General features: G+C 40.5%; 1 protein-coding gene, 1 long non-coding RNA gene and 2 pseudogenes across 2 annotated transcripts; 3 read left to right on the top strand and 1 right to left on the bottom strand.

Moving 5' to 3' along the window:
• The first annotated feature begins 2,501 nt into the window (after positions 1-2,501).
• On the top strand, positions 2,502-3,462 carry LOC132114645 (toll-like receptor 7; annotated as a pseudogene).
• A 2,523-nt stretch (positions 3,463-5,985) lies between these two features.
• LOC132114648 (toll-like receptor 9) lies at positions 5,986-8,394 on the top strand (annotated as a pseudogene).
• A 2,848-nt stretch (positions 8,395-11,242) lies between these two features.
• LOC132114649 (ERC protein 2) lies at positions 11,243-65,796 on the top strand. Its single transcript, XM_059522883.1, has 7 exons — positions 11,243-11,356; positions 30,486-30,641; positions 43,519-43,686; positions 52,758-52,925; positions 61,366-61,553; positions 62,055-62,139; positions 65,719-65,796. Exons 1-7 carry the CDS (start codon positions 11,243-11,245, stop codon positions 65,794-65,796), a joined length of 957 nt encoding a protein of 318 aa, XP_059378866.1.
• Positions 65,797-96,399: 30,603 nt separating this feature from the next.
• Positions 96,400-100,640, bottom strand: LOC132115062 (uncharacterized). Its single transcript, XR_009425399.1, has 3 exons — positions 100,090-100,640; positions 99,837-99,949; positions 96,400-96,445 (listed from the first exon to the last, which is right to left on the bottom strand). It is a non-coding gene; the product is annotated as an uncharacterized LOC132115062 (long non-coding RNA).
• Positions 100,641-144,179: the final 43,539 nt, after the last annotated feature.

Here is a 144,179-nt window from a genome sequence, read left to right on the forward strand (position 1 = left end):
GCAAGAGAGGAAAAATATATAGTTTGGGCTATAGCCATGACTGCCCAGTGCTATCCACTCCTCCACTTAGATTTTACTACTGTTTTATCACCACATATGAACTTGACGATGTGTGTGTGGGTGAATGACTTTCACTTACTGCAGAATTTTCTTTCATTTCCACGAAAAGGTACACATTTTTAATATAAATACTTAGACCTAGTATTTTATTTAGTTTCTTTGCTTTCCCTTGTTCCCTTACTATAGGAGAGGAAGAACTGTATAAACTTGTTTAATCATCTAAACCAACAAAATGTTAGACCCTATTCCATTTACGCTCCTAGAAGAGGTGCTTCCAGAAGTCATAGATCCTCTTCTGACTATTATTAATTTGTCCCAAAACCTTCAAACTGCCTGTTATTAAGCCTCTCATCAAAAAACCACAACTAGACCCCAAAGAACTAGTTAATTATAGACAGATCTCGAATCTCCCTTTTCTGTCCAAGATTTTGCTGGCATTAATGGAAGTGCATTAGTATGGTTTAAATTGTACTTATCTGACCACCATCAATTCTTTGCAGTGAATGAAGAGGTATCATATCGATCACAATAACAGTATGGAGTACCTCAAGGCTCATGACTAGGGCCGATACTTTTCACGCTTTACATGTTACCCTTGGGAGATATCATCAGGAAACATGGTGTTAGCTTTCACTGTTATGCTGATGATACTCGGCTCTATATTAATTAGAGGCCCGGAGAAACATACCAATTAAAAAAAAAATATGGAATGCATAGTCGATATAAAAACCTGGATGAGGAGTAATTTCTTACTGCTAAATTCTGAAGAAAAACAAACAAACATGTAATTCTACGACCTAAAAACTCTGCATGTAATAGCCTAGAACGCTAAGACTTGATGGCTGCTCTGTCAGTTCTTCGTCATCAGTTAGGAACCTACTGTAGATGTTATTTGATAGCAATCTTTCCTTTGAAAGCCACATTTTTAAAATTTGTAAAACTGCATTTTTCCATTTCAAAAATATATCTAAATTATGACCTATTCTCACAATGTCAAATGCAGAAACATTAATTAATGCGTTCATGACATCAAGGTTAGATTATTGTAATGTTTTATTGGGTGGTTGTTCTGCACTTTTAATAAACAAACACCAGCTAGTCCAAAATGCAGCAGCTAGAGTTGTTACTAGAACCAGGAAGTATGGCCATATTAGCTTGGTTCTGCCAACACTGCACTGGCTCCCTAATAAACATCATATAGATTTTAAAATCTTGCCTTTCTTGTCCCCTGTGTTTTCAAAACTGGCAATTTGATAATGCCACGAATATCAAAATCAACTGCTTACTTAGGTCCCAAACTCTGGAATAACTTACCTAACAATGTTTGGGAGGCAGACACACTCTGCCACTTTAAATCTAGATTAAAGACCCACCTGTTTAACCTGGCTTACACATAAGACACTGACACATTTCAAATATTTTAATAGATTTTTAGGCTGAATTAATTAGATAAATCTGTAACCAGGAACACTTCCGTTAACACACGATGTACTTGCTACATCATTAGAAGAATGGCATCTACGCTAATATTAGTTTGTTTCTCTCTTATTCCGAGTTTAATGTAGCCATCAGATCCAGTCTGTATCCAGATCAGAGGGTCGCTGCAGTTACCCGGATCCAGCACATATCCAGACCAGATGGTGGATCAGCACAGAGGACCTCTACAGCTCTGAATGCCAGGACAACTAGGTGAGGGGCAGCTGTGCCTTAATGGTTACAGAGTTGGACTTGTAACCCGAAGGTCGCAGGTTTGAGTCTTGGTGCTGGTAGGAATTGTAGGTTTGGGGATGAATGAACAGCACTCTTTTCCACTCTCAATACCCATGGCTGAAGTTCCCTTGAGCAAGGCACTGAACCACCAGTTGCTCCCGGGAGCTGGATATAGCTGCCCACTGCTCCGGATGTGTGTTCACTTTCTTTTTCACTTTCATGAGCCCCAGAGACAGATCCACAGTCAAGACCTTGTCTCCTAGATGGCCATTGGGACAAGACCACAGGAAACAGATGATTTTTCTGCACAATCTGACTTTGCTGCAGCCTGGAATTGAACTGCTAGTTTTGTCTGGCCAGAGGAGAACTGGCCCCCTGACCGATCCTGATTTCTCCCAAGGTTTTTTCTCCATTATGTCACCAATGAAGTTTTGGTTCCTTGCCGCTGTCATCTCTGGCTTGCTTAGTTAGGGATACTTAATTACCAGTGTTTTCGTTGACTTGATTGTACAGATACTATTTAAACTGAACTGGATGATGGCATAATTGAATTCAATGATGAACTGCATTTTTGCTTTATTGACACACTATTTTCATATTTAATGCTGTTCAGTTGCCTTCTTACAATCTATATTGTTAAAAGCATTATATAAATAAAGGTGACAACTTGAATGTATAAGATAGCGCTTTGGAGTTTTGGACTGCAAACATTTGGTAAGTGATTTTTAAACATGGACTGTCAGCACAGATGTCTTAAAAACACCCCTAAATTCATGTACCTCTTTTATATCACTCATCTTAAATTAAAACCATATACACCACATTAAAGGTGCCACATTTTCTGGATTAGCCAATCTCAAGCATCTCAGCTTGATGTGGAAGTTCATTCCAGATCGTCTTAAGGAGCAGAGATGGCCTTCATGCAGCCTGAAAATTTAACCTGATGCATTTAGTGGACTTAAAATCCTAACTTCCCTGCAGTTAGCAGGGAAAAGCATGAAGACCATACCTCCTCTACCGAAGCAGCTTGTGGTTCTGGGACTGGAATTTAATAATATCTTTCATATTGTCAAATCTCTAGGTACACCACTACTAAAATAACTATTGCTAAGCAAGAATTGTTTCTACGCCAACCTATGTTATCAGTCTTATTTCATCGACCCACTTGTGTTTCAAGATCTCCCTGAGCTTTTGAAACGTACATTTAGTTACAACAATGTGACCATTGTTCTCCACATATCTTCCACTTTCACTAGAAAGTCTAGACTTGGGAGAGAACAAGAACACCAGAGAACAAGAATATCAATAAAGAGTCCTTTGCAAATCTTAAACATCTGTGAAACCTTAACCTAGGGTGGAATTGCCACAGGTGTGACCATGCTTCTGAGCCCTGTTTTCCATGTCCAAACAATCAATCTCTGAATCTGCCCCAGGATGCATTTTTGGATCAAAGGAACTCTCTAATTAGTCTAAGTCTGCATACACTCCCTCAGCATCTCTTCGTATGACTCCACAAGCTCCAAGATTTAGATCTATCCAACAACTTTTTAGTCTATACCATCAAGAACGGCGCCCTTTATTATGAGCTCCGAATGTTGTGTCCTTCAGTCTTCTTTATAACTACGATCCCGAAGAAATCTTTTTTCTGAATTGATTCTGTCGCCATCCATAGAGAAGATAACGGCTCTATGAGAGTTGTAGCAGATTATTCTTCAGAGTACTGTCAAACCACGGCCTTGCACCTCTAGTCAAACTGGCAAGACTTGAATCCCTAGAGCCATGCATTAACTTCATCTGCTCTGTTAGCTTTGATACTATAAGCCAGTTGAGAACACCAAGGAGGGTGGGTATTACCCAAAACGTGATTGCTTTCAGTTCATGTCACGGGAGATAAGGACAGGAAGCAGTTGCAAGTAAACAGGTATTTATTATGACACAGTCAGATGGGTTTGATGGTGGATGACGCAGGGATCCGATAGCAGCACAGATCAGTGAGTTAGTGAGTTGAGCGTTGGTGAGAGATGATGATGAATCCACAGAACGATGAACAGGAATGATTGCCCACCGAGCCTGCCTGGAGTTTAATCTTTTGGCAGTTCTAATGTATTCTAAATTCTTATGGTCGGTCCATACTATAAAAGGAACCCCCGAGCCTTCTAACCAGTGGCGCCATTCCTCCAATGCCATCTTGACTGCCAACAATTCTCAGTTATCGATATCATAATTATGTTCGGCAAGGGATAAATGGTAGGAAAAAACGTGAACGGGTGCACCTTGTAGTCTGAGGGAGAACGCTGGGATAACACCGCACCTACCCCCACTTCTGACGCATCGACCTCCACCACAAACTGACGTGAAGGATCAGGGGTAATTAGGATGGGGGCCGAAAACGATGCAAGCCTTCAGTTTGGCAAACACAGCCTTGGCAGTGTCTGACCACCTGAACGTAGTTTTGGGGGAGGTCAAGGCTGTCAGAGGTGCGGTGAGTTTGCTGAAGTTAATAAATAAAACGCCAGTAGAAGTTGGCGAATCCCAGAAACCTCTGTAGGGCCTTACGGGAATCTGGACTTGGCCACTCTACCACAGCCTTAACTTTATCTGGATCCATACGCATGCCCTCAGTCGACACGATGTATCCAAGAAAGAGAACAGACTGTCAATGGAAAGCGTATTTCTCCGCATTGACAAAAAGCCCATTCTCTAACAACCTCTGAAGCACTCGTCGGACGTGCTGCATGTGTTCCTGGAGAGAAGAAGTGAAACTCAATATGTCAACAATATGTCATTCCCCACAAAAAAGAACCCCGCCCCCGCTGGAGAAGAGGAAGGGCGGATAAATCCCGAAGCTAGAGAATCAGAAATATATTTCTCCATAGCCTCCCTCTCTGGAACAGAAAGTGAATATAATTTGCCTTTAGGCAGAGACTTACCTGACAGTTAGATTATTTGTTAGATTATTGTAATGCTTTATTGGGTGGTTGTTCTGCACGCTTAGTAAACAAACTACAGCTAGTCCAAAATGCAGCAGCAAGAGTTCTTACTAGAACCAGGAAGTATGACCATATTAGCCCGGTCCTGTCAACACTGCACTGGCTCCCTATCAAGCATCGCATAGATTTTAAAATATTGCTTATTACTTATAAAGCCCTGAATGGTTTAGCACCTCAGTATTTGAATGAGCTCCTTTTACATTATAATCCTCTACGTCCGCTACGTTCTCAAAACTCAGGCAATTTGAAAATACCTAGAATATCAAAATCAACTGCAGGCGGCAGATCCTTTTCCTATTTGGCGCCCAAACTCTGGAATAACCTACCTAACATTGTTCGGGAGGCAGACACATTCTTGCAGTTTAAATCTAGATTAAAGACCCATCTCTTTAACCTGGCATACACATAACATACTAATATGCTTTTATTATCCTAATCCGTTAAAGGATTTTTAGGCTGCATTAATTAGGTAAACCGGAACCGGAAACACTTCCCATAACACCCTATGTACTTGCTACATCATTAGAAGAATGGCATCTACGCTAATATTTGTCTGTTTCTCTCTTGTTCCGAGGTCACCTTGGCCACCAGATCCAGTCTGTATCCAGATCAGAGGGTCACTGCAGTCACCCGGATCCAGTACGTATCCAGACCAGATGCTGGATCAGAACCTAGAAAGGACCTCTACATCCCTGAAAGACAGTGGAGACCAGGACAACTAGAGCCCCAGATACAGATCCCCTGTAAAGACCTTGTCTCAGAGGAGCACCAGGACAAGACCACAGGAAACAGATGACTCTTCTGCACAATCTGACTTTGCTGCAGCCTGGAATTGAACTACTGGTTTCGTCTGGTCAGAGGAGAACTGGCCCCTGCAACTGAGCCTGGTTTCTCCCAAGGTTTTTTTTCTCCATTCGGTCACCGATGGAGTTTCGGTTCCTTGCCGCTGTCGCCTCTGGCTTGCTTAGTTGGGGACACTTCATCTACAGCGATATCGTTGACTTGATTGCAAATAAATGCACAGACACTATTTAACTGAACCGAGATGACATCACTGAATTCAATGATGAACTGCCTTTAACTATCATTTTTGCATTATTGACACTGTTTTCCTAATGAATGTTGTTCAGTTGCTTTGACGCAATGTATTTTGTTTAAAGCGCTATATAAATAAAGGTGACTTTGACAGTAAATCTATGGACTCTTCCACTTTCTGATAGGGACGATGCAGAGGGAGAGAAGCAGCACGAGACTTACTGAATACTTCCCTCAGGTCGAGGTACCGGTTCCCCCGCAGTAGAGACAAAGGCCCAGGGATCTCCGCCTTTCCTTCTCCTCCCGGGAAAGCCGAGCTCACCCTACCTGCATGGGCTCGTGATTGTAGAGGGGGCTGGCCGCATGCTGACTTGGTTACCAGAAGGGTCTCTTGGTGTAGCATTGGGTGGGTTACGTCGATCTACTCGGGCCAGTCGTGCATCTACCCTGAGTGCTAGCTCGATGAGTCCGTTGAGCGAGGTCGGAAGGTCCATGGCATAGATTTCATTCTGGACGCGGTCAGCCAGCCAATGCAGGAACATGTCCCACTGCGCCTCCTCATTCCAATGACACTCTACCGCTAGGGTGTGGAACTCAATGGTGCAGTCCGACACTGATCCCTCTCCTTGACGCAGTTCAGTCAGCCTCCTCTTTCCCGGCGACGGCCCTATTTATTATGACACAGACAGATGGGCTTGATGGAGGATGACGCAGGGACCTCGATGGCAGCACGGATCTGTGAGTTGGTGAGTTGAGAGCGTTGGTGAGAGATGATGATGAATCCACAAAACGACGAACAGGAACGGAGACAAGGATGAACGCTTGAGCAGAGGAGACACAGACATGAAGCACGGAGGACCTCAAACAATGATCTGACAAACAAGAAACGAAAGACAGGGCGTTAAGTAGGCAGTTGAATTGGCTGCAGGTAATGCCCACATGAAACAATCAACATGACGTAACCTGAGACGAGCAGGAAACAATGCATTCATGAACAGTGATAGCTCAAGCTTCTTAACCTGCACTTCTGAAGCAATATCAAACTGTCACGGTTCATGAATTCACTCTCTCTCTCTCTCGTCTAGCGTGCTGTTGTGTGTGTGTCTGTGGGCGTGGTCACTGATCAGCGATGATCAGCAGCGCCAGCTGGTTTCAATTGTTTGTTTCCTATATAAGTTCAGTAACTTGTGTTTCATGTTGTCAGATCGTTGTTTCTCCCTGGTGTGCTCCCGTACCTGTTCCTGTGTCCTTAGTTCGTACCTGAGTCTTCCTGTTATCGTCGTTCTTTCCTGGATCGTCTCTCAGCACTGGATTACCGAGCACCGTCACGAGGATTAAACACACACCGGGATTCAAGGGATCATCACTGGACCGAGCACCACCATCTGTTGTCCACCGAAGTCCCTGCGTCACCATTCCATCAGCCTTGTGTCCACCCGCCTGTGTTTCCTGTGATCCTTCGTATATATCGGACTCTTGTGCTGTTTGTCAATAAATACGCCTTGCGATTACATCCTGTCTCTGTCATACGTAACACAAACAACTAAAAACAATCCCTTGAGAAATGTGACAATGAACAGCTCAACTTGCAAACTCAAAAAGTCCCCCTAACGACCTCAGAGTGGAACACTATGCAAGACTCTGAAGGTTACTGTTATTTTTATTATTCAATGTGGCATTTCAAAAAGCATATGTGCACTAAAAACCTTTTTTTAATCTCTTTCAAAACAACTTCCAATGGCTTAATGCAAGTACTTTAGAGGCATGGAAAAATTGGTATGCACAGATCTGTCCTACAACTACATAAGTCAAACGTTAAATGGCCAGCAGTTCACACATCTAAGCAAATTAGTCTACCTCACGATGCTCAAAATCACATTGACCTCTGTACTTTGACAAGGCCTACCAGGAGGTAAGTGGCGAAGTAAAATCTCTTGATCTCACCAACAACTAATTCTACTTTGATCGCTTCACATTCCATCCACACTTATCTTAAAACACTTAGCAATCACATTGGTCTCAGAATCACTAACATTCTTACTAGTACTCGTCTGAAGTATCTTGATTTCTCTGGAAATTGTTTCAACATAATGTGGGACTTTAGGCGTAACCAATACCTTCATTTCTTTCAGGGTCTTACTAACCTTACACAATTAGATATTTCTGAAAATCACCTCAAATCATTGCACCCAGAGGTAATCGTAAGCTTGCCTCTGAGCCTTCAGGTGCTCAGAGTGGACTCCCACATGCAGAGTTATTTCCCTTGGGGCAAAATCTGAGTTCTTGAACAGCTCTGCCACCTGAACCTTAGTTCAAACATGCTTTCATTCTTACCTATGTGCATTTTGAGCTCTGTATCGCAAGCCTGGTCCTAAGTCACATTCGACTATTTGCTATCCCAAAGGCTCTCCTTAGTCAGGTGCTAAGCCTTAAAAACCTAATGCTTAACCACACCCAGCTGAAGATCCTTGATGTGCAGGCTCCTCCTTTGTCATTCCATAAAGTTTATACTTTCTGTCCGGCTGGGCAGCATAAAACAAAAGTCCTCCTGCAAACTCGTTTCCAAAACTCTATAGGTCACAAAAGAAGCCATATCTAAACATGATCCAGAAGCACTGACGTTTTCTCTGGGCTCATTTAAAATGAACTGTGGCAAAGTGGAAAACTGTTCTGTGGTCAGACGAATCAAAATTTGAAGATATTTTTTGAAAACTGGGACACCATGTCATCTGGACTAAAGAGGACAAGGACAACCCAAGTTGTTATCAGCGCTCAGTTCAGAAGCCTGCATCTCTGATGGTATGGTTTTGCATGAGTGCGTGTGGCATGGGCAGCTTGCACATCTGGAAAAGCACCATCAATGCTGAAAGGTATATCCAAGTTCTAGAACAACACATGCTCCCATCCAGACGTTGTCTCTTTCAGGGAAGACCTTGCATTTTCCAACATGACAATGCCAGACCACATACTGCATCAATTACAACATCATGGCTGCGTAGAAGAAGGATCTGGGTACTGAAATGGCCAGCCTGCAGTCCAGATCTTTCACCCATAGAAAACATTTGGCACATCATAAAGAGGAAGATGCGACAAAGAACACCTAAGACAGTTGAGAGACTAGAAGCCTGTATTAGACAAGAATGGGACAACATTCCTATTCCTAAACTTGAGCAACTTGTCTCCTCAGTCCGCAGACGTTTGCAGACTGTTATTAAAAGAAGAGTGGATGCCACACAGTGGTAACGGCTGATCTACTGAGATGTTCACGCACAGATAATGTTTTTAGGTTTAGGTTAGGATTACAGATAATGGTCTGAAAAAGAGAAAATATCCATTGAGCAGCAGTTGTGTGGACGAAAATGCCTTGTTGATGTCCGAGGAGAATGGGCAAACTGGTTAGAAATGATAGAAAGGCAACAGTAACCCAAATAACCATTCGTTACAACCAAGTTATGCAGAATACCTCTGAACGCACAACACGTCGTACCTTGAAGTAGATGGGCTACAGCAGCAGAAGACTACACCGTGTGCCCCTCCTGTCAGCTAAGAACAGGAAACGGAGGCTACAATTTACACAGGCTCACCAAAATTGGAAAATAGAAGATTGGAAAAATGTTGCCTGCTCTGATGAGTCTCGATTTCTGCTGCAACATTCAGATGTAGAGTCAGAATTTGGCGTAAAGAACATGAAAGCTGGTGGTGTAATGGTGTGGGGGACATATTCTTGGCACACTTTTGGCCACTTAGTACCAATTGAGCATCCACAGCCTACCTGAGTATTGTTGCTGACCATGTCCATCCCTTTATGACTACAGTGTACCCATCTTCTGATGGCTACTTCCAACAGTATAATGCACCATGTCACAAAGCTCAAATAATCTCAGACTGGTTTCTTGAACATGACAATGAGTTCACTTTACTCAAATGGCCTCCACAGTCACCAGATCTCAATCCAGTACAGCAGCTTTGGGATGTGGTGGAACGGCAGATACATATCATGGATGTGCATCTGACAAATCTGCAGCAACTGTGTGATGCTATCATGTCAATATGGACCAAATCTGACGAATGTTTCAAATACCTTGTTAAATCTATGCCATGAAGAATTGAGGCAGTTCTGAAGGTCCAACCCGGTACTAGCAAGGTGTACCTAATAAAGTGGCCAGTGAATGTGGCTGTGTGTGTGTGTGTGTGTAGTCACAATGAATAATGAATTACTAGTTAAAACACTTGTTATAATTACACTGAACCAAATTATAAATGCAACATTTTTGAATTGCCCCATTTTTCATGAGCTGAACTCACTGCTAACTGCTTATCAACCTCTCTTCTCCAAGACACTGCGTACTGCAGACAGATGCACTGTGCAGCCTACCCAGGCTGCCCTGCTGTCACTGACTGGTGAAATTTCGCAGGGGTCGCTACCGTCCAGGTGATGGGTGAAACCATTGTGACTGTGAGGGGGAGGGGATTCTAAATCGGCAATTTCTGTTTGTGAGGAGTTTGGTGCGGGTCTCCTTGGCCTTCAACGTGTAGGCTATGAACATAAAATATACAAAAAAAATATTATCTGATTTATAAATGGGGTGGCAAGACTGTATCCCAGGGGTGGCAGCTGCCACCCTTTGCCACCCCGTAGATCCACCTCTGGGCCTGTGGAATGTTAGTCCATTCCTCTTCAATGGCTGTGCAAAGTTGCTGGATATTGGCAGGAACTGGAACACGCTTTCGTATACACTGATCCAGAGCATCCTATGGCAAAAATAAAAAAATACATATTTCTCCATAGCCATCCATTCTTTCCAGGTACATGCCCTTGACCCCCCCCCCCCCCCTGCACCCCTGAATCCTGTCTTAAGAATAGATGATTTTCTTCATATCATACCTGATTTATATGTTGAATAACTTGACAGAATATGGTACTGAGAGGAGAAATGGTGTGAAGAAGTGGTGCACGGCCTACTGAGGTCAATCCTGTTGACAAGTCTTACTTATTGTTTCTTTTATGCTATTTTGTAATATCTCATAGACCAATGCAAAGAATACAGGTCTGAAGATAAGTGTTTGCTGACAGATATACTTGCTGTGGGGAAAATACCTCACATGAATTATTGATAATGGCTGCCTGAGGGCTTGTTTACCTGCCTGCTGTGTCATTGTGAGAGAGAGAGATCACATTTTAGATGAAGGAAGCAAAAGAAAAATGAAATGAATAATAGATAGAGACAGAAACCTGATGCACAACTGTTCAGTGATGACATGTATGGAAGAAAACCCAGGCAGAGAGAAGGGAAGAAGAAACGTACATGTAGCTTAGCTGTCAAAAGATCACAAAAAAAAAATCTAATACTGTTGTAGAAAGAGCAGTTGGTTAAAATGAGCACAAGAGTACGTAATCTTTAGGTTAGTGACAGAAATACAGAGAGGTGCTGCACTGGCATGCGAGAATGATGAGTCGACATCCCTGTTTCTATCGAGTTCCTCCACAGGAGTTACACAGGAGAAACCAGCTAACAGAAGCCACCCAGACGAAAGTCCTCAACACCGTCATCAGCGTGAAGGTAAGAAACCTATGTCAGATCGTGCAAGGATATAAATGTATATACAGTAGATTGCCATTTTGTTTACAACATGCAAAACACCCAGATACCCCAAGGAACAAGGGCTAGCTGTTTTTTGATTGTGTGTGTGTTTTAATTATTTTTTTTTTTTTTAACTGACTTTTAAAAGTCACATTTGCTATTTATGATTTTAACCAGTGATTTCTTTGTACACAATGTATCTTAAAAGTTTTTCTTTAATTTGTAAAGAACATGCTGATCCAATCCTGTAAACTTGCCAGGAGTTCATACACAACAAAATTTAAGCAAACAGAAAGCTCACAAGAAAATAGTAATGGATTCAGTAAAGGAATGTCAGTTGTCTGCATATAGAGTCTAGTAGTGAGCACTAGGGGGTGCCAAAAATGCTCAGGATAACCCCAAGACACTCCTAAACAGGGTTGAGAGAGAGAATTCCTCTAATGAATCCATTTGCATACAAAAGGCAATCAAAGAAAACGTTATATGAGCTGTTCACGTCAGCATGAATTCTGCTCTTAGCAAAAAAAAACAAAGAACAGGAAAAAAAGGAACCTTTGATGGAGCAGATGTGAACCACCATTTTTGAAAGAATCCACTTATTCCACCATTAAGTTAATTTGATGGGAACAATGGTTATAACAATGGTAATTATATATCAGCGTAAACACATAAACAGGAAGTGAACATAATCTAGATAACATTTATAATTAATTTACAGATGAAATGTTACAGGGATATGTAACAAAGAATTTTCCATAATGTAGATGAAAAAGCCTTGATGCTGTCGTTATACTCAACAGTGCTGACATTTTGCAATGAGAGTTTGTTGTAATGTGGCTGAATTTAGAGTCATCATTGTCCCAGTGTTCAATGAGGCAGGCTCTTTACAAGAATCTGAATTTGTGTACAAGATACACTGATTTACGACCTGGGAACCAGAGAGCTGATTGAGCACACAAACAGATCCCATCCAGTCATTTGTACTGCAATGATAATTGGAAATTATTTTTACTGCGCAGTTTGCTTCACTATGGACTTACATTTTTCTTCAAACAGATTCAAGAAAAAAAATATGTTATGCTAGTTTTAATTTTAGTTCTGTCATGACAACTCTCAGAGAGTTTAGCATGGTATTGTACATGCCAGTGTTAATGTGTTTGGTCTTGCTGGAATAGATCTGTTACGCTGCTGCTGCGGCAGTGCAAGTACCGAGGCTATCTACAGACATGCTGCTGTGAGCATGTAAGAAATACTGCTGCTGCACACATAACCAATCAGCTGTGGTATATGAATGATATTGTCATTACATCAGATTAAGTTAGAACTTAATTTTCATGAGAGAACTTTGGATTTAGTTATACTGGTGTCATCTAATGCAAGGCTGCATGTACTAGTTACTCCATATAACGCTTTAGAGTGCCTACACAAGTCTGTTTGTGACACAAAAACAAACACAAAACATGCCTAGACACACAAAGCCCTTCAGGAGGGAAAGCTGTTTGTGTTTGTGTGCCGATAACACGGATCAGTAATGACACTGATCTGTAAATTGCTTGGCTGGTTTCTAACACACTGCTCTTATTGCAAATGGTGAAGTTTATGCTGTATTTGTGTGTGGGTAAGCAGCACCTTTTTATGATTATCCATGTGGATGTAATTTGATGTATTTTGTGTGCATTCTTATGCAATTAAAGTGTGCTGATATATATGTCATGTCATGTGTTTCAGAGAACATCACCAGCTATGTGTTATGAGCCTGATTTCATATGGAAGGTATAGTACACAGATTAACTCTTTCTCTTGTATGTATAGATTTGCCACAGAGTTGTCGATCAAAATGTAATAATACGCATTTTGTTTTCAGATAATGCATTCAGTTCCAAGAGAACTAAATAAAATAAATAAATACATTATATATATATATATATATATATATATATATATATATATATTTCATTTACAAATAAATATATATATATATATATATTGTATATCTAAGTTAAATGTTACTTTGATGTTGTGAACTTTTCATGAATTTAATTGTATTCATGTTTATAACATCATAATGCACGTTAATGTGTATGATTGAACCACCACAAACATTCTTATGCCGTCAGTAATGTGATGGATTTTTGTTTTGTTTTTGAATCTAGAGCTTTTCTTATTTCATTTTTCATGTTTAAAAAATCATTTAAAGGTCTTAATAAAACTGGCTATTTCATAACGGAACATAAAAAAAGACAGCACAAATAATGTGCTGCAAACATTCTACTCTCTTTTCTATCGTGTTGCAATAAATAAATACATAAAAATAAATAAATAAATAAAAAGACCTATAAAGTTTTTTTTTTTGGTCGCGTGATGGGCATCCCTGCTGTAGCATAAAACTACATCTTGCACACACAAACAGACTATTTTAATAATAGCCAGTGAACAGTGTCAGAGGTTGCCAGAAACAGAAAGTTTCTGTTTGTGTAACACTGTATTTCTGATTTAAGCAACACCTACTGAATTTGCATTTTTGATCAGCCAGTCTGCCAGTTTTAAATAACCCTGAAATACAAATCACATGTAGAAATCAGACCAAATCTCCATGCTTAAAAATTTGTACTGGCATGAACGGGGCTTTAGATGTGATATTTTGCTAAATAGATCTTTTTTGTGAGCTGATTTTATAGTTATATACACAGATGAACCACTAGCAGGCCATTCAGTTCCAGTACATTGAGGGGTGGTGGTGATGTACTGTATCGCAAACCCACTTTTCAACTGGGTTCATGTCAGGTGAACTGGGAGGCCAAGGCATTAACAGAAATCCACCATCATCTTCCTCAAGCCACTTCTTGATGTTCTTGCAGTACAGATCCTGGCATGCCGCATTATCCTGTAGGTAATGGCCCTCAACGACAAGAACCACAGTTTACATAAATGGGTGCACTTGGTCCGCAATGATGTTCAGATACCTAACAGCTTACATTAGGCCTCATTATCTGCAATTGGGAAAAGTGTCCCAAGAAAACATCATGTTAAGTATTTAGTGTCTGGAATTGGGTTATCCTACAATTGTTGTATAATGCTCTTGAGGGCGCTGTGAGACCCAGTACAGTATATACTACAAATAGTTGCTAGTAAATGAAGTTCAAGTTGTTGGGTACACTCGGCCTCCATTGTGTGCTTATTGTATAGCTCCATTGAATTTACTGTTATTGGGACAAATACAACAAAATTGGCAACGAGGAATGAAAATATTGACTTTAACATTGCACTTGTATGGACTGATATAAACCAGCATACTTTTCTGACGAAAATGAGTGCATATCATTGCTGAAAACGCTGAAAGTAAGCAGGGGGTCGAATCAAAATAATCCAAGAACAGAATGGTGACTATCAGGCATATTGATGCTTCTGACGAAACCATCGAGAAGTGGACAAGTGGATATTCTCCTTCAGGTGAATATCATTGAAAAGACTTATGATCTTGTGGATGTAGTAACTGATAGCTCAGGGTCAGGTAACATGGACACAGCATCTTCTGAGATGGCACAAACAAGAGAGACTTTAAAGACCTATCCTACCCTTCTCATTAGACCACCTGACTGTTATCAAGCATCTTAATATATATTGTAAAAGAGAGACTCATATCGAATAAGTTTGAGTAAGATGTGCTTGTAGGACTGTGGCTAAAGTTGAATTAAAGAAAGGTTATAATTCTTTGTTGTGTATGGTTGCTTTTGTTTTAAGTTGGGAGTGCTGTTCTGTATTGCAATCAGCGCTGATCATCTACACACCTGTTCCTTCTCTACTCTAATTCTTGCTTCTATTTCCCTCTGCCGTTCCATCTGCTCTCTGCCAGATTATTGTATTTGCTAATGTGTTACTCAGCATCTCATTCCAAGCTATCCTCACCTTACTTCTCGTCAGTTTTATCTCAGTCTTAGTCTTGTTTATGCTGTATAGTCCGTGCTCGTCTTACCTGTTCTCTGTCCAGTCCTCTTGCTGCCAGAGCTCACCTGGTTACCTGCCATCTGTGGTGCTGAGTCTGCTGGTGTGGATCTGTGCCACCTGCTTGCCGTAAGCCCTCTGACAAGTCCTGGACTCGTTCTCCTTTTGTGGACCATTTCTGTTCTGCCAGCTGCGTTCACCCTCAAAAGCCAGTGCTTGGCAGTCTGCCTTTGTTCTCTAAGTTTTCTACTGCACTAATAAACTGTTTGTTTTCCGGCCTTTCGCCTCTGGGTCCTCTGTCCCATCATGTCCAGAATTGGGTTATCCTGCAATTGTTGTATTATGCTCTTGAGGGCGCTGTGTTAACCTGTTTATACAGCGACCAGTTGCTAGTCGCAGTGCACTTGGCCTCCATTGTGTGTTTATCGTTTAGCTCCATTGAATACACTGATATTGGGACAAACACGACACCTCACCCACAGCATTACACAGCCGCCGATGTTATAGCCTCTGTGGGTAATTGGTGTATCCGCACTCGGCTATTCGATGTGATGCACCAGGAATCTTGATTTGTCTGTCCAGGTCACTTTCTTCCAACCATCCATGTTAGCATGGGGACCCAGCTGGGTGGTCAGATACCCTGTACATAGACCCATATATAGAAGGCTGTGGTGAACTGTGTGCTGTGACACATTTCCCTGGTAACCACGGTTGTAAATGCTGATGATTTATCGCACTGCAGCCCTGTGGTTGCAACAGTCTCCAGATTCAAGAAAAAAAATATGTTATGCTAGTTTTAATTTTAGGACAGCTTGTGGTTGCAACAATTTAATCATCATCACCTGCTTTCAGATTGAGCGGCATTCACTATACAAAGCCATAGTTCACTGAAACTTAAGTAATGTTGCGTTCATAATCGCATATTAATCTAATTTGATTTCGAAATTGATTATGCCTAGCATGTCAGTGAACTACTGCTCTATGAAGTAAAAGCCGCTCAGTCTGAAAGAAGGTGATGATGATTTACTACTAATCACAGGACCGGCTTCACTGGCGAGATTAAATTTAAATTAAATTAAATTAAATTTATGCATTTAGCAGACGCTTTCATCCAAAGCGACTTACAGTTAATTCAGGCTGTCAATTTTTACATATCATGTGTTCCCGTGGAATCGAACCCCCAACCTTGCGCTTGATAGTGCAGTGCTCTACCAGTTGAGCTACAGGAACACTAAAAGAACACAAGAGGCACATGACAATCTAATGTGGTTAATTGCACAGCCCTACCTGCTGCACCATTTGGTTGCCAGGCATGGTCATTACTTTAGGCTCAGGGTGGTCTCAATACATTGGCTCATGGGTGTATATAAAGAAGTAAACATATAATTTGAATTCTATATGTGACCTTTATAAAAACTTTTTTTTTATTGTTCTGTGTCATTTTATAGACTTAATTAAAACAATGTAGATGGCTCTGAAAATTATTATTATTATTATTATTTATTATTATTATTTTTTTTTAAACAAAAATAATCGAAAAGAAATTGTAGAAAAAGTAACCATATTCAATCTTGTGTTGCCTATACTGTGCCAGGGAATTGTAGTAGCTTTGTGATTGGTCAAAATCATATATATAGATAAAATAAACTACTTGCTGTGGAACCTGCAAGCTTTACATTTGGCCTAGTCTTTGTATGTCTGAAAATATGAGTTTTTAATTTTTGAAAACTTACTAGTAGTATATATTCTACTGCTTATGTCATGATGATTTATGACTTTGACCTTTGACCTTTTGACAGGTTGAACTTCCGGTGACCTTATGATGGATGGGTTGAACTTCCGGAATGAGTTCAGGGGCTAACCTATGACCGTTTCCCACGCATCGATCAAGTGGTTTTGACAGAAAGTTTTACCCTATTGACCTAGTTAGTTCTAAATCATGGTTTTAGGAAACCCTCCCGATGCATCGATCATGTGGTTTTGACAGAAGCTGTTTGAAGTTTGTGCCAGCTAACTTGTTTGAACTTTATCCCAGTTATTATGGCTTCTCCCCCCTCCCATTACATTCCTGAGCAGTGTATAAATGGGATCGGTGTGTTCTACGTTTATATATAAAACATTCTATAATTTATATGATATAATTAATTATCATGCTAAGGTTGAAAAACATTTTAGTTATTTCACATTTATATATAAAACATTCTATAATTTATATGATATAATTAATTAAAGGTTTAAAAAACATTTTAGTTATTTCATATATGTGACATTCAGTTATCTCACATTTATATATAAAACATTACATAATTCATATATAAAACATTATATAATTTACTAAAACAATTAAAGGTTTAAAACACATTTTAGTTATTTCATATATGAGACATTCAGTTATTTCACATTTATATATAAAACATTTTATAATTTATATAATATAATTAATTAAAGGTTAAAAAAAAACATTTTAGTTATTTCATATATGAGACATTCAGTTATTTCACATATATATAAAACATATAATTTATATGATATAATTATCATGCTAAGGTTGAAAAACATTTCAGTTATTTCACATTTATATATAAAACAGCCTATAATTTATATAATATTTATATAATTTATATAATATAATTAATTATCATGCTAAAGTTGAAAAACATGCCGTTCTTTATATTCTATCTTTTATATAATATACATAATCTAAAAGCAATTTAACTAAGGTTGAAAAACATTGTGTTCTTTTAAAAAGGTTATACATGAAACGTTTCTAAAAAATATACTGAAACCGACTGTTTCAGATAAAACAAGATCCATTTTTTTTACGGGGCAGAAGAAGCTGATTTCACATCAGCTTTGATCCTGACCCTCTGTGTCCCACTGTTTACGTCTGCACGCTACAGTGCACACTCGTCCGAATTTACTACAAAATCACAATATCTTCAAAGCCATTGCTAATTAAAACTAACGTATCTCACGCAGGAGTACCGTGTTTTGACAGTTTTCTGACGGTTCACCTATGAATTACGGTTGGTGCGCGGCTAGCATCTCTTGTACCCCACTCTCTCTCTCTCTCTCTCTCTCTCTCTCTCTCTCTCTCTCTCTCTCTCTCTCTCTCTCTCACACACACTCTCTCTCTCTCTCTCTCTCTCTCTCTCTCTCTCACACACACTCTCTCTCTCTCTCTCTCTCTCTCTCTCTCTCACACACACTCTCTCTCTCTCTCTCTCTCCCTCTCCCTCTCATACATTCATTCGTCTCCAAGTCTTATTTTCTTCTTTTAATGAATATAAACACATTATACATTCGCAAACAATATAAAACAAAACATTTACATTAGTTTTAGTCATCACTAAAAATATACATTTTACCAGGATCGGGGAAAAAATATATAATTAAACAGAACAAAGAATATGGTCTATTGAGGAACCCGGATGTGTCGTTGACACAATTCAGTTAAATTCATTTCACATTAATCGTTGCAAAACATTTTCTATATTATATTTAAAACCTTTTATATCCATCTTTATATCATATCTTTTTCAAAAAGCTGTTTAATTATTTATTTTAACCGTACACCTACAGTACCACCACACACTAAAATGCTGCATGCAAGTGCATTTTTTTAATTAAATTTAGTTTTTAAGCGATCTGAATTATGACTACCCTATACATTTAATCATAAACCACACGTACCCTGTTATATCACTATAATATCCATTCCACTATACAATTTTGTATTCTGATAAACCCAATAAACAAGCGGACATACGCATGAACATATCAAGTTAAAAAGAGACTTATCTCTATTTTAAAAAATATGAAAAAATAAATAAATAAAATTATATATGACAACGTGTTACTAAACCAGAACACACGTTTTAAACAAGTATTCATCATGTTTATAAAACACATCGCAGTAACAGACATGTTACTAAACCAAACCAAATCATTTATCATACATTTTTAATCATGTATTCAACATATACTTATAACACCAATGTCTGGGGGAGGCCAAAATACCTCCAGTCACCCCAAAACCCACTCAGACTCCAGGGGTTAAAGAATATGGAAATAAATAATTATATAATGACATCATCATCCTAAAGCAATTCATTAAACAAAAAAAAGTATAACTTAAAAAAAGATCACTTATTTTAAATGTGATAGCATAGTATATAAAATAAACATTTCTGATGATACATATAAAAAATATCCCTTACATTTTTTTAGACCGGGGAGAGATGTCCAAACATGAAGGAAATATCCCCAAAATAAAATAATACGACTTAAAAAAATAAAGTAAAATGTTTAAAGTTAAAACAAGATCTCACAGGTCCTAGTCCGGGTATTCTTCTGTATGTGAGACCTGAGGGGGTGCTTCACACACCCCGCGCGGCGAGGGTGGAGTTCCAGACCGCATGATCTAAGCCAGAGGGGTACATTATTTCAAAGTTAACATTAATGTAATGTTTGAATAATCAGTACCCTCACTACATCTGATGTAATTCATTACATCTGTTTAAATGTTTCTTAATTCAACAAAATGATGATATATATTACCTAAAATATTTAGATTTTTATATAATAATTATTTATATCATATCATATATATAATTATATTATATTAGATGCGTTATGCATTAATCACTTTAGATTCTTTAAAGTTCTTATTTTTTGCACGATCTTCAAAGTTTTTAATACCATCTTTCTGTCTCCCTCTCCCTCTCTCACACACACACACACACACACACACACACACACACACACACACACACACACAGACAATGAAACATGATGCCAAAGTCTTTCTGTATGTTTTAAAAATAAAGCTAAAAATATTGATTTTGCTTTAAATGTATGCTACATTTGTTTGTCGCAGCATAGACTGTGAAGTTTAGATGAAGTTGATTGATCTTTTAGAAGAATTCTTTCAGAGAAAGACCCTCGATCGTATTCACCCATTAAAGATGGTTCAGGAGAGATAGGTTTCTGGACCCACGCATCCTAGAGATGTAATTTATGTGCGTTGCTACGGTCGTAAACCTTTCACATATCTATGGTACTTTCAGACACAGAGCAGGAAAGACATTTGCAGGGCCTCTGTTTAACCGTTCCAAAATACCTCCATTTAAAAGCAAAATTAAAGTATAAAAATGACCGCCTGTACAGCTGTAGTTCTATTTTATATTAAAAGTATCCTTACTATCCATATTATATTCTTTATTTAAAACGATATATTTAACCGGCAGTATCCCCCCAAAGTGTTTTCCATCAGTTGTTTGGCCTTCGGGCTTTTTACGTAGTGCTTTTCTGTTACTGTAAGATCGCTTTACACTAGTGTAATGAAAGTTAACTTTTCTTAAAGTTTATAGTTGTATTTTACTGTATCCGCATCCTTCTATCCTGTAGATTGTATGCGTACTGTAAAATAACAAGTATACATTTTGCTTAAAGTCAGCAAAATAATTACACCTACAATTTGAAACGTGTTTAAACACATTGTGTGTCACTAAAGCAAGGCACGCCGTCTATCGTCTTATTTTTTTTAAATAACCTGATGACCAGCATTGTTTCTTCATATAATTTATGCCCCCGAGTGCTTTTCTCACACGAGTAGAAAACTCTTTCTCTTTGGATGTGTTTGGCAGAAACATAATTTCTACATCAGAAAATTTTTTAAATGTACGACTGAACTTTTCTCATTCGACAGAAATACTATTTTCAAATTATTTACCCGGCCTATGACACTCGGTGTAAATGTTCTTACCTAGAACAGAAAGCATACGCTTTGATTATTTTGTAGGCATCGTGTAATGTTAAATGGTTTACTAAAAAAATTAAAGCACCGGCAGCTGTGATTTTCAAAATGAAAGACATGTACGAGCTAAGGATGTGTCAACTATTATCGTCATTTCCTTTTGACCCGGATAAACCGGTAATTAATTTTCTATGCGAGTGACACAATATACAGTTCTCATACTATTGGTGTAAATAGTCGTGCTAAAACATTTATGACTATTTTTGCAGGCCAGCAGATCATGTCAAGGGTGTTTCACATCTAAGAATCACAATGTTTTGTAAATGACATTTTTCTTACACATCGAGATTTAACCGTATCAAGATTTTGGATGGCCGTTCGCAATTTGTTTGTCGGACCGTACGTTTTTAGGCGATCTTTGTGCGGCGTCATCGTAATAGGAATAAATGAAAATTAAGAAATTAAGTTACAGTTTTTCTCTTCGAGATATTTCTTTTAGTGCAACTTTGTGTCTGTCCAAAAAGTGTGATCGCATGAAGCATCGACGCAAAAATGAAGTCTAGCTGTTTTACACTTAAAACTATTACAACATCAAACGTTACACTCGTTTAAGTTTCCACACTCTTGTTGAGATACATTTTTTTTATCCATAACCTTTCGTGTATTCGAGCGACCAAATCACTAAGAAAGACAGTATAGCAAGAAAACTAACGTTTACAACGCATATAGAATTCAGAATACAATCGTTAAAGTATTTATTTATTTATTCTTATTTGTAAATGATATTTTTATTACTCCGTTAGATTTAGTCATCGTGTTCGGATAGCCTATGACACAATTCACATTCTGTTTTAAGACTCCTGTAAGTTCATGCTAACTCTCGCGTGGGAAAGGGAGCGGGGTGAGCACATTCTATTCATTTAAGAAAAATTATTAAACATTTGCCCAAACTTTTTTATTATTTTGACAAAACACAACACGACGACATTAAAGAATGTTATCAGTTCATACGGCCATCTTCTTTGATTCAAATAAAGCAACATCTCTGGTGTACGTGTGTATGTGCTAAACATCTTTGCTTCTCCACTTCTCCAGATTTGTTAGATGGGCTACCGTTGTAATACAATCACATTTGAGAACTACGATGTTCTCACTTTTGTAACGTTTATAGAAAAATGCCATACACCCTTTTGCATTTCATAATTCAGTGATTTTAGCTGTAATGAGCACATGAGACAAAAATTGTCAATGTGTGACTCGTAAACATGAATAATTTTATTTATTTATTTATTTTTACCAGAGATAGTCGACCGATCTGTTGAGCGGAAATGTTGAAACGAGTACGACGAGTAAAATGTGAACGTCGTCATCGGCTATATGAACAAGAGCTCTAGATGTAGGGGTGATATTTTTATGCTGTAAAATTCCTATGAACAGGCAGTGTATGTTTGACCGCGGTCAGAGAAAACTCTTTAACCACAGTCAGAGAAAACTGCAAAACAACGTGTCAACAGATCGGTCGCCTATCTCTGGTAAAAATAAATAAATAAATAAAATTATTCATGTTTACGAGTCACACATTGACAATTTTTGTCTCATGTGCTCATTACAGCTAAAATCACTGAATTATGAAATGCAAAAGGGTGTATGGCATTTTTCTATAAACGTTACAAAAGTGAGAACATCGTAGTTCTCAAATGTGATTGTATTACAACGGTAGCCCATCTAACAAATCTGTCAGAAGTGGAGAAGCAAAGATGTTTAGCACATACACACGTACACCAGAGATGTTGCTTTATTTGAATCAAAGAAGATGGCCGTAGGAACTGATAACATTCTTTAATGTCGTCGTGTTGTGTTTTGTCAAAATAATAAAAAAGTTTGGGCAAATGTTTAATAATTTTTCTTAAATGAATAGAATGTGCTCACCCCGCTCCCTTTCCCACGCGAGAGTTAGCATGAACTTACAGGAGTCTTAAAACAGAATGTGAATTGTGTCATAGGCTATCCGAACACGATGACTAAATCTAACGGAGTAATAAAAATATCATTTACAAATAAGAATAAATAAATAAATACTTTAACGATTGTATTCTGAATTCTATATGCGTTGTAAACGTTAGTTTTCTTGCTATACTGTCTTTCTTAGTGATTTGGTCGCTCGAATACACGAAAGGTTATGGATAAAAAAAATGTTGTAACGATATCAACCTTCATATTCATCCGGAAGAAGGAGGCGGGAACCGGCGGACAATCAAAAACATTTTAATAACAAAATAAACACAAAACAGCGCACCAGCCCCTCACGGACGACTGGTGCGCATAAAATAAAAACCAAAACACAACTAAAAGCCCAGGCCTGGTCCTCTCTCGTCCTTCACTGTCGTCGCTCCAGTTTTATATCCTTCCATCTCCTCCATGGGCCTCGAGACCGGTGGGACGAACAGGTGTAGTTCATCTCCAATCACTCCCCCGGCCTCGCTCCCATGTCCCTCGGCCCCGCCCCACTCGTCACATACCCCCATCGCCCCTCGCAGGCCGGGGGGTACTCCCGAGACTGCGCTCTACTCCCCCCCCCCCCCCTCCCTCCGGGGGGGCCGCTCACGGGGACCTGCGGGAACCTGGGGGTAGGACAGACGAGGCGAGAGAAAAGGAGATGGAAGGAGGAGCGACAGAGACGAGAGAGGGGAGAGAGGAAAAAAAAAAAAAAAATTCCGGTTCCCAGACGCACCGCTGCTCGGCCCTCCACCAGCTGGGTGATCTCCTCCGCGGTGCCTGGCGGTGGCACTGGACGGCCCTCGGCGGACGGCACGACACTCCTCCGCCGCCCGGTGGACGGCGACGGCTCCTCCGGTTTTGGGCAGCCGGCAGGAGTCCCCCGTTCCCTGCTCCTCCCCGTTCCGGCGGATGGCAGCAGGCTCCGGCCACCTGGCGAACGGCGCCGACTCCTCCGCTCCCTCACGGACGGCAGCCGTCCCTCCACATCGTGGGCGGCCGGTAGCGAGCTCGCCCGTCCCCGGCAACTCGCTCCAGCCCACCGCCTCGAGCGTCCCTGGCGGCACACTCCTCGCCAGCTCGTTGGCACCGCGGATTCACCACAGCGGCGAGGGATCTTCAGCAGCGCGTCCCTCCTTCTCCCGGGTTTCGGCACCACTGTAACGATATCAACCTTCATATTCATCCGGAAGAAGGAGGCGGGAACCGGCGGACAATCAAAAACATTTTAATAACAAAATAAACACAAAACAGCGCACCAGCCCCTCACGGACGACTGGTGCGCATAAAATAAAAACCAAAACACAACTAAAAGCCCAGGCCTGGTCCTCTCTCGTCCTTCACTGTCGTCGCTCCAGTTTTATATCCTTCCATCTCCTCCATGGGCCTCGAGACCGGTGGGACGAACAGGTGTAGTTCATCTCCAATCACTCCCCCGGCCTCGCTCCCATGTCCCTCGGCCCCGCCCCACTCGTCACAAATGTATCTCAACAAGAGTGTGGAAACTTAAACGAGTGTAACGTTTGATGTTGTAATAGTTTTAAGTGTAAAACAGCTAGACTTCATTTTTGCGTCGATGCTTCATGCGATCACACTTTTTGGACAGACACGAAGTTGCGCTAAAAGAAATATCTCGAAGAGAAAAACTGTAACTTAATTTCTTAATTTTCATTTATTCCTATTACGATGACGCCGCACAAAGATCGCCTAAAAACGTACGGTCATACAAACAAATTGCGAACGGCCATCCAAAATCTTGATACGGTTAAATCTTGATGTGTAAGAAAAATGTCATTTACAAAACATTGTGATTCTTAGATGTGAAACACCCTTGACATGATCTGCTGGCCTGCAAAATAGTCATAAATGTTTTAGCACGACTATTTACACCAATAGTATGAGAACTGTATATTGTGTCACTCGCATAGAAAATTAATTACCGGTTTATCCGGGTCAAAAGGAAATGACGATAATAGTTGACACATCCTTAGCTCGTACATGTCTTTCATTTTGAAAATCACAGCTGCCGGTGCTTTAATTTTTTTAGTAAACCATTTAACATTACACGATGCCTACAAAATAATCAAAGCGTATGTTTTCTGTTCTAGGTAAGAACATTTACACCGAGTGTCATAGGCCGGGTAAATAATTTGAAAATAGTATTTCTGTCGAATGAGAAAAGTTCAGTCGTACATTTAAAAAATTTTCTGATGTAGAAATTATGTTTCTGCCAAACACATCCAAAGAGAAAGAGTTTTCTACTCGTGTGAGAAAAGCACTCGGGGGCATAAATTATATGAAGAAACAATGCTGGTCATCAGGTTATTTAAAAAAAATAAGACGATAGACGGCGTGCCTTGCTTTAGTGACACACAATGTGTTTAAACACGTTTCAAATAGTAGGTGTAATTATTTTGCTGACTTTAAGCAAAATGTATACTTGTTATTTTACAGTACGCATACAATCTACAGGATAGAAGGATGCGGATACAGTAAAATACAACTATAAACTTTAAGAAAAGTTAACTTTCATTACACTAGTGTAAAGCGATCTTACAGTAACAGAAAAGCACTACGTAAAAAGCCCGAAGGCCAAACAACTGATGGAAAACACTTTGGGGGGATACTGCCGGTTAAATATATCGTTTTAAATAAAGAATATAATATGGATAGTAAGGATACTTTTAATATAAAATAGAACTACAGCTGTACAGGCGGTCATTTTTATACTTTAATTTTGCTTTTAAATGGAGGTATTTTGGAACGGTTAAACAGAGGCCCTGCAAATGTCTTTCCTGCTCTGTGTCTGAAAGTACCATAGATATGTGAAAGGTTTACGACCGTAGCAACGCACATAAATTACATCTCTAGGATGCGTGGGTCCAGAAACCTATCTCTCCTGAACCATCTTTAATGGGTGAATACGATCGAGGGTCTTTCTCTGAAAGAATTCTTCTAAAAGATCAATCAACTTCATCTAAACTTCACAGTCTATGCTGCGACAAACAAATGTAGCATACATTTAAAGCAAAATCAATATTTTTAGCTTTATTTTTAAAACATACAGAAAGACTTTGGCATCATGTTTCATTGTCTGTGTGTGTGTGTGTGTGTGTGTGTGTGTGTGTGTGTGTGTGTGTGTGTGTGTGTGTGTGTGTGTGTGAGAGAGGGAGAGGGAGACAGAAAGATGGTATTAAAAACTTTGAAGATCGTGCAAAAAATAAGAACTTTAAAGAATCTAAAGTGATTAATGCATAACGCATCTAATATAATATAATTATATATATGATATGATATAAATAATTATTATATAAAAATCTAAATATTTTAGGTAATATATATCATCATTTTGTTGAATTAAGAAACATTTAAACAGATGTAATGAATTACATCAGATGTAGTGAGGGTACTGATTATTCAAACATTACATTAATGTTAACTTTGAAATAATGTACCCCTCTGGCTTAGATCATGCGGTCTGGAACTCCACCCTCGCCGCGCGGGGTGTGTGAAGCACCCCCTCAGGTCTCACATACAGAAGAATACCCGGACTAGGACCTGTGAGATCTTGTTTTAACTTTAAACATTTTACTTTATTTTTTTAAGTCGTATTATTTTATTTTGGGGATATTTCCTTCATGTTTGGACATCTCTCCCCGGTCTAAAAAAATGTAAGGGATATTTTTTATATGTATCATCAGAAATGTTTATTTTATATACTATGCTATCACATTTAAAATAAGTGATCTTTTTTTTAAGTTATACTTTTTTTTGTTTAATGAATTGCTTTAGGATGATGATGTCATTATATAATTATTTATTTCCATATTCTTTAACCCCTGGAGTCTGAGTGGGTTTTGGGGTGACTGGAGGTATTTTGGCCCCCCCCCAGACATTGGTGTTATAAGTATATGTTGAATACATGATTAAAAATGTATGATAAATGATTTGGTTTGGTTTAGTAACATGTCTGTTACTGCGATGTGTTTTATAAACATGATGAATACTTGTTTAAAACGTGTGTTCTGGTTTAGTAACACGTTGTCATATATAATTTTATTTATTTATTTTTTCATATTTTTTAAAATAGAGATAAGTCTCTTTTTAACTTGATATGTTCATGCGTATGTCCGCTTGTTTATTGGGTTTATCAGAATACAAAATTGTATAGTGGAATGGATATTATAGTGATATAACAGGGTACGTGTGGTTTATGATTAAATGTATAGGGTAGTCATAATTCAGATCGCTTAAAAACTAAATTTAATTAAAAAAATGCACTTGCATGCAGCATTTTAGTGTGTGGTGGTACTGTAGGTGTACGGTTAAAATAAATAATTAAACAGCTTTTTGAAAAAGATATGATATAAAGATGGATATAAAAGGTTTTAAATATAATATAGAAAATGTTTTGCAACGATTAATGTGAAATGAATTTAACTGAATTGTGTCAACGACACATCCGGGTTCCTCAATAGACCATATTCTTTGTTCTGTTTAATTATATATTTTTTCCCCGATCCTGGTAAAATGTATATTTTTAGTGATGACTAAAACTAATGTAAATGTTTTGTTTTATATTGTTTGCGAATGTATAATGTGTTTATATTCATTAAAAGAAGAAAATAAGACTTGGAGACGAATGAATGTATGAGAGGGAGAGGGAGAGGGAGAGGGAGAGGGAGAGAGAGAGAGAGAGAGAGAGGGAGGGAGGGAGGGAGGGAGAGAGGGAGAGAGAGAGAGAGAGAGAGAGAGAGAGTGGGGTACAAGAGATGCTAGCCACGCACCAACCGTAATTCATAGGTGAACCGTCAGAAAACTGTCAAAACACGGTACTCCTGCGTGAGATACGTTAGTTTTAATTAGCAATGGCTTTGAAGATATTGTGATTTTGTAGTAAATTCGGACGAGTGTGCACTGTAGCGTGCAGACGTAAACAGTGGGACACAGAGGGTCAGGATCAAAGCTGATGTGAAAACAGCTTCTTCTGCCCCGTAAAAAAAATGGATCTTGTTTTATCTGAAACAGTCGGTTTCAGTATATTTTTTAGAAACGTTTCATGTATAACCTTTTTAAAAGAACACAATGTTTTTCAACCTTAGTTAAATTGCTTTTAGATTATGTATATTATATAAAAGATAGAAGATAAAGAACGGCATGTTTTTCAACTTTAGCATGATAATTAATTATATTATATAAATTATATAAATATTATATAAATTATAGGCTGTTTTATATATAAATGTGAAATAACTGAAATGTTTTTCAACCTTAGCATGATAATTATATTATATAAATTATAGAATGTTTTATATATAAATGTGAGATAACTGAATGTCTCATATATGAAATAACTAAAATGTTTTTTTTTAACCTTTAATTAATTATATTATATAAATTATAAAATGTTTTATATATAAATGTGAAATAACTGAATGTCTCATATATGAAATAACTAAAATGTGTTTTAAACCTTTGTTTTAGTAAATTATATAATGTTTTATATATAAATTATGTAATGTTTTATATATAAATGTGAGATAACTGAATGTCTCATATATGAAATAACTTAAATGTTTTTCAACCTTAGCATGATAATTATATTATATAAATTATAGAATGTTTTATATATAAATGTGAGATAACTGAATGTCTCATATATGAAATAACTAAAATGTTTTTTAAACCTTTAATTAATTATATTATATAAATTATAGAATGTTTTATATATAAATGTGAAATAACTAAAATGTTTTTCAACCTTAGCATGATAATTAATTATATCATATAAATTATAGAATGTTTTATATATAAACGTAGAACACACCGATCCCATTTATACACTGCTCAGGAATGTAATGGGAGGGGGGAGAAGCCATAATAACTGGGATAAAGTTCAAACAAGTTAGCTGGCACAAACTTCAAACAGCTTCTGTCAAAACCACATGATCGATGCATCGGGAGGGTTTCCTAAAACCATGATTTAGAACTAACTAGGTCAATAGGGTAAAACTTTCTGTCAAAACCACTTGATCGATGCGTGGGAAACGGTCATAGGTTAGCCCCTGAACTCATTCCGGAAGTTCAACCCATCCATCATAAGGTCACCGGAAGTTCAACCTGTCAAAAGGTCAAAGGTCAAAGTCATAAATCATCATGACATAAGCAGTAGAATATATACTACTCTTACTTTTATTTTTCTAGTTTCACAGAATACCTACCAATCCAAAAAATAAATTTTCTTTTCAGTAGTATGTCGAACTAAAATTTGAAATTAAGGAAATACAGAATTTAAAGGGTTAGTTCACCCCAAAATGAAAATTATGTAATTAATTACTCACCCTTATGTCGTTCCAAACCCGTAAGAGCTTTGTTCATCTTCGGAAAACAAATTATTATATTGTGACGATTGGGGCGGGGCCAAGGGAGGTGGGAGCGAGGCCGGTGGAGTGATTGGAGATGAGCTACACCTGTTCGACCCGCCAGTCTCGAGGCCCACGGAGGAGATGGAAGGATATAAAACTGGAGCGACGACAGTGAAGGACGAGAGAGGACCAGGCCTGGGCTTTATTTTATGTTTTGGTTTTATTTTGTGCGCATCAGTCGTCCGTGAGGGGCTGGTGCGCTGTTTTGTGTTTATTTTGAATTATTAAAGTTGATTGTCTTTAATAATTGATTGTCTGCCGGTTCCTGCCTCCTTCTTCCCGAAGATTACGAAGGTTGAATTCATTACAGATATTTTGTTGAAACCTGAGAGCTATCTGACCCTCCATAGATAGCAACACAACTGAAATGTTCCCAGGTCCAGAAACGCAGTAAATACATCGGTTAAACAGTCCATGTGACATGAGTTGCTCAACTTCATTTTTGTGATGCTAGGAGAATACTTCTTTTTTTTTTTGCACAAAGAAAACAAAAAAATGGGGGAAGTGCAAGCATGATAATAGTTTGCGTAATAAGCATTGTTTATGCTTAGGGGAAAGCGTGCATATGCATTGTAATACTCTCTAAAATGGCAGAAGACATAACTCAGGGGAGAAGATAGGTTGAGTAAATTGTTTGTTTTCTTTGCACACAAAAAAAGTATTCTTGTAGCATTGCAAAACTCAAGTTGAGGCACCGATGTCACATTGAATGTTTTACCGATGTATTTAATACGTTTCTGTACCTGGGAATATTTCAGTTGCGTTGCTGTCTATGGAGGAATTAGTGACATAATTTTCATTTGGGGTTTAACTAACCCACAAGAAAAACTTTCAATGTTGGCTTTGTGGAAGATTCAAAGCCTTATAGACTCAGATAAATAGATTAGGTTAACAATCATTGTTTGTTTGAAAGATCTTTTTGACCTTCCTTCTCCTTAACATTACACACTTGTCTTTTTTTTTTTTGTAAATCACATATCCCACTCAGGACACCAAACTTGCATCACTGGAGCGGAATATTCGAGACCTGGAGGACGAGATCCAAACAATGAAGACAAATGGACTTTTGCACACAGATGGCCGGGGTGAAGACTTAAAACAGATGGAAGTCTATAAGAACCACTCAAAGTTCATGAAGAACAAGGTAAGAATGGACTCTTTGAACAGAAAGTCTGAGGAGGGATGGGTGGACAGATACTGTACTTTCATCTAACACTACTAGTACTGACATTAAAAACGTAACTACGTTTTTCAGTAGCTCATCTTTTTGTAACATGATACAATCTTTGTCAACCTGTATTGCACAAGCAGCGTTGGAACTGAGCAAACTGAGTGAATCACTAAACATCCTAAAATGTACTTTTTCATATGCAGTACAAAGATGGGCTGTGTCTGTAATCACCCCCATACAGTATATTGCACTATTTGAAGGAACAGCCATGTGTAGTGGTGTTTAAAACCACACAGGACATCATCAAGTACACTCATTCACTCCTATAATGTACCTCAATAATGAATGTATAACCCATGTATGGCTTGCTGAACGGTTTGCTTCTAGAGAATACCCACTCCACTGCGAGCGTTACGCTGTATTAATCGCCACATCTAGCTAAAAGATGCTGCATGCTGCACTTTCTGCACACTCTGTGTCTGAATTTGCTTACTCGTTTCCATTCACTTAATGAGTGGACTATATTAGTGGAGTAATGTAGAAAATAGTAAATTGGAGAATCAATCAGATTTGATTCTACAAACAAGTCAAATTACATTTACTTATATAGTGCTCTTGATGGTATACATTTGCTGTATTAAAATTGCACATTTCAAAAATGTTTCCAGTAGCTCAAAATGTAGAGCAGTGCACTAGCAATGTGAAGAATCTAAAAAGTGACATGATGTGTAGGTCAAGTATGGTAATCCATACTTGGAATTTGTCCTCTGCATTTAACCTATCCAAGATAGTGCACACACAGAGCAGTGAGTATTAAACAGACACACACACACACACTGTGAACACACACCCAGAGCAGTGGGCAGCCATTTTTTGCAGCAGCACCCAGGAAGCAATTGGGGCAGCCTTGCTCAAGGGCATCTCAGTTATGGATACTGAAGGTGGAAGAGAGTGCTGCTGATTCACTTCCTCCACTTACATTTCCTGACTAAACTGAGAATCAAACCCAACAACTCTGTGTTACACGTCAGACTCAATAAACACTATGCCAAAACTGCCCTAAGCACTTTTGATAAAAGCATCTACCAAATGCGTTAATGCTAATTCTTTTGAACAAGTAATTCATTTGCGATGTTTAAAGAGTTATATCTGATATAGTTTGAATGTTTATGAATCTACTGCATCCATACTGTCGTCTGTACTGTACATATGTCATTTTGTCATCACTATCTGGCCTAGATTTGTAATAGAAATCAGTGTATGCCACTATAAATTGTTGCAAGAACCCTCAAGAAGTTTCAGGCAAGAAGGTTCAGAGTTCAGTGGAGCATGGGGTAAAAGAGTGGAGGGGAGGGGAGGGGGGGCAAGGTCAGGAGGGAGTTCAGCTTCCTGACAGCCTGTTGAATGAAGCTGTCCTTCAGTCTGCTGGTCCTGCCTGAAGAAGCTGTGTGATGGGTGAGTGGGATCACCCGCGATGCAGCGGACTTTACTGGTGAGACGAGTTCCATAAATTTCCTGGAGGGAGGGGAGAGAGACATCAACGATTTTCTCAGCTGCACCCACTATGCATTGAATGCACTAGTCTCGGCACGACGCGTTGCAGGCACCATAACACAAAGTGATGCAGTTAGTCAGGATGCTCTCGATTGTGCCTCTGTAGAAGGTGCATATGATGGGGGCCGGGGCTCTGGCTCTTCTCAGTTTGCGGAGGAAGTAGTGACGCTGCTGTGCTTTCTTGGCCAGTGCTGTGGTGTTGTCAGTCCAGGAGAGGTCCTCTGTGATGTGCTGCTCACTCTCTTCACAGTTGCACCGTTGTTGGTCAGAAGGTGCATGCTGAGTGTGCAGTCATCAACAATCTCCTTCGTCTTCTCCACGATCAGAGAGAGGTTGTTGTCACTGCACCACCCAGCCAGGTTGCTCACCTCGCTCCTGTAGCGAGTCATTTTCGCGTTTTGAGTCATTTTCTCCTGATAACCCCGAAAAGAACTTAAATTACACTTTCAGTTTTAATCGTACAGATAAGAGCAATACATCAATCGAATCTGTAAAGGGTCTACTTTTATTTGGATACAGACATAATAACAACAAAACTTTGTGCACTTATAAAATAAAGATAACAAACAAGGTGCGCTGTCTGCAGCCTTTGTCTGCGCTGATCTTCTTTTACAAACACGTCATTAAAATGAACTGTAACTTCGTTAATACTCAACGAAGATACATGAGAGAGATATCTATAGAAAGCTTGACATGTCTACTTTTAAACTAAATAAGTGCCATCGAAAACAGATATTCTGTGAAAAAGTAATCCATATGAAAACAACGCGATGTCTGTTTTTCATGTCTCCCTTCATTATATCTAATGTGACCACGCCCCCGCGCCGAACGCGCTATTCAGATTCAAACTGAAGCGCGCGGCTCGAGTACGCCCATAACAGAAGAAAAAGCAGCGAGACTGTTCTTCAAGTTTTTATTTTACTGTTTGCTTCGCGATGAGAGGAATAAGACATAATAACACATAACATAACAAATGTAAAAACAATGCTGTTCTTTCAATTTATTCCCCCTAAAAAACCTAAAAATATTCTCAGCTCTTTTCAACATTAATAATAATAATAATAATGATAATAATAACAACAATAAATGTTTTTTTTTGTAGAAAATAATATTGTTAAAAAGATTTCTGAAGGATTGTGACTGGAGTAATGATGCAAAACAATTTGTTTGAAAGTCAGCTTTGATTGTTCCTGATAAACTGTTTAACTGCTCCCCCAAGTGGATATTAAAGTATGTTGTGGGATAATTAAATATATTTTAAATAAACTACAAACATAAAATTATAAAGATTTATTTTGTTCTCACATTCTCTCTTGTAACTCTTCCCTCTAACTCTTTAGCGGGAAGTCGTGGCCTAATGGTTAGAGAGTCGGACTCCCAATCGAAAGGTTGTGAGTTCGAGTCCCGGGCCGGCAGGAATTGTGGGTGGGGGGAGTGCATGTACAGTTCTCTCTCCACCCTCAATACCACGACTGAGGTGCCCTTGAGCAAGGCATCGAACCCCCAACTGCTCCCCGGGCGCCGCAGCATAAATTGCTGCCCACTGCTCCGGGTGTGTGCTCACAGTGTGTGTGTGTGTGTTCACTGCTCTGTGTGTGTGCTCACAGTGTGTGTGTGTGTGTTCACTGCTCTGTGTGTGTGCATTTCGGATGGGTTAAATGCAGAGCACAAATTCTGAGTATGGGTCACCATACCTGGCTGAATGTCACTTCACTTCACTTCACTCTCAGTGGCACAGATGACTGAATGGCTCATTATGCAGCTCATTATTCAGGCCTTTGTCTTCTCAGGTGTAAATCACAATGATATTCATGATAGTTGACGCCTACTCGCATATGACTTTTACCAACAAAAAGTGTCTTAGAAAATTTAAATCAATAAATTGTATTCTGTGAGTGAGTAAACAAGATGATTCTAGGCTACAAGCTCCAGTTCTCAAAAATCCCGGGAACCATTGTTCTTTATGTGTTTTATGGCCTTATTCAAGTGTTTTAACATTTTTAGTTTTTCACTAACCACGCATAACATTTTTTTTCTCAAAAATACAATCATGTACATGCATGCATTTCACATATTATTATAGCCCAGTTTGTGCTGATTACAGTGAGATTAGACTTTACCCATTTAGATATTTATAAGAAACTGAAAAAAGCACAAATGTCAGGGCATGGCAAAACTTCTCCAGCCCCCAAAAATACCCTTAGACTCCAGAGGGTTAATAAAGAGGTTCGATTTGTGTGACGGTGTGCAGTCGTGGGTCAGCAGAGTCAAGAGGAGGGGGCTCAACACATCATTGGGGGGCCCCAGTGTTCAGTGTGATGGTGCTGGATGTGTTGCTGCCGACCCGTACTGCCTGAGGTCTTTCAGTCAGAAAGTCTAACAGCCAGTTGCACAGCGAAGTGTTGAGCCCCAGTTGGACCAGTTTGTGGATGAGCTATTGAGGGATGATTGTGTTGAATGCTGAACTGAAAACTATGAACAGCATTCTGACGTACAAGTCCTTTTTTTCTCTAGATGTGTGAGTGCTTAGTGGAGGGTAGTGGCGATGGCATCATTGGTCGAGCGGATGTACTGGTATGCAAACTGGAAGGGCTCCAGGGAGGGGGCATGGGGAAGCACTTCATGAGAATGGGGGTAAGTGCAACTGGACGGTAGGCATTGAAGCAGGATGGAGACGGCTTCTTCGGGACTGGATGATGGTGGTAGCTTTGAAGCATGTGGGGACAACAGCCAGACTTAGTGATATGTTGAAAATGTCTGTGAAGACATCAGTGAGTCTCTCAGTACACGCCCCGGAATGTTGCTGCTGAGGGACCTCCTCACGCTGTCCGGGGACATGGTAATGGTCTGTATTCCCTGCCACAGTCTCCAAGTGTCTTTGTTGTCACATAATTTATGGGCTATCCTCCTGGAGTACTGTCTTTAAGCCTCTCTGATGCCAAGAGATAGGATGGCCCTAACTGTCCTCAGGCCCACCTCATCTCCAGCTCAGAAAGCAGCATTCCACGCCTTCAGGCGTCTGTAGATCCTCCCCTGTCATCCACGGCTTCTGGTTGGCTCGAATAGTGATGGTATTTGCGACGGGTACGTCATCAATACACTTGGTGATGTGGACAGTGACAGTCTCGGAGTACACTTGGTGTTATTGTATGTGGCTGCCTTCTTAAACATGTTCCAGTCAGTGGTGTCAAAATAGTCTTGAAGAGCCTCTGACGACCCTTCCGGCCACACTTGTATCTGTTTGTTAACTGGTTTGGCGACTTTCATTTGGTAAGTCTGTATGCAGGCATTAGCATGACAGGGATGTGGTCTGAGGTAGCGGTCTTCAGGGGTCCAAAAATTCGTGCCCGAACCCGAAAGAGACCCGTAATGTACTACACCGAACCGACCCGGACCCGTGTAGATCCGAGAAATGCCTACCCTGACCCGACCCGGATATTATTTGAAATCTGGACCCGAACCCGCTGGGAAGACACAGACCCGACTGTAACATATTACAGCTTAAATTGCTATTACAAGTCAATAAACCTGTTGCGAAAAATAAAGCTTTTTGTCTTACCTAATTTAAAGAGCCATAGTCTCTCTTCCTTGTACCTGACTGCCTGTGATGCATTACAATCCTCCGACAAGAAAGTTATCCATGTTATTCTCTCGTTATTCCAAGTCCAAGCTGAATCCACTCATTATTTCAGCTTCAAAAGTCCACTTGATGACACGGTGACGGATGACAAATGCAACTGTGCATTCTGACTCGAGTTAATTCGCATAATAACTTCGACTGTTTGCCCTTTTGAACTATAATAACGATCGCTCGTGCAATGCCATGGCCGCTGACATTATTTATTTGCTATCATTTGATCTCTGTGCTCTCTGCTCTGCATCGAGTCTGAATCTGACCACTAAAACTTTAAGATTAAACGGTTCATTTATATTATAAAAATGGGAGAAAATGTAAAACGCGGTTTGGCGGTCGAAGTGCCCCTCACTGGTTGCCATAGAAACATGAAATGCGCTCGAGACTGCACATGCGTGCTAGCTGTATCAACCTAAAATGCTTTAACGCAATTTGACCGTCATAGAAAACATTCATGTGACAGTTCACCTCAGATTGTGTTGCTGATTTGAAATATATAAATATGAGTGTGTCAAGTCTGCAAGCATTAATACCGTGCGTGCACTTGTATTAACTCTGACTCTGCGCGCTCTGCTTCTAAAAGCAGAGAGAGAGAGAGAGAGAGGGAGAGAGAGAGAGAGAGAGAGAGAGAGATCACTTTTTTTGGCTCACTCTTTTCTTTTCCTAATTTTACAAGTTGCAAGTTACAAAAAACACAAGCAGTCTCTGATCATGGGTGTTCTCCGAGTCCGATGACTCCAATCGCACGGGTATTACACACAATGTTAAACAGACCCGGGACCCGAGGTAATAGATTCGGACCCGACCTGGACCCGGCTGATCATTTGAAATATAGACCCGAACCCGTACGGGTCCCGGGTCGGGTCCTGGGTCGACGGGTCTCGGGTGCATTGTGAAGACCTCTAGTCTGAGGCACCGAGGTGGGGGAGAGGAAGGGCTTTGTAAGCTCTTTTCTGTGTGGTGTATACAAAATCCAATTTTTTTTTACCTTGTATTGGAAATGTAATGTGTTGGTGTATTTTTGGGAACACACTCTTTAGTCTGCATGGTTGAAATCCCCAGCTATGATGAGAAAAGCATCAGGGTGGGCTGTCTGCTGCTCACTGATGTGCTGGTACTGTTGCTAAGCCATGTTTCCGTGAACACAAAAACACTACATTCTCTTACAGTTCTCTGAGTTGATCGTAGTAATCAGATTTAATCCACTTCATTGTCCAAAGAGCATACATTAGCCAATACACAATGGTGGGGATAGCTGGCTTGTGTGGGTTAGTCGTTAGCCTAGCCCAGATACCTCTGTGCTTACCTCTCTTCTGCTTCCTCTCAAGCCTCTTGTAGCGCCTCCGCTGTGGGCGAGATGCCGGAGCAGACCGAGATCACGCAGCTCTTCGGCGTGCACAGAGTTTAATTCTAAAACAGTGGTTCTGCAGACATCATCAAGCAGAAACTCACGACTGTAAGCACGCTTAAATACAGGTAGATGTGATGAAGACATACAAAAACACTGCGACTAACATGACAAAAAAAAATGAAAACACCATTTTGACGGGAGATAGAGAAGGACACGCTGCCATCAACTGTGAAAAAAATAAAATAAAAATGTTGTAATTCACTTCACATGTTGACCAAGGCCTGTGAGCATTGTTACATGTGCTTCATGACAGATACAAGTCCAACTATGTCTAAATGTCTAAACCTGAATTTCTTGAAATTATTTTAGTGTACAAGTTGCAGGAGGAGACCAAAAACAGGCCTGGTATATCTCTCATCAGTTTGAATCAGAGTTGTCAACCCTATGGCAAAAATGTATGTCCTGAAGGATACCATTGTGTCACAAAGGACTGGCATAAGGTGACTGGGTCGGGTCTCGAACCCGGGTCTCTCAGTCAGGAAAAGCTAATTACCTACCTCTGGTCTAAGGGGAAAAACAGTTTCCTAGACCCATGTGTAAAAGGAAGGGCAAACTCAGGGGCTCAGGTAACTCTAAAGAAGGCAGTCTTTACTTGATCTCAATAGTCAAATATAAACAAAAGATCAGTTACAGCATTACAAAACAAGACATAAGGTAGGTCAAATGCTAAAAGGAAAACATAACTTAACTGTTCTATAACTCAGGTAATCCATACTGGGTAGGCTCAAGACTGAACACAGCTCAATGAATCTGCCAAACTTAAATAGGTCAAAATACAAGTGGAAAAATTAACTTAATGATTAGTCTTAACTAAAGAGTTTACAGTCGTTAGTGCCTCCTAGTGGCCCGGAGAGTTCTCACAGTATGTAGGAGGAGTCTTACAGGAGACCCTCTTTCATGGTGCGTTCACACCAGATGCGAATGAGGGATTAAGTGTAAGTGATTTACATGTTAAGTCAATGCAAAGATGTGAAAAGACATTCTGCGGTGTGATTCACGTGAATGAGGTGGCACGAAAGACGCGATTCGCGTGATAGAACCTGAATCTGAACTTTGGCAAAATTTTGCACCGCGTTAACCAATCAAGAGCTTGCTCTAGTAGTAACGTGATTACACCGTAGTGAGCAGAGGGAAAATCTGAAACAACAATGGAGGACAAAGTCATCGTTGCTGTATGTGGATACCCAGAGCTGTATGATACTTCATACTTTTACAGAAACAGTAATAAGAAGGATCTTGCTTGGAAGAAATAGATTAATTGAATAAAGACCAAAGATTTGGGCATTAGCATTTCCTGTTAGATTTACCCAAAACAAATTATATTTTATGTTTAAGAGACATCAGAGCCAGCGGCACATGTCAGAAGACTAGCCGAGCTGAGATTGCTCTAGGCGGTTACATGAGCACTGAGCTCCCATTGATCGCGTGGAGCTGATCGTCTCCGAAATCGGCAAAACACATTTTTAAATAGGTGCAGTCTTTATAAATTAACTGAATATTTGAGTTTAAAACAACTATTTTCTTGCCTGAAATACTTTTAAAACTACATTTCATGAAAAAATAACAGTAATATTTTGAAAATTATCCGAATATATGGTGGTTGAAATCACAATGCTGTGTGAACTCAACTGGCAGAAGCCCCTCCCATGATATGAATTTGCGTCTGTTGTGAAGTTAGTTTCATGCTCAAATGAATCGAATAAACTCAAAATGTTCAAACGTCCAACTACGCGTGAATAGCGTGATTTATTCGCTCAAGTAGCGTCAGGTGTGAATGTCAAACCAAACTGACATTCAAATGGAGTCAAGCCCAAATATGAATGGTGTAGGGTGTTAAAAATGGTGTAGGGTGAGAAAAATCAGCCCAGATCATTGATCATGATTATTGGACACCAGGCACTTGAGGGCCTTCTCTGTTGACCCGTTCTGTCTGACCATTAAACTGAGGGTGGAACCTAGAAGATTGCAACCCCTGATCAGAGACCATGTCCTGAGGAAACCCGTGGGTCCTGAAGACATGCTGCATCATGAGTTCTGCGGTCTGACAAGGTGTGGGGAACTTAGGCAGAGGTATCAGATTACATGCTTTTGAGAATTTGTCTACCACCACCAAGATGACTGTGTTACCTTGTGATTTGGGGAAGCCAATTAATAAATTCCAAGGAGATGTGAGACCATGGGCATCTTGGGATGGGTAAAGAATGGAGTAGACCTTGAGGGTGGGCTTAAGGTTATTTATTTTGGGTGCGGACTGCAGGAGATGCATGTCCCCACTGCAAGACATCAGATCGTGTTGCAGATTGGCTCATGTCTGTCCTCCAGGCACGTGCACACATAGACATGAAAGGGGGCTTGAGCACCTGCCCTTTTTATTCCTGGAGAGAAAGTGCCCTTTTTTCTGGAATGCTTTTTTTTATTTTTGAAAAATAATATATATTTCTGTTTGCACACAGCTTCCCTGTCAAACAAATATATTTATTGAAATATAGTATCTCAGGTCAGGAGTTCTGAAGCGCTCCCTCTCCCTCTCCCCCGATTGTTAAACCCGATTGTATTGCTTCCGCTAAAGAAAATAGTCCGCTCCGTCTCTACAGTCAGAATCCTGTGAGTCCATAGCAACGCTCTGTTTTTCATGGCAACGGTCTGTTATACTCCTCACAGCGGTCTGTTGGTTATAACACACCGCATTCTACATTGGAATTCAACCAAGCCACGTAATAAAATAAGTTAATAAAATAAGCATATATCACCACCAGGTGATATGCTTTAGTTATTTTGTTTATCCTATTTACCTGCATTTCCCTGTCAATTAGATGCAAATGTGCGCATTTTAACTAGTTGACGCCTAATTTGCATACAGAACGTCCCCAGTTATTGACTTACATCAAGAGTCTTTCCCCCTGAAATGTAGAAATCTAAATTGGTGAATTTAGAAGAAATCTACAGATGCAAACAGATGGAGGATACACTCTAAAAAATGTAGTAAATCTGAGTAACTGCATCTGGTACATTAATAAATAAAACTGAGTAGAAATAAGTTAACATTAAACTTTAAAAATAACAATATTTATAAATTAACTATTAAAGTAATTTCACTTTTTTTATTTCCTCGAAACCTTTATAAAATAGTATTCCATACCACCACAAATACATACATGACATTGGCTTTTATTGAATTTTTACTCAATTATTTTGGTAAGTTTAATTTTAAAGTGTTATGTATTCTGATAACACCAAAATAATTAAAACGATGTAGTGCCTTGTGCAAAAATAAACAAATTATTAGTAAAACACGCCCCTCTGTTTGATGCAGTTATTTAGGTTATTCTAAATATGAAGAGTTCAGATAAAAAAACCTCTAAGTGCCATCTGAAATTTCCTTCAATAAGGATCATTTTTATCAAGCTTGTATGTTTATGTTCACTTATTTCACATTACTGGCAATGAAAATTACCTATTAATTGTCATTTAAGTTAAATTACTGAACTTAAATACGAGCTTGAAAAAAAAAGCTCATAAGAAAATTTCAGATGGCACTTAGAGGCTTTTGCATCTGAACTCTTCATATATACTTGAAACTAGTAGCATAGAAAATGTGTTCAAAACATGCACATTGTGGAATGGTTTCCTTTGCTGCTCTATAAACCTATGAATACTAAGGAGACCATGGTTTCTGTGAACTGATTATTTTGAGACATCTTTTGAAAATGAAACAATTGCGTGAGTTTGAGGAAGATAAAATTAATTAACTTTTTACTGTTTTTTTTTTAAAAGGAAGTCAGAGTTGCGTTAATATATATATATATATACTTTTTTGTAAAAAAAAAAAAAAAAACCTAATTATGAGAAGTGCCCTTTATTTCACTTGAGCCCCTGCCCCTCAAAATGTCTGTGCACGTCCCTGCTGTCCTCCACATGTGGCATGTCAAACTGTCTCGAAAGGGCATCAGGCTTGGAGTTCTTTGAGCCTGGTTGATAAGAGAGAATGAACTCAAAGCAGTAAAAAAAGAACCCATTGGGCCTGGCATGGATTCAGCCATTTAGCCTCCTGGATGTATATGAAGTCCCTGTGATCATTCCAAATTACAAATGGGTGTTTGGCCCCCTCTAGCCAGTGTCTCCATTCCTGCAGTGCCAGCTTCACCGCCAACAACTCTCGCTTTCCTATATCATAATTAATTTCTGCTTGAGTGAGTCAACATGAAAAAAGCACAAGGATGAAGCTTATTGTTCCTCTTGGCCTTTTGAGAGAAAAAAAACACAGCTCCCACTTTGAGGCATCCAACTTCTACTACAAAAGTCAACTCTGGATCGGGGAGAGTCAGGATGGGTGCAGAGGTGAAGCAGTGCTTGGGCAGCTCAAATGCTTGATTAGCCCTTTCTGTCCATTGAAATGGCCTTGAGGTCTATTTTGGTAAGGGCTGTAAGGGGTTCTGCAATAGAGCTGAAATTTCTTATAAATCTCCTATAAACATTTGCAAAACCAAGAAAGTGCTGTACCTGTTTTACAGAGCAAGGCTGAGGCCAGTTCAGAACTACATGTGTCTTTCTCTTTCTGTGGCAGACAGAGAGAATAGTCTCCCTCGAGGAGGACAAGTGCCAGGATGAAGTTCAATGGCACAATCGTAAGGTCTATAGGGTGGAAGAGAGGCAGCACATTCCTTGCTGAACACTTCACAGAGGCCTGCATACTCTTAGGGTATACGGGATAACTCGGGAAAGGCAGAGAGATCTGTAGAAGCCACTTGTCTCAGTCCAGAACATTTACATTTAATCATTTAGCAGACGCTTTTATCCAAAGCGACTTACAAATGAGAACAATAGAAGCAGTCAGGACAACAAGAGAACAACAACATTATACAAGTGCCATGACAAGTCTCAGTTAGTCTAATATAGAACGCATAGCCAGTTAAGTGTACATTAAGTGTATACATTAAGTGTATAGCCAGAAATAGCCAGCATCTCTGTGGATGGGAGTGGTGACTTTAGGGTGATTTTCTAGAGTTTAGGGAAGTTTCCTTGTGGCTCAAGAGAATGACAGAGAGACAAGCCAGACACACAGTTATGCCCCCACTCACTTATCTGGTTGGAAGACCAGTCAATTTTTGGATTATGTAGAGCAAGCCAAGGATACCCAATGATCAAAGGGAACTCAGCAGGAATAATAATAATAATAATAATAAACTTTCTCTTCTCTTTGTGAACCTACTTGAAAATGGAGGAATGTGGTAAACTGGCTTACCTGGCCAGAACCTATGAGCCTTCCGTTCAATGCGTTAACAGTCAGAGGATTATGGAGAGTAATAGGCTGAATCTTTAACTGTTCAGCTAATGCAACATCTATGAAAGCCCTGAGCTCATGAAGTTCATTGCCCCAGGAGATTGAGACGTCAATTGAAAGGCCCAAAGCTGCTGGTCGGGCCTCAACATTTAGGTATAACATTTAATATTTAGATTTAACTATTTAAAATATCTCTAAGTTGACAAATATTGTTGTAAATGTGCTAAAAATGGACTGTCAAAAATTCATACCAGTTTTTTAAACATTGTTTGAAGCTAAATGTTACAATGTTGCTGTTTTTTTTTAGCGTGAGCCGCTTTACAAATGGCGCCCCATAGCAGTGGACTTTCTGGAACTGGCAAAAATACAAAGCTCGTGGTAGCATCATGCACTGCAGTATCAGTGAGAAAAGTGCCAGAATTTGGTGGAAAACATTGTGCCACTAGGAAAGAGCTTGATCTGGGTTGCCTAGAACATCATGTTTGAGTTAAATTGCTACCTGCAATTGTTCCCTAGGATAGCATTTGAGCAGGTTGCCTACTACTGGCCAAACAGCAGTTTTACCTTAATGTTTATGGATAACTTTCTGGAGAGAACTCCTTTACATCTATTGCCGGTATGATGATCACGTTCGTTCATTTGTGTCAGAAGAAAACTGGTCACCCTGCTATGTTTAATAAGTTAATGTATTGTTCAAAAATCTGATTATGAAATTGTGTTGTTTATATTACTTTCAAAAATAAAAATGTGATAACAAACAAATCTAAACTAACAAATTCCAAATAATATAATTTACAGAGATCAAAGGCAGGAAGGCAACATGCAGAACACATTTTCTGCTTGGTCACAGTTTCATCTCTCTAGTAAAATAATTTTTATAATGTTTTCCTAGTTCTATATTATGTTTCCCCCCTCATTGTGTTAACGTTCTTAATTTTTAATTGTCTGTTTATTTCTCTTTATGTCTCAGATTGATTTGCTGAAACAGGAAGTAGTGAAGAAAGAGTCTGAGTCGATGGCACTGCAAACTAAGCTTGACACAATGAGCAATCAAAACTCGGACTGCAATCAGCACATAGAAGTCCTGAAGGAATCTCTCATAGCCAAAGAACATAGAGCTAATATCCTTCAGGCAGAGGTAAGTATTTCCATAAAACATAAATGTACACACCTCTGTCACACTTTTCACACCCGTAAATAACAGCATTTGACTGTGATGTCATTTTTATTTTGATATCAAAATCTTCAGCTTGCCCTTTATGTGGACATAATCTCTAAAGCTCACACGGACCACTCAATAGAGTTGTGACGTTCGCGAACGAACCGATTCTTTTGAACGGCTCATAAACATGAACGATGGGGGCCGAGTCGCGGCTGGAGGGGAGCCGTTCTTTCTGTCGTTCTTTTTTCCTATGCGTGTTTCACACAGATGCACACAAATGAGCTCCTCCGCGAGACAGAACAGTTATAGGGGGAGGGGCGCACCCAGCGCAGGCAAACCCTTTATAGCGTGATGATATTAGTTATTAGTTGTGCATGTTCATTGCAGCCCACTTTGTTATTGTTCATTGACTTGAAGGGGCTGATGTCCTATTTGCAAAGTTTACAGTAGTAATAGTATGTAGTATGTAGACATTTCCATTTTATTTATTCTAATTTTATCTACTTTAAATATTTTTTGTTTTCTATCAAAATGTTCTTGTGTGGAAGTGTTTGTAGTAAAAGCTGTTTTGCACAGAAATTCATTGCAGCCGGCTTTGTTTTTGATGTTTATTCGTGAGTAGGTATTGTATGAATAACATAAGTCAACGTAGCTTTACACACACACACACACACACACACACTTTGTACTAAAGGTAAATCCAAAATAGTGATGTCACTGTCTAAGCAGAGGGATTTGTGCAACCCTATGGAATATAGTCCACACATGACAAATGAGGTAATAATCAATATTTCAGAATAATTCAAACTCAGATATTGGTGTGTGATATCTGTTTTAATTATTTGACTACAAATCTCACCTCATCATTCCTCCCAGTGATTATTTCCAGGATAAACTGAGATGCCCCCAAGCTGGCTTCTTAAAACTGACTAAATATGTAAAAGAGCCAAAAGAGCCGTTCTTTTGAACGGCTCTTTGAAAGGAACGGATCGCGAAGATCCGGATCCCCTCAAAGAGCCATAAATCCCATCACTACCACTCAAAAGGAATATGGAGTTTGAACGCATTTTCTGTTTTTACATAAATTAAATGAATGCAAAATATTTTAATTCTGACAGGACTGAGGGGGTGTCTATAGACTGTCTCTATATACAAAGAAAATATTTGTGTTTGCCGGGGTGGAGGGGGGGGGGGTGTTATTGTTAATGAGGAGAAGACATTAAATAGAAAGAACACTGTGTCTGAAAATCCAGTTGAGGCCAAAGCACCATAATATGAGAATTTTGATGTTTTTTTTTCTCTCCACATCACAGTGTAGCAGCTATGCAAATAGACACTGTCTAAAAACTGAATGGTGAGACTCTCAAGTGAAGAGTAACCTAACCCTCAGTTCTCACATTCTCACTGCATTTTTAATAGCCTGAAATGCTGTAACCTGCATGCCCTGCCTATATATTGGACTTGAATATATGTGTCTTCTAAAATAACAATAACAATAACCATCCTAAATTATGTAGTCATTAGTTTTTAACTGCACTATATCCCTCAATTATTTACCTGAAAAACAGGTGTGCAGGAATTTCTGGAACCTTTCTGAATCATAAGTCAGAGGGGCAAAGTAATTCAACTAACATTTTTCAGCAGGGGCATTCAGAGAACATTGAGGGCATTTGTTAGGGCCATATATTTTACTATGACCTAAAATCACTCAAGTCTGACAATTTACACCTATGCAATTAGACAAGATAGTCTGTGTGTGGGGGGGGGGGCATGTTTTTGTGACATATCAGGACACAACTTTGTATAATGACATGGGTATGACACAGGAATTAAGTCAAGTCACCTTTATTAATATAGTTCTTTAAACAAAATACATTGTGTCAAAGCAACTGAACAGCATTCATTAGGAAAACAGTGTGTCAATAATGCAAAAAAAACTACTACTACTACTACTAGTACAAGGAGAGGGTGACTTATGAGGACATAACCCATGTCCCCATTTTTCAAAACGCTTATAAATCATACAGAATGAGTTTTTTGGAAAAAGTAAACATGCACAAAGTTTCCTGTGAGGGTTAGGGTTAGGTGTAGGGTTGGTGTAGGGCCATAGAATATACAGTTTGTACAGTTTCTGTCAGCTTTAAAAAAAAAAAAAAGAAGTGAAGTGACATTCAGCCAAGTATGGTGACCCATACTCAGAATTTGTGCTCTGCCTTTAACCCATCCGAAATGCACACACACAGAGCAGTGAACACACACACACACACTGTGAACACACACCCGGAGCAGTGGGCAGCCATTTATGCTGCGGCGCCCGGGGAGCAGTTGGGGGTTCGATGCCTTGCTCAAGGACACCTAAGTCGTGGTATTGAAGGTGGAGAGAGAACTTTTTTTTTTCTTTGTAGTGAAATCATCCATAGTCTAAGTGACGTGCATCCAGACACATACTATAGACAAGGATATGACAAGAAGTGTTCTTTCTTCCAGGCCCTCAAATATAATTATATGTACCAGGAGTCTTCTATAGGAAAACCAACATAAATTATATGAAAAAAAATATTACGATTATAATATATATATATATATATATATATATATATATATATATATATATATATATATATATATATATATATTACGAAATATTAAAGGGATACTCCAATTTTTTTGGAAATAGGCTCATTTTACAACTCCCCCAGAGTTAAACAGTTGAGTTTTACTGTTTTTTTAATCCATTCAACCGATCTCCGGTTCTGGCGGTAGCACTTTTAGCATAGCTTAGCATAATGAATGGAAGTGGACAAGACCATTAGCATTTCTCTCAAAAAATTTACCAAAGAGTTTTGATATTTTTCCTATTTAAAACTAGACTCTTCTGTAGTTACATCGTGCACTAAGACCAACGGAAAATGAAAAGTTGCGATTTTCTAGGCTGATATGTCTAGGAACTATACTCTCGTTCCTGCGTAATAATCAAGAAACTTTGCTGCCGTACCATGAGTGCAGCAGGCGTAAGGATATGACTGAAAATAGGCTACCTTCCGTCAACATAACCAACGTGACAACCTGCTTGCACAGGGAGCGTGCCTTGTAGCATGGAGACATTTGTGAGAGACGATTCAGAGGACATATACTTTGGTTCAGATCCCGAACCGTATCTATTTGAACCGGAATATACTGAAGATGAGCTTTTGGAACATGAAAGGCAACAAAGTATGGCTGAACAGACTGGGACAGAAGGGAGTAGGAGAGCAGATTTGAACTGGTGGTGTAAGTGTGGGGCTTGTCAACCCATGCCGACCGAAAGTGAGTGCCTGTGTTGTAACGAGTGGGAACAGGTTTTGCCATCAATGGCAAGGATCGATCTACCTGATGAGGAAGTTGCATGTGTCGCAACATCCGAGGACTTCTTAGCGATGCTGCATCCTGCCGTGGTCGATTTTTTTTTCCGGTTAGACAAAATAAACTGGAAAAAACGTCCCGTGCCGAGTGGACCTGACGGCCAGCTATCGTTAGAGTAAGTGATTCCTGCAATCATTTACAATGCATGAGTCAACGATTTAGAATGCATTCTGTCAGCATGCATTTTCAAGCTTATATTTATAATGTGTTATCTTCTCAGTCAATACAGGTTGGTGTCGTACCGCATTATTATGGAGTGGGCCCTGAAGGGAGATACTTTAGGAAAAGGCAACCGAAAACCATTGCCATCGTGTGTGGTTGGTGCCATTCGCCGAAAATATCCATCAGAGTCAGGAGTTTATGTAGGATTTCAAGAAGCAGAAGATGCAATAAATATACTATAGGTACTGTTACTGTTGTGTAGGCCTACATTTCAAGTGCTCTGATTTTATGGCTTCTTACAGTTCTAATACATTTTTGCAATCTGGTGGATTATAAAGATTATATTCTGTTTTATGTTGCACAAGCTTTGAGTGTGAAACATATGTGTTCTTGTGCTTGTTAGTTATGTTATCAGTAATAACATTAGTCTGTTTAGACATTTACTCATCTGACTGTCAGACTTTACCATATTATTAACTCTCACAGATGTGAGTTGTCATAATTTGTCTAAATAAAGCTTTGCCTTCATGTACCTAGAAAATAAGTGAAGCCTTATTTTTTTACATGACCTACAAACTTATAGAAATACAGTATAGCAACATTTATATTTGGTTTTGTTTAGTTTTGTTGTGACCATATGCACAACATGATATCTAACATCTTTTACTTGTAAAATACATGTAAAATACATAAGCCTAGATGATGTTTACAAACCAAAGGGCAATCACAAATTGAGAATGCAATCATTTATTTAACTGTACAATAAAACAACAAACTATACGTATGCATATATGATGTGAAGTCACAGTGTATTCTGAACGATACAAGGTCTATGGGGAGTTAGCGGGTTTGTGTTCATTCTGAGTTTCAGATGGCAATCACAGCTTCTCTGATGGACCTTTGAACCTTGAGGTGTACACTCTTAGGACATCTTCCTTGCTGGGTTTTGGCTGTAAGGCGATGTTAGCTGCCAGATGAGGTATTCTGAGATGGGATGACGAATCTTTGAATTTGACAGTGGGATCCAATCGTCTTTCAATCACTCCTTCCATGAGACCTTTTATGAATGTTTGTGTTGTCGTCTTATAGATGGGTCTGGCAATCCACTGCTTAGACTGTCTTTGATAGACAACATTGTGCCTTGGGAGGCCTGAAATTATACACCCAGCAGGGTATTGTGAGTTAGTCTGTAATGGTTAGGATATTTATGATGAATTTATAGGCCTTTTATACCAGCCCATTTTTTGTTTTACTAAAAATGAATTTGCTCAGTCATACTGTATTTATAAGCCAAGAGATTATGTATCGATAAAAACTGTATGGTAGTAGAAGACCTTGGCATTTTGTAATATTTTTATGCCTTACCAGCTGCTGTTGTTGCCTGTTCACGCTGCGTAGAGTGGTTTTCGTTGTGGTCCATAATGGCCAACATTGTGCGTGCCTGCATCGTTGAATAATGAAAGTGTAGACGCTTTGGACAGTATTTCAGCAGGGCGTTATGAAAGACCTCGAGTTGTCCTGGTAAAACAGGGAAAAAAAAATTAATAACTGTGTGCATGTGCGTGATCTACGCAGGACTGACATTGTAAGGACTGGGGTCAATTCAATATTTGTGTCTTTTGAAATGATTAGAAGGACCATAATAATTATACATTTTATATCACTTTCTCAGACACTTCCCACTGAAAGTAAATTTAGTTGGCCATTACACTACCTGCACATCAAACCTTTTCGTAAACATACCTGTGTGTTTGAACAGCGTCATTTGCTCCAGGTCTTTCAGTAGACGTGCATCCACCACTATTTCAATCAGGGCTTTGTAGGCAGGGGAGTCCACGGACAACCATTTCTTCGTCCTTTGCTGCTCTCTTGTCAGCTCTTTGTGGTAGCAATTGTACTCCATGCCATTTTCCTCCCAGCGATGGACCCCTGAGATATGATGTAGTATTGATTTCCATCGTCTGTGCAATTCCTGACAATAACATAAGAGGCCAGACAGAAAATTTCTTTAGTGATAACATTAATTCAAAGTATCTGGAAAACCCACTTTTTTGCATGATTTGTGATAACCAGCAATGTCACTATGCATTACACCTCTATACAGCATGCATAAGAGCAATCAATTAGACTTTCATTTTGTAAGGATTTGTGTGTGTATGATTGTGTACCATTGCATCTCCCTTGGATGAGCAACAGCTCCACCACATATGGTTGCTCACACTCCTCACCCAAGGAGCAAGTTCTTTGCAACTCTTTCGATTGGAAGCAGAAACCAGCTTCTTCTTTATTCCTGAATTACAAGGGTACATTATTATTGTAAGTCTATAGATTTTTATGCAACTATGACAACTTCCACTTCTGAGAAACCTGGAAATGTGAAAAGGTTGATCCTTCAATCTACTGAAATATGCATCTGACCATGACTCTCCCATCAATGCTTGCCTTTTTTTTTTTAAATGTGCATTGATATGGGCAATTGATCAGTTTTAAAAGTAAATTGAAATAGACAACACAGTAATACATTTTTTTAATTAATTGAATATGCCATTATGGCCATCATAGTAACATAAGCTATGTTATAAGTTAATTTATTGTTACTGAAAATTAACTCAATAAATTTTCAATAGATTCACACAATAAGTATCAACAGGTTGTGCTCTACTACGTAATAGACTAACCTTTTGCTACATGCCATGGATCAAACTGATGTATGATGTTAGGATACTCTTCTCTCATCAGTTTTCTGATGGATGGATGTCTATCCGTTGTAATCACTTTTATGTCAATGCCTTCATCCAAGAGCCTCTCCAGCCCTTTCCTGAAGCCCATTGGTTCCATTGCTACGGAACTTGTGGCCTGGGACACCTAGAGGGAACAATTTTACAGATTATGAAATTTTAGACATCATTTTTTAGTAAATTTATTCTAGTGTTGTGACCATTTGTTTACCTGAACCAGATCAAAACCAACTATCTGATTGGAGGAGTCATCCATGAAGGAATAGGTGGTATATTTGCATGAATGGCCTGGGCTGTCACTCCTCCCATCTCCGCAGAGCTGCACTCCCTGACCATCCTGAGTCTGGCAGATTAGTTGCGCTTTTATGATGTTTTCCCGCTTCTTGTATGCTGCTTCAATCACCGGAATGAGGTAGCTTGCCTGTATGTTGTAGTATGTCGTTTTTTGGGGTAGCTGCAAGTTCAAGAGCCCAGCCCAGTCAGCGATGTCTGTAAATGTTGCACCAGAGAAGAGTGTGGCAGCTGCTGCTAGTAGGTTATTTTCCGGCATTCCACGTGTGTTTGGACATGAATCCCAATGTCCAGTATGTCCGTTGTTGCATTTCCAGCTCACGTTGATTCTGCAACCAATTGTTACTATGGTCTGGTCTGCCTGAGAGATCAGAGCTCCACAAGTGGAGCATTTCTGGAAGAGCTCCATGAGTTTTGACTCATTCACAATCCACTTTTTCTCATTCCATCCTCATGGACCTGTGGAAGAGGTCGAGGGGCTTGTGAATGGAGCAAAACTGGCATCAGAAGGATCGGCAGCAGGCTCTGAACACATGCTGATTTCCAAGGCTGATGATGAACTGATGTCCATTAAAGATGTGTGTTTTTCCTGTTATTAACAATTCAACATTGAAATTGTTAGTTTCTCTTCCAGTATTTGTCTTCTCACATAGAAATGATTTGAACAAACAATTATTTGACTGTTCTCCATTGAATTTCATAATGCTATAGATAAGTGTCAGCAGAACAATGCAAAAAACTAATAATATTTTCATTATGGATTATAGATAGCAGACATATAACATGGACACTCACATCATATATTAAACTTTTCCTTGGACTGGACACAGCAATGACACTGGACGAAGATGCAGTGTCCTACAAATTATAGAGATTTCAAATAATTTTAGGAGTTTCATTCATAACACATTACAAAAAACTAGAACAGAGGGTAAAGTTTCATTTTCCTACCAGTTGTGTCCATGTGGGTGCCAGGGCAGCAAATGGCTTTGTGCATGTCACTGTCTGTGCTGGAGTAGTCAGCTGCAACAGTGAAGGAATTTTGAACTCCGCTGGAAGTTCTTTTGAAGGTCTGGATTTCTGAGGGGTTGACTGTGGTACACCAGCAAAAAGGCTGAAGAATTGCTCATGTTCAGGTAGATCCTGCTGTACAGGTAGATCCTGATGTACATCAAGCTCATCCTGATTGATAATTCAAAGAAAAAAAGGTTATTTCATGGAGGCAATACCTTTGAGATGCAAGCAAAAAAAAAAAAAAAAAGTCCAACACACCTGTCTTTCAACAGCATAGGTAATATGATATAACATACAATTCAATTTTAGGAAAAGGATGCTTGCAAGGTACTATAGAAACTGTTATACTATAGAAACTTTAGATAAACAATACCGAAAATTCCACAAGTTTCCTTTAATTCAACTAACTAATACGCTCACTTACCACACCTGAACTCGACCACAAAACTACTAACGTTATATAACGTTACTGTACAAGACAAATGATCGAGCAAACCTAGCACTCATTGATTGCATTTCACAGGAAGACAACGGCAGTCGGCAGTGCTTTTTCAATCAAGTGGTTCAAGCTAACAGAAAATAAATTTTTTATACTTACAGTCATGGGTGATGATGATACACTTGGACCTGTCTGTACTCTGAAGATTGTTGGGATGGCCGTATCCTTTAGACGCCGCACCGTACTGTCCTTGTTTTCTTTATAGTCATCTGCTCCAAAATGCTCTGAGCAAACACGCCATTTCTTGATCGTTTCTACCGGTGTTTTGAGATCAATGTTCAGAGCAGCCAACCATTGATTGTTTAGTTCCTTGTTGTTCACTGGTATTCTGTGAAACATGACGCCGGTAGTGTATCCTCTCGACTTACTATCACAGCCCTTTACTACGCACAGAACCATGGCTAATCGCACAGGAAAATCCACTAACTCACCTAATTTGCCGACTGAAACTACACAAACTTAGTCCCGGTCACGTTGAAAGTTACCGAGCCGGGAACTATTTTCAGGCACTGCGTCATATCCTTACGCCTGCTGCACTCATGGTACGGCAGCAAAGTTTCTTGATTATTACGCAGGAACGAGAGTATAGTTCCTAGACATATCAGCCTAGAAAATCGCAACTTTTCATTTTCCGTTGGTCTTAGTGCACGATGTAACTACAGAAGAGTCTAGTTTTAAATAGGAAAAATATCAAAACTCTTTGGTAAATTTTTTGAGAGAATTGCTAATGGTCTTGTCCACTTTCATTCTTTATGCTAAGCTATGCTAAAAGTGGTACCGCCAGAACCGGAGATCGGCTGAATGGATTAAAAAACGGTAAAACTCAACTGTTTAACTCTGGGGGAGTTGTAAAATTAGCCTATTTCCAAAAAAAGTGGAGTATCCCTTTAAGATTACCATTGTTAGGTTTGAATTTCCTCTAAAGGACAGTTTGTCATTAGGTGGATGCTCTACGTCTTCGTCTGGATGAGAGAGAGTCATTCCTAAACAAGAAGATCAAGCAGACCCAGGATCTTATAGAAGAGAAGGGAACACTGAACAGTGAGATGTGTGACCTGAAGGATATGCTGGAGGTCAAGGAGAAGAAGATCAACATCCTGCAGAAAAAGGTACACCAGACATATTTGAAATGTACCAGTGAGTATTGAACTTATGCACTTAATGATGAGGACAATGCATTTTGTCCCCCTCAGAAGCAGTTTTACAAACTGATTCTTTATTCAACAGTAGCCTACTGTACTAAGGTAAACATCTGTAGAAAGCCACATACTACACAGCTGCTGAAAACTTACTGGTTTATAATACATTTATGTATGTCCATTTGTGCAGCCATAGCATAATGTTTCATATGCATATGCAGGATGTCTTTATATTAGTAGCAAGACCAGCTAGATCAAACATAAAACTTTAGCATCACAAGCCACAGCCATATCACCCTTCAGCCCACGAATGGTTGCCCACTGAAGCCAAGCAGGGCTGAACCTGGTCAGTACCTGGATGGGAGACTCCTGGGTAAACTAGGTTTCTGCTGGAAGAGGTGCTAGTGAGGCCAGCAGGGGGTGCTCACCCTGTGGTCTGTGTGGGTCCTAGTGCCCCAGTGTAGTGATGGGGACACAATACTGTCGACAAGCACCGTCTTTCAGATCTGACGTTAAACCGAGGTCCTGACTCTCTGTGGTCAGTAAAAAAATCCCATGGCACTTCTCGTAAAGAGTTGGGGTGTAACCCTGGTGTCCTGGCCAAATTGCCCCCTTGGTCTTTGTCAATCATGGCCTCCTAATAATCCCCAACCACTTGATTGACTCTCTCTCTCTCTCCTCTCCACCTGTAGCTGGTGTGTGGTGAGCGCACTGGTGCCGTTGTCCTGCGGCTGCCATCGCATCATCCAAGTGAATGCTGCACACTGATGGTGGTTTGAGGAGAGACCCCCCACATGATTGTTAAGTGCTTTGGGTGCACAACAATACTCGATAAAAGTGCTAGATAAAAATGTATCATTCAGTCATTCATTCATCATTAACATGCTAAATGTTTATCCTAAGGGTTGTCATCATAGGTGGCTCGAGGACCTTTCTGTTTTTAATGAATCTCACATCAGTCAGGGAACTACAATACACGCAGTTCTAGTGTTATATTTTGCTTTACAACATAAAAGCTTGTGCTTTCAGTTTTTTGCATGATGATAAATTGCATTTAAATATAATTAACTTCAAAATCAACAGGTATTTCAGTGAGATTGTAACTTGTCACACCACTTGTTTTACTGACATAAATTGTGACTGCTCTTTAATGGGTTTGTGCATGGTCATGTAACCTTGTAAGTTGTGAGAAAATAAAGATTTGTGAGACTCATCCTCAGATTTAATCCTGAACTTGGTAAAACAAGTATCTTTATTTAAAATAGGTTTCAAGTCTCTAAAAGTCAACACAAAGTTAATAGATTCCCAAGGAATGGACATACCAGTGTACTACAGTATACAATGCATATACTGTACGTTTGGATATAAGGATCTACCAAATGCATCATTGTCATGTAAATAAAGTACATGTTGCTTCTCATTAAGTTAATTGCCAACAATCTCTTTCACACAGGTTGCCAGAAATACCAAATTGTCATTGAAAATCATTGATATCCAGATATTTGATTGTTATAAATTGCTCTCACTGCCTTTCATTTGTAGAGTGATCTCAATAACACACTTCTGAATTTTATTTCAAGAAGATGTGGTACAAATTGGGGCAGCTTAGACCGGTCATAATCTTGAATTTTTCAGCTGTTTCAGTGGTAAATCTGCATATATAACTGGAGCTAAACAATCTCAATTTAAACAAAAATACTCTCAGTTTAGAGTCCTGCAGAGAAATTCTTGTGTTTAACACATACAAATGCAATGCACTCCCAGTCCCACAGAAACTCTCAATTACTACCACATTCACATCTATTACATTACATTACATTTACACCCATATACAGTTGGGAGTTGACACATGTAAGAAAGAACTTGTTCAGTTCAATAAACTGTGTAAAGTATTAGTAGATGACGTAGTAGTAGTAGTAGAAGTGTGTTCCTGTCTCAACTGGTCCTGGCATGACACATTTATAGCTGGCCACAGAGAAAAAAATAGGCTACACACATTCTTCACTCAAGCAGAAGTACATATACTAATGTTTAAAAAGACTCTGGTAAAAGTTGAAGTACTGATTACACTTTTCACTCAACCTGAAGTAAAGAAGTATGGACTCTGACATGTACTTAAGTAAAAAGTAGCCATTACTACTGATGTGAGAAATGAACCTTTTTGAAGCTTAGAATCAATTAAATCAATTGCTTGTGAAGTGCTCGAAACACCACACACTGGGGAAACCTGCTGGTCAAAACTGTTTTAATGCAACAAAAACTCATGGAAAAATATGCATAAACATTTTACCAAAATAAAATAAAACTTTTTTAAATTTTCTTTTTTAATTTTAATGACAAATGTCGAGAGCACATTATTGTAGCATGAAAGCACATTAATATAATGAACGAGCACAAATCTGTCTGCTCGCCTGCGGCTTTCCTTTGCTCTTCCAAAAAAACGTACGCGTGTACTTAGATACATGCTGCTCTCGCCTATCTCTCCTCTCAAATCTCTCTGCTTATGCACTATAGATTTGAATTCTTTTTGCACCTGAATTAAACAAAGGTTATCTCTATGCACTTTTAAAAAGTAGTCTCAAAACAGATTTGTGCAGGGTCTTTCCTTGATTTTTTTTATTGCTGTATTTTTGTTTTAACAAACTAGTTATTGTGGCTACTTTGTTTCACTATATCTCTTTTATCTTTGTATTTTGACCTTTTCTGCAAATGAACATATGCATCTCTCTATAAAATATGCTACTTTGTAATTATTCTTAAACTCAATTCCTGGTGTAATACGTGCTGGAGTTTAAATCAATCGCACGACGAAGGAGACAGCTAAATAGTTCTTTTAATGATTTACAGGAGAAAAAGGGCACATGCAAAAACAACTTCAAATAAACGAACATCAATAGTGGACAAAGGAATAAAGGAGAACACAGACTTTTAAACACTGTGAATGTAATTAGATGGAAACAGAAACAGGTGTGGGGCTAATTAATTAACTAAACAAGAAAAGGAGCATGACCAAATAAGGAAACTCAGAAAGAACAGAAATATATAACTGTGACAGTTCGCCTCCTCCCGGAACGGTGCATCCCCGCACCGACAGAAATAGTCCAGTGGATGGAGGGTGGGGGTTCAGGAGGCGGGCTAGGGGCAGGCAAGGGGCAGGCAAAGGAGAGGGAACATAGTTGATGTGCCAGGGTGGAGTGGATGGAGAGAGGAGCCAGGGAGGAGCCCAGAGCAGGAGGAGCCAGAAGGTCATCAGGCCAGCCAGGATAGCGGCCCATGGTGGAGTCGACGGCATCATCGTCGACGACTGACCAAGGCGGAGCTGGAGGGACGAGGGAGCCCGGTGGAGCTGGTGGGATGATGGGCCATGGTGGAGATGAGGGAACTAAGTGCCAAGGCAGAGCCGATGGGTTGAAGGACCGAGGTGGAGTCCAGGGCTCTGAGTCTGGATGCGGAGACAGGGGATCATCATGCCAAGGCAGAGCTGGAAACTGGAAGTCCCGATGCGAATAAGAGTGCCCAGATGGCGCTGACTGAGGCTGAGCTGAGGGGCTGACAGGCACCAGCGGAGATAGGGTTGAGGAACTGGCTAGTTTGAGAGGAGGCGGGAGAGGGAGGCTGGGAGGGAACACAGAAAGACTTGGGCTGGGCAGAACCAGTGTAGACGCAGGAGATTCAGGGTTGGGCGGAACCAGTGGAGACACAGGAGATTCAGGACTGGGCGGAACCAGTGGAGACACAGAAGAATTGGGTAATGCCTCCACAAACCAATCTATTAAATCCATCTGGAAAATATCCATAAGTTCCTCATAGTATTGTCCAGTGACCAGTTGCAGCTCACCCTCAGTAGTGGGAGTGTGGGCGGGGCTTCCCTCCAAGCCCTCGATCTCCACCAAAACTCCCTCGGGAACGGACGATGATGCTGGCTCACGCACTTGGTCAGACACTGACCGAGGCTCCATGGCGACGATCGGCTCAGTCGCGGCGGGCTCAGCCTCTCCGTCTGCAGTGGGCTCAGGCAGTACTTCTGTGTAGCGGGTGACAGCTGGCTGGTCTCTGGTTCGGGAGTGGGGCTGGAGATATCCTACTCAGCGGGGAAGACGGTGAATGGCGATCTGTTATTCTCCAGCACCCACTCCATGAAAGCAGCAAAATCCTCTTTGGGACCGTTCGCTGGCAGGCGTGCCTTACACCGCTCGCTCAGGCCGTGATAATAAAAAGCACAGAGCGAGCGGTCTGGGAAGTGGGTAAGGCACGCCAGATCGAAAAAGTCCCTAGTATGGTCCTCCAGTGAACGGTCCAACTGCTCCAGGCATAGGAGTTGGACAGCTGGTAAATCCATACCGGTAGGGGGGAAAACAAAACAAAAGGGAAAGAAAAACACTGCTAAACTCACTTTTTTGGTCCGCTATTCTGTAATATGTGCTGGAGTTTAAATCAATCGCACGACGAAGGAGATAGCTAAATAGTTATTTTAATGATTCACAGGAGAAAAAGGGCACATCCAAAGACCAATCAAAATAAACGAACATCAATAGCGGACAAAGAAATAATGGAGAACACAGACTTTTAAACACTGGGAATGTAATCAGATGGAAAATTAACTAAACAAGAAAAGGAACATGACCAAATAAGGAAACTCAGAAAGAACAGAAATCCATAACTGTGACACCTGGAGGGCCACAGCTCTACACAGTTTAACTCCAACCCTAATCAAACACACCTGATCCAGATCAAGTTCTTCAGGATTACTAGAAACTTCCAAGCAGGTGTGAGTTTGAGCTGGTTGGAGCTAAACTGTGCAGAGCTGTGGCCCTCTAGGAATTGAGTTTGAGACCTCACTATATAAACAAAGCTTAACCAATCAGACCTCCACAACTGAACGATGAAAATACTATGTGAAATATAATTGGCTGACTGAACTAACCTGGAATTCTTTTGACAATCAAAGACAGATCTTTAATTTCTTTCCAGTTTAATGTTATTTAGCAATGCCAATGAAATGTAGCCTATAGAAATGGCCAGGAATTGGGTGCTTGGATGATTTACATAACCTAAAGGCTCTAAAGACTTTATAGAAAACATCAATGTTATGTCATAATATGTCAGACAGATAGATACCTCAACTGAATTTAAAAACATTGTAATACATTTTCAGTTGATGATGGCAATAATAAGTAACAACTCCTTAAATAAAATGCAAAAATAGATGTAAATGATGCAATATATAACAATAAATGCTCTAATATCATTCCTGTTAGGCAGGCCAATTTGCTGCCCTAGGCAAGATTTTACCTGGCGCCCCATGCATCACAGCCCATTTCACCCTGTCTTTGTGTTCATGATTTAGCATATATATATATATATATACATACACACACACACACACACACACACATTACAGCAGAACTGTTTCCAACACTCATAATAAATCATCATATTAGAATGATTTCTAAAGGATCATGTGATAGACCAGATGTCACATGTGACACTGAAGAATGGAGGAATGATGCTGAAAATTCAGCTTTGCATCACAGAAATAAATGATAATTTAAAGTATAATAAATTGAAAACAAATTATTTTAAATTGTAATAATATATCACAATATTACATTTTTTTCTGTATTTTTGATCAAATAAATGCAAGCTTGATGAGCAGAAGAAACTTCTTTCAAAAACATTAAAAATAGTAATGTTTCCAAACTTTTGGCCTGTACTGTATCCCCCCAAAACTGCACAACTGTAGACTAAAACATTAATAAAAAAGTGATAAAAAATGCGTCTTAAAACTGACATGATTTTACAAAATCACAGTCTGGGGACTCAGAACTCAGAACAACTGCTAACATTAAGTTTAAGGTAAAAATAACAGCCATGAAATTATAGTATCTTACTCCTATGCAATAAATTGTTCTTTCACTACATCTCTTTACCTCTGTCTTTATCCTCTTCTCTTCTTTTTGGCACTGTATCTATCGCAGACTATGCTCATTTATAATGTGCCATGTAAATTCGGCCTTCCGTCACAATCAGGAAACTTTCACCGTGTCTAGAACTGGCGCGAGCTGCCAGGCCCGTTTCTACGAGCTGTGTGTTAACAAAAGCAGTGCTGTCTACATTGGATGCGGCGTCGGGCACGCTACACAACAAATTACCAACAACTGATCGTGCGCGCGCTCTGTTTCTGACGCACTTCAAGCACTCGATGGGCGGGGGAAGATTGAAGAGCCGGACTTTTTTTTTTTTTTTGCTTTATTTGGTAGTATTTCGAATTAATGGTTTTTAAATAGTAGCCTATTATAAAAAAAATATATAAAAAAATAAAATAAAATAAAAATTCACTCGTTTACTCAGTCTGGCGCCCCTATGGATGAGTGGCGCCCTTAGCATTTGCCTATACCGCCTATACCGCGGGCCGGCCCTTTTTTTTTTTTCATTTCACTTAATATTAGCTACATATTCAATGGCACTCTTCTCTGAAAACATTAAATATACAGTTATATGACATTTATATATAATTACATCGTCTGCAAATGCATTACACCCATAGAATATAATTCAGTTGCTAATGTTATGGCAAATATGAAAATTTCATTATAGGTTTATATTTGGTTTTCAAATCTAAAGTATAGGTGTAGGGAATAGTGCATCTGACCCATATCTGAATAGTTCTGTCTTAATTCAGAGGATATTGAGATATATTTTAATCCAAGTACACTATATATATATATATATAAGAATAATATTATTTTTTAGATAAATCGTTTGACCAAATTGTTAAACTAAGTTGTTTACAAATCATTCAAACACCCGATTCATGTTTAAAATTATGACAAAATAGTATTAAATAGTAAAGAAATTACAGATCCATCTTTGAAATCTGATTGGTTGATAACTTTTGACAACGTTTAATTCAGGTGCGATAATAATTAATATCTATAGCGCATGAGAGAGGAGAGACACGATTTAAGTGCGCATACTACTCTCTCTGGGTGAGAGCAGCGTGTATCTGAATGCATGTGTCCAGTTTTGTGCCAGAGCAAAGGAATTACATGTATTCATCGGGGCCCTGGGAATATCTTTATTCTCAGCCATTTCAACATCACTCCCTCTGTCTAATCCATAACGTGAACCATTCTTCTTGCTCCATCTGAACTTCATAGACTAGCCCACAGTAAAGTACTGATTTCAGAAAACTCGTTACAGTACATGTATCAGTCAATTTTCATCTGGAAACACAGACGAGAAGGCTTTTGTTCTGAGCTGGCAATTTCGAAACTTTAAAGAAAAGCAGGAGATGCTTGGGCCAGTGGCCACTAGGCGGATAACCATTTAGGGCAGGGGTGTCAAACTCGGTTCCTGGAGGGCCGAAACCGAAAAAACAGGTTATGTGACTTAACTGGGTATGTTTGAGGATAAGGGAGTAGATAACCTCAGCTTTTGGTTCTAAAATCGGAGGTTACTTTCAGGGTATGTAAGTAACCATAGTAATTTTCTCTCTGAATATATCCTGCTCCGGAGCAACTTCTGTTCCAGGGTTAGTTCATTTCAGTGCACATGTGACGAGCAGACGAGCCTTCAGAGGGTGTGACAGATAGCGCACAATATAAAATATTACAATATGTTATATTGACTATTATATATATATTATATGTTAATGATGAAGTGATAATATAAGTAATAAATAAGGTAACATTATTCTTATATGGTTATTATTTATTTTATTGCCATATATAACAGTTATCTGTATAAATTATAAAACACGATGACAAGGTAATGTTTAATTTATTATATTATATATATATATTTATTTATTAAATTTTATATTATCATCTCACACATGGATGATTAGTTGGATCATGTGTGTTTAATTATGGTTTAATTATGGTTGAATCTAAAGGAATTGAGTTTGACAACCCTGGTTTAGGAGAACCTGGACTCTGTGATGACATCACAGGGGGTTAACTCTCCTCTTCTAAATGGCTTTTGTAGCTTTTTAGTAGTGTATTAAGGGTTAATGACTGGAATGCAGGCCAGTGAAGAGTAAGGGAGCATTAATGTATTTTGTCTTTTGCAGCAGTATGTTCAAAATAAGAAGGTTTTGTGTTTTATTGCAACAGTGCAATTATTCCATGTCTATCAGCTATGTTCGAATTTTTGTAGTATGGATAAAACAAAATATTGTCTCTTGTATTGCATTTTAGTGGGTTGCATGTTCTATTAAATAGTGGCTTAACATCAAGGAAGATGATCAACTGTAAGTTGCAGAAACATACAAAACTACTGCATCTCTGCTTTTTTTTTCCAATTTCGGCCCTGAATGGTACTGTACATATTGATTACATATATTTAGCCTCAGAATTACTTGGCAAAGGTTGTGAATTCAGAGATTATTTCTATCTTTGTCTCTCAGGCTGAGAACCTGCAGGAGCAGTTAAAAGACAAAAACAAACAGTTGAACAGTTTGGGGGACAGAATGACGTCTCTGCAAGCTGACTCCAGCAACACAGACACAGCTCTTATTACACTTGAAGAGGCTCTCTCTGAGAAGGTGAAGTATATATGCAAAAGAACTAGAAAAAGAGCATCAGTGTGCTCATTATTTACTGTCAGTTGTTACATCATACACATAAACATCAGACATCAGAAGGCAGAAGGCAGGCCTGTCAGATCCTGCTCCCAGAGGGCCACTTACCTGCAGGTTTTAGCTACAACACACCTACCTGTAAGTTTCTAGTGATCCTAAAGATCTTCATTAGTTTAGATTTGTGTTTAATTAGGGATAGAGCCATTTTGATGGAAGTTGTCCCTCCAGGAGCAGGATTATACACCCCTCCCACTAGACAGTTGGTATCTGGGAGGGATATTTCCTTATTGTTTTTCTCAAAAAGCAAAAGTGTTCCCTGTCATTGGTGCTAAATAGGTTTTGATGTCAGATAATTTCCCAGCTTTAATTTAGGCAAGTTCAGATTTTAAACGACCACAATCTTGGAGGAATGGAGCACCATCAGCTGCTGCCATATTTTTTCTTAATCAAAAGTGGATAAAAAATAAAAATCTGTATGCAAATGACTAACCACTACTTTATCTTCTGCAACAGACAGAAGAGGCACAAATGTATAAGAATGAAAATAAGGAACTGAAAAGCCAACTTGCCTCCCTACAACAGCATCTCTCAGAGAAAGAGGTATGTGAGAAGAAATGTCAGAGGACACCTAGACCTGGTTCTCTGCTTTTAAAACCTCACACCAGGCTCATCTGCTGCTTTCTAAATGTCATTGTTAGAATGTTTGTGTCTGACACATCCAGACACTTGCAAGCATGTTGTTCAGGTCATGTTTGTAATTTTGTTGGTGTTGGCCATTTCCTGTGACACAGACACCGTCAGGGGCAAATTGACCAAAGGGATGCACCACCTTTACTCAGAATTTCAGTCCAAAGACCTGCATTGTTATCAGTAAGCAACTGCTGAACAGTTTAACCTGGTGTTATAAAACACACCATGTAGTCACAATTACATGTTTAACACTCTGATAAATCACACAGTGGCTCAAGTTTTAATGTTTTGTCATAGAGAGAGAAAGAGAGAGAGATGAGGTTAGAATCTAACCACAGCCTATTTATAACAAATGAAAAAATTCAGGATGGAACACAATCCATTGCTAACTGTAAATGCAACAGCTCAGTCAAACATGTGCATTAAATACTTTCTGTGAGTGCAATTAATTCTTAGGGACTGCTCAGTATCACAATCCCTTGGAGTGCTTAATATTATCTTCAGTAATTCTTAGCTTTGCTAATTCTTCACTATACTTTATAGATGTTCTCATCTTCCATTTGCAAAATCTGTCCTTATTTTTCATCATGCTTGGACAATCTGTTTGAGAATGTTTATTTTATGTTATCTTGAGAATACAGGGTAACACTTTAGAATAATGTTCCATTGTCAAAGAATAACTACACAGGAACAAATAACTAATGTACTATTAACATTGTAGTAAAGCCATCTACTTCCTGCGGTTCAGGACTCACTGCTGCTGAGGCACAGAGGAGAATGAGCTTGTGGGGATCACAGGTGGATCTGGCTGATGGGTTTAGAGAGGGACTTTCCCTTTCGCACTCATTGGCGACGGATGAGAGAGAGCCTCGAGAGGATGATGTTATATCTTTAACTCTTTCCGATACTGAGGTTAGTGCTCTGCTGGGTTCTACCAGATGTTTGAGGATGGCAAAGAAGCTGAGGCTGAACCTTCTCAATCCTCCTGCCCTACGTATGTAGAGCTATTGGAGGTTATGGATCGCGCCACGGCAAAGTTGGAGGATAACCCCCTGTAGAAAGAGCTTTCTTTCTGTGGAGGAGACGTCCTCTCTTAATCTCCCTCCTTGCCATATAAGCCCCTTCAGGATATATCTCGCTTAAATGGCAAGGCATATACAGCAGCAGGTCAGGCTGTGGCTTCATTACACACGATGGCAGTGCTTCATGCATATCAGGCGAGGGCCTTTCTCCTGATCAGCAAAGCTGTGCCATACCACAGATCCCTCTCTCCATGCTACCGCCTCCGCCATGGGCGGGTCTATGGCAGCCAAGGGGGTAACAGAGAGACATCTGTGGGTGAACCTGGAAGACATCGGGAACAAAGAAAAGGCTTTCTTCACAATGCTCAGGTTTCACCTTCCAAACCTTCGATACCTTGGTTGAGATGGTAATCGAGAAGTTCAGGGAGGCGAAGGCACGCTCAGCTGCTTTCAGATCCTTCGTTCCACAAAGGTCCAGGTCTGAGCCCGAACAACATAGGGGTCTCTATCTAAGGATCACAGATGGGCACAGAAGGCTAATGTCACAACTCACGCCCCCCCCCCCCCCCCCCCTGTGGGTAGGGGTAAAAGGAATCGTGGGTCACGGGGAGGTAGGCAAGGGATGTGATCCAGATGAGGCATTAGCATTCTGGTCCGAATCAGAGCGATACCTAGTATCTACTCATTCTCTTTGGGGGTTTTTTCATCTGCCCTTATCCTCACCTTCCTAATTCCCCTGTAACCAGCAGCTCTCCACCTGACCGAGGTTAGATGGGAACTTCTTGCATAACAGTCTCCTATGCTGGACCTATTATGTTTCGGTTGGTTCTATGTTCATAGTAATCAACTTACTGATGGTCCCAGACTAAAGGGAGCCGCCCTTGAGTGGGGCTCCAGCGCAGGAACCAGGGTGGGTCAGTATGATCCATTCTGTATATACTTGTATATGTATCAAATTGTTGGTGGTTATGTGTGTACTAATATTCTTTGAGTTTCTTTCCAGTCCTCAATTATGGTGTTTACTAAACACGTACTGCAAAGAATTTCATGGATGTCCGGCCAGGTCACCCTGAGGGGCTTCCTGGCTGCTTGGTTGTTGCTGACGCATCAAGTGGGAAGTGGAGGTGGTAGTTCAACAATTCTGGGAAGAGAAATAAATCCTCTGTGGGACATTGGTGGTGCAATTAATCGAGTCAGACGTAGCAGTTGACATGGCTTCCTCCTATTTTTCTTCGGGGAACCCAATTGATACCACGTAAGTGACCAAAAGGGGGAAGGAAGCCCACATCAGTATATGACACGGGGGAGGGGGATGGGCCTGGACAGAAGGAGGCACTTAAGCAATAAGCTCGCCACTGGACTTGCCAGTTTCTACCTCCCTAAACAGAGGCGGCAGAGGAGGACTGGTGAAAGATAAGGTTTAGCTGCTCATTGAGCACGTGGGCTATCCATGTGTGGTGAGGCTTGATGTTCATCTCCTCGCAATGAGGACAGTTGGGTTCGACAATTGCAGCTTCCTTGTGGGCGTGGCCAAGGCAAAAGAGACATGAGCTATGTCCATCTGGGAGCTTGATAGGTCCCGCACAGACGTTGCAAGGCTTGTTTGACATTGATTGATCATCAATCTGACCGGAAAGCTTGAGAATAATCTTGACAAGTGGAAGAGAATATTCCACTTGTTCGGCGATGAATCGACGGTAAGAAAGGCTTCTAGTGTGCAATATGAAGGAGAAAGATTCAGAGGAAATGGCGACAAAAGACGCATTATATAGGGTCAGTGCTGCACCCAGATTCACATGCTCGAATAAAACTGGCTATAGCAAAACAATAGCATTATTCAATCAGGCTTCAGTATTTATAAGAGAAAGGTGTTTCCCCAATGTGTCAGCATCTGATGTGATGTTGAAAGACTGATATTGACAGGGAGCTCAATTTTGGATGTCGTGAACCACAGATTATTTAAAGGCAAAATATGGAAATCAACTGCATGAGTTTAACTCAATTTGAGTTAATGTAACAGGTAATATGCCAACTTACTACCGAATTTAAGAAAAGGCTGTATTTAATTTTGCAGTACAGTCATAACATACAATATAGTACAAACACATTACCTTAATTTCATAATTTAATTACCTTAAACAAAGTATTGTTGACCATATAGATTCAGAGCTATTCAATTAGTTAATTTGAGGGCCAGATTATCAAATTGAAAATTTGAAGGGGGCTAAGGGGGTAGGGGCCGTCCCAGTCACTTTCTAGGGGGCCTTTAAATTAGAAATTAAAATTAAATGCATATTCAGCAGTAAAATGAAATACTATTACCAACAATATCTATAAAAGATTAACAATAGTGCTGTCTGTCAGTCAATAATAACAAAAAAATACTCTCCAAATTAATATAGAAACAACATAAAGAAGACTTTAATGTTTTTAATGGCATCTTTTTACTAATGTATTATAAATGAAGAGCAGTATCATTGATACCAATAGTATTACTGACAAAAATTTAAATTTTCTCTCAATTTTAGCCATGAAAGACATTTAACATTACAGTATAATTGAAAGCCATTTTTTCAACATTTAATATGCTTTGAAAAATAACAACTTTTTACTTAAGTAAAAAATAAAATCTTTAACCCCAATTTTAAATACAATTGATTTATGACCCCTGTAAGCACTCTTGGAGTGCGATTATCTCATGTTTGGACGACAAAACTGTCCCGTTTATAATTCTATTGTTCTTATGAATCAAGCCTTTCACACATCTGTCAGGGATCTGGCAGTTCCGGTCCCTGCCAATCAGCAACGATCCCAGTCACCTGATTATTAACCAGCCACACCTGCCACACATTACCTAAACCAATCACTACCAGTATATAAGCAGTCACCCGCACCACAGATCCCTGTCAAGCCTCCAACAGGAACAGACTCATCCCTCTTGTCTCCTGAGCTCTACTTGCCAAGCGTAACGTATATTCACCTTTTGGTGTTACACTAACCTGTGTCTTTGTTCTGCTGGCCTCAAGACCGCGGATCACCAGCTCATTACCTGTGATTCAATGGTCGCTGAAATCTCCTATGATTACCCTGAGTTGATACTGGCTTCGGCACCTAAGGAGAAAGAGAACGTAGTGAACGATCTGTGACTATGGCTTTGACGTTACAAGAACGCAGCAAACTCACCTGTCTCCATGTGACTCTCAGAGTACCTATATCTTCATTGGAGATTCAATGAGCACTTGAGGACAAGGATTCACCGCACACTTGTACATATAACACTCAATAAATCACTGTTCTGAATTCACCTACCTCTGTCTCCCGAGTATATCCTGACAGAAGGCTTGACCCAACAAATACAGGATGAATTCAGCACAGTCAGAGGATAGCACTTCCGCCAGTTCGACTCCCACGTTGTTGTATATGGCAAGCTCGATATCGCGTCCAGCTCCCTTCTCAGGCAGGGAGGAGGACTGCAATGGGTTCTTACTCCAATGCTCGCTTGCGCTGTCAGTATCCTACGGAGAGATCAAAAATCTTGTTTATCGTACAGCAATTGTCTGGGCCAGCACTGAGATGGGCTGAAGCGCAATGCTTCTAGGAATCCACAATCACCGCCTCCTTACAGAACTTCATCGGTCATTTCAAGGAAGTGTTTGGACGCCCGGTGGGGGATTCCTCGGTCAGTGATCAGCTCCTTAACTTACGACAAGGAAAACGAACCATCTCAGAGTACTTACTCGAAGGGTCGCATATACTCCCTGTCCATCCCAGAACAGAAGGCGATGAAGGAGAACGTTGAAGAAGCCCTTAAACAGGGATACATCCGACCATCCACTTATCCAGCAGCGGCTAGTTTCTTCTTTGTTCCTAAGAAGGATGGAGGATTAAAACCCTGCATCGAGTACAGAGCTCTGAACAAGCTCACGTCAAAATTCAGCTATCCTCTTCCACTAATTCCATCTTCTCTTGAACAGCTCCGAGATGCCTGTATCTTCACAAAACTGGATCTGCGGAGCGCATACAACCTGGTCAGGATTAAGGAGGGAGATGAGTGGAAGACAGTGTTCATCACCCCTGCCGGACACTACGAGTGTTTAGTGATGCCGTATGGTCTTGTAAATGCCTCGTCAGTCTTCCAAAGTTTCATGGATGAGGTCCTCCGTGAGTATCTGAACCGTTTTGCTCTCGTCTACATAGATGACATCTTGATTTACTCACATAACGAAGAGGATCACCAATGTCATGTCATGTCGCCCAAGTGCTCCAACGATTAAGACAGGGGTAGGCAAGTTCGATCCTAGAGAGCCGCAGACCTGCAGAGTTCAGCTTCAACCTTAATCAAACACACCTGAACAAGCTTATCAATCCACTCAGGATTACTAAGGTACAGGGAGGTGAAGGGTTTTTTCAGGGTTGGAGCTGAAATGTGCAGGACTGCGGCTCTCTAGGACCGAACTTGCCTACCCCTGGATTAAGAGAATTCTCTCTCTATGTAAAGGCTGAAAAGTGTGTGTTTCACCAGCAATCCATAGATTTCCTCGGATATACAATCACCCGGGAAGGGGTAAGGATGGATGACCGGAAAACACAAGCGATTACATCATGGCCTACCCCAAAAACCATTAAAGAGCTCCAGAGATGCCTTGGCTCCGCAAATTTCTACCATAAATTAATCTACAACTATAGCATGATAACTGCACCCCTTACTTCTCTCTTGAAGGGAAAACCCAAGACCTTGCAGTGGAGTCATGAAGCTGAAAAGGCTTCCGGAAAAGAAATTCTTTGTTGAGGTAGACGCCTCCACTACTGGCTTCGGCACCATCTTGTCCCAATGTCCTGAAAATTCAACCAAACCCATGCCCTGTGCCTATTTCTCAAAGGTAACAGAGAACTCCTGGCAGTCAAGCTGGCATTAGAGGAGTGGAGACACTGGCTGGAGGGGGCCAGGCAACCATTTCTTGTACTCACTGATCATAAAAATCTGCAATACCTAAAGGAAGCCAAGAGACTCAGCCCATGACAAGGCTGGTGGGCTTTATTCTTTTCCAGGTTCCATTTTCTGATAGCCTATCGTCCAGGCTCAAAGAACACACGAGCAGATTCCTTGTCTCGTCTTCACAATCTGGAAGAAACCCTTGAAGAACCTGAACCTATCTTACCCACAAAAATCTTTGTTAACCCCATTCAATGGGATTTGGACGAGATGCTCCGTGAAAGGGCTCAACAGCGACCCCCCCTTCTGCTATGTCCACAGGTTAAAATTTTCATTTCAGAGGAACATTGCAAAGCCCTCATATCTCAAGCACACTTCTCAGTAGGAACTGGACACCCTGGGGAAAATTAAACTCTTGCCTCTCTGCAAAATAAGTACTGGTGGTCTGGGATGCACGAGGACGTTCAGGATTACATCAGAGGTTGCATTCTTTGTGCAATAACCAAGGTACCACGACAATTACCCACAGGAAAGCTAGTTCCTCTGCCTATTCCACAATGCCCCTGGTCTCACATAGGGGTTGATTTTGTTACCGATCTTCCTGCTTCCGATGAGAAAACTTGCATTCTAGTAGTTATGACCGATTCTCTAAAGCCTGTAAATTAATCCCTTTACGAGCTCTTCCCACAGCCTTTGAGACTGCCGAAATGCAGTTTGAGGATGTCTTCCGAAACTTTGGAATCCCGGAGGATATAGTATCAGACCAAGGACCCCAGTTAATCTCACGAGTATGGCGGGCATTCAACACCTAGTTCGAGAACAGTGAAAGTGTTTGGGACCAGGTTCACCAACATCTCCAGCAGGCTGTAAATCATCACCAACACTTCGCTGATGCTGACAGGAGACCACACCCCACACACCTGGACAACTGGTACGGCTTTAAATCCAGGATATCAGATTGAGACAACCATGTAAAAAGCTCAGTTCTAAATACATTGGACCTTTCCCTGTGGAGAGACAAATAAATCCTGTCACCTATCAGTTATGTCTGCATGCTCAATATCGGATACACCCTACCTTTCATGTTTCACTATTAAAACACCATCACCCATCTGTTTCCATTCCTTCCGCAGACCCGGTCCCTGAAGATGACCCCCCGTTGCCACCCATTGAAGCTGAGCCCATCTACATAGTATGAGAGATTCTAGATTCCCGACATCGTGGCGGGCGATAGGAATACCTAGTATACTGGTAGGATTATGGACCTGAAGAAAGATGTTGGGTTGCTTGCGAAGATATCCTAGACCCCAACCTGCTTACAGACTTTCACACCCAGCATCCAGAAAAACCCGCTCTACAACCTAGAGGTAGACCCCCACGACGTCAGAGAGTTAGGTCTGCTGGCACGGACCCTGGAGGGGGACCCTGCCAATCAGCAATGATCCCAGTTACTGATTATTAACCAGCCACACCTGCCACGCATTACCTAAACCAATCACCACCAGTATATAAGCACTCACCCGCACCACAGATCCCCGTCAAGCCTCCAACAGAAACAGTCTCATTCCTCTTGTCTCCTGAGCTCTACTTGCCAAGTGTAACATATACTCACCTTTTGGTGTTACACTAACCTGTGTCTTTGTTCTGCAGCCCTCAGGACCGCGGATCACCAGCTCATTACCTGTGATTCAATGGTCGCTGAAATCTGCTATGATTATCTCCATTGATACTGGCTTCGGCACCTAAGGAGAAAGAGAACGTTAGTGAACGATCTGTGACTGTGGCTTTGACGGTACAAGAACCCAGCGAACTCACCTGTCTGGTTGACTAATCCATGTGACCCTCAGAGTACCTATATCTTCATTTGAGGTTCACCGAGCACTTGAGGACACGGATTCACCGCACACTTGTACATATATCACTCAATAAATCACGGTTCTGAATTCACCTAGCTCTGTCTCCCAAGTATATCCTGACAACATCGGCCAGGTATGACACAAAATCCTCATTATTTTTTTATCATTATTCTTTTGTTTTTATTCAGCCATTATTACCCTTTGTTCTGGTATTTCAAGGTTTACCAAGCCACATCGCTTCAATACATTTACCCCACTGTTATCAAAAGTCTTACTAAAAAAAAAACAGCAACATTTTCTTATGACCTTACTTGAATTATGACAAAATGCATTATGAAGAACAACTGCACCTGCTATGTAGCTGCATTAAGCTACATAAGACTATTTATGAAATTATAAGTACACTTTTACTCAAAACTCACTTTAAACCCCGATCGAGTGTTTGTAATAACTTCCTTTTGCAATCAAATGTGGAATTTGGTCGTTTACTGTTGTAAAAATATGATATTTATAGCCTTTTACATCGCTGCACAAGTTAGCATTTCAGATGCACATATTCAATATTGTTATACACATGCCCCAAATCTCAAAAAAATCACATACCAACCATTTACTAATGTAATCGTGTGTTTATTATTTGGATATTTCGTGGGTACAGAAGTTTCTCTGTGTTGTTGTGGTCAGATATCAACACGGAAGTGTACAGGAAACGCATCACTGGTAGGACGGGGCGGGATATAATGCACAGTTATGATGGACAAGACACAGACGAATCAGGTCTCTGTCAGCGGCAGTACGCACAGGAGTAAACACACAGAGAGTGCTGGGAGCAGATCATTATCATCAGATAACGTAAATCAATGGAAAATGAACAGAAATTATGATTCTGTCTGAAGAAATATAAAGTAAACATGAGTAAATATATCCATATATCTCTGTGTATGTGCAACTTTGGACTATAAACCCTATTTGACCCTGTTCAGTGAATCTATGTGAACACAAATAAACCGCTGCAGACGTGACTGAATATGAATGCTTGGTGAATTTCTATACTAAAAATGACTCATACTTATTATTTTGAACTCCTGACGTAAATTACTAAATTACTGTCACTGCAACAATGTTTTATCAAAACAGTCGTCAAATATCGAAGCTAGAGTCTTTAAACTTTCAACTGATGCACAGTTTCTCTAGATCAAGTAAGAGTATGATAACGTGCTGTGAAAGTGAAACAATAATAATCTGGGGCCATTGACGATCTATGACAGCAAAGGGGTTAAACTTACACTAAAAGCTTTACTATATAGTAGTTTAAACAAAAACTATAAATTGTATGCATAAGCTATATTGATAAAAAATGAATAAAAATAAAATAAAATGGTAATTAAAGCAGTCGAGTGATTTATCTTTTTCTTTTGTTCTTTGGTTTACATCAGTCACAGACTGCAGCAGGTTTCACTTTAAAAGCAGCGCTGTCTCTTTAAAACCTGATGCATATGACGCGGATCTGATACATATCCTATTTTCTACCAAGTCTTTACAGTCATTCAGGGCTTAATAACTCATTTAAGACTGTCCCCCAATGTGCATACTATCCATCCTAAATTTTACATTATATTAACAATGTACAGTACTATTTAGTGTAAAATCAAGTCAAGGTGTATGTGCGACCTGCAAACTCTTCCTCAGATTTTCTACAGGTGTGCAACTCACATTGCCTGAATTCACATTACTTTGCAGAAGCGCAAAATAAGTCCATGACTGCACATGTTTGGATTTGGGCCTATGAATGTGTTTTGCACCATATTCACTGCAACAACTGTAGCAAATATGTGAGCATATCAGTTTCTGAATTTGTGATTTATAGTATAAGATTTGTTCAACTGCAGCAAATAATTTAATGTGTATATGCAGGTGTAAGGTGTTATGTGTGTGTGGGAGTACAGTTTACAGTACAACTCATAAAAGATTTTTCTCGGTTGCTTCAAAATTACTGATGAAAGTGAAAGTGACGTGACATTCAGCCAAGTATGGTGACCCATACTCAGAATTTGTGCTCTGCATTTAACCCATCCGAAGTGCACACACACAGAGCAGTGAACACACACACACACACACACACACACACTGTGAGCACACACCCGGAGCAGTGGGCAGCCATTTATGCTGCGGCGCCCGGGGAGCAGTTGGCGGTTCGATGCCTTGCTCAAGGGCACCTAAGTCGTGGTATTGAAGGTGGAGAGAGAACTGTACATGCACTCCCCCCACCCACAATTCCTGCCGGCCCGGGACTCAAACTCACAACCTTTCGATTGGGAGTCCAACTCTCTAACCATTAGGCCACGACTTCCCATACACATGTATGTTTATTCTCTACAACTACAAATTATGCTCAGTTGTTCTGCACCAAAAATACATTCATAAACTCAGTAACCAACAGGTAAATCCACAACAGATTCTAGATGCACTGCATTTGGCAACGTCATCCTTAACGGAACATCTTACGAACTGGAGCAGCACAACTTAGGTGCTGAAGGAAAGTCTTCATGGGGAAGAGATATATCAGCAACTGTAAATTGTGCAGTGTATGCCCGGCAAAACTGGTCAGACTGCAGGAAAATTAGATTTTTTCTCAAATCAGATTTTATCAGGCAGTCTATCTGCATTATTCATTTAAAGAGATCAAATCAGATTTGTGTGTCCAGACATTACCAACTTATCTGCTTGGGTTGCTTTGGTAATGAAGAAGCCGTACCCAGGCACGTGCCAAGGTTTTCAAAACTGATGCAGCAAAAGTGGAGGTTCATCATCTCACTCTCAGAATAAGTGCATGTCAAGTTGCAGAGCAAAACACCTCTTGCACACGAAAAGCTCAGCAATGTAGGAGACTGATATAATGCAGGGTTCCTCAAATCTTGCCCTGGAGGGCCAATGCGCTGTAGAGTTTAGATCCAACCCCGATCAAACCTACCTGTGATTTTGTAAAGATCCTGAAGACACTGATTAGCATCCTCAGATGTGTTTGATTGAGGTTTGATTCATGCTGAGGTCACAGCCAGCTTCACTGAAAAGCGATGATGCAGTGACTTTCTGCATTTCCATAATCGGTTTTCATATTTTCATTGCAAATTGTCAATTTGTTGTCAATTTGAAACCCGATTTGACCATCCAGATTGAAATTCCTCTGTAAAAATTTTATTGGAATTGTCATGCTAACAAGGACACTAAAGACCACAGCCTTTAGTGTCAGTCACAACCTGCACAACTCTTGCAATTCCTAAATGTTGTGGTTTTTTTAGAATGCATGTATAGATTTACCATGGAATGAGTATAAAAACCTTGTCAACCTTGTGTTTTTTTGGCTTGAGCGAAGGCGGGTGAAGCTGAACATGTTGCTCGCTGGAACCCTGAGCTGTCAGAGCGACTACAGGTTCTCCAAACAGAAACTGTCCGTTATAAAGAGGAACTGGATAAGTCTAATGCTGAAGTCCAGAGATTGCTGGCTCTTTTGCGGGAGCTGCAGTCTGAACGTCTGGAGCAGGACAAGATAATCATTGAGCTGGAGAGGTATATGCCAATTATTAAGAAATTTTTCATAAGGTAATTTCACTCTAGCACATATTTAGCAAGTTTTTCATTAGTCTAACCAAGGCTAAACTTTTAGAGTCAAAATGTCATTTACTCATCCTCTTGTCATTCAAAATGCATAAGACAGTCTTTCTTTAATTTAAAACACTTAATCAGAATCAGAATGAGCTTTATTGCCAGGTATGTTTACACATACGAGGAATTTGTTTTCGTGACAGAAGCTCCGCAGTGCAACAGAATGACAGCGACAGAACATAAAACACATAATAAAAGAATATAAAAATACAAAAAATACAAATAAGTAGATAAGTAGAAATAATAATAATAATAACAGCTTAAGCTCCAAAAATATCAAGAATAAATAATAAATGAGACAGAGAACCATTGAAAGAGTTGGAATATACAGTGGGTATTAAAAAGAATCAGCCCCTTTTAAAATGATCACATTTTGTAGTTTTGGAGCCTGAAAGGAAGACAAACTGTTTTATTTTATCCATCTGTATTTACTCAGTGCATCTTATAACATCCAATTGAAAGATACGACACCAACATGTCATAAATAAATAAATGGAATCACTGAGTTGGAAAAAGTATCACCCCTCTCCTAAAAATTACTTGAAATCTCAATCAGGTGTAGCTCATCACCTTCTCAATGGCACACAAAGCCATTTGACTTTGATCAGCTTTGATCATTTTGATTAGTTCAGCATGAAAAGAGCTTTCTGAAGCATTTCAGTACTTTGCAATGCAGTGGTCACTGTGTGCATGTGACAACAATATCACAAATTATCCACAAATGTGTCTTGTATGGGAGTGTTGGAGACAAAAGCCACTACTCAAGGAAAGCCACATGCAGTCACGATTGAGATTTTTAAAAATGCACCTTGAAGAATCTGAGGCCACGTTGAAAATAGTGTTATGGTTGGATGAGACTAAAATTGAATTATTGGGCCTCAACACCAAATGATGTGGAAAAATGGATGGGACAAAATGCTCGCAATATCTTGAGGACAATCCGCTGCCCTCAGCCAAAAAGTTGTCAATGGGAAGAAGGTTATTTACCTTCCAGCATGACCCAAAGCACACAGCAAATCTGAGCACACAGTGGTTGAAGGTGAAAAAAGTGAATGTCTTGCATGGATTAGTCAGAGCCTAGACTTGAACCCCACTGAAAATCTGTGGAATGAATTGAAGACTGCAGTCCACAAACGTTCACCATCAAATTGAACTGAACTTGAGCAAAATTCTAGAGCGGGCAAATACTGCAATGTCTAGATGTGCAAAGTTAGTAGAGACAAATCCCAACAGACTAAAGGCAGTAATTGAAGCAAAAGGTGCTTCAAAAAAATTCTGACACAAGGGGGGTGATCCTTTTACTAACTCGGTGATTCTGTCCTTTATTTATTTATTTGACACGTTGGTGTTTCATCTTTCACTTGTATGTTATAAGTTGCACTCAGTAAATACAGCTGGAAAAAAGGAAAACCGTGTTATCTACATTTCAGGCTGCAAAGCAACAAAATTTTATTTATTTTAAAGGGAGGTTATTCTTTTCTATAACCACTGTAATGCACAAATTAAATTAACTGATCATGAAAAGAGACAATATATTTATGAGCCTAGTTTTTAGGCACATATGGTATGTGTTACTTGAGGTGTAAGTGTATAAATGTAAAAATTGTAAAGATTTACTAAAGTATAGTAAAAAAAAAAAATCTAAATTTCTTTATACCTGGATTATCATGTAATATATGATTGAGAAAATAATGAAATATATCCATGTAGAAAATTTAAACTGATGTCTGTGTTTTCTTATGGTGATACATCTCACCACTGTAGTGAGGTACATTGTAACATCAGCACGGGAAAAAATTATGTTTACGATACATACCATAGCACTATACAGTCATGTCCCAAAATAAGGACACCCTTGGTAAATATGATCAAAGAAGGCTCTGAAAATTAATTTGCATTATTAATCATTTTGATCTTTTATTAAAAAATTCACAAAAATCTAAACTTGCATTGGATAATAAGATTTTGGGGGGAAATATCATTATGAAATAAAAAAATTTCCTCTAATACACATTGGCCACAATTAAGGACACCCTTTTATTGAATTCTTTTAAACCTCCATTTTCCAGTTTAACAGCTCTAAATTTTCCCCTATAATGCCTGATGAGGTTAGAGAACACCTGACAAGAGATCGGAGACCATTCCTTCATCCAGAATCACTCCAGACTGTCACGCTGCCTGGTCTCTGTTTCCCTGGGTGTCCACTAGTGGGCTCACTTCCCCTTAGGCACCTCACCGTAGGCACTACAATTCCCACTAGCCTTGTCCCTTCATCACAGTAATTGCACTCTTGTTAATTGCACCAGGTGCCTTCACTTATTAGTCATTAGCCTCCCTATATTAACCAGTCTTTTCCTGTTTGTCTTCATGGAGTCCTAACCTTCCTGATGTTTCCTTCCGTTACCCAGTTTTCTCATCTTCCGAGTTCCTCGTTTCAGAGTTCCTGTTCCTTCTTTGTTTGTTTGTTTGGGTTGATTTCTGGTTTTGACCCCGGCTTGTTTGATTCTGATTTAAATTACCCTTAATAAACCACACTGCGATTGGATCTCTAGTCTCCTGTATTTCCCTGGGTCTCCGATCGTCACAGAAGGACTCCATCATGTTGAGATCCAGTGGTGTGGGACTTCATACCCGTTCCCCAGTCAGTATGGTGGAACAAAGGACAAGATACGGCAAACTGACCACTCTCCGCCAAAAGGGGATTTAGGTGGGTGCTATGGTACGAATGTTCTGGACCCTAGCGGATGGTTTGGGATATAATGATGCGGCCCTAAAGGACATGTTCAACATCGGGCTGGATGACCTGGTTCCTAGATATGAAATGGAGCAGTTGGATGCTTTTACCGTCTGGGAGTTTGTATTCTACTTACGACATCTATCTCCATGGAATATCCCAGCCACACCTGTCTCTCCTGGTGGGATGGCCGATTCTGGACCGGGGTCTGCAGACAGGAGGACCGCCAGCCCAGCGCCACAGCACAAGATGGCCGCCAGCCCAGCGCCACAGCACAAGATGGCTGCCAGCCCAGCGCCACGATGCAAGATGGCCACCAGCCTAGCGCCACGATGGAAGATGGCCGCCAGCCCAGCGCCACAGCACAAGATGGCCGCCAGCTCAGCGCCACAGCACAAGATGGCCGCCAGCCCAGCACCACAGCACAGGATGGCCGCCAGCCCAGCGCCACTGCCCAAGATGGCCGCCGGCCCAGCGCCACAATCAAGATGGCCGCCGGTCCAGCGCCACGGCCCAAGATGGCCGCCAGTCCAGAGTCATGGCACAAGATGGCTACTTGTCCAGCGCCTCTGCACAAGATGACAGCCACGGTTGACCCTCCAGATTCGAGTCAGGTTCCCGTGGACCCTCCAGAGTCGAGTCAGGTTCCCGTGGACCCTCCAGAGTCGAGTCAGGTTCCCGTGGATCCTCCAGAGTCAGGGCTAGTCACCGTTGACCCTCCAGAGTCAGGGCTAGTCACCGGTGAAATTCATGGACAAATGCAAGTCACCATTGATCTTCATGGGCAAAGTCCAGTCACCATTGATCTTCATGGGCAAAGTCCAGTCACCAGTATTCTTCATGAACAAAGTCAAGTCACCATTGATCTTCATGGGCAAGGTCAAGTCACCAGTGTTCTTCATGGGCAAGGTCAAGTCACCAACTATCTTCATGGGCAAAGACAAGTCACCATTGATCTTCATGAACAAATGCAAGTCACCATTGATCTTCATGAACAAATGCAAGTCACCAATGATCTTCATGAATAAATACAAGTCACCAATGATCTTAATGAGCAGAGTCAGGCCACCAATGATCTTCATGAGCAGGGTCAAGTCAGCATTGATCTTCTGGAATCCAGTCTAAACACCATGGGATTACCAGAGTCTCTCCACGTCTCTGTGGAACTACCAGAGCCTCCCCATGTCTCTGCTGAACTAACAGAGCCTTTCCACACCTCTGCTGAACTACTAGAGCCTCTCCTCGTCTCGGCTGAACTACCAGAGTCTTTCCTCGCCTCGGTGGAACTTCCAGAGCCTCGTCACATCTCAGCCGAACTCTCTGAGCGCTCGACTGATCCTGGCCACGGAGGCTACCCTTAACTTGTTCATGTTCTCTGTTTCAGACTTGCCTAACCAGACTCGCTCTCCTGTTAATTCGATCCCACTGTGGTGGTCTTCGGCGCCACCCTGGTGGGCTTCTGTCCCGACCGCACGGATGTGGTGGTCTTCTGCTCCGCCCTGGTGGGCTTCTGTCCCGACCGTACGGATGTGGTGGTCTTCTGCGCCGCCCTGGTGGGCTTCTGTCTCGACCGCACGGATGTGGTGGTCTTCTGCTCCGCCCTGGTGGGCTTCTGTCTCGACCGCACGGATGTGGTGGTCTTCTGCTCCGCCCTGGTGGGCTTCTGTCTCGACCGCACGGATGTGGTGGTCTTCTGCGCCGCCCTGGTGGGCTTCTGTCTCGACCACACGGATGTGGTGGTCTTCTGCTCCGCCCTGGTTGGCTTTTGTCTCGACCACACGGATGTGGTGGTCTTCTGCTCCGCCCTGGTGGGCTTCAAGTTATGTCCTTCCTGGACTTGTGTTTGTTGTTATTTTGTTTTCGTTTTTGTTTCTCTTCTGTCTGTTTCCATCCATGGACCTGGCCCTCCGTCCCTCCCCCTGATCCTCCGCCGGTCCACCTCCCTCCTGGGCTCCTTGTTTTTGTGTTTGCACTTCTTGTCTCTGTTTCCCCATTTTACCTGGTCCCCTTGTCTCTGTTTTCCCATTTTACCTGGCCCTCCGTCCCTCCCCCTGGTCCTTTGCCGCTCCACCTCCCTCCTGGTCTCTTTGTGTCTTTGGTTTCTCCTTGGGTTCGGGTGGAGCATCTGGTAGCTGCTCCGTGGAGGAGGGGGTAATGTCACGCTGCCTGGTCTCTGTTTCCCTGGGTGTCCACTAGTGGACTCACTTCCCCTTAGGCACTACAATTCCCACTAGCCTTGTCCCTTCATCACAGTACTTGCACTTCTGTTAATTGCACCAGGTGCCTTCACTTATTAGTCATTAGCCTCCATATATTAACCAGTCTTTTCCTGTTTTTCTTCATGGAGTCCTAACCTTCCTGATGTTTCCTTCCGTTACCCAGTTTTCTCATCTTCCGAGTTCCTGTTCCGTTTCCTGTTCCTTCTTTTTTTGTTTGGATTGCTTTCTGGTGTTGACCCCGGCTTGTTTAATTCTGATTTGGATTACCCTTAATAAACCACACTGCGAATGGATCTCTAGTCTCCTGTATTTTCCTGGGTCTCCGATCGTCACACAGACCCTTCAGATTCCCAGCTTCTCCTCTTCAGTTAACTGCTCTCATGTTCTGTAGAGTTCAGCTCAGAGGACTGGAATGGCCATAGCAGAAGCTTGGTTTTGTGCCCAGTGACCAATTTCTGTGTTGTTTTTGAGGTTTGTGTTTGGATTATTGTACAGTTGGATGATGCAAACATTCTGACCTCCAGCAGAAATATAGGCCCACAACATCAAAAATACAGCAGTAAATTTCATTGTACACATGGGTTACTTTTTATCCCTGTTTTCACCAAACCCATCTTGAGTGATTGCTGCTAAAAAGCTCATTTTTAGTTTCATCTGATCATAGAAGCCAGTCCCATTTGAAATTCCAGTCGTGTCTGATAAATTAATATGCTGGAGTTTTGTCTTTAGCACTCTGCTAAAGGGCACTTATTATATGATGCAGAACACCTTTCTATGCAATAATTTAAATATTCTGTGTTGCAGACAAGTGAAAGAGCAGAACCAAAATCAGTCTGTGAATCCAGGCCAAGCTGGAGAAATGAGTCCCAGTACTTCAAGACCGGTAAGACTTTCCAAGTTTGTGAACTTCTGTATTGTATTTTAAGCTTTTTGTATCAAATCATTCACAATGTTGCATCAAAGTTCACACTGTCCAGCCTTTCTTCAGAAAAACAGACATGTCAGTTACTAGCTTTGTGTGTCTTTATTTAAAGAGCACTTCCCATCCCAAATCCTTCATTGACTCCAGTAAACTATTTGAGAAGTTGTAGCACAATAGTTCACTTACATTTTCCTGCCTATCCTGATCACTCACTGTCTTGAATACAATTCTGTAGTAAGTACAATTGTTTGTGTTTTACTAGTTTAATCATACTGCATTTGTAATTATGATTTAGGATATAAAGACATATAGGATATAAAGATATAATTTTTATTATTTTATTTTTTTCCCTTTTTTTCTGAAGATAGATAAACATGTATAGTAATGAAAGCCAAAATATTAAATGTCATCAATGAGTATTTATTGAGTAGTCCACTATTTTGTAGAGGGGGGTCAAAATGGCAATTTTCACTTTAGATTTGGAGCCAAATTACAGGGGGTTAAAATGACTTTTTTCACACAGAGATTGGTAGGTCTTGATAGGTCTGACTTTAGCAATCTTTGTCAAGTTTATTTATATAGTCAAAGCACTTTACAGTATTAAATAGGAAAACAGTGTGTCAATAATACAAAATGTTTATTAATAATAATGTTGCATTATTTTACTTTGTTGCATTAGGTACCAATAGCGACCATTCAAAATTGGGGATAGAGTACTTTTCAATTGCCTGCAACTCGTTTTTCAAGTTTTCATGCCTGCAACTCAAAAAGTATCAAGAATATCTTAACACAACATGCTCATTTATCATTTATCTGACAATTATGCCAATAAAGTTTTGACGTGATGTGATCAATGAGCGTGTTTTGATTTCATTTTCAAATGTATTGTCAATGTCAATGTAAATGATTAATTCCTCAACAAAACACAGTAGTATTTCTAATTATGGTCTATTAATTAGCCAAAATAAAATTAAATATATGTTAAATTTAAACTGCATTATATGCAATATACTATAGGGAAAATATGATCAGTTAATGGACTTACAAGACCGTAGGATGGACAAAAATGTTTTCTTGTAGGCCTATTTTATATTATGCACTTTGTGTAACATTTATTCATGATAAGCTTCATTTGAATGCTGACTATCACATTTAATAAAATCAAGCCAAGGCATATGGTTAATATAATATTTGAATAATTTTTATCAATAATAAATAATATAATTATTTCTTAATTCAAAATAAAATATTAATGAATAAATATCTGATAGCCCCGGGTTGCTATTGTCATGCAGTTTTGTTTATGCATTAAACACGTTGTTCCCTCTACATAACATCTTGAGGCCACGACATAATGTTGTTATCTCAACAAAATTAGGTAATATGAGGTTAATATAATGTTCCCACTAATTAATATCTTGTGGCCACGTCATTTTATCACGTTCCCACGAGTCATTATGTCGTGGCCATGACAGAACAAAGTGAACTGACCATGTCTTCTCCCGGGCACAGTACAATGCCGTCATTTTCACACCCCTATAATTTGGCTCAGAATCTCAAGTGAAAATTCAAATTTTTTCCCCCCTCTACAAAACAGTGGATTACACAGTAAATATTCATTCATATCATTTAATATTTTTGCTTTCATCATGAATATGATCAAAATCTTGAATATGATAAAAATAAAAAATTTGACCAAGGGAAGTTTCTGAAATTTTTTGATTTGATACATAATTTTACTCTTATAGTTGGAAGATTTGATGACAGCGCTGGACAAAACCAGAAAAGAGTTAGATGCCACAAGACAACGGTTGTCGTCTACGCAGAATACTCTGTCTGAACGTGACAATGAGCTGAGCAGGATACGAGCTGATCACAGTAAACAGCTAACAGAGATCCTGCAGTTAAAGTGGGTATAAACACAAACTTTTACTAGCTTGTTTTTGATAACATTTCATTTTTCTTTTAAAGGAGTCATACCCTCGTATTACCTTGGATACCTACTGCTGTATTATAGTCTTTCAGGCCCTTCTAAAAAAGAAAAGTGGAAAAAAAATAAACACAGAGCTCCTCAGACCCTTATCTCTGTAGGCATTATTGTCTCGCGAGATCTGATGCGATATTTTGGCTGTCGTGGACGGTCATTATAATAATGCAAATGAGGGGCACGTTGATTGGTTGCAGGAAGGAGGGGGGTTGACACCGCAGGTAACGCTTTAGCATATCATTACAAGCTGACATCATGGCGCAAGTTGTGAATGAACGCGTCCGGCTTCCCGGCCAGTGTATAAGTATGAGGCGCCGTTTAGGGCTTAAATCAAACTTCATTCACGCACACATATGAAACACGCTTGCATATATACTAAGTGGTCACACATACATGTATATGAACTATCTACGCACATAAAGTTACTCATATGAGACGTGAGCACAGCACACACACACAAATATAAGACGTGAGCTCACACAAACTAGACGGGGCCTCATGTAAGCGTTAGGCAATAAATAAACAATAACCAAATTCATGATGATCTCAGTCATTTGTTTTTTGCAAAGTACGTTAGCAGCCATTCCCCATACCTCGAAGCTAATACTTCCGCCAGAGTTGTGCCTGGACGCGTTCATTGAATGATAATTCATGAACTCGTTCATGTTTTGGACTGAACTGAACGTACCGCATTACTGCCTGATGAACGTTACTGTGAAGTCGTTCATTCTGGTGTCTGTGAACGCCACGCTCTCTCAGTTTAACTTCGTTCAGTAGGATGCCAGATTTCTATAAAGCCTTCCAGGCGAAAACCCACCTAAAACCCACCGTAAACCGGCCTTAATATGTAGCGGAAAAAACACCCAATCTGGCAACGCCAGACTCTCTTGTTCAAACTCCTTTAATCAAAATGAACAAATCTTTTTTCGAGTCATTTCGTTCATTTAAGGGGCTTTAAATGTTACTATTAACTGGCAAATTCCCCGAACACATCAACCTACGCAATCTTGATCATATTCTGAATTAAGAAATCATTATAATGCAGTCAAAAGTCCGTTTTTGCAGTCCGTTTACAGGGAACATAAATAATTACTTCACCACGAGTCTTTCGTTTATTTGTCTAGTGACAGACGCAATAGCATACAATAGCCGCATTAGCAGTTATGCTGTTTGTTACACACAGTAGAGCAATAAAAACACAGTCTTACCGTTTCAATTGCAGGCAATTTTGTTGGAATGGTGCTTTTCCCGAGCTTCGATGCCAACTTCGCCTGATATTGCCCCAAATTTGTGAAGGATTTCAGCGTACAATGTTTAGCACAAACACGTAACGATAAACCAGTGGAAGGGTTGAAGGAACCGCGTCATTAAAAATGAATTTAATCCACTGGTCTCTGATAGCTAGGTCCGTTCTTGGTAGAGAAACACATTTACATGTTGATTCTGGCAGTCAACCACAGAGCAACTCACGTGTGCACTAGTTCCAGCATCTTTCGCCACTGAATATGAGGGGGAGAGGGGAAGGGGCGAGCTTCCTGCTGCGGTGTCCATATATGGTATATCCTGCCTCGTCTTGACGTCAAGACGGGGAAGAAATCAAAATCTCGTATTTGAGTGCGCGTGCACGTGGGCTATTTTACAAACCCTGAGGTAAACAAACGCTTCACTTTTAAATATCGGCTTCCCGGCCAGTGTATAATCGTTAGGCAATCATAACATACATTGATTCTCGTGGAAAAGTGAAAATTGTGGGTCATGACTACTTTAATCTTTCTTCTAAATGTTATAGATACATTATATAGACAGCTGCTTTCAAAAACTGCCGTGGGTATTCAAAATGGTTTAAAAGTGGATTCATACCATTGTAGATATTGCTGTAAATATGTGATTCCATCTTATAAATATTTGCTCACATCCTTGCACAATTCATAATTTAAATTTGTAAGCTCAGAATTCGAGTGTCTTTGAAAACTGCTTTTCTCTTGATCACTGCTTCCACTAATTAAGTCATTGAGTAACGTGTTGTCTGTTAGTGAGTTATGCTTATGTTAGCTGCCAAATAATTATGGCATTACTGTGATCCTGTAAATTCTATGACTAGACGTTCATTCATAATCTCAGTCAGTTTACGAATGAAGTGAAGTGACCGACGGCTTCATTGTATATAAATAGTGCTTTTTTCTAAGTTTCTGTGTTTACCCATAAACAATTTGAACAAAAGGTTCATTTTTTATATTGCTATCTAATGTTGCTCATCATGTGACACACGTCAGCCACAACAGCACTTATGTTTTATTATTTAATTTTTTTCCCCTTTTATTCGAAACATCCCCAAATGCATTAACTATATAATGAAATATCTTGATTTTCACCTTTATAGATTGAAGATCTATAGTGGCCAATGGTCAAAGTAACCTAATAATCTATTAACTGTGCTTAAAAAACCTTTCTGTTTACTTAACATATATGAATGTCATGACATAACATATTTTTTAACATGTCTGAGTTTATATTTAATGTGAATAAAAACATTGCAAGTTAGGCTACTGACAGGGCCGCTGCTGGCCAAATGGGTGCCCTAAGCAGGATTATATTGTTGTGCCCCCCTTCCTCAAATATAATTTTGAAAAAAAAAAAATTTTTTTATAGTCTTAAGCATTAAGAAATCATCCAAAAGAAAATTAAGTCGTTTTAATATGATAAAACCATGGTTTATTTTTGTAAGGGTTGTGATATCCACATGTTGTTTTTTTTTTTTTTTGTAGAATAAATTATAAAGGCTGTGTCAACTATAACAAAAAGGTGGCCAAAAATGATCGATTAAGTGAATATTTGAATTAATTGTTTGGCCAATAGCCTAAACAAGGATTTGATTGTCCTGTAAGTGTAGCAGCAGCAATTACCAGGGCCCGTATTCATAAAGATTCTAAGAATCCTCTCAGAAAACTCTTAATTTAGCTTAAAATAATTTATGTAGGAGTCTTAGCTTAAGAGCGATTCGGGACCGATCTGAGAGCAACTCTGAGTAAGGAAAAGACAAAAACTTTCTTCTTAGTGAGGAGGCGGGGTTGACCCCGTTGCTATGTATGACACAATCTTTTGAAGACTGTGATTGGTTGGTTGTCCAAGAAGGAAAAAAAGTGATTTTAAGTATAGGGTCTATTCTAATTCTCACTTTGAATTTACATGCGTAATTTTTCCTATTTGACCGTTCTCTCTCTCTCTCTCTCTCACACACACACACACACACACACACGCGCACACACACATTATATGTGTGTATATAAATCCTTTTTTTATTTACCATGCTTTTAATTTCCTATAAGGTATTCGATTCGCTTAGAATGATAAAAATGGTTCCACTCTTTCCAATTACAGTGATTGCTGTCCTATTTAAGTGGTGGTTTGAATGTTGGTTTTAATGTATCAAACATGGAATCCAAATCAAGAAGGGCGAGAAAGCCAAACTAGACAGAGGAACAGTGTTTACTGTTAGCCCAGTTAGTGGATGAACACAAGGCCATCGTTAAAGGAAAATTCGGGTCGGGTGTCACAGCAAGGGACAAGAAGCAGACATGGGAGCATATAGCACAAACTATTAATGGTTCATTCCCCCTGCTTGTGCGCACCTTTAAGCCTGCTATATTCATAAATGCAGTTTTTTGAGCCTGCAAGGTGGGAATGTCCAGTGGAAACGAAATGAACTGCGACACAATAAGATGCTCTGAAAGTGCTGTAATTGTTTGTGTGATCACTCTGCTTAAAGAAGGTTGTGACAGACCCAAATCATCACTATTGCATTGTTGCATTTTCCCAGTTGCCAAATATCGTAATGTAGTGATTACTTTAATTTCTGGCGCTATGGCATTTCTGCGCTGTGTCAGAGATGTTAGCACGTCTCTAATAAGATCAGTCACAAACATGATCCCTGCACGATCTAATCTATAGCGTCTTATTAAGTCACTGTCATCCATTGTCTGCAACACATTTCTTCTGCCTCTTCATCTTTCTGCCATTTTCTCCTCTGCTAAAGAAACTCTTTAGCCTCTTAAAAGTCCTCGTCTGTGCTCCTAACAAGTTTGACCTTAAGACCTCTTTTAATGGTTAAGATGCTTTCTGAATTACTTTTTTCTTTACTAGGATTTTTTCTTTAATTTTAAGAGTAAACGCCCACATTTCTAAGAATTTTCTTAGAATTTTGTCACTAGGAGCTACTTTTTGCATTAAGATTCTTTATGAATACGGGCCCATGTCTTTGGCTCCATTTTCAGGCATTTGTAATAACATGTTACGTACATAAATTGTTTATTTTGTATCAGCCTACATTTTGTATTTTAACAGTGTTATTATTAACCAATCATTATTGCCTCATTGTGTTTTTTTTATACAATGCATTTTAAGTCATTTTAAAGGCTATTTATGGCTTAGGTCTGTTTTTATAGCAACAAGAACAACAAAATATTACAGTATATTAATACTTCTTTGTAAATTATTATTTGAAATAACCATGGTTAATTTATTAGTTACCATGGCTACAAGAATGTTGATTTTTGGTGTTATTGTTAAAGCCATGGGTAATTTTCGTAAGGGAACCTGAAAAAAATAAAAAAAACAAAAACAAATAACACTTCACAGGAATGTGCCTAAAAGTGATAAACGAGCCTCATTTTTACTTAAATGATTTATAATTTATTTTAATATATATTTAAAATGTATAAGGTGTGCATTGTAGTTGACACCTAAATGAACACATTATAGTTGTTTTTATGACTTTAAGTCTTTCTCCTAAAATGCTATTGTGCTTCAAATTTGTGTTTGAGCCAATGTGGAAGAGTAGCATCATTTATATATGATTTACATTTTATTTTAATAAATATCAAAAATGTAAAAGGTGTGCTGTCACGGTTCGTGAATGCACCGTCTCCAGCTGTAGTCTTGTTATGTCATGTTGATTGGTTCATGTGGGTGTTTCCACTGATCGCCTGATCAGCGGCAGGTGCATCTCATTCCAACCGCCTATTTAACGCCCTGTCTTTCGTCTCCTGTTTGTCAGATCGTTGTTTGAAGTCCTTGTGTCGATGTCTGTTCGTGCTCCTGTGTTCCTGTCCTTGCTCAGTTCCTGTTTCGGTCTTCATTGGATATTCACAGTCACACACGGATTATCACCGCCGATCACCGATCTACCACCACCGCCATCGCTACCAACGCACTCAAATCACCTACCCACCTGTCTGTGCTGCCATCGTGGTTCCTGCGTCACTCACCAGCATTCATCCATCACTACTCCTGTCAATAAACTATCTTTACTTGCATCTGCCTCCTGTCCTCCATTGTTAGCGTCACAGAACGATCTGACCAACATGGAGGCAGCGAGTAATCAACCTTCCTCCCTCGAAGCTTTCCTCAGCGCCAGTGTTCGGAGGATGGACTCCCAGGAGCGGACTCTTAACGACACTGGTCGCGCGGTTCAGGCTTTAGTGACGCAGGTGTCCGAGCTCACCCAACAGTTCCAGCTATTACGAGCTCCCACTGCGCCACTCACACCGCCTGTTCCACCAGCACCATCGGAGGCCCCCTCCCAGCCGGAACCACGCCTCCCGATTCCGGAAGCGTACTCGGGTGAGCCCGACTATTGTAGAGCTTTCCTTAACCGTTGTGATATGCATTTTGCCCTCCAGCCTAGAACGTTCGCCAGTGAGAGAGCCAAGGTGGCCTTCGTCCTGACCCTGCTCTCTGGGAGGGCGGCATTGTGGGGAACAGCGGTGTGGGAGAACCAGGACCCATGCTGTGCCTCGTTCCGGGCGCTCTCCGCCGAGATAAGACGGGTCTTTGATCGGGCCGCCGCAGGACGGGAGGCGGCCAGGAGGCTGGCGGAGTTACGCCAGCACGAGAGATCCGTCTCGGACTATTCCATCGAGTTCCGGACCCTGGCGGCGGAGTGCCATTGGAACGAGGAGGCGCAGTGGGACATGTTCCTGCATGGGCTGGCTGACCGCGTCCAGAGGGAGATCTACGCCCTGGACCTTCCCCCGTCGTTTAATGGACTGATTGAGCTGGCCCTTCGGGTCGATGCACGTCTGGCACGGATGGAGAGGAGGGGGCTACTCAACACCCCATCCAGGGGACCGGCAGACGTGCGGTTCAGCGGCGGGGACGTGGCCAGCCCCGTCTACGATCACGAGCCCATGCAGGTAGGGCGAGCTCGGCTTTCCCGGGAGGAGAAGGAGAGGCGGAGGTCCCTGGGCCTTTGCCTTTACTGCGGGGGAGCCGGACATCAAGCCCACGCCTGTCCGGTAAAAGGGCCAGGCCCGGTAGTACGTACGAGGCTACTATCGGGTGGGATCTCCGCCGAGAAGACCTCATCATCATCATCATCATCATCACCATCATCTTCTACGCTCCTCCCGGTATGGCTGCGGTGGTCAGCACAGACACATCACTGTCAGGCACTACTGGATTCCGGCGCAGAAGGGAACTTCATGGACAGCACATTAGCCCACAAGCTCCACATTCCCCTCAGACCTCTTCCGCACCACATCACGGTTCACGCCCTCACTGGTCAGCAACTTCCCACCATATCATACATCACGGAAGACATTACACTCATCACCTCTGGCAATCACTCCGAAACCATCTCTTTTCACATCCTTGACTCTCCCCTGGCACCCATTGTCCTCGGACACCCTTGGCTCCTCCTCCACAACCCTAGTATTGACTGGCTCTCTAACTCCGTTTTGTCTTGGTGTAAAAGGTGTCATGAGTCTTGTCTAGTGTCTGCCTGTCCGTCTGTGTCTGTGTCTGTGTTGCAGGAGGAGGCGGTGGATTTGTCTAACGTGCCCGCTGAGTACCTCCATCTGAAGGAAGTGTTCAGTAAGTCTCGGGCTGCTTCTCTTCCTCCGCATCGTCCTTACGACTGTGCCATAGATTTACTATCTGTTAAGTCTCCGCCTAAGGGCAAACTCTATTCACTTTCTGTTCCAGAGAGGGAGGCTATGGAGAAATATATTTCTGATTCTCTAGCTTCTAAATTCATCCGCCCTTCCTCTTCTCCTGCGGGGGCGGGGTTCTTTTTTGTGGGAAAGAAGGACGGATCTCTGCGACCTTGTATTGATTACCGGGGACTGAACAACATCACGGTAAAGAATACTTATCCTTTGCCGTTGATGTCTTCGGCCTTCGAGAGGTTGCAGGGAGCGTCAATTTTCACAAAACTGGACTTACGCAATGCGTATCATTTGGTTCGGATCAGGGAGGGGGATGAATGGAAGACCGCTTTTAACACCCCCAGAGGGCACTTTGAATACTTGGTTATGCCCTTTGGGCTCTCCAACTCCCCAGCGGTCTTCCAGGCACTCGTCAACGACGTGCTGCGAGATATGATCGATCAGTTCATTTATGTCTACCTGGACGACATATTGATTTTTTCTTCTTCTCTCCAGGAACATGTGCAGCACGTCCAACGAGTGCTTCAGAGGTTGCTAGAGAATGGGCTTTTTGTCAAGGCGGAGAAATGCGAATTTCATGCACAGTCAATTCCATTTTTGGGGTATATCGTGTCGACTGAGGGAATACGCATGGATCCCGAGAAGGTTAAGGCTGTGGTAGAATGGCCAAGCCCAGATTCCCGTAAGGCCCTACAGAGGTTTCTGGGGTTCGCTAACTTCTACCGGCGTTTTATTCGCAACTTCAGCCAACTAGCCGCACCTCTGACCGCCTTGACCTCCGCCAAAACTGCGTTCAGGTGGTCGAACACAGCTGAGGCTGTGTTCGCCAAACTGAAGAGCCGTTTTATTTCAGCCCCTATTCTGATTACCCCTGACCCTACACGTCAGTTCGTGGTGGAGGTCGACGCATCAGAGGTGGGGGTAGGAGCGGTGTTATCTCAACGTTCTCCCTTAGACGACAAGGTCCACCCTTGCGCGTATTTTTCATATCGTTTATCTCCGGCAGAACGAAATTACGATATTGGTAACCGAGAATTGTTGGCAGTTAAGATGGCATTGGAGGAATGGCGACACTGGTTAGAGGGATCGGGGGTTCCTTTTATAGTATGGACTGACCACAAGAATTTAGAGTACATTAGCACCGCCAACTCCAGGCAGGCTCGGTGGGCACTTTTTTTCGGACGTTTTGACTTTACTATCTCGTACCGCCCGGGTTCCAAAAATATCAAACCCGATTCTTTGTCGCGTATTTTTGACCATTCCGAACGCCCGTCCACTCCCGAGTGTATTTTTCCTGAGACATTAGTGGTCTCCACTCTCACATGGGAGATCGAATCGAAGGTCAGAACGGCCTTAGAAGGGGTAACACCTCCGCCCGGGTGCCCACCGAACCGTTTATTTGTGCCGGAGGGATTAAGGTCCAACGTTATCCAGTGGGGACATTGCTCGAATGTAGCTTGCCATCCAGGGGTTAACCGTACTAGATTTTTAGTCAAGCAACGATTCTGGTGGCCACTTATGGCTCGCGACATTCACAGTTTTGTTTTGGCTTGCTCGGTTTGTGCCACTGGTAAGACTTCCAATCGGCCCCCTGATGGGTTACTCCAACCGCTGCCGGTTCCTTCGAGACCCTGGTCCCACATCGCTCTAGATTTTATTACCGCCCTCCCGCCCTCCCAGGGCAACACGGTAGTTTTAACCGTGGTGGACCGGTTCTCGAAGGCGGCCCACTTTATTCCCTTGCCCAAATTACCCTCAGCCAAGGAGACAGCGTTGACCGTCGTAGACCACGTCTTTCGTTTACATGGCCTCCCGATAGATGTGGTTTCCGACAGGGGACCCCAATTTGTGGCTAAATTTTGGCAAGAATTCTGTAGACTACTGGGAGCGACTGTAAGTCTGTCCTCAGGGTTTCACCCCCAGAGCAATGGTCAAACCGAGAGAGCCAACCAAGATTTGGAAAGGGTGTTGCGATGTTTGGTCTCCAAGAATCCTTCCTCCTGGAGCCAACAATTGTCTATGGTGGAGTACGCCCACAATACCTTACCAGTATCAGCTACGGGCCTATCTCCTTTTGAGTGTAGTGTAGGTTACCAGCCACCTATTGTGCATTATAGTTTTCACCTAGATGAACAATTACAGTTGTTGTTATTGCTGTAAGTCATTCTCCTCATGCTATTTAAGTTAGAAAATTGTATATCATTTTCACATGTAACTTTAGACACAGTTCCTAAATTTGTGAAAATCGAACGTCCAACACCAAGCCATTTTTATGTTTTTTTTGTATTTTTTATTGTTTATGTACTTTTTTACTTTCTTTCATTTTCTTTTCTCCGCACTGGATTGCTGATGTCTTTTAATCAGGAATAGATGTCCATCCATCAATTATGAACATTCAGCCACAAACATGAGTTGCGAGCGGTGCCTAGCGCGGATGGGGGAAAAGCGCATGTTTTTTTTTTTTTTTTTTTGAGCAAATGGGATGTTGCATCCTGGGAGTTGGTGCTTCGAGCGACGAAGGTTACCGTGCAGTCCCTGGGCCGTGCGATGACCACATGGTGGTCCAGGAGCGCCATCTCGGGCTGTGTCTGGCCGACATGAGAGAGGAGGATAAGGGTGTACTCACACTAGCCAGTCTGAACCGTGCCCGAGTGTGTTTGACCACCAAAGCGCGGTTCGTTTGACTAGTGTGAGTGCTCCGTACCGTGCCCGGGCGCGGCTCGATTGGCCGGCCCTGGCCCGCTTGGAAGAGGTGGGCCAGAGCACGGTTCAGTTGGACTCGGGCGCGGTTCGCATGCAGTGTGAGTGCTAACCGTGCTGGAGCACGGAACAGGACGCGTGGCGTCACGTTTTTGCGACGCTCCAAAAGCTCAGCTGGTACCTTGCAAACCTCCTCATACGAGCAGCACGATTACGTGAAAATTTTCGCGCCACTAAGGCGACACATCTGTTTAACAACAGGCTGTGAGAAGGCTGTGGACCACCGTGGACCAAACAACACAAAATTATCCACAAAGAAAACAGAGCAATGGACTCCATTGTGTTCAGAGAGCGCCGCTCTTTCTGTTTATCCCGAAACCGTCGCACCATAATGACGTAAGCGTGCTCCGGCATGAATGCTGAAACCCTATGTGAGTGCAGGCCAGAGGGGGAGTGGGGAGGGGGGACAATCGTACTCGGGCCCGGTTCATGGCAACCGTGCCTAGTGTGAGTACACCCTAAGATACAGTTCTTGAATGCTCCGGTGTCCCAGGTGTCTTCGGCGATGCTTTCGAGAGTTTCAACAAACAGTTCTCGGCCGCACAGAAGCAGACTGAGGCGATTAAGCACATCTGCTGCTTCTGTTCCGGCTGCAGCCCCTTTAGCCTGCTCGTCCCCCGAGGGTGCCCCCCTGCACCCGCCTTCGCACCCGTGTAGCAGCCTTCCACCAGGCAGTGTTGTGGAGCTAGTCGCAGGCAGTACGCCCAGGCCGTCCAGGCCCCTGCCTGGTGGCAAGCGCAAGTGCAAGAGGCCCTGAGACGGGCAACCCAGAGGTAGATGAGACTGCTCATGGGGAGATGGTGACCGCACCACTCCCTCCTCCGGAGGAGGGCCAGGCAGAGAATCCTTTGTTTCATTTTGTTTTTGTTCACAAACCTTAACCAAAACTTCAATAAAAGAGCAGTTTCCTCAGTCTCTGGGTTTCAAGTGGAGGAGAGTTGTGAACTGTGCACCACAGGGGCACTTCCCTCCTCCTCTCTCGCCAGCGGGTGGGTCACCCAAGAGTGCCCCTCTTGCCCATTCGTGGAACCTGGTATAGGCTGTAGCATTCAAGTCCCTTCAGGTCAAGTCGCTTCAAGTCGCTACAGGTCATCACACGACAGGCTGTCACAAGCCCAAAGCCAGCAGCCTGCTTTTTCTCCAGTTCACTTCAGTCAAAGCTGTTGATGCCCCTGTCCTGTGAGCAGAGATCACAGTACTGCTGGCGAAGGACATGATAGAGCCGGTCCCGATATGAGGACAGGGTTTTACAGCCCTTACATCATTGTGCCGTGTTGATAGGGATCCAAATTTTGTCGGTCATCCGACGTGACGTCGAGAGTGACCGACTGAAAGGGAACATCTCAGTGATGTACGATAACCCTCTTTCCCCGAAGGAGAGAGCGGAGACACTTCATGTCACTTCTCGACAGTTGCTGTGCCACTGCTGAGCTGCCGGGTCACCAGGTCGGCTACTCATCGAAAGCATGATTGAATGCGATGCACCTGCTGCCTCTTATACTCACGCTGTGATCAGCAGCAGCTGGATACAATGATCACATGCCAATGTGCATTGGCTCGTGTAGTTACACTCGAAGTGGATTGGTCTCTCTGGCGAAATCCCAATTTCGTGGGCCATCTGACGTGACGTATCCATTCCCTCCTTCAGGGAATGAGAGTAACGCAAGCAATAAGTGACTTGCGTTTTAGACATAATATTGTTTGTTTTTGCTCAATTTTCCAAAACAAGGATCACAGCACTGTCTTGCTTCTTTGAACAAAGTACAGTATTTAATTATTGAATGAATCAGCCTTTGAACAAATCGGTTGAATAAATGATTCAGTGATTCTCTCAGTAACACAGTCGAATGCTTTGTTTCTAAATTAGCTGTTTGAATGAATCAGTTGAATCTCAATGACTCACTTATTAACAGTCTCTTGTTGCCACCTACTGGCAGTTTTAATTTCACATTTGGACTATTTTTTTCATTTTTTAAATTATTTCAAATATCAGTATTCAATGTTTTATGTTAAAAACAAAACATTATTTATCCATTTGTAACTGCAGGTTAAATGCATCAATGTCCACTCTGAGACACATGAACTGAAGTTAAAACTGAACAAAATCTTGCTACTCAAGCTGTGTATTTAAATTTTGTATATATATTTATTTGCTTCTTTTCCACTTTGCATTTATTTGTACTTTAAATGCAAATGTAAAAAAAAAAAAAAACTTAAGTACAATAAATATCACATACTATAAGAATTTTATTAAAGTGATATTCTAAATGGTGACTTCAACCTCTACCAAAGTAATTTTCTGGTAAGATATCTTTTACTTGAGTATGGCTATCAGGGACTTTTTACACCACTTCTCAAAACTAGCCAAAAACTAGTTCAATTATGTTTCGAGGGGGATCCCTGGTAGAAATTGCATTCTGTTGAGGTAAAAATACACGTGTACACTGTTCAATCAAAAAAGGTATTCAGTCAGAGAGCGAGTGCAGAAAACCAGCATTTTAGTGTTGACTCATTTGGACACCTTTGATTGATAATTGCTTTCATAAGCTCAGCCTGCTCGTTGCCAAGGGCATCTGTTTTCTTTGAAAAAAAAAAACAAATTGCTGGCTGGGTGACACCTAACACATTTGCAAGATTCTATAATCTCTATGTAGAGCCTGTGTCGTCTCGTGTACTTGCCTCCGATGGTCAGTAACACCTGACCCGCTCTGTGTCGATCACGCTTCTCCTGCACCCTCAGTGGTCAGGCTAGGCGGAGTGCCAGATGCCAGGTCCAGCACTTGTGTCTATGCACAAGGTCAGCCCTTGTGTTGGGCTAGGTGCCCATGTGTAGTGAATCCCACCCTTAAGGGGATCCCACATGTGTTTTCTTCTATGGTACGGTTTCCCTCATGGTAAGCCTGTGTCTTTGAATGTGTTTGAAATCTGAATGTGCAACTGCACACGCTCTCCTTATATACCCACGCTGTGTGGCGGGGTGTGCGATGCAAAGCTCGCATGCCAACATTATTGGCTTGTTTTGTTAACACTTGAAGGTGTTTGGGCTCTCAGGTGGTATCCTAGTTCATCAGTCACTGAAGTAATGTTTCTATTTTAATATACTTTAAAATATAATTTATTGCTGTGATCAAAGCTGAATTTTGCAGCATTATTACTCCAGTCTTGAGTGTCACATGATCCTTTAGAAATCATTCTAATATGCTGATTTAATATCGATATTGGAAACAGATTTGCTGCTTCATATCTTTTTGGAACGTGTGATACTTTTTTCTGGATTATTTGATTAATAGAAGATTAAAAATAACATAATTTATTCAAAATATAAATTTTTTGTAACAATATACACTCAAAGGTTTTGGGTCATTCATTTTTTATTTTTAATGCTTTTATTCAACAAGGATATATTAAATCGATAAAACAAAAGTTAACACTGATAATAAATCAGCATATGAGAATGCTTTCACAGTAATGGCTGATGAAAATTCAGCTTTGCATCACAGAAATAAATTATATTAAAAAAGTATATTAAAATAGAAAACCAGTATTCATTGTCAGTTATTAAATGCTGAGATTTTAGGCCCTATAATTAACACATTTTTTCAGAATTTAGCAGTAAGAAAGTACTCCTCATCCAGGTTTTAATATTGACAGTGAATTCTGTAAATGATTAAAATTGTTATGTTTTGCCAGGACGCAAATAAATATAGAGCTAAGTATCATCAGCATAACAGTGAAAGCTAACACTGTGTTTCCTGATGATATCTCCCGAGGGTAACATGCAAAGTGTGAAAAGTAATGGCCCTAGTACTGAGCCTTGAGGTACTCCATACTGCACTTGTGATCAGTATGATACCTCTTCAGTCAGTGCTATGAATTGATGACGGTCAGATAAGTACCATTTGAACCATGCTAATGCACTTCCATTAATGCCAGCGAAGTTTTCTAGTCTATCCAAAAGAATGTTGTGGTCAGTAGTGTCAAAAGCAGCGCTAAGATCCAGTAACAATAATAGAGATATACAACCATGATCGGATGATAAGAGTAGGTCATTTGTAACTCTGATGAGAGCGGTCTTAGTACTATGATACAGTCTAAATCCTGACTTGAAATCCTTACAGATACCACTGTTTTCTAATAAGGAATATAATTGTGAGGATACTACCCTTTCTAGCATCTTGATCTGTTGATTCCTCCTTCCACATTGAACAGTCGGAGTTGATGTGCAGTTGTGACACTGTCAAACAATGGCATGTTTTAACCATTCCAACAAGTGATTTTATGTATTATAGAGTTGTAACAATGTTCTTTCGTGGGAAGGAGGCGGGAACCGGCGGACAATCAAATAAGACTTTAATAATAAAATAAAGACAAAACTGCGCGGCAGCCTCTCACGGATGACTGCCGTGCACAAATTAAAACCAAAACACAAACTAAAATCCAGTCCTGGCCCTCTCTCATCCTTCACTGTCATCTCTCCCCTTTTGTATCCTTCCAATCTCCTCCATGGGACGCAAGACCGGTGAGAGTCGCAGGTGTTGTTCATTTGCAGTCACTCCACCGGCCTCACTCCGTTCCCATGGCTCTCGTCCCCGCCCCACTCGGCACATACCCCCATCGCCCCTCGCAGGCTGGGGGGTACTCATGAGACTGGGCACTACTCCACCACCATCATCCTCCGCATCATGGCAGACGGCAGCAGTCCCCCGTTCCCTGCTCCTCCGCATCATGGCGGACGGCAGCAGGCTCGGGCCTCCAGGCGAACGGCGTAACCACTGTAACAATGTTCTTTCAGGGGAAGAAGGAGGCGGGAACCGGCGGACAATCAAATAAGCTTTAATAATAAAATAGATTGTTTTAAGTGTTCCTGTAGCTCAAGTGGTAGAGCATTGCCTTATCAAGCATGTTTGGGGGTTCGATTCCCCGGGAACACATGATAGGTAAAAATTGATAGCCTCAATGCACTGTAAGTCTTAAAATGTTTTAATTTAATTTAATTTAATTTAATAATAAAATAAAGACAAAACAGCACGGCAGCCCCTCACGAACGACAAACAAACAAACAAAAACCAAACACAACTAAAATCCAGGCCTGGTCCTCTCTCCTACTTCACTGTTGTCGCTCCCCTTTTGTGGTGCAGTGTTGTTTTTGGAGGGCAGGTGTCTGTCCTTGTTCTCCCTATCAAAACGGGCATAAAACGTGTTATTCCTCTGCTAGAGTGGAAGTGCTTCTCACAAAAGGCAGATTTTGTACCCTTGTAGTCCAATATTGCCCTAATTCCATCCCACACCTGTTGGGAGTTTGTAGAGGTGTTAAAATGGACTTCAATCCGCCTTTTGTAATCCAGTTTGGCAGTCCTGATGCCCCTTCTAAGAGCACATCTGGCTGTGCTGTAAGCCCCCCTGTCCCCAGACCTATAGGCTGCATCCCTGGCTTTAACCAGCAGCCAAACCTCATGTGTTATCTATGGTTTTTGGTTAGGAAAGACATGGATCAGCTTCCAGGAAGTAACTCTGTCTACACAAAAATTGATATAATCGATCACTGTAGTGGTGTACTCATCAAGGGTCTGGCATGTTAATAATTCCTGGTCTCTGAAAACATCACAGTTTGTGTAGTGGAAGCAATCCTGTAGCTCCGGGATAGCATTTTAGGCCATATTCTAACTGGCTTCACCACGGGCCCAGCAGTCTTAATAGTGGGTGTATATCAAGGATGGAGCATGAGTGAAATATGATCGCTCAAACCCAAATGAGGATATGCCTGGACTTTGTTAGCCTTAGTCACATTAGTATACACCTGGTCCAGTGATTTATTTCCTCTAGTTGCACAGTACACATTACGATGGAATCAGTGAAATACAGTCTTTAAGTCAGCATGATTAAAACCCCCCGCTGCTATAAAGACACTGTCAGGGTGTGCAGCCAGGCTGTTATTAATGCTGTAATGTAGCTGTGCTAAAGCCAGTTTAGCATTAGCGTCTTGGGGGATATACACAGCACAAATATACACAACAGAAAATTCTCTTGGGAGATTAAACGGTCTACATTCAAGCAGCATAAAAATCCATGTCAGTGCAACAGAATCTTTCAACTACAGTGATATTTGTACACCAGGAGTTGTTGGTGTAAATACACAAGCCTCCGCAGATGTTCTTACCTGAGTCAGCTGTTTTGTCAGCCAGGTAGCCAGGTAAGGCCAGCTACCTCAATGGCGCCGCTGCCATAACGCCATACATGTTTAGCATTAGACCCCCACCACCATATTAAATGGACTAATTACAAAGCAGACCATTTTGGACTGTTCAGTCTGTTTTTGATTTTTGCGCCATGTGCTGTCCAGTCTAGTTACTGCTTAAATTCCTACTCAAGTGTTTTGATGTGGGTATTGCAGCTTTATCTGATATGTGGAAATAGGAGATACTTCTTGTGGCCAAGAAGTTAGCAAGATTTGAAAATTAGTGAGATCCAGGTAGAGGTGTAAAGAATTGTACATTAATTAAACGTATACCCTATATGCAAACTTTTTTAAACACTACAAACTTAAGCTTTATTTGGAAGGTAATTGTTTATCATCATTTGATTTCATTGCTATGCTGATATCTGAGTTTACAAAAATAAATCAGTTAAAAACTCATTGTTTAAATACTTTTGACCACAGTAACCATTGCACTTCTCTGCAATTCAGGGGTCCCCAGTCTTGCTCCTGGAGAGCTACCGACCTGCAGATTTCAGCTCCAATCCCAATCAAACACACCTGAACCAGCTAATCAAGGTGTTTAGGGCTACTTGGTAACAGACAGGTGTGTTGGATCAGTGTTGGAACTTGTGTCTGCAGGACGTAGCTCTCCAAGAGCAGGGTTGGAGATCCCTGCTGTAATTTGCATGCAGGGGCGCTGCACAAGATCCCGGGCCCTAAGCATAGGCAGTCCTAATGCCACCCTCCCCCTGAAAATATATATTCCGGACTTTTCAAGGGCCATCTCTTCCTTTGGGGCCCTGGTAATCAGTACTGGTTTTACCCCCAGTCCGACGCCCCTGTTTGCATGCATTTTAGATGAACACTTATTACTGAAATGCTAGAAAGTATTTACAACAACAATATTTCACTGCTCCACCACAGCAAGTGGTAGCTGTTATAAACAAAAACAGAGAAAAGCACAGAAATATATTAAATGGACCGTTATTATGGCAGCAACAGGTATGCAATACAGGTTGCATTATTTACTCCAAACAATTGGGCGACTGTCCACATGAGCAGCACATTTCCGGTTTCATAAAATTACCATACTTGCTCCTCCACTGTGTATGAATGTCTTTTATCACTGAGGGACCATGTAAATTTATTTTTATAGACATCCACATGAGAAACAATTACTGTGACCAGTGCTGTTGCTGAATGCTCTTGAAAGAAAGTATTTTTTTTTTGAGTGATGTAATTCATATTTAAGACTCATTAACACCAACTGTATCTTTAAAGCTTTAATAATCTTTCAATTTTTTCTAATAGTAAAATTCAAACCAGAATTAAAACCATAAAGACAAAGAGGAATTATATCTTCAGAATCACTTTGAGAACATTTTATTTTTCAGCTGATTGACAGCCACTTAATTAACCAAATTAACCAAAGTCAGGGCATTTAAAGTGGCAGATATAAACACCTGCAGCACAATCTTATAATAATCAGAACACATACATAACTCCACACTAACTGAAATTGACAATAGCTAAGTTTCCATCACCGTTTTCATAAGCAATTTGATGGAATGTCATAACTTGACTAAACAACGGTCCAATCTCATTGTACAGCACCTGAAATGTCTGGGCAATGTCTGTTGTAAAAGTATTTCTGTATAATTGTCTCCCAGAACTGTCTTACACAAATATGTTCTCAAACAGCAGCATCCACTTCAGATAGCAATGAATGCATTTCATCATTCATCAGCAAGTCAACAAGTAATAATACATACTTTTCTTAGTGATATAAAGTGCCAGTTTATCAAGAAATGGCAATGGTGTTCTCTTTGACTCAATGGATGGACAAATTAATTGGATTTATTTGCAAATGTTTTGTGCAATTTTTCAATTTTGCGCAAAAGTTACATTCACAACTTTAGATGGAAACATAGCTAATAGCTGCTGTTTATTCTGCAACATTGTGCTGTTCTCCTTTCAGTCTCCTTTGAATACGTCTCCATATTAAAACTGGTGATTAATGTCCATATATCACAAAATCAACCTGGTCTAATAAATAAAGTTTTTGCAGGTTTTGCAGTTTTTGCGAACAGTGGCCCTCCAGGAAAAAGTTTGGACACCCCTGTATTACAGTATAGGCTTTACTCCCTGCATGATCACAGACCTAAAAAAAAAAAACACAAAAAATGGCTTTTTAAGAGAGAGGCATCAGTTTAAGATTCTACATCTGGCCTTTTGGGGAAAATTGTGCCCCATATGGCCTAAAGTCTTCTGATCACAAGAAAGGAAGAGACTGTGAGCTATCACTGAAATGTTCTTGATGAAATTACTTTCTAATAATTTATCGTAGGTCGTAACATCCCCCTCCTCTTACCTTCCCATCAGACAACAGGCTCTGCTGGCTACTGTCAGTGAAAAAGATGGCTGCATCAATTTACTAGAACATTCTCCCATAAGGAACATGGTGACCCCTGAGGATGTGATGACCTTGAGTAGAGAAAAGGTGAGGTTTATAAATCACCAAAAATAACAGGCCAGTTAATATTTTTCGCTTTGTGGTTTTATGCTTTTAATCTATATCGAATCAGTGTTAATGCAGATGAAAGCATATATAACATGGAATGTACCTTGTATTTCCATGATTCCACAGTCTGTTTCTCAATCTGTCTTTCCTTGTACATGTTTGATGTTTAGTTCTTAACGAGTACAGTTTTAGTCAAATGACTTTGCTATTTGTGCAGGACACATGTAACTGTTCACTGTTTCGGCAGCTACCCTGAAACACAACAGACCTGAATCACACTGAAAAACAGACAGCCTTATTATATGGTTATCACTTCCCACTTCTTACAAGACTCCTTCTATGTAAATTTCCACTTAACCCTGTAAACCAAACCTAGCTGTTTTCAGAAAAAAACATGGTCATTCTAACCCCCTGGGCTTTTATTATCTTCACATCTGTGAGGTCTCCTGCACTAAAGAGTTCAAAGGCTATTTCTGATCATTTGTTTTACTGTGTGTTTGTGTGCCTTCACACCCGTGAGGTCAAAAGTCTTTATTTATGGCTAACCCCTCTGTCCTTCCTGAGTAAAATACCTGCACTAAAGACCTCAAAGGCTCTTTGTTTTACTGTGTGATGTCTTCGTTGCATTTCAGGTGACATACATACATATTGAGAGAGAAAACAAGTTTAATCAAAAGGAAAAAAAAAATATTTAAAAACCCACACAATGTCTTAGAAAGTAAATAAGAAAGAGTAAAATATAATTTTTTCTACAACACTGTAGTGTTGACTACAAACTTCAGGAGCTTGACAGAGGGGTCTTTAGAAGTGAAATCATTGGTCTACAGGGAAAACACCAGTGGGAAGAGAAAGGGTCCAGTAAGGGTCCAGTGATGTCCTTCAAATAAGCCAGAACCAGTTTTTCAACTTCATGACGACAGATGTTAGTGCCACAGGTCTGTAGTTGTTAAGTCCTGTTATCTTGGTTTCTTCGGAATGGGGATGATGGTGGAGCATTTGAAGCAGGAAGGCACTTCACACAACTCCAGAGATCTGTTGAAGTTCTGTGACAATATGGGGGCCAGCTGGTCAGCACAGGTTGGTGTAACGCCCTCTGGGCATGGTGCTTTTCTCCTTTTGTTCTTCCTGAAGACCTGACGCACATTGCCTTCACTGATTTGAAGTGCAGGAAGGGTGGAGAGGGGGATTGCAGGGGGTGTTAACGGTTGTGTAGGGAGATTGTCAGAATGAGTGTGGGGGGATTCAAATCTACAGTAAAACTCATTCAGGTCGTTAGCAAGTCATTGATTTGCCTCAGTGGAGGGGGATGGTGTCTTGTAGTTTGTGACGGCTCTCAGCCCTTTCCACACTGAAGTTGAGTCGTTGGAAGTGAACTGGTCTTTCAACTTTTTAGCGTAGGTCCGTTTAGCCACTCTTATCTCTTTGTTCAGTGTGTTTCTGGCCTGATTGTACAAAACTCTGTCCCCATTTCTGTAGGCATCCTCTTTGGCCTGACGAAGATCATTGTTGAATGTTACATAAGTCCTGTTAGGAATGCATATATCCTCACAAAAACGAATATAGAATGTCACAGTATCAGTGAGTTCGTCCAGATCGGGGGTAGCAGCTTCAAAAGCCCTCCAATCATTGAGGTCAAAACAAGCTTGTGAATTCTGCTCTGTTTCGTTGGTCCATGTCTTTGCCGTCTTTACTACAGGTTTAGCAGATTTAAGTTTTTGCCTGTTGGTTGGTATAAGATGAACCAGACAGTGGTCAGATAGCCCCAAAGCTGCTTGTGGAACAGAGTGATATGCATCCTTTATCGTGGTGTAACAGTGATCCAATATATTATTATCTCTGGTGGGACATGTAACTAGCTGTCTGTTTTTTGGCAGTTCACGGGAGAGATTGGCTTTATTAATGTCCCCAAGAATGATTAAAACAGAGTCTGGGTGATGCTCCGTGTCTGTGACCTGATCAGCAAGTTTCTGTAAAGCTGTGCTCATGTGCGCTTGCGGAGGAATGTAAACCAACGAATAGAATGACTTGCAATTAACAAAGAGCACTTCTAGATCTGAACAGCACATCTTCTTTAACACCGCCGCTGGGCGATTTCCACATTGGTTCTGCATTGTGATCTGCTCTAAACAACTGAAAGATTGGCAGATGCAGCATGCTGTCTGGAATGGCATCATCCAGCCAGGTTTCCGTGAAACACAGAGTAGAAGAGTGTGACAAATCTTTATTTGTCTGGGAGAGCGGAAGGAGTTCATCCATTTGTTGGGTAGAAAGCGGAGAATTGCCAGATGGATGCTAGGCAATGGCGTTCGTAATCCACGCTTCCTTAGTCTGATGAGCGTGCCGCTTCTCTTCCCCCATCTACAAGTCCTGATGCGTTTGATCAGTGCCGTTGCTCCGCCGACAACAACGTTCAGTAAAATGTCAGAATAATTCAAATCTGGTAAAATCTGATTTTGTGGTGTGTTCTGCCGAATGTTCAGCAGTTCATCCCTGGTGAAACTGATCGGGTTTGATAAACAAAAAACAGGAAAAACAAACAAAAACAGTAAAAACACTGGAGAGCCAAGCACTGAAGTAGCTGTGTGCGGCGCCATCGAGAGCTATCATTAGTAAATGAATTCAGGAGAATAATTGACCTGTGAGTGCGTAAACTACAAAGAGGTATACCTGACATGCTTCCAAATTTATTTGAATTTTTGGATACAAACTATTTGGGAGTGGACTTCATGTTCAACACCATTACCAGTCACCTCATTTCACTGAATGAACATTTCAGTCACTAGTCCACAGACATGGAGAAATATGACTGGGTTTGTGATCTCTTTTATTGTGATGGACAGTGGCCTCGGAAAAGCTGAAGATAAACTTTATTGTACTGTATTGTACAGTTGTAGCACGACCACATAAGAGGTACATTTATAATGCTGTGGATTAAATGTTAATGTGATGATTGATGTGGCACAGCTGTTATTTTCCTTGAAAAACTATGGACTCACAAGAGTTCGCTCGCGACGCATCAGGGAATCCCCGTGACGTCATCTGGATCAGCTGGCTTGACACTTCTGATAAGAAAAGCTGGTTAGTGGCGTTCGGGAGCGTTGCTCAATGTAGGATATAGCGATTGATCGCATGCTCTGTATGGCCTGCTGTCTCATGCTGTGACTTTGACTGCTTCTTTGTGGAAATAACCGTGGCCATTGGATTATTTTTCCGAGGACATCATCACAGGACAGCGCTGTTCTCATCGTACTCCCGGACTCAGAAAGTGGCACCTGTGAGGCCGAACTGAACGCACACACACACACACACACACACACACACACATATACACTATTGGACATCCAAGGACATTACTCACTCACCCTCATACATTTATTGTATATATTGTCTGAATATATAGGGTGTTTTTTTGTATAATACACACTGGGTTGGCTTTCATTCGGTAGTGTGGGGGTTGTTTACAGTTCCTGCATTCTTACAAACACCACTATAAAAAGGTAACCTAAATTTTTATTTGTGTAACCAGTTTATTTTAGGCTGAGCATTACATATTGGTGGCCATGAACCGGGAAACGTTTTTGATGTGTTAGTTTGGGAATAGTAAATCATTTTGGATATGACAAATACTGATCCAGTTACGGATGTTACTACATTGAATACCGATAATCCTAATACACCTGCAAATGACCAAGGGATCATTGATCAAACTGATACAGATTTTACAGCAGGCCCATTTGTAACCAGGCGTAATCCTACTGCTGAAATAACGTCTATGATAAGCTCATTGTATATTTCTGACTCAGAACAATCTGATGATGATGATGGCGGCAATAGTTTAAGTGGTGAACTAGTACAAACAATGCAAGCAGACATAGCACAAGTAAAAGTGGATTTATTAGCCCTCAAAAAAAGTAGGAAATATTGAGAATGATTGTAAACAGTCAAGAGACAGTACAGTAAACCGGGAGACCAGTTTCAGGCAGGCCGTGGATGCTACCTTGGCAGGGTTGGAGGACTATTTCCTAAAATCACTGGAAAAATTAGAAGGCTATAACAGATTGTTTTCTGAGGAGAGATGCTAAATTGGAAAGTCAAATGAAAAAGCTAAGACTCATCAGTACGCCCACCCTTTCCAGATTACAGACCTACTCGCCAGCTTCCTCCTACATTTCTCAGGGCTATGGTCCACTGACCTCATTGCCAGTTAATGCTAAACCGAAAAGTCCAACTCGTCTCACACAAAATACGACCTATGATGCAAATGCTCATGTGCACACTCGTTCATCTAATGTGCTTACCTCCTCAGTGGTGGCTGGCTCATCCTTATTTTGTGCTCGGCCTCCCGTCCGTCTGGAGTTCCCCTCCTTCTGTGACTCCTCAGAAACTGCCAAAGTACTCAACTTTATTGAGCAGTGCGAGAACTTCCTGGAGATCAGGCTTCTCCCCAGTGTTGAGCTCATTTGTACTTTGAGTACTGTCTTGAAAGGACCAACTCTGAGCTGGTGGAAAGCAGAGAAGGCCAAGGTAATAGATTGGCATTTGTTCAAAAAGGCATTCATGGCGGCTTTTCTTTCAGTAGATTACCTCTTGGAGTAGCTGAGGACATTAATTTAGCAGCCACGACAATGCCTGAGGGACTTTGCCTATGATTATCAGGTTCTCTGTCTAGAATGGAAGCCAGAGATCTCTGAGGAAGAGCTGGTCAACCGCATCCTCAACAACATCAACCTGAGGGTTGCAGGATGCCTACGGGGACAGTCCACAGTGTGGAACAGCTTGTAAAGGTTGGTTCAATGATGGAAAGGGATTGCATGGGAGCAAAAGACTACTGGCAAAAAGTTGGTACCCAAGGTGGCAAAGAGAAAACCAAGAAGTCTGCCGAGCGTAGTAACAGCAAAAACTTGGCTGGACTGACCCTGGCACAACACCACCCAGTCACGTACCTGTACACCTTGGTGCAGGAGAGCCTGTGGAAACAGCTGAAGACTGAGGGCCCACCAGTCATTACCTCTGCCCTACAGAGATTCATAATGGCAGATGGAACGATTCACCAATACAGAGACTTACAAAAGTTCTTGTATCACTGGCATGATCAAGAATGCTTAGTCGATACATATATCCTGAGAGACAATCACCTCGCCTTTCTCCTAATTACAGGGTTGGACTTCTTGAATGCCACTGGAGCGGTGTTGGAAGTGGGACAAAGTAGATATGGACTACACATATTACCCTTTTCTCCCATCATACTGTCCAGCCAGCCTGTATACCCCATCGGCTCAAGCTCATTCCCTCACAGGGGCTAAGTTGAATTTATACTATGCCTTACCAACCACTGGCAGACTTCCTGAACTCAGGTCATTCACCCCAGGGATTACACCATGGGACTCTGACAATCAGGAGAAGTGGGTCAGTTGATCTCCACATGACCACGCACCACGTGAAATATCCTGGGAAAAACATCGTTAGTTCAACACAAAATCACTTTGATGGACGATATACCTTTTAAATCCAGGGCTTACCGAGTTTCACCCTTAAAAAAACTAATCATTGAGAACCAAGTTGACCAGATGATCCAGGACAACATCATTGAACCCTCCTTCTCACCTTGGTCTTCACCTGTGGTTATGGTCCCAAAACCTGATGGATCGTACAGGTTCTGTGTGGATTACAGGAAGTTAAACAGCAAAACCGTACCCGATGCTTACCCAATGCCTCCTGGTTCAGTGCATTGGATCTGTGTTCCGGATACTGGCAGGTGGAGATGGAGGAGACAAGTAAAGAGAAGACTGCTTTTATTACCACCAAAGGGTTATTTCAATTCAAGTCTATGCCGTATGGGCTTAGAAACTCTGAAGCCACCTTCCAGCATTTGATGGAGAGAGTTCTGGCAGAATTGAGGGGGAAAATCTGTTTCATACATCGTCTACATCGACGACATTATCATCTATTCAAAAACATTAGATCAACACATTGAACACCTTAATGCGGTTCTCCATAATCTCACCCACGCCAACCTGACATTAAACATGAAGAAATGCCACTTCTTCAAGCAAAAGCTCATGTTCCTTGGACATATAGTCTCCAAGAGGGGAGTGGAGATTGACCACAAGAAGACCAAGGCCACTGCAGACTTCCCTCCACCGCAAGACCTCAAAGCTTTGCAACGATTCCTGGGCTTGGCAGGGTGGTACCATAAATTTATTCCACACTTTGCTGCCATCACTGCTCCATTTAACCACCTCAAATAGAAAGGAGTTAAGTGGAAGTGGAGTGTCAAGAAAGCATGGATGCACTTAAACAAGCATTACAAACCTCACCTGTACTTATTCAACCAGACCTTAACAAAGCCTTCCAAGTGCATACAGACGCAAGTGATCTAGGACTGGGTGCGATCCTTACTCAACACTCCATGGAAGGAAAAAAAGTGGTGGCATATTCCTCAAGGACTTTTACAGGAGCAGAAAGAAATCATATTAGATCTGAGAAAGAATGTTTAGCTGTAGTTTGGGCTGTTGAAAAGTGGAGGCATTACCTGGAGGGGAGGTTATTTGATGTCTTTACAAATCATTCTGCACTGTCCTGGGCCTTCAACTGTCCCAAAACCTCCTCATGCCTCACACGCTGGACTCTTTGGCTGCAACAATTCAACTTTCAGGTCCATCAGAGGATAGACTGCATTAATATGGGGCCAGATGCCTTGTCCAGGGTAGGTGAGCTACCTTCTAGTCATGCTGTCCCATGTCTTTCCATAAATTCTCATCATTTGGCTCCCTTCCCACATTCATTGGAAGAAATTGCCAAAGCTCAAGGATTGGATAATACCATCACTCACCTAAACTGTGATGGCCTGGATTTAAACCACACAATAACAACAAACTTGTTGTTGTTCCTGTTGTTGTGAAAATGTGTATTGTTTTGTTTCATGGTGCTGGCCACCTCCTATAAATTCAGTGTATGTTTTGTCTAGTGAGGTTGTTACTTATTGTATCCTGGTAAAGGTGGTGTGGAATGTTGTCCTCTGTCAGTTTGAGAGGATTATGCCCAGTTATGTCCTTTGTGAATCTCCTGTGATGTTATCTACATGGAATACCATTTTTGGTCTTTTACCTCTCTAATGAGGTTTGATCACATTTTATCTTGCAAAAGCAAGAATTAATAAACCTATCACAATTGAAGACTACGTTGCTCCCTGTTTTGTGGCTATGGACCAATTTTTTTGTTGTTTTGATCTGCTCAGGCTCATGACGGATCTTTCACACTCTGACCACCCCTCTCGATCAGCCAACGAACATCCCATCATCTTTGAAGACCTCCTAGGGGTTTGTTACCGCAAAATTCCTTTGAAGAATAAAGGAGGAAAATATCAGCTGGTGGTACCTCAGACACTAAGAACTGACTTCATGCACTATTAACATGATAATCTCCTAGGAGGGCATCTCGGACAGATAAAAACACTGTTGAAAATCCCAGAGGTGGTGTGGTGACCGTCCGTCAGGAAGGACGTTTGGTATTACATCAAAACAAGGTATGTCAGAGATACAAACCCAGCAATACAAAACCATCTGGACTTTTACAAAGTTCACAGATCACAGAACCAGGACACACTCTAGGGATAGATCTAATGGGGCCATTACCCACTAGTAAGAAACAGAACACTTACCTCCTGGTCATCGTGGACTACTACACAAAGTGGGTGGAGATGTTTCCACTTCTGGATGCCAAGACCCAGAAAATAGTGAAAATCCTCAGGGAGGAGATTTTTACTTGTTGGGGAGTGTCCTGCTGTCTGACCCTGGTCCCCAGTTCACTTCTATTATTCTGGGCAATCTGTGCAAGACATGGGGTTATGTTCAGAGACTAACCACTTTGGTATTTTCCTTAGTTGTCAGTTATAAGAATCAAAATTAAAAGAAATAAGCATTTGAAATATATCAGTCTGTTTGTAATGAATGAATATAATATGCAAGTTTCACTTTTTGAATGGAATTAGTGAAATAAATAAACTTTTTGATGATATTCTAATTATATGACCAGCACCTGTAAATTTATGTTTCTGCATTACATGATTTCTTTTTTTTTGTAGACTTTTTTTCCATGCAGAAAAATAGATTGCTGGAAAAAAAAATCAAATAGATGTTCAAATTGCAAACAAATCGCTGAGCCACTGTTATTTTATTACATCAAAATGTAAGAAGGTTAAAGCACTCGGGTCCAAAATCCAGTCAGTATCTGGTGTGACCACCATTTGCTTCATGCAGTGCATCACATCTCAATTGCATAGAGTTGATCAGATTGTTGATTGTGGTCTGTGGAATGTTAGTCCACTTCTCTTCAATGGCTGTGCAGAGTTGCTGGATATTGGAAAGAACTGGAACACGCTGTCATATACGTTGATCCAGAGCGTCCCAAACATGCTCAATGGGTGACATGTCTTCCAGCTTCCAGGAATTGTGTACAGACCCTTGCAACATCGGGCCGTGCATTATAATGCTGCAACATGAGGTGATGGTTGTGGATGAATGGCACAACAATGGGCCTCAGGATCTTGTCACTGTATGTCTGTGCACTTAAAATGCCATCAATAAAATGCACCTGTGTTCATTGTCCATAACATACACCTTCCCATACCATAACCCCACCGCAACCATGGACCACTCGATCCAAAACATTGACATCGGCAAACCACTCACCCACACAATGCCATACACTCTGTCTGTCATCTGCCTTGTACAGAGAAAACTGGTATTCATCCGTGAAGATAACTCCTCTCCAAAATGCCAGACGCAATCAAATTTGAGCATTTGCCCACTCAAGTCGGTTACGACTTATGGTAGAGAAATGAATATTCAGTTCACAGGCAGCAGCTCTGGTTGACATTCCTGCAGTCAGCATGCCAATTGCAAGATCCCTCAAAACTTGTGACATCTGTGGCATTGCGCTGTGTGATAAAACTGCACATTTTAGAGTGGCCTTTTATTGTGGCCAGACTAAGACCACACCTGTGCAATCATCGTGCTGTCTAATCCAGCATGTTCATATACCACACCTGTGAGGTGGATTGACTATCTCGGCAAAGGAGAAGTGCTCACTAACACAGATTTGTGAACAATATTTCAGAGAAATAGGCCTTTTGTGTACATAGAAAAAGTCTTAGATCTTTGAGTTCAGCTCATGAAAAATGGGGGAAAAAACAAAAGTGTTGCATTTATAATTTTGTTCAGTGTATATGTAAATTAACTTTTCAGTATACATCCACTACTATAAACATAGTAAATTGCTGTTCTGTATTAAAAAATGTTGTTGCTCTTTTCAGGCAATAATATAATAAACTTTCAAAACTGTTTTATACAATTTTTTCATAATTTACGAAATACCAAATTTAACAGATTTTGTGTATTCAACATAAAAAAATAAGGCTACAAATAAAATTCATGTTTCAGCATTGTACAAATTCATTTGTTTTTGGTACAGTTTAATTTTTTTTAAGTAAAACTGTCAATTTGAGGACTTTTTGTGTCATGAGTTTTCTTTTGGGGGGCCACAAAAGGATTCACCCTACACAAGGGAGCCTGCTGGAAATGTTTGAGAACCACTGGCGTAATGAACTTCAGGAATACTGGTAAACAAGAGGAAATCTGGAAGGCTGGTTCACAGATGATTGTCTGCAGATCTGGTGGCCTATGGGCAGATGTTTGGAAGGTCAGATGACATGCTGATATCTGAGGTCCTGGCGTAGTGTGGAGTTTTTGGCAGGCTGGTTGTCAGAGAGCACCTCGAAGGACCGGCAGAGCTGGTCTTTGTATTTGGAGGAACAGCAGAGCTGGTTGTGTCTGGTGGGCTGTTAGAGCTTAAAGTATCAGGAGGGTTAGCTGAGAGATGGGCATCTGGAGCGAAGGCTACAGCAAACCTAGTGAGAAAAGGCAACAAACAGAGGATTCAAGAGTGATCCCCATGGCCAGGATAATGGCGATAGAGATGGTCTTCATGGGTGGACTATGGACTGCATTTGTGGCAGAGGCAAGGTAACTTATCTTGGCCTCCTTGGCCGTAACAGGTATAACAGAGTTCACAGAATATTCAGAGAGTGCAACAAAGGATACTGTCTCTTTGCGAGGCACAACAGAAGCATGTGAAGCCCAAACACACAAGATGGTGGTTGTCATCACAGGCAGTGCAGACATCAGAGCTAATACAGTAACTCTGGGTTCACCTGACTCAGATGTGTAGAGACCACTGAACTAGTTAGTGCTGTAGCTTGAGGGTACTGGAACCACATGGCTTGGCAGGACTTTAGGAATGTCTGCCATTGAGTGAAGCAGTGGTGCTGGTGATGATCTGGAAGCCACTTGAGTGGTACTTGCTTCCCTCAGACCCCTGTGTCTGAGCAGTCTTATAAAGGATCCTTACTGCTTACCTCATTTGGGGTAGGATCTAGAAACTCAAGGAAGAAGGTGAGTGCTCTAACACATCCATAATTTGGGATTGGATGTCAGATGGGCTCTCAGAAACAGTATTGTCCAAAGCTCACTGAGACACCAACTGGTATCAGTTAAAAGTTAATGTCATTCTCCCTTCTCACTTCTGGAAATCAGCTTGCCACACTTTTTAGTGCTTACGCAGCTACCATTTCATCAGTAGGAGAGGTGAAGGATATATTCATAGAGACACTGGATGAGACCCTACGGAAGGTTCATGAAAATTAGAAAATCTTTCTGCCGGAGGATTGTAACACAACAGTAGTTGCAAGTCATCAGGAAAAAGGATCATATAACAACTATTGACACACTGTTAATTCATTCAGTGAAAATGTCACATACATGTACATGTCTGCCCTCCTCAACTATACGCATGCCTATCTTAAAAATCCATAATTTGTAGAAAGAAATCCAATACCCTCTACAACAGCTGCAGAATCAATTGCATATAAGATAGGGCTGGACGATTAATCGAAAAGTAATCAAAACCGAAAATCATGACCTCTAACCGACGTAATTTTCCCATGTCGGTTATTTCGGTTTTTTAATCCTGTTAATACTTCCCCCTTAAAAGCATACTACCGCGTATGTCATACTACATGACTCTGCCCCGTCCAGTCAGTGGCATAAAAGCAAAACACGGAGGTGAACGCCGGTTCAACACATAGTGATGGCGCATGAGCTGTGAGCCTTGCGTCTTCACTAAACTTTGTCAGTTGTATTTGTTTTATGGTTTGGACATTCAAGTGATTAGATGATCGGATGTGTATTATTATATCGAGCTACCATGTTCGCACAGCTGCATTGTGGCACGAACACTCATATAAACAGGAGCTATGAAGATCGCGCGCACAGAGGAACACAGAAACTAGTTGTCAGTGCTGTCCTGTGATTTATCACTAAAGTAGCTTAGAATCTCAAAACTTATTATAGCATGTTTGTGTATGCACGTGCTTGTGCACATGAAGCACGTGCATACAGAGCAGCGGTCGGCGGTTGCGCTGCGGGTTCCCATTTTGTGTCCGTTCTCGGACTGTTCTGTATATTTTAACTGTAGAAAAGGTTGTTCCGAGTCAAAATTACGATACAGAAAACTACATCAGTATATCATCATAAACGCAGCCGTTTTTGTCTTACGTGAACATAAACAGATGAGAAAGAAAACACACATGTGCAGTATTTTTGCTTAAAGAGACAACAGCCTAATAAACGCGCTGACTGTCATTAATGTTAATCAAAGAACAAAAGAAAATCATTCACTGATCTTGACTGAATATATTTAATAACTTTACATGATCAATCTTTATTTTATTTATAAAAAGAAAACTATGCAGTGTTTTTAAACTTTTAATTACAGTTTCTGTACCTGAAATTTTGTTTAGTTGCATTTATTTATGATATTGCTAATTGATTTTTTTTGTTCCTATCTTATTACTGACTTGTCTTTAACACTTTAATATTAGAAATTTATATTAATAAATTGCTATGGTATTTTTTTAATCACAGGCAAAATTCCTCTTGCAGTGTTTTGTAGGCTGCTGATTTTTGCTCATGTTATTCAGCTGCAATAGAATGCTTTGTAAAGATGTTTCTAAACATCTAAATATTTGACTTAATTTTTTTTTATATTGGATTTTTTATCCTATTGGAATCGATAAGAATCAGATCAATAAGCAGAATCGGAATCGATAAAATTCAAACAATACCCAACCCTAGTAAGAAATGTTACGAACATAGATAAAATAACTGCTGATAGTTAATCCTATTTACAGTACAAACCTTGTCAGTGAACTATGAAAGCAAAAAAATAAAACAGAAACAAAATAACCGTTCATTAAACGTAATCGAGGAAAAATGTTCAATTAATCGAGGTTTTGATTTTAGACCATAATCGTCCAGCTCTAATACAAGAGATACAAGAGCCGTATTGAGTTTATGAAGGAAAGATAAATTATCCAGTTAATCAGCCTTGTGTGGCAGCAAAAAAGTGTCCCCCAATCATGTAGAGAAGCAAGTATTATTATAATTTACAGAAACAAGGGTGACAGGTTCTATCTTCCTCCTTTCTGCAGCAAGCAATTTTATCTTCAGAAATACAGGTGCTTCTCAATGAATTAGCCTTTTTATCACTGTGGACCACAGCATTTTGTTAAAAATATTAAATTATGAGGCAGGCATTTGTGATGCTGCTTTAGATTGGTTTGAGTCTTATCTATCAAATAGGAGCATATCTGTAGAAATTGGAGAATTTTCTTCATCCCCTTTGCCAATCACCTGTGGGGTGCAACAGGGTTCGATTCTGGGTCCAGTTTTTTTTTCTTTATATGCTTAAATTGTGCTCAATTTCTTATCGCCCTAACATCTCCTATCACATCTATGCTTATGATACCCAGCTCTACTTACCATTAGATTCTAAAGAATGGATGGATGACAATTTTCTTCAGTTGAACGAAAATAAAACTGACATTATCCTATTTGGCTCTGAACCACAGACTGACAAATACAGTGGTCTCTTGGGGCATTTTCAGTCCAAAATTTGCTCCTTTGTGAAAAATCTGGGGGTCTTCAAGCCGACCTGAAGTTTGAAAAACAAATAAATTCAGTGGTCAAGGCCAGCTTTTTCCAGCTAAAGTGACTGCGAATGTTAAAGCCCCTCCTCACCTTTTAGGATTTGGAGAGTGTAATTCACGCTTTTATTTCCTCAAGGCTTGATTATTGTAATGCCTTGTATGCTGGAATTAGTCAGTTATCACTCTCACGATTACAGTTAGTCCAAAATGCTGCAGCTTGTTTCTTGAGTGGGACAAAAAAGAGAGAACATATTTCACCTATACAGGCCTCTCTCCATTGGCTTCGCGTGAAACAAAGAATTTATTTCAAGGTTTTAACATACGTGTTTAAAGCTCTACATGGACTTGCCCCTAACTATCTATAAGAACTTTTAAGTTTCTATTCTCCTCAGAGATCACTCAGATCTTCAGTCCAGCAGTTTTTAAATGTCCCGAAATCTCAATTGAAAACAAACAGCGGCAAGTCTTTTTCAGTCTATGCTCCAAAACTTTGGAACACACTACCCTTAACCCTTTAGGCGCCAGAGGTTTTTTCCTAAAACGTTAGATTTTGACATCTTAATTTCAAAAGGCTATATCTTAAAAGTGATAAAAGATAGAGACTTTCTGTCAATTATAAAAAATATTAAGGATGACCCAATGTTTATGTAGGGATTACATTTTCCCATCTAATTTGCATATTATGACGTCATATGGTGGTGGTCATCTTGAATAATAGAATTTTCATGAAAAGTCACGTGTTTTAATGATAAAATGCAGCACTTCTTTCCCCCCAAAATGTCCCTCACCTTCTGTGTGCTATATTGCACAATACAGAATGCTCATGTAAATAGTAAGTAGTAAACAAACTGTGTAAATCATTACTAATAAATGGTAGTAACAAACCGAATGCATGTAGCGGTTGGGATTTTTTTTTTCCTGCACCTCATTTACAAACACATATAAGCAGCACTCACACACAACCACATTGTGAAGTCTTGTTTTGCCTGTTTGACATTTCCGAAAGTTTTTCCTTGTGTTTGTTCCTGCCGTACCTGACCTTTGGATTGTTTTACCGACTCTGATTCTCTGCTGCCTGCCCTGACATTCTGCTCGTTTCTGTTATTGATCCTGATTATCCCTGACATACCTGATGCCGTTACTGATTATTGCCTGTCTGACCATTCTTAATAAAAGTTCTGCATATGGATCCGAACGTCTCTGGCTCATCGTTACAGAAGACTTCGCCGTACCAGGATTCAGCAGCCCGGTATCCCCTCGTCACTGAGGTATCGGTTTCGGTTTCAATGTCAGCCTTTCACCAAGCCAGCCTAACCACAGATCCAGTCAACCAGCTGTTAAGTCTAAGGCAAGGAGATCAATCTATTGAGGACTATGTTCAACAGTCCTGTGAATTGGTATATCAAGTGCCTCTAGATGATGAAGTCTTGTTTAAAGATTTATTCCGTTTTGGACTCAATGAACCAGTAAAATCATGGTTACCTAGAGGGGAGTCTAATGGCAGCTTAAAGGTCCCATTCTTCGTGATCCCATGTTTTAAAGAAAGTTTTTAGTTAGTGTGTAATGTTGTTGTTAGAGTATAAATAATAGCTGTAAAATTCTAAAGCTCAAAGTTCAATTCCAAGCGAGATTTTATTTAACAGAATTCGCCACCATGAACGACCCATTTGGACTACATCCCTCTAGTTCCTGCAGTAATGACGTCACTAAAACAGTTTTTTGACTAACGTCCGCCCACATGAATACACAAAAAAGGGGGTGTGGTCTTGTTGCGCTCCGACGGAGAAGAGGAAGAGTTGCGTTTGTGTTTGTTGTCATGTCGTCAAAACGCTGTTATTTTCATCTCTGAGTCCAATCACCTTTGATCGGCCTTCCCAGGAACGCTGTACTTCGAGATCAATGGTTAAAATTTGTTTAACTCGGTTCCCGAAATTATAATACACATGTAAAACTATGTGAAGCAAATTTTGCTGAGGACAGCTTCCTCAATCTCAATCAGTTTAATGCTGGATTCGCACAAAGATTATTCTTGAAAGATGGAGCAGTTCCCTCTTTGTCCGGAGAAGGTGTTGTTTATGGACCACAACCGGTAAGTGTATTTTATTATTTAAAGGCCGTGTTGCAGGGTTAGTTTTTTAATGAATTTGTGCAATTTCAACTGTTATCCATTGTATTTTATGTTGTTGGGTATCACAATATAATACGAAAAAGTAGGTAATATCTTACAGCGGTCTCCTTTCCCCCACAATGCATTGCATCATGTCACGTTGGGGAGAGAATTTACCAAAGCCGCCTTGAGAGCATTGAAAGTGACTAGAGAGACGAGAGTATTCAGATAGCGCAGATTATAGATACATAAATACATAGATATAGATAGATAGACAGACAGATAGAGATATCGACCAACAGCGACCCAAACGCACTCGCTTCCCTACAGCACAAGCTTTCCAACGCAGTTTCCATGGGACAGCACCCACACAAGTACCTGCCAAACACAGCGACATACACGCGACTACGTTTGCAACAATATTTTCACCGGAGGACGAGATAAACGCTTAGAAACGTCCATATAGCTAGCATGATGCCTTCTATTTCTAGATGACAAAGACGTTTTCCAGTTCTACGACACTATGACAAATGTTACCGGTACTTATCTGAACTAACGTCATGATCACTGCCACTAGATATAACGAAAACGTTGATTTTTTTTACTCTGTGCTATTCAATGACAGTAAAAAATATGTGTCGTTATTGTGCACTGCTGCTCGTAGACTAGCTCCAGTGCTCATTGCTGCGACGCTAAATGATAGCAACTCACCAGGACACTTCAACTCTCCAATCATTCTCCTTGGACCATGCATTTAATTAGCTTTGACGGACATCAGTTCTTGGCAATTCCTCATTTGCCCTTTCACGTCTGGCTGGTTCGAAATTACACTGCTGCGCGCCACCATACATGTTGGTTCTTGCGACCTCTTCCTCATCCCAGTCAGTCGCTATAACGTTAGTTCTGATGCTGCGTTCCAGGCAGGTTTTTGAGCTCATAATCACTATTTCATACCACGACTAATGACTTTGTACCGTTCCAGGCAAGTTACGCCAAACTTTCTGAGCGCAAGGAATTGTAACAAGATTTTTTATTTTATTGCAACGTTACATTGACCTAAAATCATTTTTTCAACATGTACCACTTGCATAAACACTGCATGAGTAGGCAGTATTAGCAGTAGGGGCTGCCATCGTTGTTTCGCGTGCTGTGTGACCTCGGAACTCGGAGTACATCGATCTAGTACGAGAAACGAGTTCACGGGTGGGAAGTCACGGGTTTGACTGCCGTTCCAGTGCACTTTCACGGGTTTAAGGTTGGAAAAACACAGGTTACGGGTTGTCTGGAACACGGCATCATACTAGGCTGAGGCTACCTTTCCTCCACTTCTCCCCAACGTGACGTCATCACAGAGTTGCGTAAAAAAAACGTTAATACCAAAAACATAAAAAACTGGTCTTTAAGACCATTTTTGAGACCTTTTAAAAATGATATACATATCTTGAGTGATTTATGTACCCATTAATCGAAAGTGGTGGTTAACCTGCAACATGGCCTTTAAGTTGGTGCTTTTAACAGTTTCTGTAACTTATTATACAAAGGGCAACGCTGTTTAGCTTTGTTAACTAGATTTTAGGGCTGTGCAAAAAAAAAATCGAATACGGTTTTCATGCGCATCTTGTCAGTAAAGGCGTTCTGTGATTAGAAGAACATCTCCAGCACGTGCGTTCAGATCAGGATTAACAGGTTTTCAAAACAAATCCTGCCCACTTGCTTCTCAAAACTAACCCAATCACATTTCCAGGAGGGCAGCATGCAATAAGCTGGTGTCGATTAACACAACACAGGAACTGCAGAACTCGTTAAGTATTTCTGAAGGAGGGACTTCATAGAACAAGGAAGTCATCAGCCCGTTATTATGACCGTGAAAAAAGCGGTATACGGATAAGTGAATTGTGTGAAAAGTACTGTGTTTTTTTTTTTACACGCGAAACATGAACACGTTATATTGCACACTGTAAACACAATCAAAGCTTCAAAAAAGCACGAAAAACGGGACCTTTAAGGGACGTAATGGAATTTGCACTCTTGTTATGTGGTTCTCCTTTCACTGTGGGAGAGGCAGAGGACTTTAAAGCCCCAAAATCACTGCACAAGATGGCCGCCAGCCCAGTGCCGATGCACAAGATGGCTGCCGCAGTCAACCGTCCAGAGTCAAGTCAGGTACCCGTTGACCGTCCAGAGTCAGGTCAAGTCAATACTAACACCCAAAAGTCAAGTCAAACAACAGTTAAACTTCATGAGCCAAGTCAAGTCACAGTTGATCTTCATGAGCCAAGTCAAGAATGATCTTCATGAGCCAAGTCAAGTCACAGTGCTATATAAAGAAATTTGACCTCGACCTTCCTTCATTGATTTCCTGATATACTTACATGTGAATGTTATTTTTTTTTTTTATGGTTCCACTGTTGGACCTCTATTGTACTTGCTTTATACTGTTGTGTATGAGCTATATCTTAACTGCATAATCACCTTTGTATACTTAACTTTGTCTTCAAAAATGTAAACTCCTGAATCTGGGTTTAATCCTGTTTATGGTTGAACAAGTATGAAAAATATTTTAAAGCCATTTACAATAAAGGTATAGATGCACAGTATATGATGGTGGGATTCCCTGAGCGGGATTCATTTGATATTTATTCAATATGATATTTGTATGTTGTCCATCAGGTACACAGTAGGATGAAGCACATGGCAGAACATTATGAAGTCGGACACATTCATCCACAGTATTCCCATCATTTGCATCATGGACCGCATCGAGAACTGATCTCCCCTCCACCAGAGCAGGTCACTGACCTAAACAAACACACACTCACCCAAACCTACTCACAAGAGATTTGTCTATAATGCATTTGTGTAAACACACACAAACATTTTTAAACAAAGTAGTTTTAATCAAGTTGTATTCTTATAGCTTTCAAGAAATAATGATTAGCTCAAAAAGTACTGTGATGCCATGATAGATGATTTTGAATTATTTAAATGTATGTTGACCATCCCTTCTAATAGACATGTTTATTCTAACAATTCCAGTCAAACCGCTCTTAACTCTATGTCATAGAATGTAATTTTAGAAAATTTTGGAGAATTTTGTGCTCGTGTGGGATCCATAAAGAATTCATTCAGTAACTTGAATGAGGAACTGTGTAGTTCTACAGTAATGTGATGTGTTTGTTTTAGGATGATGAGGATGGCATATGGGCATGACAAAACAGAAATTGGTCTTCCACTGACAGGTAAGTGATGCAGAGTTTTATGACCACTGTTTATCTTTACATCTCCATAGCTTCAAATTCACTACTGGAAATAACCAAATAGCTGGGCTGTCTGTCTAATATCAGTCTAAGGTGGTGGTTTTCTCTGGGCCGATGCAGCAAACATCCCTGCACACACAGACAAGCACTCTGGCTGCCATATGTCTGCACCATGGCCAAAGGATAAGTGGTCTGTCTATGTCCAGCTAGAAGCAAACATGGGAGATGGATAATAAAATCATTATTAAAGTTTAATTAAGTAAAATCTCTACAGTTGACAAATTCTCAAAATAATATGTTAGACATAATATCAGCTGACATATTAAAAAAAGTCAGAGCTATGATGTGAAATCTTTTTAAAATGTAATTTAGCAAATTGTTATTTGGGTTGAATAGCAACATTCAGTTATGTCAGTTTCACATAGGTTTATAGAAGGGACTTTCACAATCACACAACATAACACTCAGAACCTCCCTGCAAGATAAGGAAATAAATAAATAAAAATCACATTTAGCATTAAACAGGTACTGATTTTAGGTGTATTATGCATAATGTATATTAACATGGTTGTTTTGTTTTTGTTTGTTATTTTAATTTTAATTTTATTTTCTGTAGCCAAGGAATGTGTCTATACAGGCTATACAGTAGTGGCTATACAACACAATTAGCGTTGTCTGTCTTGCCATCTTATCAACTGTACAACAGTACAAGACTTGCCATCTTAACAACTGTACTAATCTGATAATGGCTCACGGCGCCTCGCTGCCAGATATTTGTAGAAATGCTGGCTGGGCGACCCTCAACACATTCGCTAGATTCTATAGCCTTTGTGAAGAGATGGTATCCTCCTGTGTTCTCGCCTCAAACGGGTAATGTGGTCTGAGAGCCCCGGTTAGTGCCAGCTTGCTAAAACTGCTCCAGAGTGTTCATACTGTAGAGCCTGTTGAGATCCTCCATCACCCTTGGCAGCCGAACATGGTGGAATGTCCAGGCCTTCACAATGAATCAGTGAGGACCGTGGAAGGCTGGGTTCAATATTGAGACCTAAACAGTACTCATATGTGTATAGTCCATGGTATAGACTTAGACCTATGGGGCTTCCTCAGTGTCCCTGTTCCCAGTGGACCGGGTACGTTTTCCCAGTGTTATCCAGTATCGCTTAGTGTGGTAGTGCTTTGACAATGGTGAGTGGAACTACTTGTTCTGATCCCTGGCCTACACCAAATGATGTCCCAATTCGTCGGTCCCTGACGTGATGTCTTCTTTTCCCTTCTTCAGGAAATTAGTGTTACCATACGTAACCGAGACGATTGTACTGCTTACAATAATTTCAGATTTTCCTTTCATGGTCAAAAAGAAAATTCACAATACTGCAAACACACATGGTCTCTCACCCACTCTCTCTTTTCTTGCTTTCTTAACATCTCTCTCTCTCTCTCTTGCATACACTACCTTGTTAATCCAATTAATTCTAGATAAAAGCATAAGCCTCTGTTTGTAGTTCATAAATGATGCTTTCATAATAGTAAAGAAAGGCTTCTGCTGTCCCAAAGCAAGACACATTGGCCAGACTATCTAACAGCTTGTGCCAGTGCAACTCCCTCAAAAACATTTATTGAGTTCACCCCAAATGAAAATGCTATTATCATTTACTCACCCTCAATTTGTTTCAAATCTGTTTATTTTTCTGCTGAACACAAAAGATGTTTTGTAAAAAGTGGGAAATCAAACAGCTGATGATAGCCATTCCATAGTATTTTTTTTACCTTACTATAGAATTTAATGGTTGCAAGCAAATGTTTTGTTAACATTCTTCAAAATATCTTCTTTTGTGTTAAGCAAAAAAAAAAAAAAATCCATACAGGTTTGAAATGACATCAGGGAGAGTTAATTATAACAGATTTTTCATTTTTAATTGAACTATCCCCTTAACCCATTTTGCACCTGTGTTGTTAGTAGATTTGGGTCTCCTTGTTTGTCTCTTGGCACAGTAGATTGTGTTGACTTTCCACTCCTATTTGGGCTTTATGGTATTGTGATCTCACTCTTAGTTGGCCTGTTTATTAAATATGGGCCTTGATCTTCGGTAAAAAAAGGAGTTCCACTCACAAGAGAAGCCAAGCCCCTCATCTCCTCTGATCCTAGAAGTGTACCTGACTGAGACTATTATGTATTACAATAGACTTAAAATAAACCTTTGTCTATTTCCCGTTAGAAACCAAGGCATCCCAGGTGGAGGATGGAGCAGATACACTAGACCCATGCCTAATAGGGATTGACCAGCCATAAAACCAAGTGGAGGCTTCCTTAAGTGCTAGCTGAGTTTATCAATTCATTCTAAGAATTTGGAAAGACGGTGTGCACCTGAACACAGAGGGGCATCTAGATCTACAGGGGAAGAAGAGGGCTGCCTCCAGAGCTGTTTACTTTGACATCCAGTCTAGAGATGTATGTGCAGTTATTGCAGTGGATTTCCCATGCTGGACTGAAGAACACTGAGCACATTGGTGCACCATTCTCTGCTCAGGGTTTGACTAAATGCTTTAATGGGACTGTGTTTCTTAGATGCACAATGAGTGTAGGTTATGCAGTGCCTTGCACAGAACCCCAGTTTAATGCACTGTGAAGTGTTTTGATGTTAAATTGTTTTGCTTTTCATAAGCCTATGCATTTAAAGGGTTTGCCCAAACACAAACATTTATTGAAAATGTGCTCACCCTCAGGCAATCCAAGCAGTAGATGAGTTTGTTTCTTCATTGGAACAGATCTGGAGGAATTCCATCACTTGTTCACCCAGGGCTGCTGCTGGCCAAATGGGTGCCCTAAGCAGGATTGTATTGTTGTGCCCCACTTCCTCAAATATGATAATGGAAAAAAAAAACACCTACTATAGGGGTGAAAACCAGGCGGCAAGGAAGTCGACCGGAAGTTGAAGTCGGCCGCGTGCCGCCATCTTGTAGCAGAACTTCACTTGCGTTAGCATTCCCATTGACTCCCATTCATTTTGGCGTCACTTTGACAGCGAATAACTTTACATCTGAGGCGTTTAAAGACTCCGTTTGTCCATTATTTATTTCTAAAGATACACGACAATGTATAAAGGGCTCCATTACCTTCTATGTTACATTATGGCCCCGTAGAAACAGTTTTTGTAAAAAATAGGCTAACGATTGCATCATAACCACTCGACTCTCTGTCGCATTACCGTACAGACAGGAGGAGAAGCTTGCAGGCAATTAACTTAATATGGCGTACTGGCGTTACATTTTAAAATACTATACAAAATAATTAATCAGAATACTTACTCCTGCTCACTCACGCCAAAGAACTCCCCGCTCAAGCTCGCCGTCTCTGCAAGATTAACGATGGCAGTTTGCACGCACAGCCACTTATCTGTCAGACAGGTTGCTGATGTCATCAAGCTTAGTTTGAGTCTGCGCGTCAGAAACGGAAGTGCTAAAAAACGCTAAAAATGGGCTTCACTTGTCTCAATTGAGTTCCAATGGGGTCGCTGTGTCCATTTCTTTTACTGTCTATGGTGAAAACAGAACTTTAATCAAATAAAAAAGTAAATGAATAAATTGTATTATTTACAAATTACAATTGTAGCTCTCGACATTTACCTATGGCTATAACTTAATTATGACTCTAATTTATTTTATAGTCTCAAGCATTCAGAAATCATGCAAAAGGAAATTAAGCAGTTTTACTATGATAAAACCATGGTTTATTTTTGTAAGGGTTGTGAAATGAACGTTTTTTGTTGAAGAAATTAAAAAGGCTGTGTCATCTATAGCAAAAAGGTGGCCAAAAATGAAAGATTAAGTGAATATTTGAATTAAATGTTTGGTCAGTAGCCTAAACAAGGATTTGATTGTCCTGTAAATGTAACAGCAGAAATTACACATTGTACTGATACATTGGAACATGGCGGTGCGACCGATGCTTGCAGCTGTCTCAGCTGACACTAGTGAAAGTTTTTCAGTGCTAAATAAAATAGTTTTGTCCCTGCCCTGTAAAGCAAATGGGCAAAAACATGTATATGACCGCGACTTTTTATCAGACATTAGACAGCGATGCGGAAAAAGACAACCGAAAGATATTGGCTTAGCAAGCTCAGACTGCCACGCCGAGGCTGCACACCGGGTTCACTTGGAGCCACCGCGACGAGGAAGCATCATCGCCGGAGTTTTGACAAAACACGTAAGCGGGGGAAGCGAGGAGGCCTTAGCATTAGGCTAAGGGCTAACCCCTGCAAGCCAGCTGTTCCCTCGGTCCTGTTAGCGAATGTTCGTTCATTGGACACTAAAATGGATTACATCAGTCTTTGGAGATCGTTACAGCGTGGAGTACGGGAATGTTGCGTCTTTGTGTTTACAGAAACGCGGCTGACGGACAAAATACCAGACTCCGGAATTGAGCTAGCGGGGTTAACACTCCATAGAGTGGATAGAGTGATGTCCACATCGTGTAAGCTCAGAGAAGGAGGCCTGGCAATTTACACAAACAATTTGTGGTGCTATGATGCTAGGACGATTTTTAAATCCTGTTTTCCTGATGTGGAGCATATGACTGTGAAATGCAGACCTTTTTATTTACCACGTGAACTGGCAGCAATTTTTATTCCTGCAGTGTATGTTCCACCAAATGCAGATGTAAAGCAGACTATGGGAGAACTTTACAAAACTCTGAGTCAGCTACAGACAAACAATCCAGATGCATTTTTCATCGTTGCTGGGGATTTTAACAAGGTTAATCTGTAGTCTGTTTTATCTCATTTTTACCAGCATGTTACATGTGCAACAAGAGGAAAAAACAGCACCATTACCTCATATTGGCAGCTCTGGTCATTTGACTATTCTGTTGAAACCTGAATACAGACCTAGAGTGAGACAGGAGCCACCAGTGGTCAAGGAAATTAGAGTGTGGCCACAGGAGGCTTTCTCATCCTTACAGGGCTGCTTTGAGTGTACATACATTTATAAGGAAGCAGCAACATCAGAGGATTGTACAAACCTAGAGGAATATACGGAGACTGTGTTGGGATTTATTAGCAAATGCGTTGATGATGTGACTGTTACAAAAACTGTCAAGCTGCGTCCAACTGATAAGTCTTGGCTTACATCAAAGGTTCGAACATTGCTAAGGCTTCGGGATGCTGCATTTAGATCCGGTGATACTGAAGCGTACAATTTAGCAAGAAATTATCTAAAGAGAGCAATTTGAGAGGCTAAAAGAAAGTATGGAAAAAAAAGTTGTCATGTAATTTTAATGATACCGGGGACACAAGGCGGTTATGGCAGGGATTTCGGACAAATAGGCTATAAGCCTACTGTCCAGACAACAGAAAATGATCCCTCTCTACCAGATAATCTTAACACCTTTTTCTCTAGGTTTGAGATTACAGATGGATAAACTAGCACAAAGGCAGGCACTGCCTCCCATCAACCAGGTATTCCAGCTGACGTCAGACAGCGTGAAAAGGATTTTCTCAAAAATTAAACCTCTAAAGGTGGCTGGTCCAGATCACATCCCAGGTTGTGTGCTAAAAAAAGCTGCAGAACAGCTGACGGATGTCTTCACAGACATATTTAACATCTCCCTCAGCCAAGCCAGAGTGCCCATCTGTTTTAAGAGCGCAACTATAATACCTCTGCCCAAGACACCAAATCCAGCCACCATGATTGATTATCGTCCTGTAGCCCTGATCCCAATAGTTATGAAATGCTTTGAGCGGCTTGTTATGAACCACATCAAATTATGTCTCCTAACCAGTTTGGACCCATAGCAGTGGAGGATGCTCTATCTACTCTGCTTCACCTCAGTTTGACACATTTGGAAAACAGGAACACTTAAACAGTAATTTTATTTATTGATTTTAGCTCTGCTTTTAATGCAATTCTGCCACAACAACTTATTGAAAAGTTGCTATTGCTGGGAGTGGATCTTGGCCTGTGTAGATGGATTTTGGACTTTTTGACGGAGAGGCGGCAGACAGTCAGAATAGGTAACAAAATATCTAAGACAATCACAGTGACCACGGGATCACCACAAGGGTGTGTGCTTAGCCCTTTACTGTTTACTTTGTTGACACATGACTGTTCTGCTAGTTTTACCACCATATTTTAAAGTTCGCAGACAACACTGCAGTTGTTGGCCTCATCACTGACAATGATGATTCGGCTTGCAGAGAGGAGGTGGAACAGTTGACAGCATGGTGTAAAACACACAATCTTGTCCTTAACACCAATAAAACCAAGGAGATGGTGGTCGACTTCAGGAGGACTAGTCGTCGGCACCATCTCCCACTGACCATCAGCTATAATCAAGAGGGCCCAACAGCGTCTTCATTCTCTCCGTATGCTAAAGAAGGTTGAAAGGATCTCCCTATTCCAGCCTTGACCATGTTCTATAGAGGCACTATTGAGAGCATTCTCACATATTGCATCTCTTGCTGGTTTGGAAACAGTACAGCTGAGGAGAGACATAAACTGAACAGGATTGTGAGAACTGCTGAAAAAATCATTGGTGCTTCACTGCCATGTATTCAGGACATCTACACAGAGCGATGTGTGCATAGAGCAAATAGTATTATTAAGGACTTTACTTATTTCTCACGTGACATGTTCATACTCCTTCAGTCTGGTGAAAGATACAGAAGTATCAGGGCAAGAACTAGTGGGCTACTAAACAGCATTTTCCCCACAGCTATTAAGACTGCTTAACCAGAGAATGTGATTTGAACTTGAAATTGATTTTTGTGTTTATTTTAGTATATTTTTATTTAAACTGTGGTCTTTTGATTAGTTACTTTTGCACTGAATTACTGAGTAGTGGGTGTGTAAAACACAATTTAGTTTTTATGTACACCATGAAAATGACAAATAAAGGAATCTTACATGGCATTTGGCTCCCTTTGCAGGCATCTGTAATAACATGTACATAAATGGTTTATTTTGTATTTGCCTACATTATGTATTTTAAGTGTTATTATTAACCAATCATTATTGCCTCATTGTTTTTATTTTTTTTATTTATTTTTTATTTTTTTTATGCATTTTAAGTCATTTTAAAGGCTATTGATGGATAGGGTCTGTTTTTATAGCAACAACAACAAAAATATTACAGTATATTAATAATTCTTTGTAAATTATTATTTGAAGTAACAAAACCATGGTTAATTTGCAGTTACCATGGCTACAAGAACATGATTTGTGGTGTTATTGTTAAAACCATGGGTCATTTTCGTAAGGGAACCTAAAAAAATAATAATTCACAGGAATGTGCCTGAAAGTGATAAACAGGCCTTTTTTTACCTAAATGATTTAGAATTTATTTAATTTATTTTATATAAAAATGTATAAGGTGTGCATTGTAGCTGACAGCTAAATTAACACATTACAATTCTTTTATGACTGCAAGTCTTTCTCCTCAAATGCTATTGAGCCCATGTGAAAAAGTTGCATAATTTACATATGATTTGCAGTTTATTTTAATAACTATCAAACATTCAATTCAATTGTGCATTATAGCTGACACCTAGATTGAACCATTACAATGGTTTTATATGACTTTTAAGTCATTCTCCTCAAATGCTACTGACATTAGAAAAGTGTATAACAATATCTCATGTAACTTTAGAGACAGTCCCTAAATTTGAGACTGACAAACGTCCAACGTCAAGCCAACTTTATGCCTGTTTTTTTTACTTTCTTTAGTTTTCTTTTCTCTGCGTCGGATTGCTGATGTCCTTTACCCGGGCATAGATGTCCATCCATCAAATGTGAACATTCAGCCGCAAACATGAGGTGCGAGTGGTCGCGAGCGCGAAATGGAAGAATGGCGGAAAGTTTTTTTTTTTTTTTTTTGAGCAATTGGGATGGTGCCCCCTTTGGGAGTTGGTGCCCTACACAGACTGCGTACTCTGCATATAGGAAGTGCCGGTAAACAGTTCACCTGTAGATCCTCTACCCAAACAGCTGTAGTCCAAACAGCTGATAAACACAACAAGCAATTTATTTTTTACTTTATAATGTTAATTGATGGACTGGAATTGTGTGGATTACTTGTAGATTGTTGTGATGTTTTTATCAGCTGTTTGCACTCTCTGATATACCCATTTACTTATTTATGGAATTCTGTTTAATATTACTTTATATTAGGTGTCTTTAATTACTATGTACTTGCATCAAAAGTGGTTAATTGTTTGGTACCATGTACTTATTGTGTTCATGTTGTATTGCAAATCACATCTGCTGCTATTAAAGGGTTAGTTCATCGAAAAATGAAAATTATGTCATTAATAACTCACCCTCGTGTCGTTCCAAACCAGTAAGACCTCCGTTCCTCTTCGGGACACAGTTTAAGATATTTTAGATTTAGTCCGAGAGCTCTCAGTCCCTCCATTGAAGCTGTGTGTACGGTCTACTGTCCATGTCCAGAAAGGTAAGAAAAACATCATCAAAGTAGTTCATGTGACATCAGAGGGACAGTTAGAATATTTTGAAGCATCGAAAATACATTTTGGTCCAAAAATAGCAAACACTACAACTTTATTCAGCATTGTCTTCTCTTCCGTGTCTGTTGTGAGCGAGTTCAAAACCAACAGTTCAATCATATCTGGTTCGCGAACGAATTGCTTGATGTAACCGGATCTTCTTGAACCAGTTCACCAAATCGAACTGAATCATTTGAAACGGTTCTCGTCTTCAATAAGCATTAATCCACAAATGACTTAAGCTGTTAACTTTTTTAATGTGGCTGACACTCCCTCTGAGTTCAAACAAACCAATATCCCGGAGTAATTCATTTACTCAAACAGTACACTGACTGAACTGCAGTGAAGAGACAACTGAAGATGAAGACAGAGCCAAGCCAGATAATGAACAAAAGACTGACCAAACTGGTCCAAACAAACTCAACTACATATTGGATGGCCTGCGTGTGAGTACATTTTCAGCACATTTAACTTGCAAACTAGTTTCAGGGGAGGATGTGGGATTGTTGAATGTGATGTCTGGGGTGGTATGGAAGCAGCTATATGTTTTGGTAAATGGTAAAGTTTTTCTAAACTGTTCCTAATTAAACAAACTTAATTGAACTCATCAGGCTTTTAGTAAGGATCTCAATACCAGAAATACATGGGTCATTTAACAGAGAATATCTACCATTGGTGTGCCTCTAGGAACAGAGTTGGGAAACAATGAGATGAACTATATTAACATACTATACATCTACAACCCCTTTATATATTCAATCAACCTGTCACTTGTAGTCCCCTTGTGTGAAATAAAATATATATTGCTATATTGTTTTATAATGGTGTGTCATACTGTCTTGCAAAAAGACTAAACTTGATGACTAAAGTTGTTCTGCCTCAGGTAATTTCACTTTGACTTGTTTTTCTTTGTCTCTGATGAAGGTTTATAGCGTATAAAGTTATTTGAGAGGTCTTGTCATTTTTCAGCTCCTAATGAAACTGTTGTTTATAAAACAAGTTGATTATTGATTGATTATTGATGTAGTGTTCTTGTGAAAGGAGGACAAAGTACCCACAGTAGTAACTAAAGATTCAACCAGCGTTTTGCACTGCTCAATATGATGCATGCTGACGATATATATATATATATATATATATATATATATATATATATATATATATATATATATATATATAAATCTCAAATAGGTGTGTTATATATTGTTAATACACATGAGATGTAGTGGATGTTCAACTAGTGCTTGTCATTTATTTTTCCTTCAGAAGCACTACTACAAAGCTTACAGTTTTCATACACATCACATAACATAGGAGGGTACACTGTAAAATGTAATTGCTAAGCTTACTAAAATGATTAAGTAAACTTAACTTATTTTATCAAGTTTGTTGACATTACTTAGTTTAACTAAGTAATTCCAACTTTTTCCCCACACAAAGTGCTTAAACTCAACTTCTTCATTTAGCTCAACTTAAAGGTTCAAACAATCAAAGCTGACTTTCAAACAAATTGTTTGGCATGCTTATTCCAGTCACACAATCCTTCAGAAATCCTTTTAACAATCTTATTTTCTACAAAAAAAAAAAAAAAAAAAAACATTAGTTGTTATTATTATCATCATTATTATTAATGTTGAAAAGAGCTGAGAATATTTTTCTGGGTTTTTAGGGGGAATAAATTGAAAGAAAAGCATTGTTTTTACATTTGTTACAGTTATCTATTTGTTACATTTATATTATTTACATCAAGCTTTTGAAGGGTATAGTGTTGTATATTGTTATTGAAACTTCATAATGTTTCACTTGATTATACATTTAGTCAGGAATTATAGTTTGGGAAAAGTCTAACTAGTAAAATTTTTACACGTTATGTGAAAACTAGTACAAGTATATAAATAAATAAAAAGAGACTTACTCATGTTTATGATCTCTGCTGAATAAAGGGCTTCATTCTTTTTTTTCTGAGGAAATCCATTTCTCAAATCCTCAACCACATCACATCTTTTTGGGGTGAATTATGTCTTATTCCTCTCATCGCGAAGCAAACAGTAAAATAAAAAAAACTTTAACAGTCTCGCTGCTTTTTCTTCTGTTATGGGCGTATTCAAGCCGCGCGCTTCAGTTTGAATCTGAATAGCGCGTTCAGCGCGGGGCCGTGGTCACATTAGATATAATGAAGGGAGACATGAAAAACAGACATCGCGTTGTTTTCATATGGATTACTTTATCACAGAATATCTGTTTTCGGCGGCACTTGTTCAGTTTAAAAATAGACATGTCAAGCTTTCTATAGATATCTCTCTCATGTATTTTCGTTGAGTATTCACGGAGTTACAGTTCATTTAAATGACGTGTTTGTAAAAGATCAGCGCAGACAAAGGCTGCAGACAGCGCACCTTGTTTGTTATCTTTATTTTATAAGTGCACAAAGTTTTGTTGTTATTATGTCTGTATCCAAAAGAAAGTAGACCCTTTACAGATTCGATTGATGTATTGCTCTTATCTGTACGATTAAAACTGAAAGTGTAATTTAAGTTCTTTTCGGGGTTATCAGGAGAAAATGACTCAAAACGCGTATCCGCGTTAATCGACTTGAGAGGGTTAAGTATTGTGAATGCACCAGATATACAGTAGGTGGCGGTAATACTCCAAAGGTGTGAGAGGCCATTAATTGGACGAAGAACGAAGAAGAAGATGACTGCACATGTAGTTACTTGGTACAGATTGCAGGTTCATTAATTTGCATGTGGCTGGATAAGAGCATGATAAGGTGAGTCTCATTTTTTATAGTTAACTGCTACATTTTCATTACAAAATAACAATATACCAATCAAAGTTTATAAACAGTAGTATTTTGTTAATATATTGATATGAAATCGATGGATGAGTTGGATTGCTTTTAGCAATCTAATAATTGGTAATCGTCTAGCTTTAAAGATAAACATGTTTTAGGTCAACAGACAAGTTACAGAGGTGGATAGAGTAACAAAAACTTAAGTAAAATACAAGTAATTGTGTGAATGATTAGTTGAAGCTATAGACTTAATAATTACTTGAGTAAAAGGAAAAGGTATGCAATGGAAAAGTAACAAGTTTATAATTCGTGTTCATGTCGTTTTTATACATATATAAGTAACTGTTTTCAGATTAGTTATTGACAAGAGAAGCTCTTTACACGTGTAACGTTACTCGTACCCGCAATTGAACATTTGAGCATAGTATACAGGATTTTTGGCTTCTGTTTTAAAATTCTAAAGTATTTCTGTGTTTTCAGTTATCGGCAAACGAATCGACCTGAAAAAACATTATTTAATGCCTTAAATGCAAAAGAATATTAAATAAGAGATGTGCTGCAAATATAACACTTTTATGCAAGTTTTTAAAGTGGATGCTAAAAATGTTTACAAATTTACAAATTTATTAATACCATTAATCCATATACTTTAACTGTATGTTAACTGTATGTTAACTTTTTTGCATAAGTTTGTTTCTTTGAAGAGTGCAGTGGACATGCAGAGTGGAAGTGTAAGTTCTGTGTTTATTTCTGTGAAAAGAGAGCTCTTCTATAAAAGCATTATTGGATTAAACATGGAAGCTACACAAGAACCAATCAAATTCCCTGTCTTCACACAGACTGTTTGTGTTCTTTTAAATCATTCAATGTTTTAAAAGTGCATTTAACAAGAAATCACTCTGAAAACACCTTTGATATTTCACTGTCCTCTCTGTGAATTTAAAGAACCCTGCACAGAATCCTGGTTTTTCTGCCATTTGCGTCAACATCTGAAAATTAATGAAATGGTTCAGTGCCCATACACTGACAGCGATTTTGAAATTTTATTCTCTTTACGTAGATTATTGCTGAGTTCAACTGGATCACAAGCAAAAACCTCAAGCAAGAATTCTTCTCAGCCCTTGATAAACATACTTCTCGTTTTCGAATCAAAGAAAGGCACAGCTGAAAAGTCTGCAGTAAGTTTTAAATCTTTTTTTTTTTTTTTTTTTTTTTAGAATAGTGCAAGTCCATTTTGTCAAGTTTAAAGTGATCTGTTTTCACTGTTGAACTTGATGTTTTATGTATTTGTTAGAACATCACTGATGTCACTGCTCGACGGACAGCAGTTCTCTGTGGTCTTGCTGTCCTTCTTGGGGAAGACACTACAGACTTCTTCAAAACATGCTTTGTAAGTCTTCTGATTTAATATCTGTAAAAAGTGCTACAAGAAAGATGTCCCAATTTTTTTGTCAGCATAACGTCTATTTAAGAGATCTTATATAAAGTACATAGAAGATAAATTTAAGTGCAAGTAAAATATACTTTGTTTTCCATAACATTTGATCAAATAAATCTTAAAATGTGGATGAAACTGTTTTCAAACTATAAAAATCTCATATAGAATAGTGTCTTGAATTTTTTCAATCTAATTTCAATCCAACTACTCAGGGCATTCTTTACCTATGTCCCGTGACCGTTTTAGCAGCATCCGTTCTGCACCCTATCGCTTCACTCTCTGCTGGTATAGACCGTTTCAGCAGTAACAACAAAAACAAACACCTTTCAATGACCAATAATTAGCATTAAATAATCAGTTAAATATTAAAAGGATAAGGAAAGGATCTCACTTTGTTACAAATCTGTATAAATTTCATTGTCCTGATGAACACGAAGGAACATTTGGAACCAAACAGATCATGGTATGGATGTAACTGTTTTACTAAAGACATTGCTATTAAAAGTTTTAATGATGCTTTTGCTGAAAAGGTCCCAATTATCACTGACAATTCCCACTGAAGCCCTATTACAAATTTAAATGTTACTTCAAGAACTAGTAACAGCACCTTAAGCTGTTTAAATTTTTAAGGAACATGCACTTGTTTGCAATATAAGAATGTATTTTAATATTGCTTTTCTTTCTTAGGTCTGTGAAGCCCGATGTCTCTACAAGGTTTGCCATTGGAGGTCACTGATACACCAATCATTTTGGAGGGTCTTATAGCAGTGGATGGACTTGAGAATGTTCCACAAGATGTGTTAGTAATAACAAAGATTTAGTCTTGTGTCTATTGTTGCATTTTGGGTGTTGTATCTAGGTTGATGGGTGACAAATCCCTATACCCACAACAAAAATGTCTGTTTTAATCAGTTATCTGATTAAAACAGACTGTTTACAGTAACACAAATGTTTTATTGTAGGGTTGAATTATTGGTTGTTTTAATCACTCACTATCAACCCTTTTTGTTTTAAACATGCTTTAAAGAAGCAATTTTTGTACACTGTTACAATAAAATGAATGTTTTGACAACATAGTTCATTTTTTGCTTTACTCGTTTTTGTTAGTTTAGCTTACTTAAAAATGTGAGGCAATCGGTTTCCTTATACTTACAAGTAAAGTGAACACTAATAATAAGTTACCTCAACTAATGCTTTTGAGTCACCAGTACTTAATTGTACTTGATAATTAAGTTAAGTTTACAAATACTATTTAGTTTTGCCAAATTACAACCCGAATTCCGGAAAAGTTGGGACGTTTTTTAAATTTTAATAAAATGAAAACTAAAAGACTTTCAAATCACATGAGCCAATATTTTATTCACAATAGAACATAGATAACATAGCAAATGTTTAAACTGAGAAAGTTTACAATTTTATGCACAAAATGAGCTCATTTCAATTTTGATTTCTGCTACAGGTCTCAAAATAGTTGGCACGGGGCATGTTTACCATGGTGTAGCATCTCCTTTTCTTTTCAAAACAGTTTGAAGACGTCTGGGCATTGAGGCTATGAGTTGCTGGAGTTTTGCTGTTGGAATTTGGTCCCATTCTTGCCTTATATAGATTTCCAGCTGCTGAAGAGTTCGTGGTCATCTTTGACGTATTTTTCGTTTAATGATGCGCCAAATGTTCTCTATAGGTGAAAGATCTGGACTGCAGGCAGGCCAGGTTAGCACCCGGACTCTTCTACGACGAAGCCATGCTGTTGTTATAGCTGCAGTATGTGGTTTTGCATTGTCCTGCTGAAATAAACAAGGCCTTCCCTGAAATAGACGTTGTTTGGAGGGAAGCATATGTTGCTCTAAAACCTTTATATACTTTTCAGCATTCACAGAGCCTTCTAAAACATGCAAGCTGCCCATACCGTATGCACTTATGCACCCCCATACCATCAGAGATGCTGGCTTTTGAACTGAACGCTGATAACATGCTGGAAGGTCTCCCTCCTCTTTAGCCCGGAGGACACGGCGTCCGTGATTTCCAACAAGAATGTCAAATTTGGACTCGTCTGACCATAAAACACTATTCCACTTTGAAATAGTCCATTTTAAATGAGCCTTGGCCCACAGGACACGACGGCGCTTCTGGACCATGTTCACATATGGCTTCCTTTTTGCATGATAGAGCTTTAGTTGGCATCTGCTGATGGCACGGCGGATTGTGTTTACCGACAGTGGTTTCTGAAAGTATTCCTGGGCCCATTTAGTAATGTCATTGACACAATCATGCCGATGAGTGATGCAGTGTCGTCTGAGAGCCCGAAGACCACGGGCATCCAATAAAGGCCTTGTCCCTTACGCACAGAGATTTCTCCAGTTTCTCTGAATCTTTTGATGATGTTATGCACTGTAGGTGATGAGATTTGCAAAGCCTTTCCAATTTGATGTTGAGGAACATTGTTTTTAAAGTTTTCCACAATTTTTTTACGCAGTCTTTCACAGATTGGAGAGCCTCTGCCCATCTTTACTTCTGAGAGACTCTGCTTCTCTAAGACAAAGCTTTTATAGCTAATCATGTTACAGACCTGATATCAATTAACTTAATTAATCACTAGATGTTCTCCCAGCTGAATCTTTTCAAAACTGCTTGCTTTTTTAGCCATTTGTTGCCCCCGTGCCAACTTTTTTGAGACCTGTAGCAGGCATTAAATTTTAAATGAGCTAATTAAGTGGATAAAAGTGTAAAATTTCTCAGTTTAAACATTTGCTACGTTATATATGTTCTATTGTGAATAAAATATTGGCTCATGTGATTTGAAATTCCTTTAGTTTTCATTTTATTAAAATTTAAAAAACTTCCCAACTTTTCCGGGTTGTACAATGAATACTATACTTGTACATTTAAGGCAATCGGTTTCCTCACTTTTTTAAGGTAACTCAACTTACATTTTACAGTGTATAGGAACACAGAAGAGACAAATTGCATTTCGTAAAAACACAACACATTTCCTCCCTCCTAATTTTTAAACCATAAACAGTAATCTAACAAGAACTTTGTTTTTATTTTTTTTTATATTTTAAACTAGGGAAAGAGGGTAGACTACCTCTTTATCCTGACAAACCCTGGGGTTTATTCTGCCCAGTTTGTCTCCAACTAGAATGTCGACGTTCTCTCTGAGGATATGACCGATTTGTTGGTATACTCACAGCCACAGTCTTGGTGTTTCATTCGGCAAGGGTATTGTTGGACTTGTACTCGCAATAGTCTCTTTGAGATGACCATCCTCAAGTTTAACAGTGTATGACACTGGCCCAGTTTGTGCAATCACAACTGCTGGTAACCATTTCACACCCTTTCCATAGTTGCGAGCTAGCACCTGGTCTCCAGGTCTGAAACAACGATGTTTTGCTTTTAGACATCATTCTATCTGAATGTTTTGTTGTGCTTGAACAGTCTGTTTAATTTTCTGAGATTTCAACAAATCCAGATGAGTACGGAGCTGTCTTTTGAACATTACAGTGGCCGGAGACACTTTGGTGGTGGCATGGGGGGGTATTTCTATAAGAGAGTAGAAAAGTGTTGAGGCGTTGACTGAGTGTTCCTTTACCTTGTACCTTGCACAGACACTATTTAACTGAACAGAGATGACATAACTGAATCCATGATGAACTGCCTTTAACTATCATTTTTGCATTATTGACACTGTTTTCCTAATGAATGTTGTTCAGTTGCTTTGACGCAATGTATTTTGTTTAAAGCGCTACATAAATAAAGGTGACTTTGACTTTGACTTTGACCTTGTGTTGACTTCAGAGCTTGCTTCATTGTCTGAACAAATCGCTCAGCAAGACCGGTTGCAAGATAAGGTCAGCAAGATAATGTTTGATCGAATGTGTTGAATCCCGTTAGCCTTCATGAAAGCCTCAAACTCCTATGAGACCAGCTGAGGCCCGTTGTCACTTGACAAGTTGTTGTGGAAGGCCAAAACGACCAAAAATTGAATGAAGAGCTTCCACAGCTTTCACAGATGAAGTGCTTTTTATTACTTCAACCTCTGGCCATTTGGTGTGGGCATCAAGAAGAACAAAAAACATATGGTCTTCCAAAGGCCCTGCAAACATGTGCTCAACATGTACTCTCTCACCCATGGTTCCTCAGGCCATTGCCAGAGATGTAGGGGGGCTGGTTGGGGAGTATTCTTCAGCTTGTGACATGTACTGCACAATTTGGCTTTTTCCCAATCTCAGAGTCCACACCTGGCTACCAAAGGTAGCTATGGGCGATTTTCTTCATCCAAACTACTCCACAGTATCCAAAATGAAGTTCCTTCAGTACTCGTTGTCTCAATGGTGGTGGAATAATGACCCTTGAGCCCCACAGTAGACAACCATATTCAACTGTTAGTTCAGTCCTCCTGGTCACATAAGGCCTTAAGAGGGGTGACTTTTCTCCTACTTCCCCTCTGAGTTTGAGATCTAAAACCTTGGACATCACTGGGTGTGTACTTTTTTACTTGAGCTGCAGTTACAGGGGTGTTGTCCACCTCTCTGAAATAGAAAATATCTGCCTTGGCTGGTTCTGGGTGAGTAGTTCTGCAGTGGCAGTTTGGAGAGCCCGTCAGCATTTGCATGATGTTCCGATCATCAGCACTTGATATCATACTGATGCGCAGATAGAAGAAGGGCCCGAATGCATAATAAGTCAACAGCCCCAAAAAAGACCAGAGCTGATTCACATTTTGTGGAGCTGGTGCTTCCATGATCGCCTTTACCTTGGAAGGTGCCTTATGCAGCCCTGAGCCATCATTAACGTGGCCTAAATACTCAACAGCAGGGCAGAAAGATTTCGTCCTTGGGTTTAAGTGCGTATGCAACGGGTCTGGCCTTTAAACACTTTGGTTGACTGCCTGGCTTCACTGTTAATTTCGCTACAATGTCTTTTATACTTCCGAGTACATCACTGAACACATCTGGGTACTTGTTTAGTATTCCTTGGAGTTTTGCATTTCCGCTGATCAGATGGACCTCTTGCCAATTCAGTTGAATCTGTTCTAGCCAAGTCCTTCCAAGCAAGGCTGGGTGATTTCCTCAATAACGTACAGTGGTAGTTTCCTTTTTTGCATATTGAGTTCAACTGTCCCCTCGATTACCCCTTTAACAGGAACTATCTCACCAGTGTAGGTCTTCAGTGTGATGTTGGATGGTTGAGGGGTATGATACGGCAGCATTTCTTTGAATGTCATCTGTGACACCAATGCAGCCGCAGCTCCTGTGTCCACCTGCATACATACTGGTTTTCTGTCTAAAAGAGGAGTCACCCAGTAACCTCGTTCATCTCCTGAAACAGATAAAACACATAAGGCATCCTCGTCCTGTTTCTGAATAACTCTGTGTTTGTTGGGTATTTTTCATTTGTTTCACATGCTTTTGTTAGAATTTCTGATGCCGTTTCTTTTTAGGTCCAGTGTTTATACTTGGCTTATACTAGTCTCATGAATGGCCGAGACGTTAAGGCGGGTGACGTAGCGACCAGGAAGCTATTAAAGCACGTGAGGTGGAACGAGCATCAGCTTCTAGGAATGAAGCGAATTCTGGCAGGGATGCCAGAAGTATGGCTTTGAGACGCAGCGTCTCGTTCCCTTTGGGGAACCATGGTTACATACGTAACCTGGGACATTCCCCTTCAGGAACTCGAACTGTGTCCGAAAACGCTAAGGGAACGAGAATGCCCACACCACCAGTCTTGCAAGTCCCTGCCTAGTATGTATACAAGGAGCACAGCTAAGGCAAGAGAAAGCAGAGCCGTTAGTGGCTTGCAGATTTAAACCATAAAATCCGATGAATGTGAGGGGCGTAGACCGTCCAGCTGCATTGCTAGGCTGCCATTCTTCGGATCAAGTGAGACTTGACTCCCAATGGTGAGGGGAGATCATAGGACTCAAGGTTTTAGGATAGCATCCTGATCAACCACTAAGCATAACCTTCTTCTGGCCGGAGGCCTCAGCCTCAGTGCACCGCAGAGGAAACGTAACCAGAGGATGTCTGCCCACTGAACGGCCACCAAGAGGGGCGTGGTAGGCTGTAATGGCCGCCACGTAGACCCTCAGGGTTGATTGGGTCAACCCTGCAGAGAGAAGGGCCTGCAGGAACTCCAGAACTGTCCCAACTGGGGATTCTCCAAATCTGCTTCACCACCTCTGGGTGAAACTTCAGATGGCGGCCACTCCACAGACCGTGAGCAGGGTGGCCACTCATGACCGCACCCCAGCCGGTGAGGGACGCATCCGTCGCTAGCATTAAGCGGCGACAAGGACCTCCAAGCACGGGGCCCTGAGACAAGAACCAAGATCTCCTCCACATGTATGTCCATGCACGCAGGACCTCTCAGGGAGAACCCCTTGGTCTTGAGCCACCACTGTAGGGGTCTCATGTACAGCAGGCAAAGAGGTATCACGTTGGACGCAGCTGCCATCAGACCCAGCAGTCTAGAACTGTTTGACAGTAAGTGACTGGCCTTCTCGTGACTGCAGTGAGGATCGACTCAATCCGAACAGGAGACATCTGTGCCTGCACCGTGGTCAAATCCCACACCATTCCCAGATAAGTGGTTCTCTGTACTTGAGAAAGCACACCTTTTTTGGCATTTAGTCTTAACGCCAGATCTTCCATGTGAGCGAGAACGACATCTCGAGTTAATATCAACCAATCATCGCATCATGTGCTTAAATCGTGAAAGTGTGGGGTGAGAATGCAAGGCCAAAAGGAAGAACCTGTATTAGTAGGCTTTTGCCCCCAAAAACCAATTTCAGGAACTTCCTATGATGGGTAAGGATGGAGATTGCATCTTTCTAGATCGATCGTGACACCAGTCCTCAGACTTGATTGTCAGCTTTTAGTGCAAGTGTGCTGAACTTCAGTCCCCTGACTGAGCGGTTCAAAAGACGCAGATCTTAAATAGGATGCAACACTTTATCCTTCTTTGGAACGATGAAGTACTGGCTGTAAGACTCGGACACCACTACGCGAGGAGGGACCACCTCGAAGGCCTCCGTCCCCAGAGGGTGTCTAGTTCTGTTCCATTACCAGAGCATGCTCGGGGCCCACCAGGGTGGAAAAAGCCCCGTTGAATTGAGGCAGAGGAGAACCGAACTGGATTCTGTGGCCTCTCACTACAGTGTGCAGGACCCATTGAGACATGTTTGGCAGTAGTTTCCACTCTGCTAAAGAGTCTATTAAGGGAACCAGTCTTGAGAGACTGGTCTCTGGTGTAATCAGCGTCGTCTGCTAGGAAGACTTGATTGACCAGAGCCTGCTCGGGGCAGGACCCAATGAAGCACACTTGGCCGGATGCAGGTTCAGAACCGCTTGAAGCCTTCGGCCTGGGAGCGCCAATCTGACTCTAGACTCTGAGGAGTACGAGAAGTGATACCCCCAGAATGAGGAGCTGGAACACGATAGGTTGGGACTGCTCCGCCCAGCAGCCCCTGCTGACCGCCTCAACCTCCTCAGAGGAAGAGAGGTAAACACGTTCTCTTATTTAAATGTTATATCCCATGAGCTCCTGTATTTCTGACTTTTCAAAGTGAGATAAATGCAATTATATTCCTCAGAATTAAATGCCATCAAACAATCAGACTAGTAAACATGGTCTGGCTTGTGATACAATTCATATCGAATTGATATATCTAACTTTTCATAGTCAGATAAATACTGAATTTAATTCTTCAGAAATTAAATGCAGATAAACAATCAGATGAGTAAACACGGTGTGGCTTGTGATACAATCCATATCGAAGTGATATATCTAACTTCTCATAGTCAGATAAATACTGAATCTAATTCCTCAGAATTAAATGCAGGTAAACAAGCAGACGAGTAAACGCGGTCTGACTTGTGATACAATCCATATCGAAGTGATATATCTAACTTCTCATAGTCAGATAAATACTGAATCTAATTCCTCAGAATTAAATGCAGATAAACAATCAGACGAGTAAACAGGGTCTGGTGTGGTAAAATTCATATCAAAACTGAAAATGATTTAATACACGCATTGCCTCGACAGCGCACGAGCCGCTTAGTCAAAAAATATAAACAATGATAATCTCCTCGGAGATAAATAGCTGCAGCAGCGAGTTCAATCAGAGGTAGAAACCACCTTCATCTAGCGCGGGCTTCTGAGCCTCGAAAATAAGCTTTAGGTCTAGGGAATGCGGGTGGAGATAGGAAGAACCGTCTCCAACCCATCCGCCAGATCTCGTGCAATCCCCACGAACTTAGTCCCGCCTGCCTCAGCTACAGCAGGACCGGAATCGCAAGATTAAAGACACAGACACACTACGGAGAAGCACAATCAGCCCCCTTATTTTCTTCTTCGAGAGCCGACTGTGCGAGTTATGATCCTCATTAATGCTGCTCGTTATAATATTTAGGCTTGTGTAACTGATGCTTGTGCAAGTGATGTTTATGCAACTGATGCTTGTGCAACTGCGAGCTCATTGACGCCCTCCGTGTTAATCTCCTCTGAGAAAGACAGGCGGAGTGTGAAAGCGAAACCTGCGAGAACAGCCACTGCTCCAACTCACCAAAAAGCGGGACTGTGACTCGTTCCACCTCACGTGCTTTTATAGCTTCCTGGTCACTATGTCACCCGCCTTGACGTCACGCCCATTCATGAGACTGATTTCACATATTATTCAGAGCTGGTCATGCTGAAGGGCGTTCCCATGGCGTTTTCGGAACTCAGCTCGATTTCTCGAAGGGGAAACATTGTTTTCTTTTGAAAAAAAGGATGCACGGTATACTGTCCATGTCCAGAAAGGTAAGAAAAACATCATCAAAGTAGTCCATGTGACATCAGAGGGTCAGTTAGAATTTGTTGAAGCATCCAAAATACATTTTGGTACGGTAAACAGATATCATCACATTGATTTTGGAGTTGTTAAAAAATCTGTGCATTTCAGACAGTCGAAGTTAATGAAATATCTACCCCGTCGAGATGAAAGGATGTCTCTACGCACCAGGATATGTAAGGCCAGACGGTCTCTTGCGTAGATCATGCCGGTAACAGAAACCCCTCAGTCAAGTTGTAAAAATAAATTAAAGATATATGTTATTAGGGTCCCCTCTACTAATGTTTTTATATTTTTTATATAAATTATTTAAATATATTTTAAAGGGACAATAAGTAACTTTTTAGGTATTTTATTATCTAAAATCAATATTTATATTCATAAATATGCCCTCAATGGTGTACAAATACCTATGCCAATGTTTAAACTAATCCTCGTAAATGAAGAATTTATTATCTTTATATACATGGGACGGGTAGGTCGATGGAGGCTTCCATGTAGTTCCGCCATCTTGCAAAACTATAATAGCAGAGAGGGACAAAAAGTACTAAGCCAACGCGTTTCCACAACGCGTTTTCGGTCAGAGCCAGAAATGCAGGTGCAGAGCAGTGAGAGGCGCTTGAAACTGCACCGGCAAGTTTAAAAGTCTGGATTGCATTCTTATTATGGACCATACATATGCCGCGCCACAGGAGAAGAAAACATCGGCGCCAAAACGAAGTGCTATTAGAAGACATCCGGTCAAAGCTTTTTGGTACATATCGCCTACCGTAGATGCAACGCGCATTTGAAAAAGCGAGGCGCTGGAGAGCAAAATTAGTTTGAATGCAACATACAATTTCACCACTAGATGGGAGTAATTCCTACTTACAGTCCCTTTAATGTGAATATTTGTTTAATGTCTCGTGGGTGATCTCTAGGTGGTGTTGACAATCAGGATTTCGATGAAGGTTTGGAACAGATCCTTGAAGAGCTATGTGAGTATTTCCTCCTTTATTTAGTAACTATTTAATGTCTAATAATAACACCAGTAACTTTGCTACCATTCTTACAGTTGACGAGGCTGTGCTATTTGTTTGTGATGAACCCGGAGCTGTTAATAACGATAGGTCTTTTTTCTCAACAAGTTAAAAGTGACAGGTTCACATAAAATGATTACCAGATAAATAATAATAATGATATATAGGTTTTGTTTTGTTTTTTTTGACAGATGAGCACACTGTTTCTGGCAGACAAGCGGTGATATTAGGCCTAAGGAAATACAGGAAAAGGCAAATTAATTTTTTTTCTTTATTTATTTTTTTTTATTTTTTTGAGGGTTGGCAATGGTAGATCATGAGTTTGGGTGAACGGGGATGGGCTGGCGTTAGAGGGGTTGGCTGATGAGGGTTCGGTGAGCTTCTTTGATATGGAATCGTTCTGACTGCTAGGTCTTGGAGCCCTCTGCCTTCTGACGAAATTTTTTCCCCTGATTTCTTGGTTCGGAAGGATGGTAAGGGTGTGGCGGATCATAAAGAAAAGTAGAAGGGTTAGTAACATTTGATGGGGCAAGCTAAAAATGCCTGGGTAGCCTACTGTGTTGCCGGCTTAGCAATTGGTTGCCTGATTTGACCATTGCTTCTTTGGATCAGAAGACGACAATTCCTCAAGCCTTGTCCACATTAATACTAGTGGTGAAAATTATGATTCTTTCAAGAGATTTGTTAATTTTCAGTTAGTTCACCAAAATGATTTGTATAGATTCGTTCAGTGACCATTTCTTCATATTACACAAAATAGTCTAGAAGGTGGCGAAAAAGAGCGTCTTGTGTTATTTCTTAAGTCAACGAACGTATTCACTTGTTACAAAACTAATTTGGCTTTAGTAAAATGTGTGCATAATCGCATTCAATATATAAGTCTAATTAAGTTGTTCAGATGAACAAGCATGAGGTTTTCTTGCAAAAGTAGCATTTAATTTTTTGGTCAGACAGTTATATTATATATTCACATTCAAAAATCGGGGATTAAACGTGGAGTTATGTTTTGTATGCATAAAAACAATATATATGTATAAAAACAAGCGTATGTGCATGGTACCTATAACTGCTCTTTGCATTTTGTGAGATTGACATGCTAAATGGCCAACTGACCCGGTTTAGTCTCCTTCGTTTCGTTCACGAATGAGACAAGATACCATTTCATTGCATTCGCGAATGACATGTATCCGTTCATTTAACTCATTCACTAAAGACATGTGTACCAGTTCAGTCATTTGTTTCATGAACGAGATGTACTAAATCATTCTGCTCGTCCACAGACGACATGGGTATCAGATCCGACACATTACTAATTAGTAGGGATGTCTAGATCTGATCTCATGATCGGAAATTGGGCCCAATCGCGTGGTTTCAGACTCGATCGGAATCGGACGATACCTCCCGATCAGGACTCATGTATATATATATATTCTCATTATTTTTTAACACATCTTTAGTTATGCATAGAGTTTGGCATAGAGTTAGACCCTTTTGACTTGACACAGAAACAGCAACGCGTGCGGAATGACATCACTTTGTTTTCAAGAGATGGTGTGAATAAAGCATCTTTTCCTCTCGTTTTGGCCTTCCGGCCTTTTTTATTACCCTCCAGAGATGATAAATTTGGAATACTGTTTTCACGTTGTAGTATGGACTGTGGAATCAGAGGCTTCTGAAAACGTTAAAGCATGGTAAGTCTTGTAAAACATTGTACCAATAGACATGATTATAGCAGTAACATTGATTGCAGTTATGTGCTATTCACTTTCAAGCGGTTTCTAAAGATGTTTACTAAAGAGGCTTGCTGCAGTGAGAACTGTGGTGCGGCCCAGGCTGGTTAAATGCCTGCTGCTGCGATCCAGCGCTCGAGGAGAGCCCGGTCTTGAGTCGAGTAGAGCTCGGGGCTTGCATGGTGCATTGGCCACAATGTGTGGCTTGGCGAGAAGAGCAGCTGTCGCGATAACGCTTAATGGTGCTCAGCAGCCGTGTTTGGTGGGGGTAGGAGTGATCATGGGTCTGGCAATAAGAGGCAGATCTGAAAAATCTCTGGTATAGATTTCTTCATTGAAAGGAAAATTGTGTCTGTGATAAGGTGCCAGGGGGAGCGAACCGAATGCTGATAAACCGTCAATGGATAGAGGTAAGTCAGTGATAATTATACTATGGTATTGATTACTTGATTGTGGTCCACCTGTGTTGATTAGGCTAAGTATCTGATGTGCCCCTCCAAAATCTTGTTAATAAAACATCATTTAGTAGCATGCTTTAGCACTTGTTAACACTTTAGCTAAGTGTTGCTAGTATGTTTTAGTATGTTTCTAACATGTTGCCAGCATAAATGGCTGCCCACTGCTCCGGGTGTATGTTCACGGTGTGTGTGTGTGTGTGTGTGTGTGTGTGTGTGTGTGTGTGTGTGTGTGTGTGTGTTCACTGCTGTGTGTGTGCGCTTTGGATGGGTTAAATGCAGAGCACGAATTCTGAGTATGGGTCACCATATTTGTCTGAATGTCACTTTCACTTTGGACATTTCTGGACTTTTTGGAATTTCTTCTGTGGGAGTATCTCAAGACGGAGGTTTGGGTGCATGGCTGCAGTACACATATGTGACATGGAGCACTATTAAGTCATAATAACAAGGGGCCCCCTTGATGTCAAGGATGGGGCAAGGTGCTCTTGGCCCTGAAGGGAAACGGGCCATTGACATCCAAAGCAAACCCCCCAAACTCCATCCCCAACCCCACACCGCTGCTGCAGAAAGAGGGAGCCTACAATGTGTGTATATAAACGTAGAGTTACCATCCTTCCGAGGTGAGGGTTTCACATAAGGACATGCGGGCCCTCTGCACCCAAGGGACAGATTAACCTTGGTACCTCCAGTCCCCTTGTTCTGATTGGAGGGCTCACACTACAATTCTAATGGGAGAACCCTCATAGTTTATAACATGGAGGATCACAATGCAATACAGAAAGGCGGAGCCCAAACTGCGCACCTTATGGGAAGCTCACACTGCGATTCGACCAGGAGAGCTCCCACACATTTTGAAGAAGAGAGCTCCCTACAGGTATCAAAGGAGATCTCATTCTGCAATCAAAATGGGAGAGCCCACACTGCGATTCGAATGAGAGAGCCTGGACAGCATCTGGATGGGGAGCCCACATGGCGATTCAAATGGGAGAGTCCACTCAATGAGTGGTGGCTCAC

Source organism: Carassius carassius, chromosome 34 (genome assembly GCF_963082965.1).
Source record: "Carassius carassius chromosome 34, fCarCar2.1, whole genome shotgun sequence".
Taxonomy (NCBI): Eukaryota; Metazoa; Chordata; class Actinopteri; order Cypriniformes; family Cyprinidae; genus Carassius; species Carassius carassius.

Coding starts and splice junctions, on each gene's coding strand:
- LOC132114649 (XM_059522883.1), top strand. CDS start 11,243: ATGATGAGTCGACATCCCTGTTTCTATCGAGTTCCTCCACAGGAGTTA. Junction 11,357..30,485: donor ACACCGTCATCAGCGTGAAG/GTAAGAAACCTA, acceptor TATCCCACTCAG/GACACCAAACTTGCATCACT. Junction 43,687..52,757: donor CTAATATCCTTCAGGCAGAG/GTAAGTATTTCC, acceptor GTTTGTCATTAG/GTGGATGCTCTACGTCTTCG.